We start from the raw sequence: 120373 nt of genomic DNA, 5'->3' as shown, positions 1-120373 counted from the left end.
CATGTTTTCATTGAGGGTCACCAATTAAAAGTATTTTAAACCCTGAGGCACCAATATATACAAGTGGTTAATTGGTTGGTAGCACCAATATGTAAATAAATGAATTTTGTGGCTGTGACGGCAATTCTGACCTGCTTAGGTGTCATATAAGGACAGAATCTGACTTAGTCTTACTGGTCCCAATGCAATATATATAGTTAGTTCACATAAAAATATACATTATTCCTGCATCAAACAAGATTCAGACTTTGGCCCGCCTAATTTGTCATAGTCATTTGAGTCAACGGCACTACCATAGTTGTTCCACCCGCCAATCAAGAACTCGGACTACCGCTACTTTAATGCATAAGGGCCACCTCCTGTTGGTAGAGCTGTATACTAGGTGAGTAGAGGTTCGACTCGACTTATATATTGCTCGGCTCGAGCTCGAGCTCGATAGACAGGGTTTTGGCTCAAGTTCGACTTGTTTAAGCTCGTTTATCAACCATTTATTTGACTTGATCTCTTTCCTTGGTTTTAAGTTTGGAAATAACAAAAAAAAATTAGATTAAACTAATTTACTCGAGTTTATTGGAGTCAAGTTCATGTAGTTCAAACTCAACTCGCTTATAAGCTCGAGTTCTCAGTCAAGCTCAAACTAGTTGGGCATAAGTGAAAGAGTTCTAGCTGAGCTCGACTCATTGAACAACCCTACCTGTTGTTCCACATTCGTCCATCATCTTCCATGATCCAATTACTCAGTTTCTTAGCAAACTTACGACGTTCACAGTCTTCAAATCGGGAGCATCTCAAATCCTAAGCTATCAAATGCCCCATAAATGCTGATAAAAAAAAAAAAAGGTCATGATAGTTCAACCCTCTTGAGTGCCTTTGTACGCCCAAGCCTGTTGATTGGCCTTTTTATGCCCAACTTTTAATTTCTTTCGTTTAGGTCAGCCAGTGCTTCTCAGTCCAACTCTCCCATGGGAGATGTGCCTCTGCATCCATAATTAGGGCTGCACATCAACCGAGTCGACCCCGAGCTTGGCCAGCTCAAGCTCTGCTCGGCTCAAAAGCTCGAACTCGAGTTTGTCTCGAATTTGAGTCGAGCTCATTATAGCAAGCTCGACCTCGACTCGACCACACAAAGTCGAGCTGGGACTTGACTTGTTTAACCCATTTAACTCATTTAGGCGTTAACTCGTTTAGTGTTAACTTGTGTAAGCATTATTAACTCATATAAACGTTAACTCATGTAACTTGTGAAGATTTGTTTTTGCCTTAAAAGTTAAAACCAGTGATTCAACAAACCAGTTTTGGCAATATTATATAAAGTGCCGGTTTGCGAGTCGAGTCGAGTATAAATGAGTCGAATTCCTGAAACTCGAACTCGACTCATTTACCGTTTCAAGTATTTTTGTAAGCTCAAACTTGGCTCATTTATAAACGAGTCAAGTTTTTTCGAGTGAATTTGAGTGGAGCCTGAATTGGCTCGGCTCGTTGTGCAGCCCTACCCATAATAGTGGGGCATGGTACCCAAGTTAACAAGTAGACCATTGCCGCTGTTGATTCCAACATATCGGGAGAAGGGGTGCAAACTGCAAAGGGTTAACATTGTGCCATGATTACAAGATTGATAAAATGAATCAAATATAAACTTAAGCTTGATTTTGTTATCTACTAGAAAAGTTGGACACGTTTTTTTCTCTTAAAAAAAACGATACAATCCCTTTAAAAAATTTAGCTGCCATGAGGCCGAGGTGATCCGTAGCAGCCGATACGAGCCAACTTATTCATGAAAAGAAATTTATTTTAAATTTTAAGGTCATTGGCCGGTACGGCACAATATGAAACAATGTGTATCGGCGATACACGTCATTTTTCATGGTTTCCGGTGAGTTCGGAATTGATACTCACAACAATGATTCCATGAATCCAACAACGAACTAAATAGAAAAACAAAATTGCCCAAATAGAAGCTCAAGCTCTTTTTATCTCCGCATTTCACACTCATCGTAATAGGCCAACAATGAAAAAATATCAACACAGGAGTGTTTGATACTTGATAGTAGGAAAATTTTTTCTTCTTCACTTATTCGGATGAATTTTTTTCCACACCTCTAGAGCACCAATTAAACAAATCAGCACAGTTTCACTCAATTACAACGGTTTGTGACTTTAAGACTATGTTTGATAGCCTCGGATCTCAGATGTAAAATTACCACAGATTTTAAAATGATCAGGCCGTGTTTTTTCACAAGACAACACAGATTTGAGATCCTCAGTTGAGAAATCAATCGTTCATTTAAGCTGTAGATTTAACGTAACATGGATTTAAAATCAGCCTTGGATCTAACATGCCCTGAAATATAGAAAATGTTGTCCCAAGATGGATCTAACTTGAATAATATACACATGATATTTTTTGAAACTGTGGCAATTTTCTCCTCGCTTTTATTATTTGGCTTCATGACTGGACGTCCTTGAACTTAACCGAAGGTGAGAGTTGGGCTACTGCAAAGATGACGCAAAAGCAACTTGTTGATGTATTTCACAAGTAAATAAATGCAAAGATTGAAGTTCTATGTTCAACTTGTTGTTGTGGAAGCACTTGTTTTACATGTCAATAGGTTCAAAATTTTTCAAATTTTATTTATTTGGCATGTTAAGTTTATTGATTAGTCCCCTGCCTGTATGGTTTAGGTGTGCTTCGGGATCTGGGTGATCTCATAGTATACTTTTCAACTCGAGTGTTGAGTATAATGCCACCATTTATAATCCAAAAGAATATCACATACAAGAATCAAACTAGGATGCATTATTTGCATGCTCCTCAGGCCGACCTGCTATACTACACCCTCGATCCGTAGAACCAGCGGACTGCTGAACCAAGTCACTCAGGCTTATGCCAAGTTAGTTAACCCGGCCTACGCCCACATTCTAGGTCAGTGCTCAAATCTGGTTAACGTGATTCACTGGGAAGAGGCAGCTATGATGGACGTTAATAACCGCAATATATAACATCTAAAACAACTTCAATTACAGAAACCAAACCATATCAAATAAAATATTACTAAAGATGAATTATTTAAAATGGTTGTTATGGGTAAAACGCCGCACGGAAAGATCAATTAAAAAAGTTTAGGACCAGATTGGAATTTCGAGGAACTTCAGCACCGCAGATGTTAAAAAATTGTAATTCCCCATTTTACCCCTACTAACGGCTAGTGCGAGCAGAAGTCATCCAATGAAATTTTAAAGATGCACAACACTAAGAATGGATCCTGGAAAAGTTTACCCTTCGGGAATCGTTTTCACATATTCCCGTCCTTAACGGTCATATATCCGTTAAGCAGAATTAGATACCATCTGTCCATTAAATATGTTCTTGGGTCCACTCTTAGGGGTTAATCATGTTTTTTTCACAGTGCGGGTGACTCGGAAAATGGAAGTTTTGATCTTGGGGATTTGCCGCCTCCTTTCAATTGCCCTTCCGGAGCAAAACACTTATTTCAAACTTTGATGGGGTTTTTTATTTTGATTTAAAACTACCATTTTGTATTTTTACTAAGCTTCGTTAGAAAGATGCAGCCAATGCTGCTTCCACCTGGTTGTGTTCTTCCTTTGCAGATTTTGTCTGTGAGTTCTACATAATTTTTTAGAGAATTTGCCAATTTTATTTGGTTTTCTAGTATAGTAGAGGAAATGAGAGAGATTTATGAGAATAAAAAGCAGCAATTGGAAACTATGATTCATATTTGTTGAATCTTTTTTCATATATATTCCTCATTTCTTGCTACTTACGTTTTGCTTGTTGCAACAAAAAATTCTCATCGTTTGATGTTGTTTTTTCGAACTATTGAACAATTTCATGTTGGTGTTTTAAGCAAATTGGTTCCTTCTGTGCACAAAATGGCATCCGCATTATCTGTCAGACGAATCACACAGAGATGGCGAGATGGAGTCACATTGAACTCTTTGCAAGGATCAAGTAAGTGTGCTTCCGAATCAGAAAATAGCTCTACTTTGATTATCTTACATATTTACCATGCGATGTTTGTTTAAAAATAGTTCCATACCATGATCATGCACGTCTCTACTGTGTGATTCTTCTGGCTCAACGCCATTGCAGGGTATGGCGGATTTCTTACAAAGTCAAGGAATTGGAAAATGAAAAGCATCCAGTTAGTACAGAATGATTCAGTTTTGCAGTTGAACCTGCAATGTTGGTAGTCTGTGAACCTCTCTAGAAACAAAGATTTTAGAAGAAGAAAGGAAGAACTGAGATGGGTACCCATAGGCTAGACTTCTCCTGTAGTTTCCCTCGGCTTGAAGTCCCCATTTCCCAATCAGCAAAGCCTGCTACCTTTCCAGTTAAAGACAGGCCGTTGATCGAGGGCAAGTCTAACCATTCTCTCAAGAGAAATGCTTGCGCCTCATCTGCAATGGCTCCCCAGGCGGCAATTCGCACGCCATCAGAGAGATGGGAGAAAAGGAATTGCATGAAGAGGTCTTTAGAACAGAGCTCTTCTGACGATTCATATGCAAGTAGAGGCAAGAAGAGAGCAAGGGAAAGCTCACAGGATTTTACTGAAAAAGATGGCCAATCATCTGCTAATCAATTGATAGATATTTACCACTCTGAACCTTTAGAACGTGAATCGGTGGTAGGAATACCTGGTACAGTCTTGGTCCTCTCAACCATTGAGGAAGGTCCGTGCATGCATTCCTCTGAGACTCTGTTGCCGAAGGCCAACTGCCTAGGGTCTGTAGTTACAGAAAGATCAGAACACGGAGAACACAGGTACGAGGTCGCCACGAGAGAGAACCCGAAGGATTCCAGCTTGAATTGGAGTTCATCTGAGACACGAAGCTCATCGCAGGATGATGAAGAGTCTTCGGAGAAAGCAACTGGAGATGGCTCGGAGAATTATTGCCAATCTGAAGGAACTGAAGCAGGGGATGATGACGTTATTGGACAAGGCCTTGAGCTTGTCAATCTTCTAGTGTCTTGCACTCAGTCAATTTCCTCGAAGAATTTTGCCCTAGTAAACCACTATCTATCCAAGCTAGGAGATCTCGCTTCCCCAAAAGGAACACCAATTCACAGGGTAGCTGCGTGCTTCACTGAAGCCATGGCACTTAGAGCAGCAAATCTCTGGCCTCACATTTTCAGAATTTCTATACAAGACCTTGAGCAAGGTGATGAAGACCTTCTGGTAGCTTTTAGGCTTCTTAACAACATTAGCCCGATACCAAAGTTTCTGCAATTTACTGCAAACGAGATGATACTTCGAGCTTTTGAAGACAAGGATAGGATCCATATCATCGATTTTGATATAAAGCAGGGGCTTCAATGGCCTACCCTGTTCCAGAGTTTGGTTTCTAGGCCTAAACCTCCAACTCGTGTGAGGATCACTGGGATTGGTGAGTCAAAACAAGAACTCCAAGATACAGGGAATATGCTAGCTGGGCTCGCAGGGGCTCTGAACCTGCAATTTGAATTCCATGCAGTAGTGGATAAGCTGGAGGATGTTAGGCTCTGGATGCTTCATGTCAAGGAGAATGAAAGCGTAGCTGTGAACTGTATGATGCAGATGCACAGGCTTCTCATTGATAGTGATGGCAGCATTTTAAGGAACTTCCTTGGATTGATACAGAGTGTTAGACCAACTATTCTAGTAATTGCAGAACAAGAGTCCAGCCATAATTTGAGCTGGGAAGCAAGGTTCTGTAATTCATTGGCTTATTATTCTGCAATCTTTGATTCAATAGATGCCAGCCTCCCTCAGGATAGTCTTGATAGAGCCAAGATAGAGCAGATGTTTGCAAGGGAAATACGAAATATTATCGCCTACGAAGGAGCCGAGAGAACGGAAAGGCATGAATGTTTTGAGACATGGAAGCGGGTTTTAGAGGTGGGAGGATTTAGATGTTCGGATGTTAGTGACAGGGAGGTCATTCAGGGCAAGATGCTATTAAAGATGTTTTTGTGTGAGAATTATAAAGTAGTGAAACAGGGAGAAGGAGGCCTAACACTTTGCTGGGCAGAGCAGCCTCTCTTCACAGTCTCAGCATGGGCAGCAGCAGCTCCTGAAATTGCAGGGACATCCCCTTCTTCTTCCCAACCAGAATGATGATGATGTTGGTATGGAGCAGTACTGAAATTGCGGGGCCATCCCCTTCTTCCTCCCAACCAGAATGATGAAGATGTTGGTATGGAGCAGTTACTGAAATTGCGGGGCCATCCCCTTCTTCCTCCCAACCAGAATGATGAAGATGTCATGTTGGTGATGGAGCAGTTCTTTCAGCCATCAACTAACTTTAGATAGAAATTCTTTGATTCTTTTAGCTGCGGAGGCAATTGTTGAAAACCTCATTGTGAGGCCCCTCTAGAGGCAGCATATAGATTTACTTCAGCCATTCTTTGATTCTTTTCTTCTTTTATACGCCACAAAGGAAATAGGGTAGCAATTCTTTATTTCTTTGTTAACATGAATTCATTTCTTTGTAGAAGATATATTTTTAATGCTAATGAAAAAGTTGATATAGCATATTGCTCCAATAAGTGGCTGTGTTGGATTATGATGTCAATTAGTAGTTTGGTAATTCGTCAAGTGCTTAGCCAGTGTGCATACTTCAAGACTCAAAAGACACAGTAATGGACCTCAAGAGCAGTTTGGTTGGAGATCAAAAGACAAATCAGGGAGATCATGCGCTAACAGTTAACCATAGTAATGCAAAGTGTATAGTGTTTGATTCAACCTCAGTCCCTTGTCTAGTCAAAATTTTTCTCTCCCTATGATCATTTATACCTACCAGGATAGGAAGTCTGATAGGAGTTAAATTTGTTCTTTGAAGCTTTTTCTCCCCAAATAAAAACCGTGGCAGCAATCACTTCCTTATGCATTTCTAACACAACACAGACAGAAACTAAGAAGATGACATTAAGCATTGAGACCTCCTAATTATAATCTCCTCCTCCTCCTCTCTCATTTGGGGTCTCGAGCAGAAGCCCAAGAACAAAAAAAATACAAACATAAAAAAGGACTAACAAAAGCTAACCTCCAAGAAGTTGAAACAAACAAACTAATGGAGTTAAGACAATGATGCAGTAAGAATGCTGAAAAATGAGATTTTGTTCATCTTTCGGGATATTTAACAAAAAGGCTAGGTTTGGTTTTCTTTTTCTTAAAAAAAAAGACCTTGTATCTAATTTTCTCTAATGCTCAGTGACAAGGTCCACTCACCACTGTACTGTTCAGGAGGTGGCGGCAGAAGGACCGGCAGGTCAAACCAACGCGGCCCAGCCAAGGAGTGATTTTTCCTGCTACAAATGAAACAAGTTTCATTCGTTTCAAAGAATTGTTTAGCAAAGTTTAGGCACGAGATTGCAAGATAAATCGGTAAAGTTTTTGAAATGCCAGGAGTTTTTTTCTAAAGTATGTCGCGTATTAAATTCGTATAATACTTGTAGTTATGAAGAGATTTTGGCCAGTTAAATAAGGGTTGTATGCTATTACAGGAGCTAGGTATAAGTTTGCCTGCAATAAGCATGGGGCTAAAAAAACTGCAGATTTGAGAACCATAGATTTAAAATCCCCGTCGTTTTTTCAAACTATATAGACAGATAGACGATCTCTACATAGAAAGAAGGGATGGGGCATCGTTTAACTTGATACCCATGAATTAAAGATGCATCAATTGCATATTCATCTTGTAATCCAAGCATGTTTGAAACAAGAGAACTAAGGTCCTTAAAAAATCATAGATTTGAAATCTTAGTATTTAAAATCTCAGATCACCTCAGACCTCAAGCCCGGGACTGGGTTGTCTGGGTGCGATCCTTTTGCACTCCCCGTAAAAGCACGATCCCCAGTGGGGATGTTGAGACTCGAAGGTGAGACGGAACACCGTTTCCTATGCGAAAAAAAAAAAAACACAGGAGTTATTCGAAGGGTGAGCGGGAAAAAAAAAAAGGAGTGAAGAAATTTCTGTGTAACTCGGATTTGTGTCGTATATGCACTTGCCATGTGACCCTGTCAACTATGTCGTCATTGTTTATCAAGAATATATATATATATATATATATATATAATATAATGTTTTTAAGGAATCCTAAGGGTGGGGCATTGGGCCGGGCCAGGCTGGCCTGGCCAGGCAAGGGCTGCCCTGATCCGGCCCGTCGGGTCGCTCAGCCCCACACGGACCCGGCCTGGCCCGCCCCTGCCCGCCCTCCCGACCCCCTTTCCCCCACCCTCCCGTTGCCCTCCGGCTACAGCGTTGGGTGACGGCCCACACGGGGCCGCAGGAGGAGGGGGAGGGAGACGGAGGAGGAGAGAGAGGGAGAGGGGGAGCAGAGAGGGAGAGGGGGAGAGGGAGACGAGAAGGGAGAGCGGGAGCGGAGAGGGGGAGCGGGGGACGGAGGACGGGAGTCGGGCCGGGCCGGGTCGGCCTATCGGGCCCGGGCCAGGTTTTTCTCGGCACAGACCCGGGTCCGACCGGGCTGGGCCAGCCCGGCCCGATGCCCAGGCTTAAGGAATCTTGTTATTACTTCAATGATTCAATCTACATGACTGGATATTTGACTCAAGAGACTAGAGAAATCTTTGCCTGTAACATTTGAAAAGTTTTACAAAAGCATGCCAGATTTGGTGGTATGACAAAGGCAATGTTAGTTTTTTCTTCTCATTTAACTGCCTTCATAATGTCAGCCAAGCGATTAAATGTAACAAATTCAGATTAACCTGCTCATGTTTTCAGTTTTTACTATCTTTTCAACAATCGAACATGTTTTCTGTAAAATTTCTTTCGACACCAAAAGTCAGGCATCCCTTTCGAAGATGTGGCCAAAAGATGAAGATATAAATGAAAATGTCACAAACACAGCCATCCCTCTCTTCACTGCCACAGTGTGGCAAGACGCTTTGTCTTGTTCATGCTGGAGGCATATGTCTGTCACCTTACCACGGGAAGGGCTAACTAAGGTTGGCCCATACTGGACCGTAGCCAACTAAGAGAGCAAACAATTGCACAAGCATGCTTTCTCTCCCTGACAGTGCGCAGATGTTGATATTATATGCATTTAAATACTGTTGCTCTATGTTTCCTGATAGATTTTAATAAGTTCATGATTCTGTCAATGCAAATCGCTAAAAGAAGAAAAACTGTTGATATTTTATGCACTTAACTAAGATTACTCTAAGGCAGAAAATTTTGATATTGGCAAAATTGGTGTGAGCTTACATTTCATAGAAATGTTCCACAGGACATGGCATTAGTAACTGAAATCGTCCACTAGTACAGGAAGAAAGGAACAGATAGTTAGGACTCACAAATGAACTCTTTAAGTAACTGGGGCAACAACCATGGCAAGTGTTTTCTCACTTCTTAAACAAGGCCGGACAGTAACAGTGAAAATAGCTTCTTTTAGTAAAGACTATGTGTGAACCAATACTCCTGACAAGATCAGGTGTGGCTCAGCTGCTACTAGGCTCAGATGTTTTGGGAGTTGTGTGTGATGGTTGATTGAACCCATGTGAAGAGACCCGGTAAGATCAGTATGATCAGTCAATAGTTGAAGACTTCTCCAACTTTTTAATTACCTGAATCTGATTCCGTATATATGCAGCTGTTCTGAATCCAATCTGTTTGTGTACTGCCAAAAAGGCAGCCCAGCCTGGATTCGAGCATAATTGTTAGACCGATGTCTGCATCGTGCATCTATGTTGTAGTCTTTTGGATGTTGTCAGACGGCTAAAAAGTTTAAATTTTGTTGCTAAAAGCAATATGAGTTGTTGCTGAGAAGTTAAAATACTGTGAAACATTGCTGCATCACATCACTATTGCTCATGTGAAGTACCCAATTTCACATGTATTTAGCTCATCCTGCAAATCAATCATTGAGATTTAGGTGAAACTAAGGATGTAACTAGCTATGATTCTGCGGTCTTGGTATTTTTTACTGTAGCAAATTTGAACTAGTGTACAAAATTTCACATGTATTTAGCTCATCTAAATCGTGGATCTTGAATTTCACATGTATTTAGCTCATCTGAGTCCTGGATTTTGTTGGCATTATCCACTGTCTCCACATCAGTTTTTCCACGTATTAGAAATCAATCATTGAAATTTAGGTGTAAGTAAAGTAAGCATCTCAGTGGTTATAAATATGGTTCTACAATTTTGGTATTTTTGACACTGAATCTGAACTGAACCCAATATCACATGTATTTTGCTCATCCTAATCCATGATTTTGTTGGCATCATCCAGTAGAGATTATCCACTGCTTCCCATTAGTTTTTCCATGCATAACAAAACAATCCTTGAGATCTATATTATTTTTATGCAAGAAGTATGATAAACTCTTGATCTCTAGTAACTGGAAGGATTCAAAACTCAATTCTTCTATGCAGGTGAACTTAGGGATGTCACTAGTTATGAAATTGGTATTTTTAGCTGTACTGAGTTTGTTAGAGATTAGCAACTGTTTCCACCAGCCTTTGCATGCTTTTTTACAAAATCCAAGCTTGGTATTTGTATATTATGTTTATGAAAAAGACAGCTTTTGTAGAATATTATTTTGACATAACTTAACCGAAGGATGAATTGATATGGATTCTAATTCACCTAGAAACTGTTGATAAATTGATACAGTGAGAACCTGCAAGCTTTTCTTATGAAACAGATAATACTTCATCAGAGTGGGAACTGGTGATGGAGAATCCCTCATAAAAGCCAGGGTACCTAACCTTAAAGATTAGGTAAAAGTGGATAGCAATGGAGAAATTAAAGATTCACATGAAAGAATAAACAGGTGGATCTGGCGCAGAATTTTCTAGTACAGGCCATTTGAAGCTACTGCTCCTAGAAAATCTCAGTGCCATGGGAATGTGAAATTCCACTGCATGCAAGCAAGATGTTAGAAAGAGCATATCGATTAATCAGTTGAATGAATCTTTTGTCAGGCAACGTGGAAACTTGCTGCATTATAGAACTTGCTAGCAAATGAGAGGCTAATAATGTAGTGAATTATCTTACCTTATTGGTGGTGGTGTTGTTAAGAGAAATTACCTTTTGGAGACTCCTTTTTGCCAATAATTTCGAAAAGGAACCCTCCTTACAATTTTCCTAAGAAAAATGGTAGGCAAATAATGGAAGGGGTTATCTAACCTATAGACATGCACCACGGCGATACCATTATTGTTGTTAGAGAAATTTTCATTTTGGAGCCTACTTTTGCCAATAATTTCAAAAAACAAACCCTTTCTGTTTCATATAAGGGTCACGTTTCTTATAAAAATGTGCGACCATCATTTCTTATGAATATGATCCGATTTCTTATTCAAATACTTTTTTTTTTCATATTTGGATTCTTCCATTTTGGAGCCTACTTTTGCCAATAATTTCAAAAAACAAACATTTTCTGTTTCATGGGGGCGTTTGGTTGGCAGGAAAAGCACTGTTCAACAGGAAAAAAAATTCAAATTTTTAAAACTTTTCCATTTCATCAAACATGGAAAAAAAATTTGGACCGTTGAAGATGATTCTGGAAAAATATTTCCGAAAAAATTTCTCCAGCCAGAGGGGTGGAGAAATTTTTCCAGAAATTTTTTTGTGACCGTTGGAGGAAGAAATTTTTTCTCCCTCCTCCCTCTTTCTCTTCTTCCTCCTTCTTCCTCACCATTCCCATCAAACAAAGAAATTTTTTTCTAGAAAAATAATTCCTCCATAACAAACACAAACTGGTTTTGGAAAAACCGAAAATTTTTTCCGTTTCTTCAATTCCAGAAATTTTTTTCTAGAAATTTTTTTCCAGAAACTTTTTTCTGACCATCAAACGGCCCCATAAGGGTCACGTTTCTTATAAAAATGTGCGACCATCATTTCTTATGAATATGATCCGATTTCTTAATCAAACACTTTTTTTTTTTCATATTTGGATTCTTGGTTGAATCAGATATCCAAATCGAATATATAAGACATCCTAGTTTTGCGGGGGTGGATTCCCCATTTAGTCTTCTTGGGGTGATCAGTCTATTCATTAAAAAAATACCTTTATATTAAATATCCAAAATCTCATACTTTTTCTCCCAATGTTGTCAGAACGTCGATCATTTAATTATTTTTTAAATATTTTAAAATGCTAATAGTTGTGATTAATCTGTTTCTATTTTTTCAAATGTAAATCTTTTAATGTTTTTGGCCCTCTCGGGTGCAATGTATGACTTTTTCATTAAATAAGTTAGGCCGTTCATGTAATTAGTCAGTCAATACGGTAAGGCTGACCTCATTGAGGGAGATGAGAAATTATGAACTTCTTTTCGTAAACATGGCTTCGTCACCAACTTCCACTTTACACGCGTATTGAATGTCAACTGTTTAAAAGGATTAATGATGTCTTGGATCATTCCATCCCAATAGACGTTAAAACATGAATGCTAAATTTTAGAAAAAAAAAAAAAGATACATTGTTGGCAATTGATTTTTTAAATCTTAGGATAACCATATGGTATTTCAGTGATTGAATGATGCATTTATCCATCTAACTAGCGTCACTTATACGAAACATATCGATTATTGAAAGAAAAACAAAAAAAAAAATACCCATTACTTTTTTTCCCTCTCAATTGTCCATTATAATGGATCAAACAACGTTGATTAAATGATTGAGTGACTTTATATTATAAAACTAGCGTTACCATTCGATTTTTTATGAGTGATTATGTAGCAAGTGCATGGTTTGAAAGAACTTTATTATTTTAACTCATTTGTTTTAAGAAATGATTTTAGATTTACTTTTTCGGCCAATTTTTACACCAGTGATTTCCTTTCCTAGAAAAGTTACTTGGCCCTTTTCACACGGATTCTTGCAAATCCAGAAATCCAAACTGCGTGGATAGATGCAGAAAGTTCAAAACCTTTACGTTTGAAAACGAATTGTGAGAATTTGACGACCAAATTGAAATTTGAGAGAATCTTACTATTAGCAGTCTTAGCTCACACAGTGTGTACCAATTTAGGCATCAAATTTTTACAATTTTCAATTTTCTACCTCCAACATGCAAACCGTACAATTTAACTTACGAAAAAAAAAAAAACCTTGGTTGGCAGCCATGTTTTTTAATTACAACTCATTGCTTGCTTGAGAAAGCCGAAGGCCCATTTCTTTTCTCACCATGTTCTCTAAGATTTTGTGTTGTGTCAATACTTGGGATGGGTCCAATGTACATAATGTGCATTCACTTTATTTCTAAAACAAAATCATAACACTCACAGGAATTTAATTAAAATAAAGATATGTTACTTTAATAAAATGCCCCGAATCGGACCAAGTGAAGCAGATATATTTAAACGGCGTACGGCAAGACCAAAGAAAAGAAAGCGGTTGTTTTCAGCCGTTTACATGTAAATTTCTTATGCAGGTGGACCGTGACCCAAGCCCACAAGAAAAAAATATTATATACTTGTTAATTGAATGACTTTTCCTCCCTAAAGAATATTCAACGCCCTATTTATTCTTTTAAGTTCTTCACGAGGTATCCATCCATTATGGATGAGCCGGTGAGCAGTGCTATCAATATTGGTCTGTACAGAAGCATATTCGCCGGTATGCTTCCTGTTGGACCGTTGACTCCTTGCTGATATTATAGAATGCCTGTACAAGTTTTAAAAATAACTTAAAATATTAGAAACTGATTTAGAAAATAAATTACAAAAAAAGTATGAAAAAGGATCTTGTAGAGTCGATAAACTCCAATTTAAAGCATTCTGGATAACCATGGCCAAGATTGGTTCAATTTTGAGATATCAAACACTAATATTTCTTCACAATCCAAATAGAATACTTCAATAATAAAGTCTTCAAATCATCCTATATCTAAGAAAGAACTAGGAAACCTGCTTTGAAGGGTAATCAAACACTTAATTGAAATCTCCAAGATGTCATTAAGATTAATCTTGATTTATCCTTATAAAAATGATTTTATTTTTATTTTATTTCTACAAACATTTTTTTTTTCATTTTGAAATAAAGGTACAAAGCTCGTCTTCTAGCAAGTTCTTCATTGAAAAACAGGATTGGGGAACAGTTCCGGGTCTAACCCATCACTGGGGGACTCAGATCTAACAAACTAATACTGGGGTTTCACAATTGTCAGGCAAAAACAATGGGGTTAGTTAACCCCAAAGAAGCAAACAAACACAATTAATCGCCAAAAAATTCTAAAAATGCAAATACTTCATATGTACATGTGACATACATGTGGGTAGAGAGAAAGTTGTCTCCCCAACATGGGCACATGCACCTTTGAACATTTTCTTCTAAAAAATAACCTCTACTTCAAAATTTACTCCTATAAGTTTACCCAAGCGCCGCCGAAGTAAGGGCACAAGGGTATGACCTTTTGATTTTCCTCAAGTATATATATATATATATAATGGATAAAAATAAAAAATCTGTTGCTTAAATTACTGTGAACCCGCATCATGAACCATTGTTGCATCATAATTAGTTGCTAATACTCTTATAACGACTGTTTTTTAGTGACAGATCTTTAAATTTTTTAATTATCCGATACCATCCATCGATCCAGCCGATTTGAACTCCCCAACACAGATGGAAAAGAGACGGTGTGTGCGTTGTACACGTTCTTTAAGTGGGATGGGAAGAAAGAGTCTCACAAAGAAAGGAATGCCATTCGCGATGAAAAAAACAAAGGAGGGGTTCCTCCTCTCACGTGATACGAAGAAAGCCAGCCTCTTTACCCAATCCCTCCCAGCAATAACGGGCAACACTTTCAAGTTGCACATCTTGTTTAGATGAAAAGCATCCGGAAGAAAAAAACAAGAGATGTTTTATCTTGAGATCATAAGTCTCTAAGCAACCATCGAATCCTTCGTCTACGGACAGAAATTACCTGTCACCAAATTGACAGAAATGACCTGTCAATGGAAAACTTCAGCACATAATAAAAAATTCATATCCCGAGATAGCCATGGTAATCATGAAGAATAAGTTTGCGGAGAATTTTAGCATCTTTTGCAGCTAGATACTGAGAAAATCATTGCAGACTTTTCAAACTTTTCCAATAACTGTCGTTAACATTAGCATCAGACCCTTTTAAATTTTGCGCCTGTCAGGTACCTAGTTCGACGTTCACCTTTAGTAGAAACCTTTAATATTTCTTTCTCTAATATCTCAGCAACCCTCTGTAACACATCAAAAATTTATAAGGGAGCCAGCTGCCGGCATCATGCAGATGAAGAGAGAGAAAGAGAGAGAGAGAGAACAAAATAAAAGATATGGTGTTTAAATATATGTCGAGTTGACTCAGAGCCTCCAATTCCCAACCCGAGTTAACCTGGCCCAATGAGTGTTTTTTATGGAGCCAACCGTTCAAAATAACCAGCCTAAGATTGGCTCATCGTGGGCCAAATACCCAACTACCCATCAGGTACTTGACTCGATATCCACCCTCAACCATACAATTTGAATGGTAAATATCTTCGCATAATCCGGTAAATGTCCAGAGTAGCTCATCATATGAAGAGATGAAAACTAGATAACAAACTAAATTCCAATTATTTATTGAATTTGACTTTCTTTACCAAATTCTTTGGATCTATTTTGGTAATCGGACAAACTCGACCTCATTGACATCCCTAGCTTTTGTCTGCAAAATTTGGTCATAATGAGACCATTTGGGCGGCTTGGCCTCTTCCTTTTCTAGGCGAGGACCCGAAGTGTGTGACCATTCGATCGATGGGGCTTTGACAAAGATGAAGCCACAAAGCCACCTCCCTTATCTTCTTGGCGGCCATTGTTAAGCAGACAAGCTTGCTTGTCCCACATGGCTCCAAAATGTTTGCAATAATTTCCTTGACAACTGAACGAGTTGTGGGCTGTGGTCGATGAGGATGTGAACGGGTCAGATCTAGGGATAAGGATGTCAATGGGATATTCACTAGTTTCCAATACATTGAATCTAAAGTCCGATTTCACAATCCGAATCTGTTGTGAATCCGACTTTTACAGTCATACCCGAATCCGAATTTGAATTTTTGAACTAAACCTTATCGATTGTCAAAATGTAAGAGCACTGGATATAATATGTTCACTTAAACTAAATCTAATCACATATTTATGTGCATTCGAATCCGATCCAATCTCATTTTGGATTTTTTTTTTATATATCTATTTTTTTGAATGGTTGGATATCCGATCCAAACCGGATCTTATCAATCTCAACTTGACCGGACTTTACATGACCGCTGCCAAACTATAGTTTGGAGCCAGATGTTACACTTTGTAGCACCAAATACAGATCCCATATCTGAGCAACGTATTTAATCAACATCATACCTTAGCCAGGTCCAGATTCAATTTGGGTTCAGGCCATCACATCTGCATCCAATTATTGATAGGACCTTACTTCTATTCATAGAACCAAGTAATCAGGTATGGATTCAAGTCGATTGTTGGATAAGTCCAACCTATTTTGAACCTTTCCCAAAACATGGATATCATTATAATAGATGATCTAACTTGGACCCACGTGAAAGATACAAAGATGATGGATGTGGACGGTTGCATAAGTTGAAGGACATTATTTTTGGAAGAAATTGAGAGAATATTTCAGAAGAAGGAGACTCTTAATCATGGAGGAATCGGTCCCAAGTAGAAGTGTAGAACACGGACAAGGGCATCTTAGAGAAACCGAGGAATGCTTATCAAAGGTGCAGTTAGAGCCACAAATGAACTAAGAAGCAACATCGGAATCCTCTTTAACACCAATTGACAGAATATTCCTTCCCAAAAGATAGAGAACTTTTGGAGTTTGAAAGTGGATACGTACATAATTACAAGCAAGTGAGAAATGGATATGGGCAGCAAATGGTTCTGATTAATATTGACTTTTGGCCATTTGATGAACAGATCATCCTTCCTGTTCTTGGCGTTCAGGACTGTTTCATGATTAAGTAAAAAAGCAGGACACCTGCCAACTAAAGTGTACCACAACCATACAATTAGTAATCCATTAAATGCACCATCTAACATAAGCTACTCCAGCCCAAATTTTGAACAGTTGAATCTGAACCCTATTCTCAGTGAAACAGAAGCAATGAAGTGAATACTTGACAACCATTGAACTTGAATAAGATGGAAAGAACTTGGTCTACTACGGAGCAGCTTACAAGTTAATGTCATCATCTACGGGCAGTATCATTTACAAAATGATTCAAGAAACTTGTCTACAATAGCCGTATAAAATTAGTCAAAAGATAAGCTCTAAGCACAAGCACTACACAAACCAAATGTCATCAAATTCAGGGCGGACCGGCCAATTGAAATCAGTACAACCCAAATGCAAACGCAGCTTACATTCAAGGACTTCAGCCATAGTCATTGTCACTCTTCCGTGTGTTACTCCTCTTCTCTAAATTGCACACAGTAGGCACATGTCATGTTTTGTAGATCTCTTCATCTATTTCGTATATATTCCGAGCTGTTTCCTCTGTTTCAGAACTTTTGACTCTTATATTTCAGAAAAGTAAAAAAAAAAAAAAAAAAAAAAATTCCGCATGTCAATATCTTTCTTTAAAGGCTATTATATTGGCCACAAGCAAAAAAGATGCCGGCTGACAAGAGGCTTGAAATCAATGCCGTATAAAACGACACTGCTGCCGTATCAATTTTGTGCTCATGGATGTAACATATTGGCCGATACGTTTCCTCCAATATCTTCCTATCGTGCTCCATTCTTTATTTTATGATTTTCTTAAAATAATTTAAAACACTTTAGATTGAAATGAAAAGTAAAACCCTGTATGGGAGTCTCGTACCATGCCAGGTACATCACGTACCTTATATTGTATCGGCCAGCCAAACCGATACAGTATTACAGTGGTGGTCTGTGAAAGAAGAAGCTACACTTTTCCTTTCACTCCCATAAGACTATTTCTGAATTTCAATGGTTGTGTCACATCTTCCAATTCTGTTACACGTTCAAAAAAATGGCACCAATTGTTACATACCGATCAACTATATTACACTCAGGGGCGGGCGGACCTGAGTGAGGATTTTCTTTAGAGGTGGGTTATAACTTATCAGTCCAGCGAATTTATCTGGGTAAGACTAAATGAAACTCGAATATAAAAAATACATTAAGTAATTAATTTTTTTTTTCAATTAACACCCCCCACCTCCTGCTACACCCTTTCCAACAAAAAAATACAATAACAAATTGACAACACGATATTCGGGAGCGTGACTCAGAAGGCAAACCCACATTTTGATAGAACAGCAGACCACCGAGCACGCTCAACTCTTCTTACAATAACGGTCCCCTCAGTAAGCCCAGTCCGCGATGCACGGCTCGGGCTCGCAGGTGGGACAAAAAAACGGGGCGATTCCGCTGGACCACTCACAGTCAACAGCCACAGGTGCGTTACGGCATCCTTACAAAGTGAGTAGGGATTGTTAAAATTAGCCAAAATCAGAGCCAAATCCATTCAATTCATTGGCTGATACAAAGACGTCACATGTCACGCATTAATCTAAAGTGATTTTACTTTTAGTTAACTTTTATATTAACTTTTGCTTACTGTTTTAAAATATTATACACATATATATATATAATGAAAAATTAGTCAATACTTAAGACCACTTAAATAAGAGACAAAAACCACTCGGATATGATGTTAAGACTGATTTAAGGTCCTTTTTTAACTTTAATCATGTCTTTTAACAATAAAAAGTTGAACAGTTCAAATAACAACAAAATTTTGATAGGAGAAAAATCAATCTTTTTACAAAAATAACTTGAACAGATTGAATTACTGTTTATGAACACATTAAGAAGTTCATATCTTGCTTATACATTCTGGATTTATACTCATTTGGGTAATGGATTAAAACCAAACCTTTTAAATTCATGTTAAGAAAGTGTTTTACAAAAATAAGAACCTTTTAATGTGTTTAGAAACACTAATTGAATATGAATCATGCTTTAGTTCAAATCATTTTTGTAAAAAGAAAAATGAACTTATATTACCAAAATTTTGATGTTATAAGAGAAGTTCATTTTGTTACTGTTAAAAAAACAACTTACTTAATATATATTTCTCATTAAACCAATCTTAAAATCATATCTGTAAGGCTAGAATTCATAAAAATTATTTTAATTAATTAATTTCAATATGTCTAGTTCTTCTCACTTATCCAAGTGGTACGGTTTTTACCAACTTTCATTTATAAATATATATATTCACAATCGATTCAACTGAATTGCTGAATCAACCGGCGGCTCAGCGCATTGGACCCAATCTCGCCTCCTCCATACTGGTCCTAAAAATGAGACAAAGGATCGTGGTTCGGGTTTCGATTTATATTGGAAACTAAAAAACTCAAAACATAGAAAATTTGCATTCTAACTTTTGAAGTTGAAAATTTGTTTACTTTAGAAAAATTAACGCCATTTCCTCTGTCTACATCGATACTTTAATTAGAATTGTATTCATTGGAAAGAGCAAGATAAGCTCTTTGACAGTTGTTCGAAAAGTTATACCCATTTGAAATTACGGCCATAATCGTTACTTTTTCAAAAGACTACTGTTAAAAAGGTGCACTTTCATACAAAACTTCTTAAAAGCAAACAACCTGGGCTTTTTACTTTCCCAGTCGTGATCTCCCTACCCATGACGGAAAAATAAGCATTCTATTCTAAAACATTTATTGACTAATTTTTTAAATGCAAAAAAAAAAGCTGGCCGATACGTGCAGACATGAACAATGCAGAAGGCCGATATAAAATGACAAACGTTCATTGTCAACATTAGATGGGTTGCACCCGAGCCACTACCCTTTTTAATGTTTATTTAGGAGTAGGCCGTGATTGTGTAATAAAGAAAATTTTATTTTTGAATTTTTTAATCTAAAAGATATCTGTCCAGGCTCAGACCCAGAAATACGGCTTGACTTGGAGAGATGTAAGGAAAAAGAAAAGGGAATACCGGAAGAAGTACGTGAAACGGAGGATGAGAAAGGGATAGTTTTCTAGCTAGATTAGGTTCTGCAATGGAACGTGGAGAAACAGACTTGGATCCAAAAGAGAGGCATCGAACATGAGGTCCGTATATCTGAAGGAGGTGAACTAAGGCCCCTTAGTCTGGTAACTTGTCTATAACAGGAAAACCAGCAGGCCCTGCACTGTAACCGCCGAGACGATCCTTTTACAGCACGCTTTAAATGAAATCTGACCTCGCACCCCAGCCACTGCCCTTCTTTCTTTCTGATATATATATATATATATATATATATATATATATATATATATATATATATATATATATATATATATATATAGTTTTTAGGGACCCAGATGGCGACTAGCTTAGCTGTGATCTTGCAGCAGTTTGAGCCTCCACAAAACCCCATCCTGCCCCCATGATCAACAGGCAAAATGGTCCAACTACAACCAGTGGGATTATTATAAGGAAACCCAATCACTTCTATGGGCTCCGACATCCCAACCATGTCTGTGTCTCTCTCTTTTCTCTTTTACCTGATCCGATTCCACATAGGAGTCTCTCTCTCTCTCTCTCTCTCTCTGAATGTCTTCATGTGAGAGAGAAGACCAACCGAAGAATATAAAGAGGACGACAAATAGAAGGCTCCCTGTGGCTGTGGGGTGGGTTCCGTCTCCTCAACCCTTGTTCCCTCCCTCTCTCTCGGGTGCTGAAACAATTTTGCCTGTGCCCAAGAAAAAAAAAGCTCTCAGAGACCGATACCCACAAACTTGATCCTCCTCCCTTTGATTATGAAGATGCCAACCTCACCCTTCGGCAGGAATTTCAAGGGCTACTGGAAGAAGGCCAACCTCCTGAGGCTCACGCTCATCGTCGGCGTTTGCTCCATCTTCTACCTGCTGGGCTTACACCAGCACGAAACCGGCGTAGCCGCAGTCTTGAACTCTGGCATTTCCTGCAGCATCCCGGCCAACTTCACCGTCTACGGCCACCAATCCGTCGAGCTCGACTTCGACGAGCACCATGCGGCGGAGAACCTTAGCCAGCCGGAGGCGGCCGCCAACTGGTCCCGCTCCTTCCCGCCCTGCGACATCCGCTACAGCGAATACACGCCCTGTGAGGACCGGGACCGATCGCTGCGCTTCGACCGCGAGCGGCTGGTCTACCGCGAGCGCCACTGCCCCGAGCGGAACGAGCTGCTCAAGTGCCGGATCCCCGCGCCGCATGGCTACAAGTTGCCGTTCCAGTGGCCGGAGAGCCGGGATTGGGCCTGGTTCGCTAACGTTCCCCATCGGGAGCTCACCGTTGAGAAGGCCGTCCAGAACTGGATCCAGGTGCAGGGCCAGCGATTCCGGTTCCCCGGCGGTGGCACTATGTTTCCGCGCGGCGCTGACGCGTATATTGATGAAATCGAGAGGCTGATTCCCTTTCGAGACGGGTCTATCAGAACCGCCATCGATACCGGTTGCGGGGTATGACGCCTCTCTCTCTATCCCTTTCTCTCTTTCTCCCGTTAATTATTGTTAGCATAATATCCATAACAGTAATTTTTCTGACTGTCGCCGTGCGGGTTTTTTTTTTTTGGTGGTTGGGAGGTTAGATAACTCGGTGGCGGTTGATGAATTTGGAGAATTCGGGAGTTTATTTCAGTATTTTTATTGTAATCCTGTTATTAGGCTCCTGGAGACCTTTTTAAGTCTTCTAAGTCCTAAATTTTAAGTTTCTTTGCAGAGTACCGAGATTTTAGGACCAATTTTTCACCGAGAAACAGGGTGCCTTTTCCTCTTTCTTCCTCAACTAGATCAAAATTTGTCACGTTGAGAAGGCTGGTGGTTCACTTTGTTGGTTTATTTTTATCATCTGTCCCGAGTTTCGCTTGCTTGAGACCAAAAATACCTTCTTCCGATGGAAAAATCATGGTGATTTCTTTACTTCTTGGCCCACATGTTGCTTTTTAGCAGACTCTATTTGCTTAATTTTAGGTGGCGAGTTGGGGAGCTTACCTCTTGTCCAGAGGAATACTGACCATGTCCTTCGCGCCAAGGGATACGCATGAAGCTCAGGTGCAGTTCGCGCTAGAGCGCGGCGTCCCGGCAATGATCGGAGTCATGGCGTCAAGGAAGCTCCCGTACCCGTCTCGCGCTTTCGACATGGCGCATTGCTCCCGTTGCTTGATTCCATGGCACAAATATGGTGAGAGGGAACTCTTTTTTCTGTATCAGGATTGCAGTTTAACTGAAAATTAGCTCAACGGTCACCGCACCCTCGAAAAATCCACATTTTCATCATAATTCTTGGTGCAGATGGGCAGTACCTGATGGAGGTGGATCGGATTCTGCGGCCAGGAGGTTACTGGATTCTCTCTGGCCCGCCCATCAACTGGAAGCGCCATTGGAAAGGGTGGGAAAGGACTCAGCAGGACCTCAGCGAGGAACAATCAGCAATTGAAGTGGTTGCTAAGAGTCTCTGCTGGAAGAAGATAAAGGAGAAGAACGACATCGCAATTTGGCAGAAACCCACAAACCACATTCACTGCAAGCAAAACAGGAAGGTCATCAAGTCGCCGCCTTTCTGCCAAGGCCAGGATCCTGATTCTGCATGGTGAGAATTTTTGCTAAAAATCGTTCAAACCGATTCATTCCTATTTGTTAAGGCAGCTCCTCTATGATTCTTGTAGGTACAAGAACATGGAGACCTGCATAACGCCGCTTCCAGAGGTCAACGGGATACAGGACATAGCCGGAGGAAAGTTGCAGAAGTGGCCAGAGAGATTAACAGCGGTGCCGCCACGAATTAGCAGCGGGAGCATCCAAGGTGTTACAGAGGAGGCCTACAAGGCCGATACAGAGCTCTGGAAGAAGAGGCTGAGTTATTACAAGACGGTGATAAACCAACTAGAGCAGAAAGGAAGGTATCGGAATATCTTGGTTATGAATGCCCATCTTGGCGGGTTCGCGGCGGCGCTGGTGGAAGATCCGGTGTGGGTGATGAACGTCGTTCCGGTGGAGGCTAAGCTCAACACTTTGGGTGTGATATATGAAAGAGGGCTGATCGGGACTTACATGAGCTGGTAAGATCCATACGTCTGCAGTTCCCAACTAGTTTTCTGCTGCTTCCGTGGATGTCTTTCTCCATGAGTTCTGCAATTTTTTTCCTTCTCTCTGAACATTCGAGCTTCTAGCACCAGTTTGGGTCTGTAAGTCTCTTCCGTGGACAATTTTCAGGTGTGAAGCAATATCCACGTACCCAAGGACATACGATCTCTTGCATGCTGATTCAATATTTACCTTGTACAAGGACAGGTATGAATAAACAAGCTTTCGTCTTCCACCTGAAACCAGTCTTGCTTTCTCTGTTCCATTTCACCAACTGTATCTTGTTCTTCCAGTAGATAAAGAGAGGATTCGGACATAAGCTGAAAGTTCTATTTGTTTGGTTTGAGTCAATCTCAGGATTCTGAGAATTGGGAAGTTTTCTATGGTTTTTTAACCAGAGTGGTTAAAACCATGAAGCTTACAGCAATTGGTTTGGCATTTTTTGCTCATCTGCAGAAGATTCAATCTTCTGTAGGGCCAAAAGGACTGCATGAATTGCATTATCCTTTCTCTCTTTCGCTGACAATCTTTGCATTTCATGTGCATCCTTCTGCATTTATACCTGTTTCTGCGATGCTTTATCTCCGATTGGACTTCTGCAAGTAATAATCCGCCTCGATTCAGGAATTTGAAGTCTCCTTGTCATTTTTATACTTCTTACTTTAGCTTCGGAATAGACACCGCTTGATGCATTTGTGTTCTGCGGATGGCCATCTACGGAGTTCCTAACGAACTCTTGCGTGCTTTACGCCTGTGTTCTGTTTGTTGGTCTCTATCATCCCTGTTGTCTTCGCCGATTTGAAGCTTTGCTGTACGACCTAGTTATTTTTGCTTCCGTTTCTTTTCCTTTTCTGCCGCCATTTTGCGATTCGACCAACTCATCAAAATTCTGTACTGTGAAATTTCCAGTACCCCATTCCTACAGACAGGTGCAGAAAATCGTTTGTCCTTCCAGGAAATTGCTCTTCAAAAACTTTACTGTCACTCTTCTTTCTTTACGCCTGTGTTCGATCTAAAGCAGGGAAGAAAAGAATAGCAAAATTATGTAAAGTCCCCACAGTTCGCTCCATAGCCATCAAACCGCCTCCGGTTCTATTGCAAATTTTCTCATCCCTATGATGTCTTCATCATCCCACGTGTTTTACTTTTTCCTGTAGATCTGAATCTGATCAGTAAGTTGCTAGTGAAAACACGTGCACGCACACACACACAGTTTCTCTCTCTCTTTCTCTCTGTCTAAAGTACAGTAAACGTGTCTATGGTTCAGGTGCGAGATGGAGGACATACTGCTGGAGATGGACCGGATACTGCGGCCGGAGGGAACGGTGATCTTCAGGGACGACATCGACGTCATCGTGAAGGCGAAGCCCATCGTGGACGCGCTGCAATGGGACAGCCAGATCATCGACCACGAGGACGGCCCCATGGTCCGGGAGAAACTCCTCGTCGCCCAAAAGCTCTACTGGACCGCCCCCGACGCCGATCAGCCCTCCCGCTGAACCAAGCAAGAAATCAAGAGGAAGAAACGAAAAGACGACCATGAAAAAGGAACAGAAGTTCGAGAAACACGGCAAACAAGAGACAGAGAAGCTGAAAACGAAGATGAAGGCTTCAGGGAAGTAGGTGAGGGAGACGAACTGAAGAGTGTTTCTTCGAAGCGGGAATCGCGCTTTCTCTTGGCAGGCGAGAGAGTGAGAGAGAGAGAGAGAGCGCGCCACGGCCGGGAGTAGACAAACGTCCGTCCGGCTTCCCGCCTTTTTTTTTCAATTTTTCATATATATTTTATTTTTCTATTCTCCTTCTTCCCGCCAAAACCGATGATCTTTTTCCCTCTTCCTCGATTCGGGAAGAAGGCTTTTTCTTTGTGTGCAATCTATGCTAATCCCGGGTATCTTCTAGCTCTTTCTATTTTCTATTGGGTTCAACCTAAGCGGATCGACTATACTTGAGTGCCGATTCGGATTCGAATTCGTTCATTTAGCTTAGCTGGATTTGATGAAAAAATCCTAATACGATTTACTAATTGGATTCGGATCAGTAAATATGTATTTTCACAAATGCAATCGTATTTGTTTTTTATTTCAGTATTCGATGAAGATTTGATAAAGATCTAAGTCTCTCACTTCCAAGATCTTAGTTTTGACTTTTAGGTGACCGTTGTCCTTTATATAGTTTGAATTTTAGGTGACCGTTTTCCCTTTATATTTTTTATGAGTTGGAAGGCGCAATTGGGTAGAAACTTTTTCCAGAAGAATTTCATCCTGTTTGGTAACTAGCAGACGGCAATGTACAGGTGGGAGCACTACCTACCTATGTATGACGAATTTTATTTTGTTTCTTGAGTTTTGATAGATCCTTCAATTTGAGTGTAACTCTTCCCCCCATTTAGAGCTCAGAGGAGTAATGCACCATCCTTCACCACCATTTACAGTTCAAATGAGTCTCGTCTCAGCCACCTTGCCATCCAGTTGCAGTGTTCCTCTTAAGGCTTTTGCTGTTTGAGCTTTTCCCTTTCCATTTACGCAATGATTCTGGGAATACAACTCATGCACGACAAATTCTGTCATGAGAAAGAACTTTTAGGCATAAATCTTCTTAGGAATTTATTGCAACTTGGACTGAAAATGAAAGTTTGTTCAGGTGAAGGGGAGAATAATCCCACATCCGAGCGAGATTCTTCCTCCCCCTTTTTTGTGCTTCCAAACAGACATAGCTCTTATGAGATTAACATTACACGTCCCCTAGTCTGACCAGCTAAACTATTATGTCCCTTGACGTAAAAATGCTTATTAAGTACCTTTCGGATATCCATTACAATGCTTCTAAAAACAAATCTAATACAATACTCAATGACAAAACAAAAGTACGTAATTAATCATAGGAAAACTCTTCTCCTCCTTTAGTGGCAGGCACGCATCCACTAAATTAAGACCTTGTGTTAAAAACGTCCTCACCCTTTTACTGTACTTATACACACAGACAGTCAAGAGATAACATGATAGGAATGTTTACAAAATCCTACGAGTGATACTTAAATTTGACTTGGATCTACGTTAATTTAATATTGATCGTGCACACCACATGCATACTAAGAAACGGCCATCAGGAACGGAACGGTGACAGTTAAATCAACAAGCCTACAGTCTGACTTGAAAGCTGCTTGATACCTCAATCTAGACCTTGCCCAAGCTTTTTAATTGTTTTCAGTCTTTAGCCTGGTCAAAGGGGACCAAATTGATCCGCTGGCCGTAGACCAAGACCATACACTCGACTGGGTGCCGGCATTTATCTTCAAGGGAAATGTAAGCTGAGAATACGTAGGGCTTGGCCTGGTCAAATGGTTTCACCAAACTCAATTGCCGGTTTAGGTGGCTGTTTAAGCAGCGATGTATGTACTCTTGCCACAAAGCTCAAGCAATAGATTTTTTTAGTGGCAGTCGGAGGAGTAAGCCGGCAGATACACGACCAAGAGACAACTAGAATAACACAGTCCATGTGCATCTCTTTAAGTCAACAAACGGGACTCATTTGCAACATCCAGAAAAACCATAGTTCTTACCCTTGTAACATGAATTCCACATCCAAACCAAACTCTCATTAACATTGCATAACCTACTGCGAAATGAACTGAAACACAGCCCCCTTGAAGTAAATAATTTCAAGATTGAATAAGTAAAAAGAGAGAATATCAGGAACGAATAGCTGCTGATGCACAGAATGGAAGTGTACTTTTTGTGCAACTCACAGGCCTTTTAATTTTTGGATTGTTTCTTTTTTTGGACATAACTTGACAAACTTTGAATTTCCAGCTCCGCATACCTCCGGAGAGGAATAACAGAAGGTATTTCCAATTTTCTACCTTGTATATGATGTAAAGGATGCTATTGGCTATAACAGTTCCAAGAAGAGAGCTTCCTGCTTACTGGAAAGACCTAGCTCACTCAGTGACAACTCTTTATCTGCCTCACTGAAGGCGCGTCGAGGATATGGCCTAACCTGCATGCATAGAGTAAAAACAGACATGTAAATGAACAGCGACACTGGACGGTCCACACTAAGAAAAACATTTATCAATACATCTCCCTCAAGAATGGAATACGCAAATCATATTCAAAATGTACGGAGAAATATTTCGTTTTTTAAAAGTGATCGAGATGAACTGTAGCCTTTTATGTCACATTTGAATCATTCTTTTATACAATAAAATTATGCTTCAAAGTACAAAAACGAACAGGAGTTGTACCAGTGTATAGGTGCCAGGTTTAACCACTCTTCCAACATCTATGAAATCAAAAAGCGACTGCAAAAAGGAGACAAGTTATAGGACAAGCAGAGTCAAACAAATTGGTTGAGAAAGCAAAGTGACAAAATGCCAGTGGTCGTACATGAAGTTTATCAGACTTCAGGAAACGTCGGCCATAGCGGCTACCATCTGGCATCTTTACAAGAAGTGTTACTGCAAGTTCATTGTCTGAGGAAGGCTCCTGAGGAAGGGAAGCTTCTTTCTCTACAAGTTGCCTCTCCAGTTCCTGCATGATAGATTACAAGAGAAAGCTTGTTACTTCCAATTAAATTGCAATTTTGTCTTGAGGAACACCAAGACACAAGTAAATAAAATCTTTTTCCGTCAAGTTTACACGCATGCAATCGAGAAGCATAAGCTCGAAATGATTTTCAACACAACCAAAAACAAAGCAGCAAAATAAGCTTTGGAATGAGCATGCAAAGTTGGCATAGATGCAGCACTTAACTGCACAAATGAAACACATAAAACAAAATAGCAAACTGAAAAGTTTCTGGCATTGGGAAGCACAGTCCAAATAGGTAAAGTTCACCAGCCAAGAAACGCATGCTGCTAAATTACACACCTAATCTCTGGTGTCATGCCTAGAATTGAACATTTACAAATTTCTGCAGCGGGGGCCAATCCTTCAACAACAACTCTCAACATCTACCACATCTTTCCTTTTTGTACACCTTGTGTGTGATATGGAAAACATAAGACACCCACGTCTGACTTGGTTTCTCAGCATCAAATTTCAACCATGACCACAATCATAAATGCAAAATGAAAGGTCACTACCTGTTGCTCAACCAATTTTCTGCAAGCCTCTTCCTCCTGCTGTTTTTTTTCTTGAATAGCAGCTTGCCTAGCAGCTGCCTCTTCCAAATGACGCCTTTCAGCTTCCTCTCTGGCTTTCAATTCTTTCTCCTGGTCTGCTAGAAGTGATGCCATATACTCATCATCCTGTTGTTCTCGAAGTAAACGTTGTGCTGTAAGGGTAGGAGAAGGTGGCCTTGGTACACGCCAAGTGTATGAGGGAATGCTGCTGTCTGAAGCAATTGGTGCACCTTGATCAGATGGATATCCAAATCGGTATGCAGCTCCCTCAGGTATTCTACCAAAAAGTGCAGCCTCAAGCATGACTGCCTCATCATGTTCTTCTGAAGATATACCTCCCCACTGCACACATATCAATAAACAAACATTTATTTAATAACAAAAGCTGAAAAACTTGGAGACGCATAACTTAAGGAAGCATAAAAAAAAAACAAATAGAGACACCTCATCAGGATGAAAATCGTCGATGTTATCCTGAGAATGAGTAGAAACATGATTTGGTTCAGTAGTTGACGATGGTGTTTCTGGCAGTTGATCAGCTTCACTGGAAGCGTCTGCATGTCTAGAGGCAAAACGCCTTGACCTGTTCCTAACCAAGGGCTGTTCCTCTGCCTCATCGTTGGACAAACTTCCTTCTTCCACATTGATACGACTCGAAGTTCCCTTTGACATACCAATATGGCGCCTCCTAGAAAGGGAAAAAAAATTATTCAAAGAAAGCATACATCTCAACAAGTTTTATGATCATGCTTCAGTATGCAACTAAACAAAAGCCCTAACAAATCCAGACGAGATCATACAAATGGAAAAGGAATCAAAAGACCTGAACAGATTCACATCACAAATGGAGTAAGTGTGGGATCTGGAAGCATTTCAGGGCAATCAAATGTTGAAGACAAAAAATGGCAAGACTCAATGCACCAAAAAACAAACGGAAGATCGCTAGCTGTCTTCGCAGGCAAGAAAATCTTTCCTTTTCAGATTATTCTGAAGACAGAGGGCCATTTTCTACTTCATAATTGTCTAAAATTTCAATATTCACCTTCCATCTGCATTAGAGGTTCCATCTTCAAAGTCAGGCACATTCAATAGCTCCTTCTCTAACACTCCATTTGTGCCCCTCTGTTCACGGAGTGCCTTCTCTTGCTCTGCTGTCTGAGATCAAGAAATGCAACCTTCAACAATATACAATTAAAATAACAAAGGAATAAAAAAAAAATCCAACCTTCAACGATAATGAGACAGCCCGTGCAAGGTCATCATCTTCCGTAACAGGGGGAATTTGTCTACATTGAGGGCCAGCTGACTCCTACATGACAAGTGGTTAAGACATTAGTCAAAAGCCACTCCTCAATAATGAATGGTATTTGATGCTGGCCACAAAGGAATAACATACATCAACAATGCCAGAAAGCATCACGTTGTTTGCTTCCTTTTTTGAAGCTTCAATAGCAGCTTGCAACATCTCTTCCTCAATGTCATTGTCTGTAATATTGGTCAACTGTGGAGCACTTGGTTGAGGAAATCTCTCAACAAAGGCACCATCCAAACTATTGTTCGCATTTAGATTTCGACCTGCAGGGTTAACTTGTGGAGTGGTGGTTCGAACCTCATCATCTTCATCATCAGCAACTGTTACAGTCCCATAAGTTTCTGGCACATGTAAATCCACACTTCCAGAGATATCCTCAATGGTAGGCCCAGTCCCTGAAGGACCAGACTGCCCTCCACCATCCTTAAACTCTATAGGGATTTCCCTGACTTCTCTGGGTTCTGAAACCCAGGGTCTACGGCCTTGAAAATCCGTGGTACTTCTCCCATCAAAGAAATCTTTCACAAAGTCTGCGTCTAGGAGTGAAAACGGATTCAAACTAGAACCTGCAAAAAGAGATGGTCCTGGAAGCCGTTGAGGTTCTCTCTCTACTGGATCCACATCCATGAAATCATCTTGAGGTGCAGGAATAGCTGGCTGTTCACTGAAACACAAAGTTTCCAACCATTTATCAATAAACTGAACAAACAAAACCAGTAAACAATAGTTTCAATGAAAGCCAAAAGATGCCCTTCAAATACATACATGCGCCTTTCCCCTTCACTAAAAAACGCATTGACAGCTTGATTGAGATCGCCACCATGTTCCTGACAACAATCAGGGCAGAAATGAACAACTATTTCTGGAAAATAGTACAGTAAAGAAAGCCCATTGTTATATGAGTAGGAACCACAGTAGCTTAAAAAAAGGACGGAACCATATCTGATTTAATATGATATCAGTCATATCTAAAATTGTATCATGTATGAAACCATAAAGAACATCAAAGAAAACATTATTTTGCCAGTTATTTTCCAATTAACCCCTTCACCAACACAAGACTCTCTTACTAAAATTATATTATACATAGTATGGACAATTAAATAGGAAATGAAATGTCACATGAAAACATCATAACCAGAAGGGATTGAAGGAAACATGTTATTAACGACAGACAATGGACAGCATACCCATTAGGCTTCTGGAAACCTAGCTTGTTTCGGGCATGATATGGCCGTCTTAAAGAGATGCTGAAAACCACGCCCTGCTTGGTCCAGCCAAACAAACTACAGGATCAGGTTTTGAGTTTCAGAATCGTCTTCAATGGGGGAATATAACATCTGGCTTGAAAATATGAAAAAAATTTGAAACACAATTACATAAGCACCCTCTTCTCAAATTAAAACCTTTTAAAAAGAAGATCAAACTCAAGGAAAGTTTTAACCGCAACTGGGTAACATGGGAATATGTTAACTATTTATTTTCTCTTTTTATTTCCTTTAACACCTCCCTCTCTCTGCGCTTGAAGGAGAATGTGCTCTCAGGAATCTTGGTTGGGCCCTACGAGTCCCAACTCCAGGAACAGGTCAACCAATAACCCCCACCCCCCACCCCACCCCCCCAACCCAAAACCAGACAAAAACATGTGACACTGGCATAGAACAATTCAAATATCAACGTAAGAAAACAATCTTCAATATTCTAATTCAACAAAGAACTTTTTCACCCGTTTTGGTTAGACCAGCTGGAATGCCAAAAATACTATTAATGATCATTGACTAATTAAACACCGGCAATGGAAATTATAGTCAAGCACTTCCCTATGTTGCAACTACTGGAAATGTTGGTGATAGACATAGAAGCTCGACCACTTTCAACCCATTCCTTGCTTGTCAAGCCCCAGGCCAACCACTGAAAGTACAAAGAGTGGTCCATGTGAAGGGGGCATGTGAATCTCGGCCCTGGCCGTCTTCATGGGACACTGGTACTTCTCCTATGTAATGGATTGGATCTAGGTCAGATCCAAAGCTCATCCAGCTTTACACTTTACTGCTTGTTCTTGTTTAATCCTAAAAATTCTCAACTCCAGCAGCCAGCAATCTACTACACTGATCAGCAATGGCCAGGCAAAGTGCCTCTCACTCTTTCTCTCTCCCCCCGACTTTCTTCCTTGGTTTTGATATTCTTCACCAACAAAAGGTTTTCTCCAAAAATAAAATGCTTTGTTCCTTATCTTGTTAGACCCTTCATTTTTTTTCTCCAAGTTCAAAGATCAGAATCTATTTTTCCATTTTTTTTTTGGTTTCACAATCCATCCTTCTTTCTTCCTTAACATCTTGCTTTTGTTCAAAAATCATATTGTTGTAGTGCTTAAAATGTTTTCTACAGTTTATTGTGCATCTGATATCTTATTTTCTGTACAGTAATTGTCTGTACAACTTACATTCTCTTTTATTCATTTTGCAGAGCATTTTTTGTACATCATTATGTGCATGTCTTATTTTCCCCTAGCAGTAGCAATGCAAACAATACTGTTTTAACAGGGAAAATACCTATCAACAGCTTATAGGTATGGCTGCACTTCTGATGAAATTTCAGTGCTGCACATTCCATACAGTTACCTGCATTTGTACCTGTACAGGCAACTATGTGGCATTTGTACCTGTACAGGCAACTATGTGACATAGCCAGTGATTGATAAGCTAGGCACTCCAATGCTCCCTCCACCAAGTCAAGCCCGCTAACCCTCCAAAGCTCTAACCACTACAAAAGAGTGATACAGACAACCAGTGATGGTGTTGGCTTCTACAAGGCCACATGTTTGAGTCTATAGAAATTTCTCAAGCCAAGCCATCTAATAAAGATACACTATTCCACAAGAAATCTTGGTCCTTCATTCATATTTCTTGCACTCACGTAACCACAACGAATTAGGAGCAGCTACATCCACCGGAAGATCTATAGAATCTCAATCTCTATTTACTTGAATGATGCTATACATAGCATTCAAAGTTCTTTCTTAACTTAACAAAAGTGAAGAGCCTAAACCATCGGATACAAAATCTGGAGAGGATTATTTGGTAAAGCTTCACTTGATAAAATCAGAGCAAACATATTCATCAATGCCAAACCCACTGCCTATGGATGCTCACGAAACACTGCACTAAGTATGGTGAACCAAGATTCTATAGGCATCAAAGACAATCACCTCTGGTTGAGATATCTACAGATTCTACACTGATATGGTTTAGCTATTAAATCATATATACCATGATTAGCTGTTATACAGCTTTGCACCACAGCATACAAGACAAGTCGCGAATGGTTTCCCAAGCAGGTGAACAACACCAATCTATTCAAAGTTCAAACCCATCAATAGCAACAGTTGTGGCGGCGCCAGCACCTAGCTGCTCTAGCCTTTTTCTTCTCTGGGTACCGACTTCAAAACCATCTAGCTCTAACTGGATCTGTGCTAGACCTTATCTAAGCTGCATATAGGCTCGCATAGCAGTAGGACAGGCATTTATTGCAGTTAAACTATATCATACTTTTTTATATATGAATAACTTCTTTGAATAATCAAAAGAAAAACAACACTCACACTGTGTCACGCGATCAAACTACACTTATTTAACACAAAACATCTATTAACATGGTTTTTCAGTAGTAAAAAAGTTACTCGGTAAATAGGCAATTACAAATACATTCACAACCCTGGACTAAACAGAAAAACGAAAACACATGAAAGTGAAATTATGTGTCCATAGGCTCCATACCACAATCCTTGGTAAAGTTAGCTCCAGACCACTTCTCTATACCACCCCAAACAAATAGAAAAGGATGACCTGCATGCATTGTTATGCTTGAATCCAAAACATAGTTGCCAATTTACATGCCTATTTAGCAAACAGATATGTTGCAAATAGGGTGTCTTTAGTGTTTAAGCTTACCCTTTGAGTAACCTAAAAAATCACAAACTACTTGGTAGAAGAAAAATTCTACAATTTACATTGGTGCAACTGCGATATTGAGAATGTGGCATTACTTCACCTAGTCTCAATCTCAGTGCTCTGATATGAGTTGATAAGTTTCCAGAGAATTGAGAAGAATACAGATCAAAGTGGGCTTTTTGAAAGGTGTATAGGACACCTAGAGCGATAGTACTATGGAAACTACTCCTTGTCATATCATACAGAAACTGGTACAACCAGATGCTTTCTCTAGACAAGTTTAAATATATGGGTTGGGGGTGGTGGTGTATGTATATATATCTAAAATACTGGAAGCATTCAGATACGTGATGTTCTAGAGCTATTCAGTGATACAAGAAAATGCCATAAAGCAATGCCACTCTTGTGTCAAGGTTCCAAGATATGCTTCAGCCATGGACATGGCCCGAGCACAGAAAATTCCATGCCAAAATATAGTCAACATACTGTAGCTCTCTTTGTCTACTTTGGGTACAAGACAACTTTGACCAAGCCCAATCATGTCATTCTGTGAACTTTTAACATTTACAGTATTTCTTTTATTTGGACTTGCCCTTTTCCGCTAAAACCATTTAATCATAAAAGTCATAGTATATCATTTATAAATGTATTAACTACTGTTTGGTAATCTTATTTTTCTAGCCATTGCACCCAAGCATCTTATCAAATTGCATTGCACCTGTAGCTATGTAACATAGGAAATTCTGAACATATTACCAACAAAAAACATGCATCCACGCATACACACATCATGATAATATAACGTACAATGATATGTTGCCATCAATTATTAAGTACATTAAGAACGAAAAAAATACTTTCTATCTCTCTCAATATTTTACCCATTATTCACTTAAATACATTCATAAATTCTTTAGACCTTTTACCCCATGGAAGAAATGTGTGTGGCTCTTTAAATCCCTAAATAAAGGCGAGGAGCATGCATATCCAGCAAAAGCGATTTTAACAACAGATGCAAAAAGCAATGCCATATACTACGACACACGGAATATGTGGGTTTAGCCCACGTACCCGTGTCGATACGCCGACACGGGAATATGGATAAGGGTGGATATGGTTTGGATCGGGTCTAGGTCAGACCTGATCTGAACCAAAAAATGAACCTGATTTTATGTCGCAAAACCGACGAGCTCTCCCACTTCACCGGCGACGATTCTGCAGCAGAGAAGTTCGGCAGCTATGGCGGGCAACGGCGACGACGTCCGGCCACCTACGGCGACGTCCGGTGGTGTCCGGCGACAACCGGTGATAGACAGGTAAGTGGTTTTTTTTTCTTTTCGATATTAAAACTTAGGGTTTAATGTTCTTGATTTGGGGTTTTTTTTTTCTGTTTTTGGATTTGCCGATTTGGGGATGTTTTTGTTTGAAGATTGGACGGTTAATTCGTCGATCTTGATCTTTAACTCTTCTTCAATGCTATGGACGTTTTTTTTTTTTGGATTTGCCGATTTGGGGATGTTCTCTTTGAGTGTGTATGGCTGTATGCGTTCGTTTAAATTTGTATGATTTCCTGTTCCATGATTTTACCTGTTGACTGTTGTATGATTTTTCCTGTTGTAATTTTGTATGATTTTTCCTGTTGTATTAGTTCTCCTCTTACAGAAAACAGTAGAAGAAGAACAGCTGTTTATCAATGTTTTGTGATAAATAATGTTTTGTTTGAGACTTTCTTATGACATTGAGATTGTAAGAGTGAACTATTAATTTGATGTTTTTTTTCATTTTATCATTTGAGAATATAAAATTTGCCGTATCCACGTATCCAAAAAAATTGAAAATTGTCATGTCCGTACCCGTATCGTACCTGAACCCATGTGACATAGGCCATATATTTGTAAATGACATGAACAATAACGTCCCTGTTGTTGAATTTTAACCCTGACTTGAATGAAAACAACCTAAACACAAATGCAGAAGCATTCACAAGCATGACGAAGACGCACAGATTTAAGCCTAACAAAAGACATGACTTCAAGAAGCAGAAGTATAAAACCACTTTTCTTTTCTTTTTTTTTCTTTTTCCTCCCAGTTACGTGTATGCAGTGAAAAGGTATTATCCGGCTAGAAGCCAACAACAAAAGGTGCAATTCACTGCCACTTCAGCATAATGCTCCAAACAAAAAGGAAAACAGAAAAGAAAACCAAGAGAGGCAATCCAAAAACACCAAAAACTCAAAAACTGCAGCCAGAAACGGCAACGGAAGAACAAACTGCCAAATTATCAACAGGACACGGACGATGAACCGACCATCTATGATTCCATACGCTTAATCTTCACAATGTAATCCGAATTATCGCAGTGAATTTGACTTCCCAACATCACCACCAAAACCAACTCAAATAGCTCCATTTACCAAAATCGGACGGGAAAGAACAAACGAAGCGACAGGAACCAAAACTAAATCACAAGTTCCACAAACCAAACCAAGATACACATGAACTGAAGATCCGAATTCCGAATAAGGAAGCAATTCACCGAACAACATCGGACAGTGAAACACAAAACCACCAACATCCTAATTGTCACCGCCCCACACGACCAAAAACTTCCTACAGCCCAAAAGCAACCCCATCTCCAAGGCCGGAGGACTAATGTCAGACAAACAGAAAGGAAGGAAGCACGATACCTCGAGCAGCTGCAACGCCACCGCTTCGGTAGCGCCCGTGATGCTCATAAACATCTCGATCGCATCCTTCTCCGGCCTCGCCATCGCCGAACCAAATTTTCCAAGAGAGAGAGAGAGAGAGAGAGGGTCTGGTTATCGTCTTCCTCCCGCTGAACGACGACGGTGAGGATTTGGGGGTTCTTGTAGTCGGTTCGGAAGACGACGTTCACCGATCTAATGATTTTCATTAATATTTTAATTAATCTTTCCTTACTCTAGCTAGGTAACCCGTCGTCTCGTAGTTTCCTCCTCGCAGCCGTAAAATTTTATAAAATCCCAATACTATTTTCATATCAAGCCTCATAGATGAATATTTTACACGTGTCCTCACGAGCCGCCAACCATCAGCCTCGACGGCTCTAACCCGTGGGACTTGATTTTTGGTTCTGCATAAGGTCACTTCCGTATTTACCTGGTCAAAAGAATAGACGTGGCAGAAAATAAGACGATTATGGCCTTTCTTGTTTATATGACGAAAACGTCCTAATGAAGACTCGAAATTCATAGGGTTTGTAGGGTGACGGGTTGGGAATTATGCGGTGTTTCAAGGGCATTTGTTTGTGTTTGCGGTTTGGCGTGATGAGTTGGTGACTATGGGAAGTCGGGCTTTTTATGAAGGGAGGCCCCAACGGGACGCCTTAGCTTTTGTAACGTGTACACAAAGAAAGAAGCGGGGCAGAAGGAATCATGGGTTGGCAAATTGTGGTGGACCCTTTCTCTCTCTTCTCCCTCCCTTCCCTGTTCGAGATCCCAATCGTCCAAACAAGATCATCATGTTTTGAATCTCCACGTACATGGTTTTAGTACGTCACAGATATGGCCCAAATATGGTTCAGTGGACGCCTGCAAACAGTTGGTATTTGGAGCAGCTCAATATATTAAAGAGGCCGGTTCCAAATCAACAAAAAGATAAATCATATAATTGATTTCTCACCCTCCCATAAGTCCAAGGAGTTAAAGATATCAATATATTTATTTTGGATCAGATATCTGGTCGAACCATTCTAAAAAAAAAAATAAGATATGGAGAAAAATTAATATTTGACTAAGAAATCGGATCAAATTCATAATTAAGAAATGACATTGGATTGAATTTAGATATACACAAATATCTGATGGGATGGGATTCACATCAAATTTAATTGTAAAGAAATATTGTATATCCAATGCTCCTGCGTTTTGAAAATCTATGGAATTCAGTTCAAAATCGAATTTAAATTCAGATATGAATATAAAAAAACAAATTTGGGTTGTGCAATTAGATTTCGGGTTCAGATTCAGGTGTGACTTTTCTTCGTTTGTATTAGAATATAAAAAACATATACAGTTAAGAACATGCCTCCTTTAAATCCGAGCCAATGACATCCTAAATATCGTAAGGCATCATTTGATAAGAATTTGTTTAATGATTAATGAACTATCATACTGGAGGTTATGAACAAGGAGAACACTACACTTATGGAAACCTGAATACTAATGTAACCTCCATGGTCAAAAGTGGATTGGACAAACTTTCTTGGGGAGATTTTTTTTTTTTTTTTTTTGGTAACGTAAGAGTTCGATCCATTATCTAGAAGATCCACATGGAACCTATCAATAACAATTAAAGCAACAAGATCTAATATCAGACTACCAGCTTCGAAGCTATTCAATCCGTCACCTTTACAAGGCAGGTGAAGCGGCAATTGGCCTTTATTACTCTTGATTTTTCTGGAAAAAATTGTTTCGTTACAGTTAGATTCTAGACGTCCGTCCTCTGTAACTTATTTTGGTAAAGATGGAAAGCTCATAAACGTGTCCAGCATGGTCAAAATAACGACGACCAACCGCCAGCAACATTTTTTCACATGAATGCTTCTTTAATGGAGTAAACGGCTAGTGTTAATATTAGGATTCTGATAGATCCAAATCTGAACATGAAACACTAACAAATCCAATCTGATCCATGTTGGATGTTAGCAAATCCAATAACACGGCGTGATTTGATTTGAAAATTAGAAAAGATATGGACGAATGCACAAGGTTAAGAATCAACCTCTAAAAAAGTGAAAATATTTAAACGAATTAGCTACTCAAAGAGACAAAAATCCGTGGAATGTATTTCAGATCATAGTCTTCCTTTTCATGGTTATGACATGGTATCTGTTATTTTCATTTCACAGGGTTCTCTTCCTTCCTGCTGCATGCACTCGAGATGGATCCAACTTCATAGCCTGGTAGCCTTGTAAGCTGGCAAGTTCCTTTTGGTTTTCATGCTTTTTAACCCTTCCGCGAACATGGTCATGGCCATTATCATGCTTGTGATGGTGAGCGTACTCAGTTGCGCCATGATGATGACGATGGCGATGGCTAACGTCAAGCTCATGATGACCATGATACTTTTTCCTTCTGTGATGGTGAAGATGGCTTTCTTTAGTATCATAATAGTAATCCTTCCCTTTCTGTCTGTGTGGCTGAACTCTACTTTTCGTTGAACCATGCCTCTGTTTAACCTTCTGCTTGTGACGCATGTCATCAATGTCCTCACGATCACCGCTTTTCCTATGTTTCCCTTTCGTTCCATTCTTTTGATCTTCACATCCAACTAAGGCATCCCACCAGTCATATAGAGGGTCAAAGATACCGTTTTGATGCAGTAACCAGAGAACCACCACCACTGAAAATTGAATTCTCAGGTGTAAAGTTATCTCCCGATAAATAGTTTTAGGGATTCTCTTCAGCAATCAATGGCATTAGGACAGACAAAATTACCTATTGGAAAAATTGCAAGGAAAAGCCCAAACATCACGATCCAACTAATGCAAATATACTGCATATGACAGCCAAAATCAAAGAAGCCCGAACAACTTTTCCTGTAATATGTAACAGAACAACCCCACAACGGAAATCTGAGGAAAACATTTCTGATAAAGAAACCCGACAGCCATGTTTGTGACTGTGGTCAACACCATAATCACATATATCACTATTATCAAAATGTCGCAACAATACGGCCAAAATAAAAGCAAGAGAAAACGGAAATTGTCATGACATTTTGAAAATATCGTCAATTTCAATTTCTCGCAAAAAAATTGTGATGTTTTCCATAGATGTTTAAAAACTCTCTTATAAATTGGCAAAAAGAAAAAAGCGCATGATTTCATAATTTTTCTATTATTTTACGTATGTTTTTATTTTTTGGCACAAGTCAAACGTATATGATTAAAGAAGCCTCATCAGTTTTAATCGGGTGGTCTACACTTTGTGGCCAGTGGAGGAAGGAGGCACGGGGCTAGTTTCCAGGTCTCTTCTTAATAAAGCACAGCTTGCTTTCCTAGCAATACGGTTCTCTACCTCGGTGTTCCAACTGGTCTGAGTGAATGAAATGCAAATATGTGAGAGGAAAAAGTCTGTGGACATGTAAATTGAAAGCTGGTTTGTCATGGCTTTGGGAAGGCTTGAAATGGGCATGGGACGAGATCAGACATTGTCGAAAGATCTATTCTGAATTCGTTGGTGGTGAAAGGCTCTCCTGATGTGAGCAGGACCCTTCAGCCTAAATAGAAGGCTCTTTCGGTGGTCCTGTGTCAATTTTGTTGCCTTTTTTATTCTCTCTGTAACATCGTATTCTTTCTTATCTAAGCAATAAAAGGCACGGGAGCCCTGCTCCCAGCAATCTTGCATCGGAAAAGAAGCCTCGTCAGCAGCGACGAAACAAAAGACTTATGTAATCAATATGCAAAATATATCAAACAAAAACAAGAAAATCAAGCAAATGCAAAAGGGATAATATGCAGGACGATTTAGATACCTGCATGTCTTCCCGGTCAAAAAACCAACCAGGTTATCCCAGAATGAACGCCACAAGCTTTTGACTTCCCCAAAAATGCCTTTTTCATCAGCATTAATTTCGGAAGGGATCTGCACATGTTACATTCAACTATCGAGAATAAGTTCGTTCCAGGGCAATTACAACCTGCAGATGGAGATATTTTCCAGAAACAAAAAAAAAAAAAGGAAAAGGGGCAACGAGACTAGCACTGGTTGCTGCTCCTGACATATCTAAAGAAGGTGCTTTCTGCAGGATAGTAATGGACGTAATACTCCAGGTAGAACCAGTAAACTTAAGAAAAAGGTTGGCATAAAATAACGTTAACACTTAGATATAGAAATGCCAACAACTTGAATTCGAAGACCGAGCTATAGGTAATGAGAAGGAATAGTAAAGGAAATAGTTGAAAACAATGTTGTAAAAGGTGTAGCGTAAAGTTATTGGTCGGGCTGACCTATACACCGTATCGTAACTTATCGCAAAAGTAGCATAGCGTATTGTAAAATTATTTTTTTAATTTTAAAAAATATTTAAAAATGTAAAAATAAACAAAAATAATTAAAATATGAAAAAATAAAAAAAAATAAAAAAAATTGTATTCAAATATAAAAAAGATCATCATACATAAGAAACTTTCATGTGTATCAACAATAGTGGAGAAAGCATCTTCCAACAACCCCAAAATCACCCGACAGCATGTCAGATAATCTCAAACCACTACTGAAATACAAGATACATTCCAAAACCAGTCTGTAGAATTACCTAATAGCAGTTTGCTTGAATTTTTTGTTTCTATGTGAGCAATCGTGTGTATATAATATATATATATATATATCTGGCTATAAGTATGTATATCTTGTACGTAGGTTCTTTATTCGTTTTTCCTTTCACTTTTTTGCTTTTCTTTCTGCTTTTTTGTTGCTCAGCCTGAGCTGAGCTAGTCATTGGCTAGTTTCAACGGCTAATTTTCTCACCACTGGAACAAATGCAACAGCTAGTTCCTCTTTTCTTTTTTTTATGTTTTGCTTATTCCCTTTATACATAAGTAGCCTGTGGTCCTTTGTAAGGTGTGTGGCTTGTGTCCTTTTTGTGTACGTTCTGATACTTTAATACATTGCATGTTTATGTCACGAGTGTGCAAAGTCTGGTCTGTTTCTTCAAGACTGTATGAGGGAGGGAGGTGTCTGTTTTAGCTCTGATTTACATGGAACCTCACATTATTTGGACAGAGGTGGATGGCAGGATGGATGTGTCTGGATGGATGTGTCTAAATGTTCAAAAGAGAGGATTTAAAACTTAAAAAGGCAATGGAAAACTTGGGGAACGGCTAACAAAACAGGGATTGTTATTGAAAAGACTCATGTGTATGTGTGTGTGTGTCAGTGTGTGTATGAGATCACACATATAAATGGCTGGTGCTTCCCTTTGTCGAATATTAACGCAGCCACCATGTTAATCCAACTATTAACTAAACTTAAGTCCACAAAAAGCAGGAGCTAAATCCATGCGGTACTTTAAGAAATACCTGGGTCCCAGTGTCGATAATTGTCCCAATAGTAGTGAATTGGCATTCTGCCCTGTCAACTTCTTTAAAGTCACAGTCCTTCAGAATAGCTGCACCATAGATAAACAATTCCAATCCAATAAATAAACCTTTTACATGAATTGCAAGAAGCAAGTCACTTAGACTGCAATATTTTATTAATGAATATGTGTCTTTGCAATAAATGAAACACTCCAACCGGTGTTGTATGTACTGTTCCGTATTACACAATACTCATCTTACCGTACCATGACTATGGAGCCTAAAAAATCATAAAAAGCTGTTCAAAGAGCACAGACACGATGGCTTATTTATTTTGCATTTGTTTTGGTATTTGAAAGTAGCTTAAGTTGTTAACAATTAACCATTTCTGGTCAAAATATATAGGTACTGTAACAGATACTTTCACTGTTGTGTATTCGCTGCTTTTTTTTTTGCATTTTGTAGTCCTTCTAACGCGAAATTTACTCCTATTTTGTAGTTAATACCATTTTCTATCATAACTCATTTAATTTCCATAACTTTGCTCCTTTTGTTTGTCTGGACTTCACCCGAAAAGCAAGGTTCTATCCCGACATGTGGACCATAACGGTAAACTATTCGTAAACTTATAGACACATATCCGTCAAGCTGATTTATTGATGAGGAGTTTATCAGAAATTCCTTTAAGCGTTTTCTTGAAAGTTATAGGATGCATTAGTTAAAATCTAAACAGAAGTTCCACAGGATAAAGAAAGAATGCATGTTACATTTTTAATAGGATTTTGTACTGAAGAGCCAATAGTTTTTAAACATATAAAAGAAGGAACAGATGTGAATCCTTGGACTTCAAAGTTTGAAAATGTTTTTCTTTTTCAAAATATCAGGTCATTATCTTGATAACACTCAATATTTTACCTTAATATAAGGTAGCCTAGTTTTTTCTTTAATCTATCATGTTAGTTGTGGGTAGCCTAGTTTTGTCCTTTTATTTATCACAGTGGCCGTGTCTATGTTTATATGGAGAGAGAGAGAGACAGAGATGCTCCCCTTTGTCATTAATTAGATGGTTGATGATTTGTTTCCACTTAAACATTTGATTCATGTGCATGGAGAACCTGATTAAATAGCATTTCCGTGTTACATTTGTGAACCCTATCTCCATTATGACTAATATGATCCATGCAATGTTTGTTCACAGATTTTCACTGACGATTCGATATCAAAGGGCACTGCACATGAAATTTAAATGGTCAATAGAATATAAAGTTCTTATTCCTATGGAAATCCCACCTCTAATAATTCAATATTGATCTTTATTGCTTTGCCAATTATTCTTTCTTTTGGGTGCTCGTTTTCCTTCTAGTTAGCCCTTTTTTCATGTTCATCTTTTCATGTTCCTGTCGGAGTTAACATTTACATCTTCAGGTTCGCATTCAGAGAGAAAAACAATTTGATTTTATAATGTGCGTACGTCATGGTTTTTTCTTTCTTGATTTTGCTTATAACATATTTCCAGTGAAATGCGTTTCTCATGCAGAACTTATGCTTCCAACATTTTCGTCTCTTTCTTAGTCCATTATGCGATGCTGTAGTTCTTCATTTAATAGTTAATACATAATATTTGCCGTTGCACTTGAATTCAATGATTTCCTTGTTAAAAATTAAATGCTTAGCTTTTTTTTATAATATGTTTGCAGCGTCGACCTTTCACGTAGATATTACTATTTGGTCTATATCATATAACATAAAACACGTTTTTTTCTAAAAAAAACGCAATAAATTAACTGGTCATTTAAAACTTCAAAAAATTGCATTTTTTTGAAAAAAAAATGTTAAAAACGAAGTTTTTTTTCAGTTTTTTTAATGTCCAACAGTTTTTTTTATTTTTTATTCTTTATGTGTTGCAAATCTACTTATCTTTTGATGTTTGTGTTATTAATTTCTCATTATTTTATTTTTTCTTATTTTTAGTTTTTTGTTAAAATTTTTAAAAATTTACCATATTTTTTTTATTTTTTTCAAACTCCAAGCAGTTATTTGTAACTATCGTATATATCACTTGTATGCTATTTACCACTGCACTTTTAAGTTTCATTTGTATCTACCTACCTTTGCAATCATACTTTGTGGCTTTGTTAGTGGTTGGTCTCAGCTCAAATGTACGGCCAGCAATTTCTCCAGGCCTCATTATGAAGACTTGCTCCTGTCATAATGACAAAATTTGGCTAAATCAACACAAGGCATCAGACATAAGAACGAATAAAGAGAAATGCAGCAAAAAAAAGGTTTCTGACACTGGGGAAGCAACTGGCTGTAGCTTGTGGCAAGCCACGATGGTTGACTTGAACCTACTTTACTAAGAGAAGAGACAAACGGGAAAGACGGATGACAGAAACCAATCCTTTCAATTGAACACAACACTCATTTCAACGAGGTTCTTCCATCGATCTTGCCCCGCAAACAAGAAAACATAAACCATTCATTTTTGCTCTGGCTTCACTTTCATGGCTTTGTTCTAGTGTCACAAACAGAGAACATTCGCATTTTTTCAAAAAATGCCAAACAATGGAAAATAAAGGACAATGAAAGAAGGAACAATCGCGATAAAAGCAAAATGTCAACATGAGGGAAAAAAAATATTTTTATCTTTTTCACATTTGATCGCACGTTTAGAAAATGAATTGTTATATTAAGATTTTATTTTTTAATTATTTGAATTACGGAAATTTTCCTAAGAAAAGTCTCACCAAGAAAAACTCGAGATTGGAGAACGATAATTTGTGAGGATGTTTTGCCCTCGTTAGGAAAACAACACACGACGTATCCCACTTTTTGGTTCAGCGGCATTAATACCATCGAGTGGTTTGTAGCTCACAACGTTTTCCCCCTTACAATCCACAATTCTTCAGCAATACCACCTAAACAATGCTGTATCTTTTCCCATGCATTGTAAAATGAGGACAGGAACTATTTGTTTTCTTTTTTTAAGCAATGAAAATGGGGAGACTATGTTCCTGATAGTGATTGAGTTCAAGATTTATCTGAGGTTTAAGTTATTATCACATTTCATGGATTATATGTCTAGTACAGATACTGTCTTAACAAACCTTAAAAAGTTGCCAATAGCATGTTGAACTCGAGTTAACTGGACGAATGTAATCTTCTGTTCTCACATTTCAAGACCCTTTTGGGTACCTAATCTCATTTTTTACGTGTGGATCCATGCGATGTAAGGATAGAGACGCAACTGCCACAGTCATGCATGTAAAAAGACCATTTATCTTGGGTGCCTACTCAAAAGACAACATGAAACAGAAGCAGCATGGATTAGCAAAGTTTTGCCATTTCCAATACAGACTACTTCCAATAGCTACAGAAAATGTTTAACAAACATTATCCAAGAAAAAGGTACCTCCATTCTATTGATGCCTCCAGAGCAGTCAAACTGACAACAAGGGAAAAAAAGACATTTAGATCATCAGGGAAATATTTTACTTTTACCCACGAATAATGACCTTCTGAAGACAATTTAAACCATTAAGAGAATCTAAAGATTCTTGCACTAAAGAAAAAGTAAGGATATCTTGAATACATTTGACTACTAAAGGAGATTATTCTTCGTAAAACTTTAAAAAGAAAAATTCCAAAAAATAGGTCATCCTGGTTTTCACGGTGTAAAATATCTAAGCTTACATCATGTGAATATCCTCTCGACTTCTCTACTTCGACCTCTACTCTTGGATAACATTTAACCCCGTAATTGTGAAGATCAATCAATAGCACTAGGATTCCAGCAAATATTTTGCCCATTGTGCTACATTCCTTTCCAAATTTCAGTTTATGCTATTGAATGAACGTAATTTCAAAAACTGGAAATCCTAAACAGTATGACCATGTGAAAACCATATGACAAGATTCTCTTGGCCATCTTAAGCAAGAATAGCAACCAAGTCTGCGTATTTGGAAGAGCCGCCAGTTTCTTCATCTAAGGATGCTATTTAATGAACTCCCACAGGGTGGTTCAGTGCAACAGAGCTCCTCCGAGAAAAAAACATTTCCTATTGCAACTTTGTTAGTCGTACCAGTACAACCCTGATGAACTTCCCTACTACTCACATATTGAGCTGACAGAAAGGTTGAGGGAAACAGATACTGAAACAACATGACAAATAAAAATATGGTAGGAAGACTACAAAGCATATGCGAAGAAGGAAGTGAGAATCAAAGTAGGAACCAGTGGACAGCAGTCAGAAATCATGCTTCTCCTGAAAATGTGTTTGAAGAACAAGAAGCTAGTTCCTATAATGTCTTAGGAGCATCACAACACTGTTAAATAGAGTAGACAAGCAAGAAAATGAAGTTACAAGGAGGCAATGGAATTTCAATATAAAGAAATAACAGGAAATATTCATCTAACCAGAAAAGAGATGGCACTTCAAATAGCAGAGTGAGAAAACCCCAAAACTTGGAACCAGGACAAGCCCATATCTAGTTTAAACGTATCAAAGTAGAACTGCCTGCTACAGTCTAAGGGGCAAAATTTTTGGAACACAAATCATAAACAAGTTATGAAATTGCACTAAAAAATAAGCAGAATTCTACATACATAAGGAGAAAATGCAAAGTCATCAACCAAGCAATTAAAATTTGAACATTAAATACATCTAAAAAGTATAAAATTTATAACCCATGTTCAATATGAGTGAATGAAAAAGGACAAGACTACCCCCCCCCCCCCAAAAAAAAAAATAATAATTATCATTTCAAATTTTTTACTCAATACATATAGATGCTATAACTGTGAAACTGGGCCTAGTCATCTGCCTAGGCAGGTAGGTGGAAACTAGGTGCCTAGGATGGGAAACCTAGATAGGTCAAGCAAAAGAACATAATTCTTCGAGGTTCTTAACTCTGGACTTTTATTTTTTCTTTTCCTTATTGTGTTCATTGACGCGCAAGAGTTTCAGAATTCTAATCTCCCTTTCCTTTTTCTTTTTTTCTTCTTTTCTGTTTCAAGTGGGAGCAACTAGGCCCCATCTAGGTTTGTTGATGAGGTCTACCCACTAAGTTTGCCTAGTGATTAACCAAATAGCACCATAATTACAAGAATAAAATTAAAACTCATTCAAAAAGCAAAAATACAACCAGATCACATGCATACTGTAGAAACACGAACCACGTAGAGGAAGAAGAGAAAGAACACACGATGTACGTGTAAAAACCTCTGACGAGGGAAAAAAACCACGGGAAGCTCTACCTAGGTGCACACACGCAACCCTAGGAGAGAGAGAAATCTATTTCACTTAATTCAACACTTATACATAAGTGACAATATAAAGAGGGAGAGAGGAGAAGCCGCCTAGGGTACCGAGCTCACCTCGGTACCCGCGCCCCATAGAACCAGGACCAGATATGAACCCGGTTCCCACAACAACATATTCTAACACTCCCCCTCAAACTTGGCATACATGTCAAACATGCCAAGCTTGCTAACATTCTTTTCGAATGAAGAAGTACAAAGCCCTTTAGTTAGGACGTCTGCAACTTGATCTTCAGACTTTATATATGGCAGAATCAGCTCCTTTGAGTCAATGCGTTCCCGGATAAAATGACGGTCAATCTCCACATGTTTGGTCCTGTCGTGTAGAACTGGATTATTGGCAAGATTAATCGCAGACTTGTTGTCACAGTACATCTTCATTTTATCTTCCAGTTCTACACCAATATCAGTCAAAAGAATCTTCAGCCACAGCATCTCTGTAACCCCCATTGCAACAGCCCTGTACTCAGCCTCAGCACTAGACCTCGAACATACTTCTTGCCTCTTACTTCTCCAAACAACTAGGTTACCTCCAAGAAAGATACAATACCCTGTAGTGGACCTCCTTGTGTCAGTGCAACCTGCCCAATCTGCATCTGAGTAGCCCTCAATAGTAAGTTTGTCTTGTCGAGTATACAATAGTCCTTTTCCTGGGTCATTCTTTAGATATCCCAACACTCTTTCTGCACTCTTCCAGTGACAATCCGTGGGAGCATGCATAAATTGACTTAGCACATTTACCGCATACGTGATATCAGGGCGAGTTAGAGTAAGATAGATAAGCTTACCGACTAGCCTCTGATATCGCCCTTTTCCTTCCTCATCCAGAATAGTGCCCGTCTTGATACTTATCTTAGTCCCCGACTCCATAGGAGTAAGATAGGGCCTACAACCAAGTTTACCTGTCTCCTTTAGTAAGTCAAGAGTGTACTTCCTTTGATTCATAACCAGCCCTGTCTCTGATCGAGCAATCTCTATCCCCAGAAAGTATCTCAGCTTACCCAGATCCTTGAGGTCGAATTGTTTAGCTAATCTCTCCTTCATCTTTCTGTTTTCTTCTTCATCACTGCCAGTGACAATCATATCATCAACGTAGACAAGGAGAAGACTCACCAGACCATCTCTCTGCTTTATGAATATGGTATGATCTCCATTTCCTTGCTTGTACCCAGTAGACTTCATAACGATCCTTAGTCTCTCAAACCAAGCTCTAGGCGACTGCTTCAGGCCATACAAAGCTTTCTTGAGGTAACAACATTTTCCCTCTTGAACATACCCGGGAGGCATGCTCATATAGACTTTTTCCTCCAGATGGCCGTTCAAGAACGCATTTTTAACATCAAGCTGGTCCATGCGCCACTTCCTGTGCACAGCAAGAGCAAGAATAACCCTCACGGTCTTCAACTTTGCAACAGGGGCAAAGGTCTCAAGATAGTCGATCCCATACTTCTGGCTGAACCCCTTTGCAACCAGACGAGCTTTATATCGATCTACAGTGTCATCAGGTTTGTACTTCACGTTGTAAACCCACTTAGAGCCAACTAAGTGTGTCCCTTTAGGGATATCAACAACTTCCCATGTTTTGTTCTTAGCTAACGCACCCATCTCCTCCGTCATAGCATGTAACCACTTGGGATCATCCTTAGCATCATCCACCGACCTGGGAATAACAACTTTGGATAAGGTTGTGATAAAACACTTGTAATTTTTACTGAGCTTAGCATAAGAAACAAATCTTTGAATAGGGTGAGAAGTACATGACCTGGTGCCTTTGCGTAAAGCAATGGGGAGCTCTTCATTCGATGGACTTGGGTCATCCGGGGAGATCACAGGATTGGGATTGGTTCTATCCTCATCACCAACATCTTCCACTGTAGCTTTCTCCTTTCTGACATAAACCTGGCCAAACAAGTGATCCCGGGCAACAGTGGGCTGAGCATCCACCGTGACCCCTTCCATATGACTGCCCTTCTCATTACTGACCGTGACCGTGTCAATCACACTGGGACTAACCTTGTAATCCAAAAACTCCATAAACTGAATCAGCTGATTAGAAGAATACTCTTCCCCTTTGTTCCCAAGACACTCCCCCTGAAGAGGATTCACCGGAAAATACGACTCATGTTCATGAAATGTGACATCCCTCGAAACATACACTTTGGAAGTAATGGGATCCACACATTTGTACCCCTTCTGAGTGGAAGAGTACCCCAAGAAAACTCCTTTAATAGACCGGGGATCGAGTTTTTTGAGAGTAGGGCTATGATTATGCACAAAACAACTGCACCCAAAGACACGAGGAGTAAGAGGCCACGGATTCTGAGTAGGCCACAGGGTAGAATAAGGAGACTGACCATCCAACACCCTAGTAGGCATACGGTTAATGAGATGTGCACTAGTGAGAAGTGCATCACCCCAATACCGCTTAGGGACATGACGTTGGAACATAATGGCCCGGGTAACATTCAAAAGATGACGATTTTTTCGTTCAGCTATACCATTTTGAGGAGGGGTATAACTACAAGAGGTTTCATGAACAATACCCTTGCCTTTCAAGAAATCATCAAGAGATTGGGAGAAATATTCCCTTGCATTATCCGTACGGAAAGCTTGAACAGTTGTATGGAATTGAGTCTCAACAAAGGCAACAAAGTTTTTCACAACTGCTGGAACCTCACTACGTTCTCGCAACAAGTACACGAACGTACATCTAGAGTAATCATCAATAAGCGTCAAAAAATAGTGACAACCACCACACGTGGGTACTCCAGAAAGACCCCAAACATCGGAATGAACTAAGGCAAACGGATGAGTGGTTTTATTCAATGAAATAGGGTACGAAGCCCTGACATGTTTAGCCAATTGACACACTTCACAAGCGAAGGAGTCAATGGAGACAGAAGCAAACAAATGAGGAAACAACTTCTTTATTAACGGAAAGGGGAGATGTCCAAGACGCTCGTGCCATCGCAGAACAGTAGATCTATCGTTCACACCAGACAAGTGACCACTCGTGGCAGAAATCAATGCTGAAGCAACTTTTACCGGCAGCCTGTAGAGCCCATCAGTAACCGAACCAATCACAATCTTCTTCCCCGTCACCAAGTCCTGCAGGGAACAGTGATTAGCAGAAAAAATCAGATTACAGTTTAATTCTTTAGTAATACTGCTGACAGAGAGTAAGTTCACAGGAATATTTGGAACATGCAGGGCATTGTGGAGATGGTATTTGTTCAATAGGGACAAGCTCCCTTTCCCAGCCACAGAGATAGAAGACCCGTCTGCCATAGACACGCGTTGCTTGCCAGAGGAAAGTTGATATTCTTGAAAGAGTTTATAGTCCCCTGTCATGTAGTGAGTGGCTCCACTATCAACAATCCAATCACCAAGAGAAGGGTTACCTTGATCAGTCGAGGCAACGAGGGCTTGGGCTAGCTGAGCCCCTTCAGACGTGGAGGACTCCTCAGGGGTAGTAGATAGGCGGCTGATGTACGCCTGTAGCTCCTTGAGTTGATCAGGGGACAGCTTGGACTTTGCACCACTAGAAGGATTGCTCTGACTGGAATCAGACACAGAAGGGCTACGCTTGCCAGAGGGAGGACGACCTCTGACCAGTCTCTTCTCGGGATGAAGATCCCAACAGAAATCCACCGAATGCCCCAACTTGTTGCATGAGTGCAATGCCGGGCAGGACGCTGCCCAGTCCCTGAGGCACGGCTGACAAAGGCAGAAGGGCCATGACCGGTGTCAAGATGCATCACCTGGCGACGTTGTTCTTCAGACTCAACACGAGCATATACTTCCTCTATCCCCGGAATCTCATCACCATTAAGAATCTGGCTACGAATAGACTCAAATTCATCCCGCAGGCCTCCCAGAAACAGAAACGTACGGTCCATCCATTCCTTTTCCCAGTAGAGGGAATGATCTGAACCGCACTTCCACTCATCAGTCACATGATAATCTAGCTCCTCCCATTTGGTCTTCAGGGCAGCATAGAAGGCAGCAACAGACAAATCAACCTGTGTCAGGGAGTAAATACTGCGTTTAATCTGATAGGTGCGCAGATGTCTCTTCTTGCGACCATACATCTTTGCAAGCACAGTCCACATATCGAAAGAGGTCGGCTTCCGCAGAATGAGGGGCTGGATATCGGAGGACACGGAGCTGATAATCCACACCTTCACCTGGCTGTCCTCCAACGCCCACGTCGCCCATTGAGGATCAGATTTGATGGGCGCAGGTTTGTCGCCAGTGATGTAAGAGAGACGCCCACGGCTAGTAATCCCAATCTCGAGAGCGGCAGACCAAGATAGGTAATTGTCCTTGGTCAGACAGATGGAGGTAACCTGGATCGGCACGTTCTCAGTCTTGGAGGCGCTGCCCGCATCAAGAACGGCATCTTTTTGAGTCTCCATCGCTTCTTCCATCACAAACAAGCACACAGCAACAAGAGGCACAGAAACGGAGAGGTGACGGCGGCGGGAATGAGGCAGCGGTGACGGAAGGCAGGCGACGGCGCAAAACAGAGGCCACCCACGGTGGCAGAAACCTAGAACGGGCCGAATGGAGGACTGCGGAGGCGCAACCAGCGGCGGAACGGAGGACGGCGGCGGCAGAGCAGGGCGACGTCACAAGGGCAGCAGCGGCGCCGGAACTTCAACGGCGTCGGGCGACGAAAAACTTCCACGTCTAACGATCCTCGGGAAACAAAACTCTTCTCCAACTTCGATGGCTCTGATACCATGTAGAAACACGAACCACGTAGAGGAAGAAGAGAAAGAACACACGATGTACGTGGAAAAACCTCTGACGAGGGAAAAAAACCACGGGAAGCTCTACCTAGGTGCACACACGCAACCCTAGGAGAGAGAGAAATCTATTTCACTTAATTCAACACTTATACATAAGTGACAATATAAAGAGGGAGAGAGGAGAAGCCGCCTAGGGTACCGAGCCCACCTCGGTACCCGCACCCCATAGAACCGGGTCCAGATATGGACCCGATTCCCACAACAACATATTCTAACACGTACTAAGATAAGTCAATACAAAAGAAGCCTATATACAACTGTTCCTTAAGTTTTGATCAAACTAGATGACGTACCACTAAACTGTAAGATGCTTCCAAGGTCCCAGTATTCTTAGAAATAATTGTAGCAGTACCAAATTGAGCAAGTGCTTCAAAAGTTGGGATGCTAATGTTCAGTATATCACCAGGACTCCTGAAGATCGGAGGAACTGCAAAAATTAAATTACATGTCCTGCAGGCAAGCAGCATAACCGCAACAAGGAAGCCAAAACTGATATCTAAAAAACAGACAAAAGCATCAATGTGATAAAGATCCTTTGCCATGAAAATCTGCTTTGCAAATATGTCCTACCATATTGCACCAGCTTTTCATGAATCTAATGGTTTAAGAATATGTGTTTCTCGGATTTTTCTGGGATCTCTAAAGAACTTTCGATCATTTTCATGAGATGCATTTATTAAAAATGGTCCAAGTAGAAAACTGTGTGAAAGCAAGAAACAACACCTAAGGCAGTCACTTGTGTGGACTTCCCCTTACATAGGCACTTGAGGAACAATGAACTCCGGCATTGATAGAACAGTTCATCTCTTATCTGGTTTTATCTTAGATAAAATGAAAAAAATCCAAATGTACATGCTGCCTTTATTCTAGGTTAGGCTAGCTTACTGCATCCATAGTAATATAGCGTGTACGTCACAACACCTCCATAACCTTGTTTAATGGCTCTTATTTTCTCTTGAAGACGAAGCTTTTGCGTTTAGTCTCTGCAAGGGAACATTTTACTTACTAATTTTCTATGCGTCCTCCCGTCCCTCTTTTAAATTGGCTGAGTGGTGCACTAAATACTAAATAGCTCTATAAAATTCAAGAACCACAGGTTAAAAAAATTTCTTTTAGCCTGAGGTGTAATGTATACCTTAATACAACTGTGAAATATTCAAAGATAAGCGTGCTCTTGTTCCTCCTCCAAAAGTAAAGCATTTTTTGGAAATATTCCAGTTTTCAATTTAATGCTTAACCATTTCTCATATTTCCTTTGAAAAATCTGATTCCCCATTCCTTTCTTAACATCCATATAAAATAACTTAAAGAAATATATTCATCCTAAAAAAGAAATATAGCCGTACTTTAAATCATGTAAATAAGGGATATGCAACATATACAATCATTTGGCAGACATTAGGAACTAAGAAGTGATGGTCACATGTTTCATTCAAAAAAGAAAAAGAGAGGGAAAGTCCTACATAATCTATCATTACCGATGAACGACATAGTGGACATCATCAGCATTAAGTTCTATCAGAAGGTTTGTGCTAAGAACTTCAGTTATTCCAATAGAAAAGGTGTGTGATCCTGCACTCTGCTCAAATGCAATAAGAAGCGAAATCAAGCCTTGTCCCAACCGGATAAAATAATTTGAAACGAACATTGAATGGTCTATAGAATGATTTACCGGATGCTGGTTGATTCTTTCAAATCTTTTCTCCACCATAAATTGTGGTGGCTGTCCCCTTTTTATTCGACTGGAATCAGACTATTTGAATATTATAAATTTAGTTAACAAAAATAACCTGTAAGTGTTATATCACACAGAGAAGTGCATAAAGTTTTTAGGTGAAAAAAAGAAGAGGACATCCAATGCTGGGTAAAGGTAGCATGAGATAAACAGGGGTATGAGGAAAAATCTTCTAGCAACTTTTTCGTCCTTCAATGTCCAATGGGTACGTGCAGATATAATTTAAAGTATATGTTTATTCAAGTGGTAAATACTTTTAATAGGCAACACCAACAGGAAAACAGCATGAGAAGAAGAGCGTGTGTGCAAGCTGGTGAGGAGTATACACTATACAGAGTACGCCGAGCGTGAGGAAATTCTATGAGCATAATATTCCGACCATGTGCAGTCAAGGTTCCATTTGCTTAAGGCACCAGCCAATATCATACAGCTGGTCGTTTTAAATTTCCAGTCCTTACATTAGAGAAATTTACAAATAACCACTTTTGACATATTCACAAATACATATAACTAATGTTTGAAAAATTACAAATAACTGCTTTAGTTATAAAGTAATTCACAAACGAATTCTTCATGAATAAAAAAATGTTTAAATATGCTTTACAAGACTAACTTTACCCTAAAAAAGGTGACTTCTGCAAAAAAAAAAAAATCACAACTACATTTTTTAAGTTGATCACTCCACAATTTCACAAAAAGAAAAGTGAATCATGAGTAGAGCAGCCAAAAAATGTGGCTTATGGAAAACTCTTTACTTAAAAGTGTTTTCTTTTCATTAGGATAAAATCGTCTTTTAGTTACATTTTAATGTTCTTGATTCACGAAGTGTGTGTTTGTGAATTATTTTATGAATATCTAGACAGTTTTTTGTAATTTTAAGGGTTAGTTAGTTCTTTGTAAGTGCATTAAAGTTTGAACAACTTATTGTAAACTTCACTAGATTTTGTGGAATATGTCAAAGAAATTGATAATATATTAGACAAGAAAAGTCTTGCAATGTGCAAGCAGAAAGAAAGAATTGACAATGTACATAATATACTTCAATAGTATATAATGGTAGGGCTCCCTAGAGAGAAGAAACCTACCTCCCAGAAGTTCCATAGCTGATTATGCAGACAACTCCAAAATGGTGAACGGCAAAAGTCAGGTTGCCTGTTGAATGCTTCATAGCTTACTCCAATTTTGTTGCATTCTGTGCCATCCAAAGTAAAACGTACCCTCTCCAAGAGCATCCACATTGAGTAGTTCCCTCCAAGAGTGTCTAGCTGGACAGAATTCCCCTAAAGAGAACATAAGAAAAATCTATCAACACAAGTCACATCGTAAAAGAGAAGATGATAAGCTAGAAATCCATAATAAAAGACTCCATATCATGCAACTTTTTTGAAAAAAAAAAAAAGCTTGGAATGATGTTGATCTGTTAATGCATTGCAACTGTGAAATTATGTTATTTTTCAAAATTTATAATTGTAGAATTTCATTCCTTATTTTGTGTTTTGTTGTTTTGACTAGAGACAAGTACATTTCAGTGACACTTGTTGCTTGAACTAGCTATTGGAATTAGACAACAGCTACATCAAGAGAGATCTGCCCCCATTCTATTGTGTACAGATACGGGACTTTCATCACATTTTATGTCATGATTCTTCTTTGCCCAACAACAAAGCCCTTGCGTTTAAGCTTCGCATTGATGTGTTTTAAATATTTTGCATGTTTGAGCTAATGAAGCTCAATTTTATGTACCTTTGCCGGCTTTACTCACATTTTGTGTATACCTTTCATTGAAAATGGCAGATAAAATAGGAAGTAGGAACATACTCTGAAGACATGTATATGCATGTGTGTGCAACTTCTGAGAACTGCCATATAATACCACATTCAAGCTTCTTTTCCAATGGGAGGACACTGGACAGGACATGAATGATAAGAGATGACTAAATTATAGATCCCTAAAGAAGTGTAGAATTCTGTTGAATTGGAGAGTCAAATGATAAAACCTGTTTAACTTAGACCCTTGCTAAACAATTTTTTGTTTTTTCTATTTGAGGCACTGTCCAAATCTACATTAACTCGTCGAGTTGTTGGATGAATTGGATGCCCTTCATTACCAGATAACTACCTGAATTTGACGAGAACATAGGTGAGGACTGACCTTGATAAACACCTGATCCAACCTGCTGACAGAACTAAGCAGATTAGAAGCATGCCATTGCTGCTCCTTATAAATATTTAGCGGCCCTATCTGGTTAGACTGGAATGTGAATATTTTGGACGTTGAAAGTTGAAACAATAGAACTTGGACATCTTTCTGGTGTTTGGATGTAAAACCAGATAAACAAGAGACATGGAAAACTGGAAAAGAAATAGAAACTTGAATGTGCTTCTGGTGTTTGGACATAAAACAAGGAAAGCAAAACCAAACAGAACTGAAAAAGAAAGGGAACCAAGTAAGCTTCTCAGCAGACAAGAAATTTCAAGGAGTTGTGCCGTAATACAGTCAAAATGAATCTTCTGTTGGACCTGGAAGATCCAACTGAAAATCCATAACTTTTGCTCCGCACCAGAAATAAATGTTCTCTCTCTCTCTCTCTCTCTCTCTCTCTCTCTTTCTCTCTCTCTGTTGTCTGATTCTCACGCACACATACACATCCTAATGCCAATTTAAAATTGATTACATGAAACCCTTAGCAGACCCATTAGGTACCCTGAGCTTCGAAGGGTACCATATCATTCAGGAAAATAATAGATATTTATGGATTAGAAACCAAACAACCAAACCAGAAAAGAAATTAAGTATTAGCAATCAAACAGGCCCTAAATAGTCGTCGCCATTTTAAATATAAAAAAGCAAAATAAAGCAACCAAGAAACAAAAAGTTCACTTCGTTGTTGGATTACATGGGCATACCTCCCTTGGAGTTACAAGATAAAAATTCTCAAATGATGGTATACTAGTGTAACCAACATAATCACCAACAAGGTTTGCTCTCAAGAGGTTGTCACTTGATACCACCATTTTCTTTTCAGGACCAAGAACCACTTCCTGACACAAACAAAAGATATTCATAATAAATTAAATCAAGACAATCTAGAAAGGAAATCTTCGTTTTACTGCCTTAAAACTTCGATAATGTAACAATTCAAGAGGACCAGAATGATGTTTTCAGAACACCAGCAAAAAAACATTGATATTTAAATATTTTATTAATTTCCTTCTCAAAACATTAGTACCAAATATCTGTTTACCATGGAAATGCTAAGCTTGTTCCACCAGTCCTGAATAGTATCCCACACAAAATGGATACAAATTACACAAGGGTAACTATATTACTATGAAGTAATGGGTAACTTGGGATTCTCTTAAAAAGGATATTTTTCACAACAAAAATGAAGAAAAGGAATAGCATGCTAAGTATGTTTTCATCTGGCAGGAATTAGAAAACTACTGGGAATTCCATTTCTTGTGATTGATCTGATAACATATTCATCTGGATGTTTGACATCATTGATACCACTTGGAATGAAGCATGACTTGTGCATCTCCTTTCTTGATTTAGCTGGACGGAGCTACCATTGACTTGCCCATAAGTAAGAAGAGAAAAGACAAAACTAAGATAGTCTTGCAAATGCTAGACTTGGTCTGGTACTAGTGGTACCTAGCAATGCCTCACTTGTTTTGGCCCATCTCTTATGCTTTCTTCACAAGCAGCTTGGGATGTTCGTGGCAGTCATATTATTTCAACTGCATAAAGTGATTTTCCTAAATGACCTTTTCAAACCCCAGGAAAAAAAACTCCGTTTGGCAAAATAAAGATTGAGTGCATTGTCTCAGTGATTCTGAAGAATAATACTAATATAAGCTATTACTGCATATTTTACACCACAAATGGTCTTCTAGATTTTCAAAAAATATGCAAGATAAGACAAACATATCCCTGCATGCTAAACTATGAGACACAGCCTGATTGCCTAACTTACCGATTTCCTAGACTGCGTCTTCACTTCAACATGGATACTGAAGTCTAGTGACCATTTTCCTACACCAAAAATATGAAACCTGTAGAAAAGTTAAAACATGTCAAATTAGCACATATAGCAATTCCAACAGTATTACTATGTCAGTCCTTTACAAGTCCAAATATATGATGGCACATGCTTGACTTTACTTACATTGTATGTTTTAAAAGTTTTTTTAATCAAATATTGAAACTAAAACTCCTAAACAATTCTCAGCTTGATGGATGACATTAAGAAACATAAGGCTAAACTGCATACCAATCTCCTGGAAATCTGAGACAATGGGCAGTATTTGCTTTTCCTTTAATAATTGCAGCAACTACCAAAGCAAGATAACGGAATTAGCATGTGATATGTCTTGATGATAACTGGCAAAAACAGGCTTCTTAAAGTAAACAGGCTTACAGGGGCTTCCACATTTGTGAGGTACCCGTGCATTTGGTCCACAAGAGCAGCAAACTGGCTATTCATAGACAAAGAAACACGAAGCTCAGAAATGCACTTAATTAAGGAGGCAGCATGCCAAGTTCAGGAGAACTATATAATAATCCAGATGGCACCTTAATTCCGGGCCCCGGCTCAAAGAAGGCTCGAAACTCAAATTGAGCAACTTTAAGTTCATGATGGACATAATTTATTCATGGGCCACATTGTACTTCATGTGCATGCATGCTAAATGCTGCATTTAAGAATAATCTCTTTCATGATGACATAATCAGTTCTCTGCAAAGTTATACATGTGAATGCATGCATGTGTTTCTTTACATCCACAAATACGTATTATATTGAACTATCAGTATGTAAATAGATTAATAGGTTTTTACGGCAGTTGTACTCACATCAACTCATGTGGTCATTCAAAAAATTCCATGTTGCAAACAATGGAAGAAACCAACCAAAATCATCCATTTCTTTCTATAACAGTTAATGGACATCCTAAATCAGGCACAGAAAACTCATTTAGGCGGTCACCAGGAAGAGATCACAATTGCAAGGACACGGCCTCACAAACAACAGTGCGGTGGGGTGCAGATAAATGTGTTCTAGGATACACCCGCATAGCCAAGTTAACATTGTAGAAAGTTCCAAATAGGATATTGTAAAAAAGGGACTTACTCAGAGCAGTGTTAAAAACAATGGAAATGAAAAGGCAAGAACAGCTTAACAAACCTCAGTTTGCTCAATGACGTGTCCATTTTCATCACGCAACCTAAAAAACATTTTAGGCTAAAAGAAAGTTAGTAGAAGAAAAAAAATCATGATAAATTTCATGAACTCTGCATGTACAGAGAATGCATAAACTTCTAAATATTCATTTGCCAGTCAAACAAGAAATGTGTTTAACTGATGTACTGGACAAACACAGGAAAAACATGAATGAACAAAGCATTAGCAAGATCAATAGAAGTCATACAAGCATTAAATACTATAAATACTATGTCCTGATACTTAAGGAAACTACAAGTACAAAAAAAGCTGTTATTTTGCACAACTCCACAATAAGATTGCAAGTGGTAGCTAAAAACAGGCGGAACATACAAGTAGCCGATGTAAATATATAGAATACTAAGCAGGTATCATGCATAATACATTAAAATAGCATCCAAGCCATAAGAAACTATCTCCACAAGATTGCCCTATGTCACATGGTGTGGGGTGAGGGTGAGGGTGCGGGTGCGGGTGCTGGTGTGGCAAATTTCAGAAAAACATGGGTGCGGGTGTGTGTACATCTATAATACAAAGTCACATCCTAGATTCCAAAATGTATAGAATTCTATTTCTTCCATGTAATATACGTACTCTGGTGTCCGATTTCAGGTTTTACAATCTTACTCATAACATAAGTAGGTATTATAAATTTATAACTAGATAAATATCCAGCATATATTACATATGAGACTGATTAAGAAAACTGGTACATGTATAAAACTTATAAGCAGCATATATGTATACACACACACACACACACACACATATATATATATATATCAGAATTGATTAACAAAATTTATGCAATTAATACATATAAGAAAACTTGTTCTTGGATTAAGAAAAATTATAAAAAGCGACAACATATATGACCAAATGGTATATCCAATATGTAACATTATGAGCAGCATATAAAATCTAATATTAAACTGCAAAAGTATCAGTAAAATACTAAAAAAAGTATATCAGATGCAGCAAAACAGAAAAAAACTGAAAAACATATGGTATATGCAATATATAAAGTTTTGAGAAGTATATAATATCAAGTATTAAACTGCAAAAGTATGCAGTGAAATACTAAAAACAGTATATCAAATGCAGTGAAATACTAAAAACAGTATATCAAAATCAAATGCAGCAAAACAGAAAAAACAGAAACATCATTTATTAAAAAAAATAAAAATTGACAAAATGGACCTCAATGAGGTTTGACCGCACCAGATTTGCATTGACCACACCCGGTGTCATGTCGGAGGTGCACCTGCACCAGAGTCATGTCGACTCAGGTGCTTCTGCTATTTTGGTGAGTCTGTGTGACACAGGATTTACCATTAAACATTCTGCTCATTAAAATCAACAAAAAAATAGATATTACCAATTCACGAACAGATAAAAATTGAATATTTCTATCTCTTGTTTTCCACATTTGGGCTCTTACAGTTGTAAATAATACGTTAATGTCCTTGCAGTCAGGTCAAGGCTGGATGCTAAGCCAAGTATGAGTATAGAAAATGTGCAAGACAACCCCAGTGGGATATGGTAATTAGTATATTCAGCCAAGGAAGTGTACCCTTAAAGAGGAAACCTAGAGAGGAAACTTTTGTAAATTTTCCAACATAATACCTTCATTAGGGCTGAAGAGACCGAACCCAATTGTAAAAGATGAGAATATCTAGAAGCAAAAGTTTTGTGTTAACAAACAAAAATGATAAATTATCTTTGAAAACCATTCAATGTGCCTTTTTAGGATATGCCAAAAATTAAATGGGGTTTGGATGTTATGACATCAAAAATGATAAACTCCATACTTGTTAAGAAATGTAAAAAGGTTTGGAAGGACTTGATATAAATTTATGATTTTCTATTTGATTTATTGAATACTACTAACTAATAAGGAAATATTTGATAGAAATGGTTTGACTGATGAAATCGATGACAATGATGAACCTCACATCAATGATGAGCCTGAGGTCAGAGATAATGATGATGTCAATGTCAACAATTAAGAAATTTGGAGAACTTAGAATTTACACTGATCGAGGAAGAGAAAACAATCAAAGATTTTATGATACAACAACTTTTAAATTCTACTCTAGAAGCAAACAAGTCAATTCTTAGAAGGTCTCAAAGAATTTTCAAGGCCCAATAGGTTTGTTTCCTATGAATACCTTTTTCCTAGATATAGATAATGTCTTTTGACTATACATGCCAAAAGAGAGCCATCTACCTACAAAGAAGCTAAGCGTAGTTCTCATCGGGTAGAAGTTATAAATGCAGAATAGAAGCTCTAGAAAAATCCAAAACATTAAATGTTCAAGATTTACTAAAGGAAATAAAAGAATAAGATGTTGATGGTTTACAAAATCAAAAGTTCATGGAACCTTAGAAAGATATAAAACAAGCCTAGTCGTCAAAGGTAATTTCATGAATATGGCATAGACTATTAAGAAAAATTTACTCCTTTTGCTATAATGACCACTGTTAAGAGCCTTGTTGCTATGACCTCCACAGGAAAATCGAACATTTATCAGATAGATATCAAGAGCACTTTCTTGAATGAAATTGAAAAGGATTAAGTCGATATAGAGGTCTCTTTGCGTATGAAGGTTCATCTTGGTTCATCTTGGGAAGTTGCTCTATTTGAAAAAGCTCCTTATGGGCTCAAATAGGCATCAAACAAATGGTTTGATCAATTTATTAGTATAAGGATATTGGTATTTAGATCATACTATTCTGAGTCTCTGACATAATTTTCTGTGAGAAGAATACAGATGCAGGGATCATTACATTAACATTATAAATTGATGTTATGATGATCACAGGAAGTGACAAGAAGGGAGTTAAAGCAATTAAGTTTTCCTTAAAAATAGATTTGAAATGACTGATTTGGGATGCTTCACGTATTTTGGTATAAAGGCTGTTGATTATGATAGAGGGTATCTCCTATCCCAAAATGAATTCACCTCAGATATCATTATTAGTTTTCATTTTCTAGATAAAGAAGATGAAACTCCTTAAATTGTTGAACTAAAGATGAAGATTGACGATCGTGCGCCTCTTAAAAAACCTACTATTTGGTTGGAGCTCTCACTTACCTAAGCATAACCCAACCATGCATTGTGCATGCCATGCATGAGGAAAGTCAAATTCAACATAGTCCTGCTCTTTTAAGTCATTTTGCTAGAAGGCTCTACTAATATCCAGTATCTAGTATCAACAATTGAAAGACAAACTTTTGGCATTACACACTACAAATCAAAGAAATACCTATATGACCTAAGAAGGCCTATTCTAGTTTGTTTTTGTCATTTACAGCAAGAATGATAAGTGAATGAGAGAGAAAAAAAATTACCTATCACTTTACTCTTATCTGAAATCATGGTTCAGATGTCTTTTTGCAATTTAAGAGCGGAGATAGAGAAAGCATAGTAAGCCTTAGATAGGCTGCTTCCATTTATATTCATAGAAGTCGTTCCAATGTGTTAGTCATCCACTCATCTATACCTAATTGCTTTATAATTTTAAAAGATAATTCTTATTGGTTTTTTCTCTACAACTTGACAAAGAATCCACTCTCATGCCATCTGCACGTATAAAGCTCCACTATCTTGCATAGGAGCCATCAGAGGTACCTAAGAAACCAACTATTCTCTTGTATATCCAACTATTTGACCCATCTAACATCTTCAAACTATTAAGTGCACTCTTCTGGCCCCCACTCTATTCTTGTCACACAAGCACATTTTTGGTGAATTTAGCAGAACCATCCTGAAGGTTAATTGCCAATAAAACAATTAAATGTCTCAAGTCTCAACCTTTAGGTATGTCTGTCCATTTTGTGTGTATGTTTATGCTTGTGTGTGTGTGTGTGTGTGTGAGAGAGAGAGAGAGAGAGATGAGTCAAGATTTGACTGGTGTTCTTGAACCTCCTTGCTGAAGTCTTAGACACATTAAATGTTTTCCAATTTGCAAAATAAGATGGAGATTCCAAAATATCCAACAAATGACTGCAGCATCCAGCAGACAAATCATCACATCCAAAACAAAATAACTTGCCTTGAACAACCTCCAACAACATTTGGACCAGCTTCAGGTTCACATTTTCGAGTATGGACATAGAGTTCCTCAGGTCTGTAAGCAACATCCTGAAATTTGTACAGATTTTTTACGCCATAAACCTAATTGCTCAAAAACAAATAGACACGTTTTGAACAAACATACAGTCTTCATTAAGGTAATGTTGGATAATGATGCTGGTATAGAAAACAAGCAATAGAGACAGATGAAGCATTTCCTGGTAGACTTGTTAGAATTTAGGAAAAGAAGAAAAGATTTGGCAGTTTGTGGCAATCCTCAAATCACTAGGCACATCATTTTCACATTAAATTGATATGCTGCTATCCTGTGGCCTTAAAGGTCAGACATATCTACCAATAGAGCAAGCAGGAGAAAACATAAAAGCACATTCCAAGCTGTACCCCACATTTTCTCTTTGAGAAGGATGACAACACCAGAACCGTGATGGAAAAATAAGGCACACTCAAGTTTGAAACAAGGCCATGACTTATGATGATCTGATGACGATATAGATGATCCAGGTTGCACTTTAAAGTTTAAAGCTTCTTACACCCACTTTGCAGCCTTAATCTTATTCATGTCATAGTGGGCCCTAATAGAGGACCATCATCAATCCCATGCAACAATACCAGTTCCTTGATCTGTGCAATCTAGATGAATCGATCAAACAAAATTTGGAGAATGGTTTGGCTTTGGACAGAGTGGCTGCTGAAGGTACATGATAAAGAAGCAGCAAACTTTTAATCTACTCTCACTTCAATAAGAATTGTCAAAGTTTAATGTGGGAACCTTGTACTGAAAACTTTTTAAGCTGAGGTTGGTGGAGACAACTATAAATGAGATTGAAGTCTGGGTCAGGGGTGAGAATAGTCTGGAAGAAGGGAAGTCTGTTTGTATTTCTTTTGCAGCCTCTCAGATAGAAATCAAGTGGGTTGGAACTTTTTTTGTAACAGATGTTAGTGGGAGTGTCCTAAGCGCTCGCTTGGAGTATCTGCAGAAGGAACTGGTATTTCCAAACTCTGCTGCGTTTGACAAAAGGCCTGGTCTTGGTTCAGGACTGTTGTCAGTAGTCAGAATGTGGGAATGATATCAAAACAGTGTGCCCTTTGATGTTTGACTACAACCTTGACAAGCCAAAAGTAACTTTGCTTCCCAATGAAAAATAATATTTTCATTTGTCAACAAACCATGAATCCAATATTCATTCAAATTTCATGCTAACCTAGTTTGCAAGTATGGTGCAAAAAGACAACTCCAGAAAAATCAATTATTTACTCTTACCCGTATATATGATATCTCGTAAACAGCATATACTGCAGATTTTTTAATTGTGATTACGGGTGATTCCTTGATAGTTTGAACCTTCCCATTTGAAGTGTTTTCAGTCTCCACAAGTTCTGCCATAATAGAAGCCTCTCGACCAGTCTGTCCAAGCAGATTGTCAATCTTCCACATGTATTACACTTGGTAAGACCATGAACTAACATAGATATTGTGCCATTCAAGAAAAAAGAACCCACCAGTAGCATGACAAATTCAAAAAACAAGACTTGATAAGCCGATCCCACAACCAACTAACTACCAGAAAGGTGAATTTATTATTAGAAAAGCTAAGACTCACTTGTATTTACTCTATCGTATTTGCGTATCTTGCAAAAATAGTTACAGCTGCGTCAGTTGTCGACTCTGTACACCAGACCTTTAGTCCCTCAGATCCTCGTCAGCAATTGGCCTTCTCGCAGTTGAAATATTCAAATGTTTTTATTTTACAATCCAAACCAGGTTCCCCTTGACTTCGAAATCATGAAAATGAATCATACTCACAGCCAAGAGGGAACAGAACAGAGAGAGAGAGAGAAAGTCGCGCGTATATGCGATAATTGGAAGAGTGAAGAAATGTTCGGAATAGTTGTAAGGGTCTCGTGTGAAACGGAACTTCCTTATTCTCCGCTCAGACAACCAAGAGACGATCGTCCCAGACAAAACCCTAATTCTAGCTCACATATTTCGGAAATTAAAGGAGATAAAGAAGAATAACGCCGAACGCGGTTCTGGAGCAAGAAGACCAGGTAAACCTCTCCATTAGTCAACACTATCACGGAACTGATATTGTGAAATAACAGAAGCACAAAATAAAGAATATCAAAACGCCAATGCTGAAAAGAACTAGCCACCAACCGAATCGCTAGGGACAGCCACATCGATCACGAGCTTTTCATTGCACTGCAAATCCTTCGCCGATGACTGGTCACACCGCTCGATCTTGGATTTGGCGATAATCTGCAGGGCAGTAAGCTGCGAAGGGAACGAGAACAACAGGCCCAGGAGAAGAAGGAGGCAGAGGAATCCTCGACAGTGAATCTTCGCCATCACATCTAAAATCTCCTTGCAATCCGCAATCATAAACGCTTCATGAATTCGGTACAAGTGTAAATCAAATGAAAAAATAACGCAACGAAGAGGATTTCAGTTCTAAACGATTAAACGGAACTGCAGAAACAAACGATCAGAATTTTGGATGCTGATGACATGAGACTCGATTCTGCATGGAACCACGAGTTCGCATGCAGTTTCCAAAGAAATTTAAAGTCATGGAAGAATCATTCTGGATGTAAACCTATGCAACGTGATGACGGAGAAAGGATTTGCTTCTGGACATAACGAAATTGAAGGCCGCTGGAAACAGTCATTTGTACATTCTCCTCTTTCTCTCCTCAGAGATAACACGTCATTCGCCTTCAAGCATAGGATCCGAATACACAAGAGATCGAGAGAGAGAGAGAGAGAGAGAGAGAGAGAGAGAGAGAGCGCGATTACCAGATCCAGCGAGGAAGCAATTGGCAGTTGCAGAGAAAACCGTCTCTAACTCGTGCCTGTCTTATGTGAGTGGAAGTTATCGGGCTCGCGTTGAGGTATTTTAAAAGCGGCAAAACACGCGGGAACCTTTTATTACATCGCACCTTGATCAGTTTTCATTTGGAGTGCTTACAATATCATTTATTTAAAAAAGGACATGAACCAATTATGATTTGCTATGACACCATCATACTACCGACCGTAAACTGCTTAAACTTTTTTATTTAAATTAGGGGTGGTTCTACCGGTATATTTAGAGTATGTTTGTCAAAAGGCTCGGTCAACATTTCAGTTTTATAAAGTTTCAAAGCATCTTAAACGGACACTGGAGAATATATAAATTTGTATCCAAGTATTGTCATTTGCTTAAAGGTAAATGAGTTACGGCACCTATAAGCACGGTGTTCATGATGTTGCTATTCTCAATTTGAAAATGTATGAAGCCGACCACCGTACGAGTCATTTAACGTGAGGATAGTTGTATGATTTTGAAAAACAATCACAAAAATCTAATGTGTAAATCAAGTTTTTCAAAGGGTTGTAGCGCATTTGGCGGTAATGTGATCCACTTTAAATGGGTTTGAAGTTTAAATACTATGATAATTGTCACGACCCAGTGAGTACATCTTCTAAACCGTAATAAGTCCTTAAGCAAGATTTGTGAATTTTAAGAGTGATTGGCATAAGAGGAAAGCAATAGTCTATCTTTGGAGTGGTAGAATGAACTACTTATGTGCCGGCCTCTCACACACAACTTGGTGAAGTCAGAGGATTTCAGTTCCTCTCTCTCTCTTCCGTTATATATATATATATATAGTCTTAGTAATTATTGAATTGGTTCGGATTGCAGCAACAAGCACCAATACTTTTCCTCATAGCCTCTAATTTAATAAATTTGATTTAGATGTAATATTGAACATGATTGCTTTTAAATAATTTGATATGAAAACAACATTTGACTAATACATTGGATCATACCTCAAAGAAAAGACATTCAATTGAATTCATATTGAGATTGATAGGATATAGCTTTAAACAGATATCTTATATTCACAATCCATGGTGCTTAATATATTGTAATGCAGTTTCTATTTACTTTCACAGTTGGATCAAATGTGATCTTGAAAGCAGATTGGATTAAATTCAAGTGATTTATGACCATATTGCAATTAAAAATAGATTGGATTAAATTCATATTATTTTTTAACATGCTGTCAGTTCTGATTTAGTTTCAAAGTGAACTTGAACGTGAGTTTAAAAAAAAGATTTGAATTGGATTTGTGAAACTGGATTTCAAGTCAATATAAATTTTCTCTTAAATCATTCAGTATAGATACAACAACAAGTTAAACTCGTTAAATTAATTATAGCGAACCAAATGAATGAATTAATTTTCAGTTGTATTGATACGAATTGTGATTTCAATCACTTAAATCAATTAATATAAATATAATAATAACTTCAATTCATTATCTTTAAGGAATTATATGAATAACTTAAATCTGAATAGTATCGTTACGAACTTGTAATTTTAATACTTTAAATAATTTAATATAAATATAACAACAACTTAAACTCATTGAATTAATTATAAATGATCAAATGAATGACATAAATATTATTCGTATAATACAAATTTGTGATTTCAATTATTTAAATAAATCATTATAAATTTATCATTCAATTAACTATTCATTCGTATTCATATAAATTTATGATTTAAATATTTTAAATTAATATATAAATAATAAAAAATTAAACTAATTAAATTAACTATAATTTAAAATTTTGAATCCATACATATAAACATGCGAAAACGTGGATTATAGTTGAGAGTAGAAAATCGGATCCGTTGACATCCCTTCCTCCGGCCTCTTTAATCCCTGAGTCCCTGTGCGTGGAGAAAAAGGAGTCTGCGAGAGTGCGAGAGGTTGTGAGAGAGAGAAGAAGGCCGGATGACTGTACGGAAGAGATCTGGGCCGGCAGCGGCATCGGTGGAAAGCCGTCCAGCCGGTGAAGGTCTGAATGGTGGATCAAAAGGCATGCAGCCCTCCTCTTCAACGGAGGACCCTCCCATTATCCGCCCGAAGTTGGGGCAAATTCTGGCGATCTCTGCAGCCTGCATGGCTCCGTTTGTCTACCTCTTTTTCTTCCATTACGAGATCGACGCCGAGCTTAAGCGCTCCGTCCTCATCAACGCGGCTATGAGCGTTGGCGGCTTCGTCGTCGTTGTGATGCTGATTCCGGTCGCTTCGACGTACGTTCTGAGAAGGAATTTGTTCGGTTACGACATCAATAAAAGAGGTTCCCCCCAAGGAACAATTAAAGTGTGAGTTTTTTTCCCTTATCTGGTTATTTTCTCGTCCTAAGTTGAGTTTCCCTGATTTTTTCTTTTCGTGCCATTTTAATTATTCAAGTTACTGATTTTTGCTTCCCTATGCATGTGTTGGTGAAGTTGCTTACTTGTCCGTGATAGCCTGTTTATTACATGGAGGGTAATTTGCTTCCGAGTTAATACTTTTATGGTTTTAGTTTGAAAATTTTTCACGACACTTCTGAATCGTTGCTCGTCTTTATAGCTTGTGCTAATTTTTCTTTCCATGGACTTTGCTACATTGCCACATGGTCACGGAAATTCTGCAACTCTTTTGGTTTGAAAGAACCATACAAGTTCTCTTGCTATATTTCAGCACCCTAACGAAAATTGAGCAGAATAAATTTCTTTAGTTCGGAAGTTACCGCAAGGAAGAGATCAACAAGAACCTTGATTTACAGACGGTGGAACAGTAAGGAATTACTGGAACTTAATTGACTTCAACATGATCTTTTATTCTTGCCTTCAAATTCACCTTAACCCCTTAAGTACAGGTGCGATTAAATGGGACAGGAATGATCAAAATTAAAAAGCAATTATAGTCAGCGTCAGAGAGATTCACCAATATCTGAGAGTAGAGTATTACTTCTTTGATCATTTCCAACAGCAGGCTGGCCGGAAAAGGTTGAACTGGTAGTGCTTTTGCCAATCCGGTCATTTTTTTGGTCTACCACCAGCTGAAAATGGCAAATCAAGAAAGGAAAACGGAACATTTTGTTTAAATATTCATACCGGAAATCAATTTTCCCAGGAAATTGGCTAGGGTTGCCCCTGTCAGGCATCCTTAGCCTGCCCCTGGTAAGTGACCAAGAAATCAGCGTAAGTGTTTTGTAGTTTTTCTTTTTAACCAAAACTTCATTAATAGGTTTCAATTTCATGGCACCCAAACACAGCAAAAACCAGGTTTCTGCCGAACCTGGTTCACTAAAAGCCTGGATTAGGGCAAAAAAACTTGGTTAAATGGGGCTCCAAATCTTGTTTTGACTTAAAATTTTATAAGAAATTGAAAAAAAAGGAAATGTTTAATGTTTTTAAACATAAAAAAGACCAAAAAGTCATGGTGCCTTGCCTAGGCACTAGGCATTCTGGATGTTTAACTGTTGGTTTTGTACTGTTCAGTATATAATGCGAAGGTCATTCATGTGGCCTTCTATCATCCTCAAAATCTGTACATTGATCAAACATTTTGTTCCTGCCTTGTTTTCTGCAGGCCAGAGTCACTGGGTATTGTTGTTGGGATTGTATTTTTGGTTGTCACGATTCTGTTCCAACATTTCAACTTTACTTCGGATTCTGATGTAAGTCCGCAGTGTAAGCATTTCTTTTTATTCTTTGTGTGAAATAGTTCATTATTTCTTGATGAAATGCCTATGTTTCTAATGAATGCGTCATCTCAACTTTTCTAAACCAATTCCACCTTCTTCCAAACAAGGATGTAACTGTTTCTGGGCCTCAGTTGTCAGCATCAATTTCTTTGTAAAATTATCATTTTGTGAAGGATTTTTCCTTTTGGTATCTAACTGTATGGCAAGTATCTATGCTGTAGGTTGATGAAGTTTGAGTGATGGATATAGCATGTTTGTGATTCAAGTTGTGCTTACATATTCTGTGTCCGTGCAGTGGCTTGTTGAGTACAATGCAGCACTGGCCTCTATATGCTTCATGCTTCTTCTTGGTTTTGTTGATGATGTCCTTGATGTCCCTTGGAGGGTGTAAGTTACCATATACTTGAAATGGTGTTGTTGTTTCGTTATAGCACAAGATTAGTTTTTCTTTCCTAATATGTTTTTTATTTATTTGAAAATCTTACTGTTTATGCATGAAAAACAGGAAATTGTTGCTACCATCATTTGCAGCACTTCCCTTATTGATGGCATATGCCGGACATACAACCGTCATTGTTCCAAAACCTCTGATTCCTTATGCTGGGTTAAAGGTTCTAGATTTAGGTGAGTACATGTTAATGGTAGATGGTTTGCGAATTGAACTTTAATGTCGTTGCTGGTATGGTTTTTCTTTTAGGTTTTCCATTTCCAATTTCATCCCTGAAGTATAGACAATCCATAGTTTCATATCCACTTTGTAAACGGATTGGCTTATCCATCATTGACATCTAACTTTTTTGATAACTCAATCATTTTGTTATTAAATTAACTATGGTTATCAATGTACAACAGCTTCATAGTCAATAAAACGAGCTTGTCATTTTAAAGTACTATGCTTCTCCGTTAACTTATTATTTTTGTTAATGGTATTTATGTCATTTCATTAGAAATAAAACAATTTTGACGGACTTATTTAATATTGAGGACTAGTTCTGAATGGTCATGGAAAAGATGGGATAAATTTGTCAATATTTGTAAGTTAAGGATTGATATGTCAATAGCCATAAGGAACGGACAACTTTGGAAAACCTGTTTCTTCTTCCCATTTCAACTTGCCAAGACATGAATATCCTGTTCTTAGTGGCCGTCGTTGATTATTAAACCTTATTCCCTCGGTCTGTGCCTTAAGATTGGGTGGTTCTCCTGATTTTTGTATCTTTCTCATAATTTTTTTGACAAGAATATGTTTCTAGTTATTATGTTTGTATTCATTTAACTAGCTCATATGTGTTTTTTATGCATACAGGTTGGATATATAAAGTATATATGGGACTTCTAGCAGTATTTTGCACTAACTCTATCAATATTCATGCTGGTTTAAATGGCCTTGAGGCAGGACAAACAATTGTTATTGCATCTGCTGTAAGAGTTGTTAAAAAAATGGTTTAGCTTACTTTGTGGGATCCCATAATGTTGTTCACAAGTGTATTGTCTTTGTATAGGTTTTGATACATAATGCAATGCAAATTGGACGTTCCTCAGATCCTGAATATCAGCAAGCTCATGCATTCTCTATTTACCTCATGCAGCCACTGCTAGCAACTTCATTGGCTCTCCTTTCTTATAATTGGTCAGTTTGTTGATGCTGCTAAGTGAACGTTTGCCTATGAAAGTATCCATCTGAATGTACTTATATTTGACATGAAATGCTCTAGGTATCCATCTTCTATTTTTGTTGGTGATACGTACACATACTTCGCTGGGATGGCATTGGCTGTGGTCGGCATACTAGGCCATTTCAGGTGAGCTTTCGGATGACTTTTTCTTTTGCACAATTTCCTGATGTACTTACTCGAACTATTTAGATAAAAAAATGCCTAACGTGACAAGCATTATATATTGAGTCTAGAGGCCTATGACTTTTTTCACCACATTGAGGTAGCTTCAATGATGAAATGCTCTATTGCTATTAAGTAAAATCACAATACAGTGCATAACAAAAGTGACTTTTTTCACCACATTGAGGTAGCTTCAATGATAAAATGCTCTATTGCTATACTGAAACATGACTAAGTAAAATCACAATACAGTGCATAACAAAAGTGGATTTATCACAATTGATGCTTGTGTAGTTCTTGTTCTGCATGGGAATTAGAGGTAGCCACAATTTGATCCATGCGGGTTTAAGTGCCATATAGGCCATGGCTTTAAATGAATAAACGTTTGTGAGTTTCTGTTGTAATAATGAACCAAAGTAGCTTCAACAATAAAATCCTGTGTAGCTACTTGCTATTACTGGAATACTTCTAACTAACCTCGATATGCAAGCATTCACAAAGGTGGATTTAATCTCGATTGGATGCTTGTTAGAAATTAGAATGTAATTCTTGTTCTGCCATGAAAGTTAATAGACTTATAGCCTATAGGTATCCCAATTTGATCCATGTGGTTTATGTGCTGTATAGCAGTGGAATGAATAAAGCCTTCTGGTTTCTATGTATCACAAATCATGTGTTATTCACGTGTCTGCTGCATTTTCAGTTGTATTTTTGTTATGCGCATGCTGTAACACCATTGGGCTGGAAACCATAAGTGATCTATTTTGATATATTTCCTTTTTGTTCTTTCAGTGAAACTCTCTTACTTTTCTTCCTTCCTGAAGTTCTAAATTTCCTATATTCATGTCCTCAGGTATTCCTCCATAATTCTTCTTGTTTGGCAGCTTCATAGCATGGAGTTAATTTCTTGTGTCTAATTCCCATTTCTTTTGGTTTCTATCAGCTTTTTAAGATCATTCCATGCCCACGACACCGTCTTCCAAGGTAATTGTTACTAAAAAAATCTGTTTTTCTCATGGTTAGATTTGCTAATTGCTATTAGTTGTTGGTTGTTACATAAGCTGTTTGCTTTAACGTAAATACACTGTCGGTTTCAGTTGTAGTATCTTCTCAAAAATGCTTAACTAAAAGTGGTCCTATGTTTGATGTGCTGGTGCTTGCAGGTTTGATCCACAAACTGGATTGCTGACGGGAACCAAGGACATGAACCTTGTCAACTTGTTCCTGAACCTATTTGGTAGATGTACAGAAAAGTCCCTCTGTATTCGGCTACTCCTTTTCCAGGTAAATTTTGTCTTGCTCTGCATTCTTCCTCCTCTGTGATCTGAGTATTTTTCTGTACACATTATTGCAGGCTATATCGTGTCTCTGTTGTTTCGGACTGAGGCATCTCCTTGCTGGTTGGTACAAGTAATGCAGCATGATGTTAACTTCGGTATTGATTTCATGTGCACAAGGGAACGCTTCCTTGTTTCCTCTGTTGAAACATTGCCTGGACAAGGTAAATGAACGGGTTCTGTGAGGATTCCACAGAATTTGGTTTCTTATGTTGCCAATGATAATGCAAAAAGCTAAGCCAAGCCAGTTGCTCAAGATTTGTGTATTCAGAAAGGTCTACATTCATCTGCCTCCTGTCTGTATGGTTTAATGTTCATTTAACACTCAAGGCTGATCTGGAGAAATTTTATTTAATCTGCCATGAATTGTGATTTTTCAGTCTCTTCTAAAGTTCTCATATTCTGCAGTTGGCGACTGTTGGTGCTTATTGATGGGACTGCATTTCTCTCAAGCATGGACACCTGCACACATGCATTCACGCTTGCAGCCTTGCCGGCATTCCATGACATTTTATCGCGACCATGTTCGTGCTTGACCATGAATCCTTTTGATGTGGTTGGGGTACAGTAGAACCTTAGCGGGGCGTTTGGATGATACCCTTATTCTAATCAAGTTTTTTGAAAACGTTTTATGAAAACTGCTCTTTACTGAATTTTAAAAACGTTGTTTTTTTTTTAAAAAATTTTGGACGACACATCCAAAACCTGGTTTTTGGATAACCTGAGGGGGTTCAGGTTTTGTAAAAAAGTTTTGATGTCACCCTAACACTCGAAAAACCTGATTTTGGTGGCAAAACCAGATTTTGCAATCTGAAACATGGTTTTGAAGTGTCATCCAAACACTCCTTAGAAAACTGTACGAACGCCATTGAATTTCTTAATTCTTTAAATCGTTCTAAAGATTTAGCTATACCAAATGCGTGTATATGTGACTTTGACAGAATCAACTTTTGAATCGTCAGAATGATGTATCATGGTCGCGGAGCTGTTGGAAAAATAAAAAATAATTGCTACATCTCTAATGCAAACGGGTCAAAAAGTTGTGATCTCTTGAACAAGCACATTCAACTACTTTGGATGTCCTTACGGGTAGCTGTTTGTTGTTTACGCTTATACAGATGGCTGTTTTCATGTTGAATACCAATGTTGGTGCTCTCCCTGAAGGCTCCAGAAAAACTGTCGTCTAAGTGTTCATTTTGGTATAATTGATAGGACAACAGATTTTCTGCTTTATGTACATGTTTTAGCGACGATTGAAACACATAAAAAGCCGTAAACGGTGAACGACTTGCACACACTGTATCAGGCAATTTCCTTGAATGGTTACAGCTAACTCATGTTCTCAGTTAGCTCGCTTTTGTAAGACGTCTGATTTCCCATATTATTCAACAATTTTTCTAGATCGCCGCCTGCAACTAGACAGCTTTGTTTACAAAGATTGAAATATCGGCTTAAGGAGTTAAATCAGCCGGAGGGCCTCATTCCAAACCACAACTTTTAAACAGCCATGTTCCACAACTAAAATCATTAACACCTCAATTTATCGGCCTTTGATGACCTCGCCAGAAGCCCCATGAGTTGCAGGAGGCACAACATTCACCCATTAACGATCCCCTTAAAACATCACGCAAAGACCCGTCAATGAAGGTTTGTCAGCAGTATTGAATCCCAGTATTGAATCCATGGAAATGAGAGAATAAACATTCACAGATTCAGTTGATCATGAGGAGATATATGCAGCTTTCCACATTTGAACATCATCAAGAGGAGGGAGAAAACCAACAAGAAATATAGTCAAGTAACATAACTAAGAGAGTTTAATCACATATTTGAACCTTGAGTTCCAATTGGAATAAAAGAAACCCTGATAAAACTGCAATATCCGCCACCTTAATCGATAGCAGCTACAGCATGTTGGACAGCGATTGAGCCCATCCTAAAGGCAGAACCATGGCGGAGGAGTCTTATGCAATGGAAAACGTGGAATGAGATCTGCCACTGGGTACAACCAACCAAGAATTCACCGAAGTTTCTCCAATCAAAATTCCAGTTGCGTCCTGTGGAATTTTACTCTCAGGAGAAAGATCGTGATGAGGTGGAATCAGATGGCCCTCATTGAAACCAAAAACTCCCCCAAGCCAAAAAGTTGACATTTTTGCACACATTCGTCTTTCAGTGGTGCAGCAATATGTACCAGATCTTGCAGAACATCATAGTTTCTTTGATGCTCGGTTGGTGTATTCGTGCTTTATCAGATTAGCCCTCAGCAGCATTGCATGAACTTCCCTCTCAAACTCAGAACCATTCTGCAGCACCCGTTGAAATGTAGTGTTTCGTTGGTCGGCATGGCGAGCGTAAAGGATTTTATTGTGAGAATCAATGCGAGCCTGAGAAAGAACAGAAAACCAGATAATTACAATACTGGATATTGGAAATAAAAAATCAGACTTAAAAAGCCAACAAGATAAAACTATGGTAGAAACTTGTTGAAAAAAGTGGATAGGTGTTTGCCCTGGCTTCCCATGATACGACCTTGCATGGAGGAGCCTATAGGAAGCTTATTAGTGATGCAATTGCTAATGGTTTCCTCAACTTTAGATAACCAAAGTATTTTTTGGTGCTTGTCCTGTGCAGATTAAATATTCGTGAAACTATGCACCATGCTCCAAAATCCTGCACACGTTCAGAGAAAGTTCTCCTATTTCTGAAAATGCATAAGAAAAGTCATCGAATTTGCAAGCATGCAGATAAAACTGGGAAAATTGTTGAAATAAGTGGGAAATGCTTGCTCTTGCTTCCAATGGACATGACATTGCACCTGGGAACCCTCTAGCAGGTGAATTGCTATGGTTTTCTCAATTTTACATCTACTGAATTAGGGGTCTTTACCACAACTATTTGATGTTTGCCACATGCAGATTAAACATTTGCAAATATATGACCATGAAGAAACCTAAGAACCATGTAGACAGGTACATATGAAAAAAATGGAAAAAGTACCTTGAAGGTCTATGCAAGTATGCATGCAGCAAATGCATACTGATGCCAAAGAAACCAAAAGAAAAATTGTCACACACACACACACAGACACAGAAGAGAGAGAGAGAGAGAGAGAGAGATTCATTCTGCATTGGCTTGGAAACCCACACAAGACACAACAGGAAGCATACAAAAAAAGTATACCTGGATTTGGTTGTCCGTGATGAGTGCTTCAAGCTCTTTCTGAAGACCAGCAACTGTGGTCTTAAAGGCACTGGCCATTGTATGCAGATCCACAGAGATAAATGGATGTGTATATTGAATTATTGCTTTGTGTCGAATCTGGTCATATAGTGTTTCAACATGATCATGCAGATGAATATCAAGCAATAAATTTGGCTTGAGATTTTCAAGATATTCAAGGCATGATGCATAACGACTGAGAAGAAAAGGGAAGTAAAGAAAAGAAGTTAGGGGAGGCTAAGGTAATAATAATAATAAATAGATTAAATGAAGAATAGTTAAAATAACATGCAAACAAGAAATATAAAGCAACCTATACCATAGGAATCAGTAAACAGCTGAGAAAGAGAGCCTTTTTATGAGAGGATAGGGAGGGGGAAGCACTACCGCGAGATGTGCTAGCCTGCACACCTTGCGTTATGTGCTGACAAAACAGATGGTTGCTAGTGTTCTTTTATCCAATCTGAGATTTTAGATGCCTCTCTTATTAATTATTCGCATAGCAATAACATATCTTCATCTAATTAATTCAACTAAAAACACAATCCTTCTATGTGAGATCATAGTGCAATCTGAATTGATTCTAAAGCGCTCAACCCTCAAGAAAGGCGCACACAGAAATATGCTTATACATGTTTTCCAAACAGAACATGCTAAATCTAAAGATAAACATCATTCAGACATGTCATGGACCTGGATAAAGATTCAGAGATTTGGCAATTTTAATTGAATTTAGAGTGTACTACTACACAACGGGACAGGTACAGGAGTCAAAGTGGAGAATCCATGAGACAGCTACTATTACTAACCATATTTTTTGTGTGCACGCACACATATATAGCGAAAGAGAGAGAGAGAGTAAACATAAAAACACTGCAGTAAGACGGTCCAAACATTCTCTAAGATGCCACAGAATTGCCTTGAAGTTGTCAGTTGCTAACAGCCTGATACCACCAACGATTTAAAAGCAGGGCACACTCAGGTTAAGTATCTTACATGGACAAATGGGTACTCAATAAATGAACAATGAGGCAACAATTGTGCTACAGTTAGACATGTATCGTCCTTCTATAGAGACTTAGCAACAAATGAATCAAACTACAGTTTTGCAACCTTGTGCACAATAGATTCAAGTATACTAAAAAGTAGACATAGACCTGGGCACTCATAGAATATAGGAAAAATATCAATCGCCAGAAGAAGAGTTCTATGCAAATAGCAGTTTACCTAGCATAGAAATCATGAATGAGCTCTCTTATTTCCGGTACAAGTTCCAAAAAGTTCCGGAAGTTGATGTTGTCTATTACTTTATTCTGACAAGAAGCAAGGCCATTGTTACGTTACTCACAAATAATTTCAACCTCTATAGATGATAAAGTTAAAATCAATAATTTATGAAATTTCTACAAAATTTACAAACCATACAATATTTTGAAGATAGAAAAGTCACATGAATCAAGCTTCACCTTCAGTTCTGTTCTGTCAAAACATGCAAGTGCACAAAGACCACCATATGTTGCAACATCTTGTGGTGCAATCACCTCCGTGTAGTTATTTCCAAGTTCAGGATTTGTGTCCAGAAACTGCAAGCATCATGCAGAATAAGAGAAAAAAAAATCATCAACCTACAAGGATTTCACAATAAATAACATGTTCAGCAGGTAGCAATCCGCAGACAAACAGTAAATATTATCATAAAGGCTAGAAGAATTCATCCACTTGTTGTCTCCTTCTTCACCTCCCTCTTCTAATTTTTTTTCTTTCTCCATATCATGTAGTTCTGTAAATGGCAAACTTTTGATGTTTCTGTGCCCTTCTTCCAATAAAACGACAGAAAATGCATAATATATTAGAATAGAATCACCAGTTTATTGAGTTCTGCTGCTTAATATTTTCAAGTAGTGATTATAGCATATCCAACCAAAAGCACACTAATGCAGCATCAACTGGGTTTTAATGACTAGGAAATTGAAATGCTAAGCTCTTTGAATTCATGGAACATGTCAAGAATGTTTAGTTCCTTATATCCCAATACTTAAAATGAAAATAAACAAAGTACAGCAAGGCAGACCACTATAACCATATCAACTGATGAAGGTAAAAGTGCAGATAAAGCAGAAGGCATCCTTTGCTCAACGGAGTGGCTTGTCTAGAAGACTAGTGCCCTAGTTGCAAGGAGACCAGTAGCTAACAAACTGAAGACACATGTGGTTATCATGCCAATCATAGATATCAAGTGAAAGGCACATGCATCTCACTATCAATCACCTGTACAAGTCTCAAACATTACCTCTATGTATGGCGTGATTTATGTTTTCTGTCAAACATTCAAAAGCAGCCGTATAAACTCTTATATGTTATCCCAGAATAAGATACCAAGCTAAACAGTTTGGACAAGTGTGACTTCGTGAACAATTCCACACGATGACAATCTTGCAGATCAAACAGCTGAAACCGAGTTACACATAAGAACCTGTGTTAAGGGTCTTAATCACCAATTCCACACGATGACAATCTTGCAGATCAAACAGCTGAAATCGAGTTACACATAAGAACCTGTGTTAAGGGTCTTAATCACCAATTCTTTTGTTTCATAGATCATAAATCTCACATTATGGAAAAATGCCCATCACAATAAAGTCTATGGACGTGTATTGCACAGAACAGGTAATGCTCTCAGTTCTTACATAATACATACAGAAAATCCAGATATTCATTGGAGATGCATCCTTGCTAGCATTTATTAAATAAGGGCTCCATAAAATTTATCCAGGTGAATTGATTGCTTAAAAGGATTTACAGCTAGAAACTTAAAAAACAGAACAACTACAGCATATGCAGCCTACACAATGTAAGTCCAACGACTACATTTATTTCAATTATGGAAAGAATTTCTGCCTACGAAGAACTTGTGATAGATCTAGAACCTTAAACCATTGTAGTTCATCTTATACAAATTAATGAAAAAAGAATTAGGGATATATTTAACACCCTGTAACTAATAAAGAGAAAACTAACATACCTTACGGGCAGCAAGTTTGTAATGCTTAGCTTCTAGATGAGCCAATCCTAGGGCACAGCGAAGCTTTGCAACTATAATGGGGTCCTGCACTTCTGGAGTTTGTTCGGCTTTACCGACATAATTAGACACATGCATAAACTGGCCCATTTCAATGCTGACCAAAATGACATTCAAGCACATATGAATTATATGCTTCGACGAAGTACAATAATCACGTGTACGGACATAACTCTTAAATGCCTCTCCAAGGTGTCCATGAGCATAGTAGAAATCTCCAAAATCATTAAATCCCATCCTTATGCTTTCTTTGATTAAATTTGTCTACAAGAAAAACAAAAAAACTGTAAGAGGAATTTCCATACAGTCCTAGAGGAGTTATTGCAAGTTTTGCAACCAATATACTGAGACAAACACTAAGAAAAAAAAAACATATGATTTTACGAATTTATTAACCATAAATGCAAAGCAGAAATCACCGTCAGTCCGTCACTACTACTCTCAGAGAACATCGTATATTGGATGAGATGAAACTGGTACACCCGAAATTTTGTTCTAAGAAATGCATATGAAAAAAAGTGCAACACAATAACAGTTTGAAAGGTCAGAAAGCTATGTAAGCATCATGGCTGAAACAAAGAGCATTCGTTTTGTGGAATAGGCTTTCATGTATCTGGAGTCTAGATAGCGTTTTTGCTAAATGCACAAATTAAATTAATTTAATGTTTCTCATCCACTGAATAGCATTTGCATCAGATGTGGATCGTTTATTGAAAATTGCCATAACAATCTTGTTCTCTAACATGTGATTTGTTGTTTGCATTGCAAATACATCATACACTGGTTTCAAATATGATACATTCTTCTTGCCACAACAAGAAATATTATCCCAAGATAATCCAGTACTAGGTGCATGTGCCCATATTTGCACAACAAACACATTCCCTCTGAGGACCTGAGGTAAATCTTTTTTCAAAAACATATACTGTCCAAAGATATCCCATCTAAAATAACTGAAAAGTGAAAGCTATACAGTATACATAGACAGACGAGTTTACACACAAAAACCATGCAAAATACACATCGAAACCTGCATCCGATAGAAAGCCCACATCCACAACCACTGCACTAGCTTATGTTCTTGAACCTTTTCTGCTTCTCATTCTCCTTATGAGTTACTCATATACGGTCCTTTTCATATGCAGTTACGAGTCTCAAATTAATTGCCAAAAGTTCAATAGAAAATTTCCAACATGTGGCCTCTCGGTTCACATGAATTAGGCAAATGAGTACGTGATAGGTGATGCATCTAGCAAACCAGATTAGTATGTTCTCATCCGAGACACCACGTTCCAAATAAGTTCAAATATACTGAACAAACAACAAGTCAGAACGCAGTACCAGAAGTATCTCTGGCAATGCAAATGCTGCAGTCTGAGATTTCGATCGTTCTGCCTTGCAACATCATAAGGACCACTAATTCATTGTTATCCTAATACGAAACTTAACAGCTCCAAGCCCTAGAGAAAACGTACCAAACTATGTATCATAACAACCTAGATCAAGAACCAACAAAGGGAACAAGTATTTGCAACTCCATGACAACGCAATTTGAGTTCAAGACTGAACGGGAACGGAAAGCAGCAAAGAAACAAAGGATGGAGAACGCGAAGGCGATGGTGAAAAAAGGAGAAGAAGAAAACAAAGAAAATTGCCTTGTAGCCGCTGAGTTCGTTCTCGAGCTTGTCCTTCTTGAGCTGGAATCGGTGCTCGATGGCGTCGACCCAGGCCTGGTCAAGGCCGTATTCTGGGCCCAGGCGGCCGCCGATCTTCTGGACGACCTCGCGGTGGAGCTGCGTGTTCTCCGTCTTCTTGATCTCGTCGTGGGCCATCCTGAGGGCCTCGACCTGCACGGCCTCGTTGCCGCAGTGGTCCGCGATGAAGAAAAGGCGAATGACCTTGGTGTGCCCGGTATAAAGGGCAGCGTACGCTTCCACGTCGATCTGCTCGCTACTTACCATAGCCTTGCTGCCCCGCCTCTCCTCCTCCTCCCCTCCGTTGGCAACGATCGCCTCCTCCGCCATCGCCCCTCCCTCGTCGTCCTCCATAGCCTGGCTCCGATCCTCTTTCTCTGTTGCAGCTTGTTTACTTCTTCTTCTTCTTCTTCCTCTCTCCCTCCGAATTCAGAAACCCTAGAGAGAGCTGTGTGTGAGGCAGAGCGAGGGAAACAGAGAGGGAGAGAGTCAGAGAGAGAGAGAGAGAGGTGCCGAAGTGGAGCCTTCCTCCAGAGTCCGGACGGCCTCACTGGAGAGCCGTGGCGTTTGGAGCGGGTCGGGTAGTGTATGGTTGAATTTGGTTCGGGTCTCAGTCTGAAGTCGATTTTTTTTTCCTTTTTGTGAAAAAAAAAAGAAAAAATCTTACATACGTACTTTGACGTGGCCCTCTGTGAGTCGTAGACTCATTATTTATGTCTTTGGTGGAAAAAATATGATAGTGACTAAGGGAAAAATATTGATGATAAAAAATATCCTTAGTGTAAGATAATGCAAGTGATTACTGCACTCTTTGTTTGAGTAATATGTGACAATATCAATGTATTAAAATCATATTAATTTAATGCTTTACAAGTTGAAAAATCGATATTACTTTCCAATTCCCTTTTACTATGAGCACGCTAAAATAAAAAAGTTGGAGCTAGTGTATTATAACTCGATGGTATTTTATAAAATCGTTGAAATAAAGTCATGAAAATACCTTGGATGGGTGAACTCTCCAAATGTACTTTTGACATACTTTCTCTCTAAAAATTGAAAGCACTAAACAAATACATCTTCAAATTAGCTTGATTATCATTACTTTTGGGGAAAGGTATGACCACATTACTTTTGGGGAAAGGTATGACCACATGTCTAAGATTCATGTTTCATGATTTGACATTTAGTAACATATTGTTTTCATGTATCTATCTCAAAGATTAATGTAATATGTCATTATTCTCCCTGCTGAATGAGCTCTAACAGGGTGTTTGTTTTCACTGCGGATTCCTTGAATTACACATTCAAGTTTGGTATGGGCATCTTGAGTCATCTTAGTACGCGAAGTCAGAAATTTTTTATAAGGGAGGCCGAATTAAAGTTTATAAATTTTGGGTAGTATTGAAATATCATTTTTCAAAATTTTTATATAAAACAAGTGAAATTTTTTAAATTTACATGTAAATTTTTTTAAGAAAAAATTTTGAAGTGGGGCCAAGGTCCATGCGGGCAGCCCTACCTTGACTCCGCCCCTGATTTCAATCTAAATTCGAACTATCTCCATGAAATTTTTGATGGGTTGGTGTCATCATATTTAGCTCCGCAACTGATACAAATAATATTCCGATAAACAAATTTTGTAGGACTATGTGGGCGATTGCCCACATAAGCCATGAGGCTCAACTGCTGCATGGCCTCTCTTGAGGCTGCATTTGTTCTAAGGATGCCAGCTACAGATCGTCCGATTTCTACCATTACAGGAACAGAAAACCGAACGTAGAACTGTTAAAAGAAAGCTCCGTCTCTTCAACTATTTCACATTTCTCTTACAATTGTTTATGATACGTCTATCCCTTAGAGCACAAAGGAACTCATTCAACCCACATTGAAGCATACCTAATTCATGACAAACCGGTCTCATGAGCTCCTCCTCCCCAACTCTTTTAAAAACCCCAATCAACCTCAACCTCTGAATCATCAATCTCAAACCCTAATTCAAATTCATAGTACTGCAACTCGCCGACATGAGAGCCCTACTTCTAGTAGCTCTTTTGATCATGGATTCATGGATGAACCCGGCCGCGGCCGACATAGATTGCAGCACGGTGGCTTCTCTTGCCTCAAGCTGTTCGGACTATGTTATGTATGGATCCCGGAATGTGGCGGTCGACTCGCCCTGTTGCAATGCCTTGGACAGCCTGCACAACATAGCCAGTGAACCTGAAGACAGGAGGGATGTTTGCAAGTGCCTGGTGGGCCTGATGAGTATGTACAGTCCGAACCTGACTGCCGTGGATGGCCTTCCTTCTCTTTGTGAGATTCCATTTGGCATTCCCCTCGATCCCAGGGCAAATTGTGACTTGTAAGTGTTCTCCACTCTCTCATGGTCATGTTGAACAAGTTTAAGCAACTTTGGTAGAGAATAAGGTGTAGCATGTAGGATTTGAATTATGGTTGAACTAGACCTTCTCCATGGAACTCTAACTATTTGTGTCACTTGATAAGTCAAGCACTTTGTGAGTGCTTCATAAATCTGTCTCAAAGATTGAAGTAGATTCATGACACACCAGAACTAGGTGTCCCTGAATCTGTTTTAATCTTCAAGGTAGATTCATAGAATACTCACAGAGCATTCTAACGGCCAAACAAACCCATTATGCTTATATCTATGTTCATTGAATGCTTAAAAGGACTAGATTTGTCATAATGCCATCTTTTGTAGTAAATCTTGCCTCTCAAAGTTAGATGCATGCATTACATTTGAAAATGCCTCAAATAATGATCTTACTTTATTGAATCTCCCAGGCATAAATCAAATTTTAAGAAGGTTTTTAAAATCAACTGCTTTAAATCTAGCCATTGATCAATTCAATTGATAGCTGGTCAGCTCGAACTTGTCTCGATCGACTGGAGCCCTAAGCTCAACCCACTGAGACGATAACGACGTAGGCTCAAGTCTAGTGCGCTCAACAGCCATGGGTGTTCAACAAGATGGATGCCGTTCAATTGAAGTGGCCAAATGTGTCTAATTAATCAATGACTTAGTTGTTGTTTTTGGTTGCAGAATCCCTTGAATGCAAGCGAAGAAGATGGAGGCTTCTTACCAAAAGTTGGAAGAAAGAGTTTCAGCAGCTTCACGGGTGCAAGTTGAGTTAACAAATTTCCATAGAAATAGAGTTTTGGGAAATAAATGTATTTTGACTAATTGTGCTTATTTAAAAAAAGTTGGTAAAATAAATTATATGTAGTATTAGGAACGATGGTTTATGGTATTATTAATAATAGTTTATGATACTTTTTAGCAGCCTTGGACTTGTTTTTCTTATACAGCAAAAGAAGGGCTCTTACTGACGGCAAAAAAGTCGCTAAAATCCTAGAACTTGAGTATCTTCTGCACAAAAAAGAAGCGTCAGAGAAGCATTTGTCCTTTACGAACCCGCAGGACTGCTAGCTATTCTTGAGAAGGATATATTCATGTGGAAATTTTTTTCCCTATTTTATAAGATAATATAATCATATGCATGCATTTTATGGCATAGAAACTACATCCATGTAATACCAATCTAAATGGGAAAACATATATGGAGGTGACAGATAGCAAGATAAGAACTTTTCTAGAGGAGTCCACTAACAACAAGAAAATGTATGACAATGTGCTTGAAATAATCAGTTTAATTTCATACTGGATTGCATATACAGTCCCATTCTGGTAGCATCATAATGATCAAAATTCAAAATAATTGATATACATATACATAGGACTCCATACCGCATTAAATAAGTGATGCATTTTTTTGAAGTATAAAAAAAAGCACCAGCCTTGATTTCTTTTGAAGTATAATATTTATTTTGGAACTCAGGATCCATCAAGGGAAAACGTTTTATCTAGGGGCCGAGCCGCACCAGTAATAAATTTTAAAATTTTAAGAGGCATTAACATAAAAGCGTCAACAAAAAAATAAGTATCTGACTTTGTGTGGGCAATTGTCTACATGTCGCCCACACATGCCTCTGCCCCTGGTTTTATCCATTAAATATAAATAAGCAAATAAAAACAACCGCAAATAACATAGAAATTTGGATGTTATTGATGCATTTTGGAAGGACATTTGGAAGTTCTTAAACAATTGACGACAATACCAAAAAATGGTGATCACTTATCAAATTTTATTCAATGTAGCATAAACATGCACCTAATCCATTCACCTCATCAGTTTCAAAACTCCATTTATGCATGTCATAATTCTTAGGAATTAGACTTACACCCATTTAGGAATGATCTCGGGATTTATATTTGGCTAAGTCAGTGTGTCATATGTGGTAAAGAGAAAGAAAACTCATGTAATATATTTTGGAGAAGCGAGGAAGTTCAAAAAATGTATCACACATCACGGCACATCATTCTTCCCCATCGATATCATATCCTTCTTTTGCACGTGATCTTCTCTTTGGCCCAATATATATTTGGAGATCAAAGCGATAGTGCTTGCTGTGGCGAACTTGGGTCCGTTGCTTAGATTTGGATGATGAAGATTAACATATTCTTTACAGGGAGGTTCATGATTTTCAGGTTTTGCTCTTTAACCTTCGGATTGAGATTACTGCCATGGTGAAAGTCTTTTGTAGTCGAACTTCTGGTTAAGTTCAAACAATCATTCTTTATCTAAGGTGTTTCATTTCATCATGTGTGTGTGTGTGTGTCTTTCTCTTTCTCTCTCTTTCGGGTAGGACCGGTTTTGGAAGATGCCTCGTTATTGATCCCCTGAGTTGGCAAGACAGAATTAAGCATGAGTTTTCTTTCCATTAGCAATTCATGGTCTGTCATTGATGTCATTTATTTACTGCTGATATAATGAAATAACACTAAAAATAAGTATGAGATGCGCATAAGATAATGAAGGGATGTATGAAATAATGAGATAATATGACATAACACTAAACATAAGTATGAAATAATGTTTATGAGATAGTGAGATAACACTATAAGCGGGACAAAAAAATAATTTTTTTTTACTGCTTAAAGAGATATATTAATTATAACGATATGTCAGACTAACAAATTTTACCTTTATCAAATACAAAAATCTTTTTTTTGCGGTTTTCGTTTTTATCCTTGCAAAAAGTTTAGTTTTGTATTAATCATAGTTTTTTTTTTCGTCATACTTAAAATGACTAATGAAATTACATATAAAGAGGTAGAGTATATAACCAGCTTCGTGCCCTCTAAGGTCGGTTGTAAATTTGAAAACCCTTTTCTGTGCTAAAGTATTCCTCTTCCATTTTTTTAATATAAAGGATGTACATATTCTTTCTTGCTGAGTACATACTCCACCTGTTTATTACACAATTTTCCAAGCAACATTACTTCAACCACAAGGTTTGATCGAAAAGTTAAACCATCTTCCTTTCATTCTTTTGTTCTTTACCAGAATTTTATGACTAGTACTGAAAGGTGGCCTGTTCTTCCGTGTTCAACTATATAAATAGTTGTCCTAATTTCTTTTCTGAATAGAGTAGCAGCAGTTGAGTAATGTCCAGGTGGGTCCCATAAAAATTTGTGGGGTGCATCGCTTCTATAATATTTTTACCAGGGGAAAAATATTTTATCTTCAGTTTGGTTATCTTGAGGTGTTTGATTACTTTCTAATTTAGGTCCAGAGGTGTTGGATTACTTTCTAATTTAGGTCCAGAGGTGTTTGATTACTCCATATTTTAAATCCTTGGATTTGATTTGGACAACTGACGGACTAAAAGTTTCCCTGCAAATTCACAGTTCCTCAAACTAAGGATGTTGGAGGAACTTCAAGGGGTCAACAACCTACTCTTTAAGAAGACCTGAAGGCCCTCCATTTCCCTTGTCTCCGAGGTTTTGGATTGCATCTGAATCAACTAGAGTGCCATGATCACATTTATTAAAGTATAAGGGAGTAACACTTACGAGAAGGGAACAAATGACACCTTTTCTGCTTGTCCACTTGTCCAGCCAACTATTCTATGCCCCTTACATAGACCAAACTTAAGGTTTAGACTTGAAATCCTCATTTTACTTTACTTTCTATTGAGCAAGAATCCATAGCTATCAAATCCTGAAGACCTTATGGAAGGCTGTCAAACGCGACCATATATCCTACCAGTGGTTTACCTGCAAACTCATAGTATATTTCCGGCAATGTAAAAATGGTTCCCACATTAATAAAAACTTATAGAGGAACGTAAGTTTCATAAATTGGTCTGAAGCTAGCTCAATCATGCTTTGACCAACTCATGGTTTGCCCTCTGTTTTAATTGAATCATATGTTATGATGAATTTAACACTAAATTTTCTGAAATCTATAATGAGATGCAAAAGAGCATGAGAATCATAGCATGCCAAAAAAGTTTTTCGTCTTTATATGTATGGACATTCAGGTAAGTGGAAGATTAATCATACCATCTAAGTAAAGGCTGAAGCCTCCCCTCTTTCCTATGTATTCATGGGGTTTAAGGCTACTTTCGGTGCCTCATATGCTATGCTTCAACTTGCATATCGGTGTGTTCCTTTTGCAGTACAAAGAATTGATGCCACAAAAGTTTGAAATGAAAACTGGCTGTGTACCAGCCCTTAACCTGCCCGCCATGCCAACCCACTTGGAAATCTTTATATGTATTGACATAACCTTAATATGTATGTTATATGAATGCACATTGAAAATATCTTCATATGCATATGCGTATACACAAAGTATGTGGCAGCAAATATAGATGTGTCTAAGTGCTCAGTCTAGATTGAGTTGAGCTCGATGATCTCTGTGAAGGCAATATTCAGTGAGAAGCCATTTACTGGCAGTGCTTTTCTGCAATATCTTCTTACATAGGATTGAAACGTTGCCTTGGTTGCAGCTAGATCTCCATGGCTGTTGTACACATCTTCACTTTCACCTTGTGATTACCCGACACCCCCTTGCTGTTACTTCTTGTTTGGGTACTTGTTGTCAAGAAACCAACATCTTGTTCTTCTTAAGCTTCTTCTGTGGCATCAGACTCAGGCTGGAGGATCTAGGATGATGATCAGCTCGAACTTGTCTCGGATGCCTCAAGCACTAAGCCCAATCCATTGAGACCAAAACGACTTAGGTTCAAGTCTAGTGTACTTAGGGATGTCAACAGATTAGATTCAAATCAAATACACTTTTAACTCTGTATGTTTTTTTTCAGATATTCATATATTTGAATTCAGATTCGTATACAAATGAATATATCCGAATCCAAAATCCAATTTTTACATTCCTATTTAAATTTGAAACTGAATTTTGAATCAATTTTTTATGATTTACAAAATATGACAGTATTAGATATAGGACCTTTAATTAACACTAAATCTGATCTAAATGTGAATTCGGTCGGATGTCATTTCTTAAATCCAAATCCGACATGATTTCTTAATCCAATATTAATTGGTGTCATATCCTCTATTTGTTCGGAACAGTTCTATCGGATATCCAATTTAAATCAGACATATTGACATCTTTAAATGCACTCAAAAGCCATGTGTGTGCAGCAAGATGGTTGCAGTTCCAATTGAAGTACCCAAACGTGATCTAATTAATCCAAGGTCTAATTTGTGTTTTCGGTTGAAGAAGATGGAAGATTCTTACTAAAAGTTGAACAAAGAATTTAAGAAGAATACGGAATTTTAGAATGAAAATGCTCATTTTTTAAGGTATTAGAATTATTTAAACAAACAGGGTATTTTGTTTCTTGAATTGAGAAACTGAAACCATGAATTTTGATTCCATTACAGTTTGAGGAGTAATTATGATTCTGGAATTTTCATTTTTGAATTATAATTCTAAACCATCAAACACCCCTTAATTATGAACCCGCAGGGGTGCTATTTATTGAGAAGCATATGCCCATGGATAATTTTTTCTCTTTTCATAAGAAAATAGAATCTTATGCATGCATTTTATGGCATAGAAATTAAAGTCATGCAAACTAATCTAACTGGTAAATATGGAGGTGACGGCCGGGTCGCAAGAGAACTTTTCCGTTGGTATTAGTAATATGAAAATGTATCCCGAATTCTGATTACGACTTGAAAAGAGAAAACACAAGCAGAAGTTGCCAATGTTCTTGAAACGACAGGCCAGTTTAATTTCATATATATATATATATATATATATATATCTCACACCCTATAGATCAGTGCTGCATTTTCCTAGAATAGAATATTAAAAATGACACAAGCCTTAATTTCATTTGAAGTATAATATTTAGTTTATTGGAACTCAGGTTCTAACAAAAGATACTTTTTATCCATTAAATATGAATAAGTAAACAAAAGCAACTGCAAACAACATAGAAATTTGGATTTTGTTAATGAACTTTTGGTATACATGGGCATCTCCTTTCTCTCTGTGTGCGTGTGCATGCACGCATGTGTGTGTTTATCAAATGAAATGTTTGCTTGGTTTCGATCCAAACCAAATACGACACCATGCATGAATGATTTTCGTCATCAATTTCACATTGGCCTTGCAAATTTTCTGTGACATAACTACCCGACAAAGCTGAAACCAAACTCATTGAATCCACATTGCAGCACACTTCGTCCATGACAAACCGGTCCGAGCTAACCACCAGCCCTTTAAAGATACCAGGCCAATGTATGAAGTTTCAGACCCTGAAAAGAAAAGAAAGCATTCGAGTCCAACTCCACCAGATCAGAAGCAAGCCTGTCTGGGCTTCATGGATAGAAAAGGACTGGTGGTGCTCTCATTGTTGATCATGATCTTAAGGTTGAACTTGGCCGCCGCAGATGTCGACTGCGGCTTGGTGCTCTTTCTTGTCTCAAATTGTTCACACTTTGTTATGCATGGGTTCCCTCGGCCGATGCCGGCCTCGCCTTGCTGCAATGCCCTTGCCAGTCTGCAAAACATGGCGAGTGAGGTTGAGGAGAGGAGGGGTGTGTGTAAGTGTGTGGCAGGCCTGATTAGTATGTACAGGCCTAACCCGAGGGCGGTGGCGGCCCTTCCGTCTCTCTGTCAAGTCTCTCTTGGTTTTCCATGGACCCATTGACCAATTGCAACATGTAAGTGATTATCCATTTGTCTTTGCTTGTCTAAATATTCGGACATATTCATTGATTACTTGAACAATTGTTCCATAAATTTGTCCCAATATTTATGGTAGATTCATAAAATATTTATAGGAGTTTCTAGTTCCTCTAAAGTGCATGTTTAAACTCACCAACTAGCTTTAAGGGGGGTTTGATAGCATCTGATTTGACATCATCTTTATTGGAGAACCTGGACCTAAGGTCAAACACTCCCTCCTCTAATCTTAAGATCTTTTTTTCATTGCAAAAAAAGTAAAATAAGTATCTTATATCTAACCTAAGATCCTTAGCATGAAAAGCATGTTGCATCAGATCCAAAGATTTCAAATCCGAAGTAATCAAATGCTACTGTAACAATCTGATCCACTCTTGGCTTCGAGCCCTTGATTCATAAACCCTTGAAGATCCTCACAATTTTTAATACGAGATTAAATTTTTGGGGTGTTACAATCCACATTCCTTAAGGCACACGAGTCACGCGTGTGGATTGTAGGTCCAAATGTTGAACTAACTATATTATTTGTTAATAAGACATCAACAGGTATCGACTATATTATTTTTTATTTAGATATTTAAAATCAGTTTATAAACATTTTCTTCTATATGTAAACCGTTAGTGTGAACTGATATGATATTGGCAGATAGTAACTTAATAGGCATAATATTTTATAAGTATGCTCAAATTGGGGTAAATTCATAGAGCGGTTGTTATTGTTCTCATTAACAAACAGCCTCTACGTAAATGCTAAAGATCAAAGCGCCTATAATATTTTGGTAACGGACCGATATCGTGAGTAAAGGCTTCTGATACAATGGCAGTGGGCTTTCATATACAGCAGGCCTTGGATTTTTTTTTTTTGGGTATTTAACTCTTTTTTTCGCATTTTGGTTTTGTTTTGTGCAGAATCCCTTGAGCTAATCAAGTTATAAGATGAAGACTTCTTTGTGGTAGACGAAACAACGAACGAAATGATACACAAAGGCCCTTCGCCATGAAGAGAACCAGCTGTTTGATTTCATGCTTAGTTGTGCCCATACATGGTCTGTTGGTTTCACCTTAAAAGGTGGAAGGACAATTATTATTATATTTCATAATGAATGATACAATGGAACCACCCCAGGATTTTCAAATCCTTCACTTTTTTTTCTCCAAATTAATCAGGAGCATGGGTGCGTGTGATTAAAAGGATGAAAAAATATGATGTCCAGATTAAAAATTATAAATATAAAATGAAATTAAATAGTTTTTACTCCACAACACAAAGAACTGCCGCAAAGAGCATACCATATCTAGGAACGATAGGTAGTCAGTTTGATTCTGATGGGTGCTACTCCTCTAAACTACAAACCGTTCATGTACAATAGACCCCAACCTTTTATTTCAATAAAAACAAGAATATATACATTTTTTTAACTATTTCTAAAAAGTGATGTTGTGGCTTGGGATTCAAACATATAGCAATGCCGTCAATAATGGTGCTGATGGGATGATCATTTTGATAAAAGATGAACAGATATTGGTCATATTATTTTTTTTATTTTTGGACAATATTTAAAATCAATTAGCTATGAACTTTTTTTCTTTTAATTTTACTGCTAATTGAATGACGAGTGTGAACAGATATTTGTGGTCATATACAGTGGCTGTTTGGGTTCGTTTGGTGTAAAACCAGACTTGTTACAGCTTACAAGGTGAAGGCTTATTTGCGGTGAATCAAGAAGAAAAGAGATCAAGACAACCGAGGCCTCCTGGGCGTGTTTGCTCCCGTGGAAATCCACTGTCGCCCAGGGAAACAAATTCAAATTGTTAATATCAGTTCCTCTTCAGCAAATGCTGGGGCGGGATGACGATTCCGGAAGCAAAAATGTGAACGTTGCAGAAGGCCAATCCGAGGCACATCGGAGCACTCCGCTAGCTGTTGCTGCTTTGGTCGGTGACGTCCGTCGCTGGAGGACATCTATCAGACCCTCTGCAATGGCTCTGGCAAGTCCGGTCGGCACCTTCTTTCGGGCCTTAAAATTTTGAAAAGAAAAGCAACAAAATACAAGCATTGCCTTGCAGATGTAGCCCTATTTTCTGATGTTTAAAAATAGAAAAAAGAGCCCAAACAAGGATTGCGGTGGAAACCCTCCATTTGTGTAGAGGATTTCCGGCAACTAAAACCCTAGGAGCCAAGGTTTTCGGAAGCCCGAGACCCTCTGCAACGAAGGTTTCTAGTGAGCTTTAAGAATATATATATATATATATATATATATATATATATATATATATATATATATATATATATATATATGTGTTAATGTGTTAGCCTCATGCAAGACAATGCATGGAATATGGTGAATAAAGTGCAATTAGAACTACCATTTACGTATATCTTAACTTAGTCATTAACCTCCATCTGGGTAGGCAAACAAGGTATACAAAAGTGTTAGTTATAATTGCACTTTATTCACCATATCCCATGCATAAAGTAAGCATGGACTATCCAGTAATATATATATATATATATATATATATATATATATATATATATAGTGGTCAACACCCATCAGGTCATAAAAAAAAAATTAACTAATAAGCTTTCATTTCTCAAAACCTGGCGTCATAATCATAAAAAGCAAAAGCACAGTGGAAGTTGTTGTAGAAATTATTTCCAAAAGCACGATCTTTTTCTGTTTGGCATGCAGGACGACAAATCGGACCTTGCAAAATCACTTGGAATTGAAAAATCTTATAACCGTCTCCATCAAACACGGTACGCAGACTGCACATCATTAAGAATCCGCTTAATTCGTTTAATTGATCATTTACATCACCAACATAATATTAGGGAACTTTAACGATGCACTTGAAAGGTGGGATGATCATAATATTTCACAGGCGCTCTTGTTTTAGATCATCCCACCTTTCAAGTGCATCGTTAAAGTCCCCTAATATTATGTTGGTGATGTAAATGATCAATTTAACGAATTAAGCAAATTCTTAATGATGTGCCGTCTGCGTACCGTGTTTGATGGAGACAGTTATCAGATTTTTCAATTCCAAGCGATTTTGCAAGGAGCGATTTGTCGTCCTGCATGCCAACAGAAAAAGACCGTGCTCTTGGAAATAATTTCTACAACAACTTCCACTATGCTTTTGCTTTTTATGATTATGATGCCAGGTTTTGAGAAATGATAGCTTACTAATTATTTTTTTTCAAAAATTTTAATTTGGTGAACATTTTTGGAAAAAAAATTTTAATTGTTGTCAAATTTCCACACATGATACAGCATAGGTCGTCAATTTCAATGTAATGAGCACTAAATATACAATGGGTTTTGTTGATGTTCATAGAAACACATGCGTGCATGTGTTAACAAGGACAGTAATTAGGGGTGAACACGAGCTGAGTCGAGCCCGAGTTCAGTCAGTTCAAACTCAGCTTGACTAATGAAACCTTGAGCTCGAGAATAGCTCGACGGGAGCAACTTGAGTTCGAGTCGGCAGTTACGTGTTGAGCTTGAGCTCGACTCGATTAAAGCTCGACAAACTCCTTTTAATAGAATTGATATTCATCGTTACATGTTGAGCTCGAGCTCGACTCGATTAAGGCTCGACAAACTCTTAAACTCATTTGAATATATCCATTTGATTAAGGCTCGACAAAACTCGATTAAGGCTCAATTTCGACTCAGCAGTTACGTGTTGAGCTCGAACTCAACTCCATTATTTGAACAAGTCGACTCATGAACTCGAGCTCAACTCGTTAAGTAAATGACTCGGCCCGAACTCATTCACGAGCTGAGCTTTTAACAAGTTGAGTTCGTGTAACTCGACTCATTGCTCACCCCTACTGTTAGGCACCCACACTGTTCCACTCCAAGTTTTTCAACGACAAAAAAAATGGCTGATTTGGATCGTGTAAAAGAATAATGTTACCTTTTGTTGGTGGTTATCTCGCTCAATAAATATGATGAATAGTAACAGGACTTACCTTTTGTTGGTTCATCTTATTTTGTATATTTAAAAACCGTAAAACTGGTTTTTGAAAAAAAAAAGGTTCAATGTGATCCTTATCTATTCCATTTCGGATGGACGGTCCGACCTGATGGGTGTTGACCACTATATATATATATATATATATATATATATATATATATATATAAACGAGAGAACCAACAAAAGGTAAGTCCGGTTACTATTCATCAAAAGATTATAGTTTCTCCAACACACACACACATGAAAGAATCAACAAACCGAGAACAGGCTTTATCACATCAAGAGTTCCATTATTTAAGTTGAACACATCCACTGCAATTAAACTACGATGCTGCGACCACAATGGAGATGAAATGGAAGGGAGCTAGCGAGCAACCATTCTTCATATAACTTGTTTCTTTTATTTCCATCACGAAGTTTGTTGGCTCGATGGAATTGGAGACGGTGACGAAGTAGTGCTGGCCCACTTGCCCACAACTTCTACCTTGCAGATTATATACTCATCCACCTGTTCATTGCACAATTCCAAGTAACATTACTCAACAAGATTTAACAAAGGAAAAACAACAATAATTCTAAGGGGAAAAGATATTTGATTCATAGTTTAATTTGGGAGGAGTTTAACTAGTTTAGATTTTAAATTTGTTGGTTTTATTTGATAAGTTTTCATTGATATAGCAATAATTTTATAGCACATTTATAGTTCATCAAACTAAGGGTTTCAAGTCATACATACAAACAATTTTTTGAAATCTTGGTTTTGTTTTTGGAATTTGAAACCTTGGTTTTGTTTGGTTTTGATATAATTCCTGAGGATCTTGGATCAGCTCAGGTGAAAGCCAATCCAATGCCCCTTTTTATTCTACCTGTGATTTACATGCAAATTTACAAGTTTTTAAATTGACACTATAAAAATGGTTCCAATCTTAATGAAATCATATGTTAGTTGGCTAAAATCTAGATCAATCATGCTTTCACAAAGTCTTAGTTGATCATTGTTTCAATCAAATCATATGTTATAATGATTTCAAATTTAAATTTTCAAAAAAACTTGTAATGGAGATGCAACCAAGTGCATGCATGCAATGTGGAAGCATGACATGCAAATACAATTTTTTACGACTTTATATGACATTTTATACCTCCCATTCTTCCAAGCAAGTGAGCATGTGCAGGGCGGAACTAAAATTTTTTCATCTATATTTTGATACTGATCAAAATATCATTTTTCAAAATTTTTATATAAAACAAATACATTTTTTTAAAATTTACATATAATTTTTTTTTTTTTTTTAGATGGGCGAGGGCCATGTGGGCCCATCCTTGGCTGGACCCTTGGCATAGTACATTGAATGATAAAATGGAAAAGGGAAAGGCCATTCAGTTCCTTCACCTAGGGACTTTAGGATTTTCGACCGGCGATGGCAGGTCACCATCCGCGAGGGAGAAGACCAGCAGTTTTTTTTTTTGTTTTTTATTGGTGTAGGAAAAAAGGATGGAATGGCCGTCATCTCCGCCGGCCCGCGACCTCCTGCCCCCCGGCATAGACAAAATGGGAAACTTAGGCGTGTTTTAAATATATCAAAATCTCAAGCCTGTTTTTCATTATTGCCAACATGCAATTGTTGTCGTACAAGCTATAGTGGCAATTTGGATTACAAATGTGAGGTCCAAGTTAGTTTACTCTTGTGTTTTTCTAACAAATAACACACAAAAGTTACCTGATATAGGATTTTTTTTTTCTTTGTTATTTCGGGTGAGCGAAAGGTTATTCTTACATCATCTGAGTGAAGGCCGAAGCCCTCCCCACCCTTCTCCCAAAAAATCTTTTAAGGGTCCAAAGCTGCTTTATGATGTTTCAGAGTGGTGTTCTCCTGTATTTCAATTTGCATATCAGTGCTATCTTTTTACAGATGTCACCAGAGTTTGATATGGAGATTGTCCATGCCTCAATTTTGTGGTTGATTTGAATCCAGATCAATTGAATATGAGAATTCAGATCCAACTATCGATTGGAGTGTAGGATTTTTTTGCGTCAGTCAAAGGTCAATTTTCTCTGATCCGGGCAAAAACGTTGGTACAAACCAACATTCATTGGTTTTGAAGACAAAAAAAACAGAAAATGTTAAGCACTACTAACAAACAATAGGAAACAGTAATGAGGCAGATGCAGGTGCGGGTTATGTGTGTGGGCAGTTGCCCACTCAGACAATCTTCGTTTCTACATTGGTACCCTATGATCACTCTCTGCATTGCCTCAAAACCAGATGGGGCCTTGGATGTTTACTGACAAAATCAGCAAAACTAATGGCTGTCGTACTCTGCTTCCTTTTTCACTTCTGAAGAAGGAGCCATCCCCATAAATGTTTTGATCATTACTGATTGTCTTTCACTAGCGTCAGTAAAGATTACGCTGTGGATCCCTCTCCATCAACGCTGTTTCTGTTTCTCGTAGTCAGTTAATGTTTGGCTTTTATCCACGGTTTGACCTAGACTTAAATGTGGACAAAAAGGTGCGCTTCGTCGACGTTTCTGTGACATCAATAAAGACCTTTTCTGACGTTTGTTTTTCACGCCAATAAAGTTATGTCGTGCCTCCACCTCCTTCCCACTCGAAAGGCGGCATTTCTCTTCATTAAACGGCCTCTTCCGGCGGCATTCACGGACGCAGTTTCCTGCCTGCGCGTGTTTTCTCCCTCTAGCGACATCATGGTCTCTCTGCTCTCTCTCTCTCTTTGCACATGCCCTCGCTTCCCCTCCAACATTCTCCGACGGCATTCGGCATTCACCACAACTGGTTTATGTGTAAGTTTTACGGATTTGAAGCTTTCTTCCAAATCGATATCTAGAGAATCCGCAACAGAAAACGAGTAAAACCATGGTAAGATTAGGGTTTTCGATGTGAATCAATGGAATCTTGGAAAGAATGAGCGCTGGAAGTTCTCTGTTTTTGTCCATGATTCGGTTCACTGTGCGTACTAGCAATCAACAGAACTATTAGATGGATGTTGCCCGTATTGTTGTTTTCCCTTTTCTTTCAAGTTTGTAAAACTGAGAGCGAAATATGTAACTGGCTTTTTTATAGCTTGTAGCCTTCTAAACATTTTTTTGGTGCATATTATGAGATGTTATTTTTAGAACCTTTATTTAGTTGGTGCCCAATTAGAGAATCAGATTTAGCCTTCCCTGACAAGAGAGATGCTTATTCAGACGTGCAGAACTTCAGACCGCTTGGTTGGTCATTTCTTGGGCTGTCTTGGATAAATTTCCTGGTCTTCGAGAACAAACTGCTTCGAACTATTGGGAATTCTTTCTTCACGAACTTTGGTTGGTTTTGTGTGGCCTCAGAAGTATGTCATTTAACTTAATGGAGTCTAAGTCAAATTGTTTATTCTCCTGATGCTTCTTCTTCATTCCTTTTCCAATTATTTTCAGGCTTGCCGTTTGGCATTCGCCTTCTTGTGCCGATCAACAGATCTACGGGTAATCAACGCCCTTTGTCTGGTGAAGAACCCCACCGCTATATCTCTCAAGTTTCAATTGTTCAAGTTGCAGGATTCGCAAGCTATATATGAGTTGGTTATTCATATAAGTTACCAAATGTTAAATAATGTGCACCAGTTTATGACTTAACAATATATGCACATTCGTTTCTCATGCATGTGTTTAATTACTTTTCTTTAATGCATTAATGTCAAATGCCATGTCATATTAAGTACCATTTTGTTTCTAGAAAGCACACGCGCAACAATCTTTTGCTAAAGAAGATGCCCCAAGCAAGGCATGAAGTTTTCCCCCTATTTTGCTGCATAAACGACTTGAATGCATGATGAGAAAAGCTTACTTCATAAAATCTTAAGCAGTTTTCCATCAGTTTTCACTTATTCTTACCTTTGTAGATAATTTGATACATTGTAGCAATGTATATAACGTATTAGTTAGCTACTATTGTTCATGTTATATGTAAGCCTAGTATGGGAATCTTGACCAAGCATTGAACAACATGTATTTCAATTAAAATCTATGGTTGATTTATTTTAATCATCTATCCTAATTAGGTATATGACAATATTTAATTTCTTAAACAGCGGAAAGGTATGGTTTAGTCCTTGGTCAAGTAAAGGCGCTAAAAACAGCCGAACATTGTATGGGTAGGTCAGATCCCAATCTCTAATCCATCTTAGAAACAATCATTTCAGCACCAGTAAAGGTCAAATTTCGCATGTCAACAATGTCCCGTTTTGGGACTTACTTTGCAAATCCTCCTCTTCAATCGTTTTCATGTCCTTTTTCTCTCAGCGCACTCGGTTTTTTGTTTTTCATGACCATTTTCTACACCCTAAAATTAGTAATGTAGGGGTTGTTTGCATTTGAGGAACATCATGTGAATGAAATCTTCCTCAAATATTGAAGGATATTCATAGACTACTTAAACAAGTGTTCCATTAATTTCTCCCAATGTTTGTCACAGATTAATAAGACACTCACACAGTGTTCTTCATGCTAAATAGCCCCTTTGGGATTGGCTTAACAAGATGAGAAGATTGAATACCATTGTATCTTAAATAAATGACAAGACGATATTAAAGTGAGAGGTCATTGCACAAGTTCACTTCTACCACTTTAGAATTTTCAAGCTCTCTTTCTTTCTTTCTTTATCTTTTACCTCAGATTTAGAGGGATATGCACAGGGGTATAAGTTTAAGAATAATATTTGCCACTACAGAAGTTGTCAAACTACTTAATGCTGTGATATTCGTTCTACTTTCATGTCTTCTAAAAATCTTGCTAATCATGCCTTAACTGTGTGATTTAGGCGAGTTTATATTAAATAGGAAATCAACATCGTTTAGGTTATGAGTTATTTGTTAATGTAAAAGGTGATTTTTGAAGCATTTAAAAAATTGATGACTTTTGAAATCTTGTTTTCGCATCAAATAATAATCAAAAGTTTATTTTAATTGGCAAATAAATTTTATTTAACGCATATATGCGTCGAGATTCAGTCAACACAATCATGCATCCAATGCTCTAACCACAAATTCTAGAGCTGGTGAAAATCTATCAGTGCTCGGAATACATGGTTCTGCACGGGAAGAAGCTAGCAAGCACCCATTCTTCTGTTCTCACTCGATCATGGAAGTTGCCTCTTTTACTTCCATCATGAAGCTGGTTGCGCCGGGACTGACGATGTCGAAGAACTGGGGGCCCAGTTGTCCTCAAATTTGACCTTGCAAACTACATAATCTGCCTGTTCATTGTACAATTCCAAGTCTCATTAACTTCAACAAGGTTTTAACAAAATAATAATAATAACAGCCAAACTTTAGATTTTAAAACTGTGGGTTTTATTTGACAAGATTTCTGATATGGCAATAATTCTACACTAAATTCATAGTTCCCGAAACTAAGGATTTCTGATCAGACATACAAAACATATTTGAAATCTTTATTTTGTTTTTCGTATTGAAGAAAGGTCTTGAGGGAAAGTCGATTAATACAATTCCTCAGGATCTTAGATCACAGTAGATGAAATCATGAAAGGCTATCAAACGCCTCCTGTGTTCTACATGTGGTTTACATGCAAACATATTTTAAATAGACACCATAAAAATAATTCTAATCTTAATAAAAACATATGCATAACTAAGCTACCTTAATTGGCCAAAATCTAGACCAATCATTCTTTCTGGAACGTCTCTTAGTTGCATATTATTTCAATCAAATCATATGTTATGATGAATTCGACATCAAAATATCAAAAAATTTATAATGAAGATGCAAACATGAGGATGCGATGTGGAATCACAATATGCGAATATAGTTTTTATGACTTTATGCTTACGTGGGCATGGCCCCATTATAACATTTGATACAAATGCACACAGGAAATATGAGCGCAGACAAAAACATATATACATATGGGCAGCAAATAGGAATGTGTTTTGGTGCTTACTGAATCCTTTGGAATGCCATGTAGAGCTCCATAGTTTTTATCAAGACAATATTCGGTGAGGAACCAGCCTGTGCGAGTTACATTTTTGGCATCATTGACGTTGCCATGACAGTATTGGAACTTCTCCTTGGTTCCAAGTGCTTTACCTTCTGCATAAGGCATCACTGCTTCCTTTTCACCACATTATTTCCAAAAGCCTTTGCCGTTACTCCTTTTTTGGTTCTTTTTTGTAATGTAGTACGAATCTTCTCGCATGTCAACTTTCTCTGTAAAAGATGGCCGAAAAAAAAAAATAAAATAGCGACATAACACTTAAGGCGTTGTTCCAAATCTTTGTCATGTAAATATATATGAGGGAAAGTTTTTCTTTAGATCGTTTGCAACTCGGGGAAATTGTCTCTAAGCTAAGATTTAACCACTCATTTGGGTATCACAAATCTTCAAATCTAGTACCCTCACTCCTAGAGCCTATGCTTGTTTGGGCTTTATTCAGATGTTGACTTCTAGAGAATGGAACTGATTATTGAGCATTCTTGTAGTTGGTGGCAATAAATCCGACCGAACTGTTTAGAAAAAAATTAAATATGAAAAACAAAATAAATTAATGTCAGATTGGATCTGGATTTAAGAAATGACATCCAATTGAATATATATGATCCGATTCGAATTCAAATTGGATTTAGTTATCCTATATCAAATGTTTTTACTTTTTGCATTAAACATCGGATAAATTCAGTTCAAAATTCAAAGTTGGATTCGGACATGAATGTAAAATTGAAATCAGATTTGGATATGACTTGTTTTTGGGGTTTATGTTTGAAGCAGACTTCAAATTTGAATATGTGAATATCTAAAAAGCAGATACAATTAAGGGTATATCTTATTTGAATCTCATTTGTTTGACATCTCCACCCATCACTATTTAACACAACCTTTCGTACACAATTTTCAGTTTCCCTATTAGTATATAAATGGACGTGCAAGGGAGGAGTCAGGGGTTGGCTGGGGCCACGGCCCTCTGAGATCTTAGGAAAAGAGTGTTGATTATAATTTTTTGAGAAAAATAAATAAAGTTTCCCTTAGAAAGTTTTGAAAAATATAGTTCAAATTTTGAAGCTGTAGTTTAGATCCCCAAGAAAAAAGATTCTTAGCTCTGCGCTTCATAGTGGTAAAGATTGGTATGGATTCAAACAAGTAACAAAATCAAAACCAGGCTCTTAACAGCCATCTTGCTGAAAAAAGAATACGATGGCTGAAAAAAGAATACATAAAACTTCGCCAAATTGAAGTTAAAAGCTTTCAAAAGAGGGGGTAGAGAGAGAGAGAGAGAGAGAGAGAAAGAGGGAGAGGGAGAGAGAGAGAGAGGCTATACCTTTTAGGTCCTGAAAACTGAAACTGTAGATATCAGCATCATGAACATACGAATCAATAACAGCATTGGGTTTCTGATACTTCGGAACCAAATGGAAAATGATCAACCCCTCGTCTGATGTTTCCATGGTTAAAGTCTATGCTACTCGTTGTCTTTCTAACCTCCACACTGAGTGTTATAGTCTTCACCGTCAGCACTTATTTATACTTAGAAAAAGGGTTGAAATGGGCTTCTTTTCTATTGCTTCTATACATCTAGCATTTCCTTCCATGACTCAAGCAACTCAAATTTGGTTGGAGGAAATCCTTTCTTTACTGAATTAATGTTTTTTCTCCTTACATATCCATTAGAAATCTTGCAAATGGTATTCATCGTTTCTATCCATAAATATCAAATGGTATTCATCTTTTCTATCCATAAATATCTCCAAAAAATCTTATTAAATCATTTACACTTTGGCATCTTACATAAGCGTCAGTGATTGTCGATCAACATTGTTGCCTTTTCTGGAACACTGTTAATGAGAAAGAGGAATTACTGGCCTCCAAGCTAATGCCAGTGAAGAAAGCCGACTTTGGCGTCGAATGTCTAGAGCTTGGATGTTCTTGTTCGGTTAGAACAAACAGTGGCATGAACAACTCGCCGTATATGTAGTCGTTTGTAGCTCTACAATACATATAGATAGATGGATAGGTAGACACACAAGCACACACACAACGAGAGAGAGAGAGAGAGAGAGAAAAGTGAAATCCTCCAGCCATCCTGCTCTTCGTCCAATTCTGCCAGGAAAATTTTATGGAGGGGCACTCATTCACAGGTTTCAATATCAGACGAAGCACTGGTATATATAACATGGAAAATATTTGAAGATGTTAATGTCAAAATAAAGAAACATTTGAAAGGTTCACACCAGCCCATGTGCAACTCCGTCACTATGCTTCACGTGGCCGTGACTAAACACACTGCCCCGATGCATGGCGGCATGCTGTGAGAGGTCGGAGGAAATCTCCTGATTTTATATATATATATATATATATATATATATATATATATATATATATATATATATATATATATATAGAGAGAGAGAGAGAGAGAGAGAGAGAGAGAGAGAGAGAGAGGGAGAGAGAGAGAGAGAGAGAGAAACACACACACTCACACATCAAAGATTCAGAACTAGGCTTTTATCTGATGAAGAATCCCATACATCCATTGTAATAAAACTAAGTTTTCTCCCTTCTACAAGCTACAACCACAAATTCTAGAACTAGTAAATCCAACAGTGTTTTGAATACATGGTTATAAATGGGAGGGAACTAGCGAGAACCCATTCTTCTGCTCTGACTCGATCATAAAACTTGCTTCTTTTACTTCCATCATGAAACTTGTAGGCCCGATGCAATTTAGGATGCTGAAGAACTCGCCCCCCGAGTGCCCACAAACTGTACTTTGCAGATGATGTACTCGTCCTGTTCATTGAGCAATTCAAGTAACATTACTTCAACAAAGTTCAACCAAAAGGTAAAAACCAATTTTTGCTGCATTCTACTATTCTTTTCAGATTAATTGGCAAACTACTACTTGAGTGCATAGGTAGAAATTTTTGGCTAAGGTATTAATAAGTGGCTTATTGTCATTAACCAATATATAATAATTTAATAGTTGGAATGTAAATAAATGAATTTTATGGAAGTGTATGGGCCACTTCTCATAGAAGCTCACGTTCCAGTTTAACCACGTAAAAAATTACATTAAACAGTTGAAGTATGCTAAATCTCTTTTCCAGAAGTAGCAGTAGCATTTGGGCAGGCTACATCAAATACCAGTTGTCTTATCACTTGTATAATATTTTTATAAGGGCCACGAACAAGTATTCAGTTCATAGCTGATTTTGACTCCTTCAGATTTGTGGGTCATTTGACAAGATTTCGTTCATATAGCACTAATTCTACACCAAATTCATAGTTCATCAAACCAAAGATTTGGAAATCTTAATTTTGAGCTTTGAATTGAGAAAAAGGACTTATAGAGGGAGAGTCCATTGATACAATTCTTAAGAAGCTTAGATCAGAATAGATGGAAGGCAGTCAAATGCCTCCTTATATCCTATATTGAGGTTTCATGCAAATTCACAATATCTTAAACAGGTATGATAAGAATGGTTCCAATATTAATAGAAACATATGTTACCGTAATTTCAGGCCAGCAAGGTAGGGGGAGCGGCTGCCAAGTAGAGAACCGAAGATTTTACCCAATCCCATGTCCTCCAAAGGTATAAGGCTTGCTTTTAGTGTTGAAGGTGCTACTTTTACTGCACTTCAACTTGCATATCGACAACCCACCTTTTGCAGCACAAAAGGTTGAAGACCTTGATACTCAAAATCAAGACTAGCCACCTACCAGCCCCCACCCTAAGCCGTTACACCAATCTCGTAGGGACACCTAAGTTACCGTAATTGATCAAAATCTAAATCAATGATTGCTTTGAGGAACTTAGTTGGTTATTTTCAATCAAATCATATGTTATTTTATGATGAATTGAACCTTCAAATTTAAGAAAAAAAAATTATAATGAAGATGCACACACGAGAATGCCATGTAGAATCGAAATTTGCAGTTTTTTTTGTAACTTTATACATACATGGGCATGGACCTAATATAACAGTTTATGTAAATGCACTTAGTTAATATGTGTGTGTGTGTGCACGCACAATTAATATGGGCAGCAAATATAGATGTGTTTTAGTACTCACTGAATTTTTTCGTATGTTTTTTTGAGCTCCAAAATCTTTGTCAAGACAATATTCAGTGAGGAACCAGCCAGTAGCAACTGATTTTGAGGCATTTTTCATTTGCCCAACACAGTATTGGAACTTTGTCTTTCTTCCAATTACTTCATTTTTTGAGGACAGCACTCTCTCTTCTCCACCACATAATACCCAATACCCGTCGTTGTTACTTCTTTTTTGGGTCTTCTTTAAAAGGAAGTAAGAAGGAATACGCATGCTAACATTCCCTGTAACAAATGGCCCAAAAAGAAAAAAAGGAAAAAAAATGTTAGTGGCAAAATCCTAAAAGGCATTATTCCAAATCAATATCGCGTGAATACATATGAAGAAAAAAAAATTCTTGAGACTATTTGTGACTAGAGGAAAATTGTCTCTAGGCCGTGATTTAGTCACTCGTTTGGTAATACAAAACTCTGAGACTAGTAATCTCATTCGTAGTTCCTTTGCCTGTTTTTGCGTAGCTAAATATTTTGCCGAGGGGCACTCGCCATATATTTGAGGGGCATATTATATATAGATATGCAAAAACTTAGGGGCACCGATAATATAAATATAAAAATTTTTATAGATTGTGGACAATTGCCCACACATACCCGCATGTCTCTGCCACTGAATAGAACTAATGATTAGTGTTTCTACTCACCAGCCCAACCAGCTATACTATTTCCCTTTTAACACAACCCTTTATTTTCAATTTCCTTATTAATATATGAATGGACATATAGGGGCAAAGTGAGGAGTTGGCAGGGCCCTTGACCCCCTGAGGTTTTAGGAATAAAAGTGTTAATCATATTTTTTTTGAAAAAGATTTAACTTCTTTATGAAATTTTTTTGAAAAACATAAGTTGGCTACTTTAATATTTTGAAAATATAGTTCAGATCATAGTGGCAGAAGTGGTCTGGATTTGAATAAGCTAGAAAATCAAACCACATGAACATTTGGAACAAAAAAAAACTCCTAAATCAAATAATTTTGGCACAAAAGAATACATAAAACTATGCCATGTTGAAGTTAAGAAGCTTCCAAATATGTGAGAGAGAGAGAGAGCTTATACTTATTATGTCCTGAAGAGCAAAATCGTATACATCCATATGTTCATGAATCCTGTTATCACAAGGCCTATTGGGCTTCTGAAGCTTTGGGATCAAATGATCCATAAACAACCTTTCATCTGATATCTCCATGGCTAAAAATCAGCGTATGGAACTCGTGTCATAGCCTTCACCGTGAGCACCTATTTATACTTGGAAGAAATTGAAATAATCATCTGTTTTTGTTGATTCCATGCATCTTGCATTTCCTTTTGTAACTCAACCAAATCAAATTTGGCTTTCATGTGTGACGTTTTAGCCCCACACATGACCCATCTTTTAAATGACATTAATCTTTTCTGCCCATGAATATGCCTTAGAAATCTTTTAAAATCATTTGGCATTAAGATCTTACAACGTCACCTATATTGGGAAAACATTTCTTTTTATGTGAAAGGTGAGTGCATAAGTGGTCTCTAAGGCCCTTCTGTATGGTAAGTTACCAAAGGTGATGCACAGAGATTGTACTATGTATCGAGGGAAACTTACCCTTTTTGTATGGCTGTTCATACTCAAATCAAACATATAAAAAATTGTCCTGCCAAATTCAATTGATCAAGGCAATTTTACCCTGAAAAAAGGTCGGGTCTGGGGAGGTATGACTTTTTTCGTTCGATTTTTTTTCATGGTAATTTTACCACTCAAAATTTCACTCGTACATCAAACGGGGCAAGGAATATCTTAAGCTGCAGCCATCGAACAAAAAATTCTAATTGCATGAGAAACTTTTTTTTTTTGGGTTCTACAAGCAAGTTGGGGGTCAAAGCGACAAAGTTGGCACCAGTAGCAAATTGTTGCCGCTCAGTGAAACTACCCAAAAAAATGAAGCAGATTCAAAAACTCCTGTAACATAGTGTTTCATGAATCTGTTTACATTTTGGTACAATAACAATCTATTATGGGTGCCAAATAACTCCTTTTGGAGCCCTACTGATGACTAGGGATGTCGATTGATCAAGTCCAAATTGGATATGCCCATTACCAAAGTTAGTTTATCTGACATGAATTCAAATGCATACTTTTTAAAAACAATTTCCCTCGATGCTAAAATCTTAAGGTTGGACCTGAGAACTGTGGTTTGCTGGTCCAACCATCCCCCGCCCTGTGTCGAACCTCCCATGTGTTTTTACTATGTAGCATGGATTTGACATCTAAGGCGGAGGTTGATGCTGAAATTTACAGTCTGTTAAAACTGTTAGCTATCATTGATCTCGGATTCCCTTAGGCCTGAGATCGGTGGAAAATCAAACGCAACCTAAGAGGAAAAAACAAAATCTACGTCCTATTTCCTTGAAAAGTTTCACACTTCATAAGTTCTCCAAGTGACTTTTTTGGGCTAAAAGAAAGCAGGAAATTGGAATTTCATTGTGAAGAGTGGTAAATCGAATGCAACCCTTCAAGTTTTATGCAACAAAAACGCTAGCAAATTGATTCTCTTCTATTTGTTCGGATTTTCGTTGTGACGTATTCTTATTTATGAATTTTAAAACACCCTCATGTGGCACAATGGGTGGAGGAGAGAGGGAGAAGAGTTTTATTTAGATACTTAATAGAACTATAAGAAGAAGTAAGAAGCGCATGTTCAAACAAGGCATCACCTAAAAATGACATTGCCATGACATTTTTACCTTCTGCATAAGGCATCACTGCTTCCTTTTCACCGCATGATTTCCAAAAGCCTTTGCCGTTACTTCTTCTTTGGTTCTTTTTTGCAATGTAGTACGAATCTTCTCGCGTGTCAATTTTCTCTGTAAAAGATGGCCCAAAAAGAAATATATAGCGACATAACCCTTGAAGCCTGAAGGCGTTATTCCAAATCTGCATCATGTAAATATATATGAGGGAAAGTTTTTCTTTAGACCGTTTGTAACTCGGGAAAATTGTCTCTAAAATAAGATTTAACCAACACAAATCTTCAAATCTAGTACCGTCACTCCTAGAGCCTATGCTTGTTTGGGCTTTATTCAGATGCTGAATTCTAGAGAATAGAACTGATGATTTAGCATTCTTGTAGGTGGTGGCCAGACAAACTGTACCTTCGTCTTATGGATGTCAATAAATCCGACGGAACTGATTAGAAAAAAATTAAATAAGAAAAAAAAATTAATATCAGATTGGATTTGGAGAGATATATATATATATATATATATATATATATATATATATATATATATATATATATATATATATATATATATATATATATGATCGGATTCGAATTCATATTGGATTTAGCTATCCTATATCAAATACTTTTTACACTTTGCATTAAACATCAGATAAATTCAGTTCAAAATTCGAAGTTGGATTCGGACATGAATGTAAAATTGAAATCAGATTTGGATTTGACTTTTTTTTCTGGGGTTCATATTTGAACCAGACTTCGAATTCAATATGTGAATATCTAAAAAGCATGTACAATTAAGGGTATATCCTATTTTGAATCAGAGTTGTTTCACATCCCTACCCATCACTATTTAACACAACCTTTGTACACGAACCTGAGATCTTAGGAAAAGAGTGTTCATTATAATTTTTTGAAAAAAAAAAATAATTTTTCCCTTAAAAAGTTTTGAAAAATATACTTCAAAGTTTTGAAGCTATAGTTTAGATCCGAAAAGGAAAAGAGTGTCGATTATAAATTTTTGAAAAAAAAAAATCCCATAAAAAGTTTTGAAAAATATAGTTCAAATTTTGAAACTATTGTTTAGATCCGAAAGAAACAAAGACTCTTATTCTTGTGATTCGGGACACCGGGACTGATAGTGGTAAAGATTGGTATGGATTCAAACAAGTAACAAAATCAAAACCAGGCTCTTAACAGCTATCTTGCTGAAAGAACACATTGCCCCGATGGAAAACATTTGAAGATGTTAATGTCAAAATAAAGAAACATTGAAGGGTTCACACCAGCCCATATGCAACTCCGTCACTTTTAGTCACGTGGCCGTGACTAAACACACTGTCCCCGACGGCATCCTGTGAGAGGTCGGAGGAAATCTCATGATTATATATATATATATATAAAGAGAGAGAGAGAGAAACACACACTCGCACATCAAAGATTCAGAACCAGTCTTTTATCTGATGAAGAAGTCCGTACATCCATTTTAATAAAACTAAGTCTTCTCCCTTCTACAAGCTACAACCACAAATTCTAGAACTGGTAAATTCAACAGTGTTTTGACTACATGGTTATAAATGGGAGGGAACTAGCGAGAACCCATTCTTCTGCTCTGACTCGGTCATAATGAAACTTGTTGGCCCGATGCAATTTAGGATGCTGAAGAACTCTCCCCCCAACTGCCCACAAACTGTACTTTGCAGATGATGTCCTCTTCCTGTTCATTGAGCAATTCCAAGTAACATTACTTCAACAAAGTTCAACCAAAAGGAAAAAAACATTTTTTGCTGCATTCTACTATTCTTTTCCAGATAAATTGGCAAACTACTACTTGAGTGCGTAGCTAGAAATTTTTGGCTAAGGTATTAATAAGTGGCTGATTGTCATTAACCAATATAAAATAATTTAATAGTTGCAGTCAACTAGTATGTAAACAAATGAATTTTGGGGAATTGTATGGGCCACTTCTCATAAAAGCTACATTAACGACGTAAAAAATTACATTAAACAGTTAAAGTATGCTAAATCTCTTTTCCAGAAGTAGCATTAATATCTGAGCAGGCTACACCAAATACCAGTTGGCTTATCACTTTATAATATTTTTATAAGGGACTGCTTTAGATTTTTGGGTTATTTGACAAGATTTTGTTCATATAGCACTAATTCTACACCAAATTCATAGATCATCAAACCAAGGATTTTAGGTCAGATTGTAAAACCATATTTGAAATCTTCATTTGGAGTTTTGAATTGAGAAAAGGACTCTATTGATACAATTCTTAAAAATCTTAGATCAGAATAGATGAAAGACAATCAAATGCCTCCTTATATTCTTATTGTGGTTTACATGCAATTTACAATGTCTTAAACAGGTAGGATAAGAATGGTTTCAGTCTTAATGGAAACATAGGTTACCGTAATTTCTGGCCAGCAAGGGAGGGGGTGCTGCCAAGTAGAGAGCCAAAGCTTCCACCCAATCCCTTGTCCCACCCAATTCTTTGTCCCCCAAAGGTATAGGATTTGTTTTTGGTGTATCAGGGTACTACTTCCACTACGCTTCAACTTGCATATCGACAACTCTCCTTTTGCAGCACGGAAGGTTGAAGACCTTGACACTCAAAATGAAGACTGGCAACCTACCAGCCCCCACCCCAAGCCGTTGGCCAATCTCGTAGGGACAACTAAGTTACCTTAATTGATCAAAATCTAAATCGATGACTGCTTTGAGGAACTCTTAGTTGGTTATTGTTTCAATCAAATCATATGTTATTTTATGTTGAATTCAACCTTCAAATTTAAGAAAAAAAAATTATAATGAAGATGCAACACGAGAATGCCATGTAGAATCGAAATTTGCAATTTTTTTTTGTAACTTTATACATACATGGGCATGAACCTAATATAACAGTTTATGTAAATGCACTTAGTTAATATGTGTGTGTGCGTGTGTGTGCACACACAATTAATATGGGCAGCAAATATAGATGTGTTTTAGTACTCACTGAATTTTTTGGTATGTTTTTTTTAGCTCCAAAATCTTTGTCAAGACAATATTCAGTGAGGAACCAGCCAGTAGCAACTGATTTTGGGGCATTTTTCATCTGCCCAACAAAGTATTGGAACTTTGTCTTTCTTCCAATTACTTCTTTTTTTGCGGACAGCACTCTCTCATCTCCACCACTTAATACCCAATACGCGTCGTTGTTACTTCTTTTTTGGGTCTTCTTTAAAAGGAAGTAAGAAGGTGTTCTCATGTTAACATTCTCTGTAACAAATGGCCCCCCCAAAAAAAAAGGAAAGTAATGTTAGTGGCAAAATCCTAGAAGGGCATTATTCCAAATCAATATCACGTGAATACATATGAAGAAAATTTTTTCTTGAGACTATTTGTGACTAGAAAATTTTCTCTAGGCCGTGATTTAGTCACTCGTTTGGTATTACAAAACTCTGAGACAAGTAACCTCTTTCGTAGATCCTATGCTTGTTTTGGCGTAGCTAAATATTTTGCCGAGAGGCACTCGCCATATATTTGAGGGCAATTTATATATAAATATGCAAAAGTTTAGGGTCACCGATAATACAAATATGAAAATTTTAATAGACTGAGGACTCAGGCGGGAGGATCTAGGATGATGATCAGCTCTAACTTGTCTCGGATGCCTCAAGCCCTAAGCCATCCATTGAGACCAAAACGACTTAAGTTCAAGTCTAGTGTACTTAGGGATGTCAATGGATTGGATTCAAATCAAATACACTTTTAACTCCGTATGTTTTTTTTCAGATATTCATATATTTGAATTCAGATTCGTACACAAATGAATATATCCGAATCCAAAACCGAATTTTGAACCAATTTTTTTCCGATTTTCAAAATATGACAGTATTAGATATAGGACCTTTAATTAACACTAAATCTGATCTAAATATGAATACGGTCGGATGTCATTTCTTAAATCCAAATCCGACAAGATTTCTCAATCTAATATCAAATTTGTTTTCATATCCTATATGTTTGAAACAGTTCTATCGGATATCCAATTTAAATCAGACATATTGACATCTTTAAATGCACTCACAACCCATGTGTGTGCAGCAACATAGAAATTTGGATTTTGTTAATGATTTTTTGGTATACATGGGCATCTCCTTTCTCTCTGTGTGCGTGTGCATGCACGCATGTGTGTGTATGCACCTCAAGCACAAGATGAATCTTACTGACCATGGCATACATGTGAGATCACCTCAAATGTTTTTATTAAATGAAATGTTTGCTTGGTTTTGATCCAAACCAAATACGACACCATGCATGAATGATTTTAGTCATCAATGTCACATTGGCCTTGCAAATTTTCTGTGACATAACTACCCGACGAAGCTGAAACCAAACTCATTCAATCCACATTGCAGCACACTTCGTCCATGACAAACCGGTCCGAGCTAACCACCAGCCCTTTAAAGATACCAGGCCAATGTATGAAGTTTCAGACCCTGAAAAGAAAAGAAAGCATTCGAGTCCAACTCCACCATATCAGAAACGAGCCTGTCTGGGCTTCATGGATAGAAAAGGACTGGTTGTGCTCTCATTGTTGATCATGATCTTAAGGTTGAACTTGGCCGGCGCGGATGTCGACTGTGCCTTGGTGCTCTTTCTTGTCTCAAATTGTTCACACTTTGTTATGCATGGGTTCCCTCGGCCGATGCCGGCCTCGCCTTGCTGCAATGCCCTTGCCAGTCTGCAAAACATGGCCAGTGAGGTTGAGGAGAGGAGGGGCGTGTGTAAGTGCGTGGCAGGCCTGATTAGTATGTACAGGCCCAACCCGAGGGCGGTGGCGGCCCTTCCATCTCTCTGTCAAGTCTCTCTTGGTTTTCCCATGGACCCATTGACCAATTGCAACATGTAAGTGATTATCTACTTGTTTTTGTTTCTCTAAATATTCGGACATATTCATTGATTACTTGAACAAATGTTCCATAAATTTGTCCCAATATTTATAGCAGATTCATAAAACACTCTGGCATAAGCTACCTATTTATATTTCAATATTATACAGCCATTCATTTATGTACATCGTTCGTGCGTTGGTCATAGGTTTCTAGTTCCTCCAAGGTGCATGCTTAAACTCACCAACTAGCTTTAAGGGGGCGTTTGATAGCATCTGATTTGACATCATCTTTATTGGAGAACCGTGGACTTACACTCCCTCCTCTAATCTTATGATGTTTTTTTCAATGCAAAAAAAGTAAAATAAGCTTCTTAATACGAGAGACAACAATCTATTTAATAACCATTTTCATAAACCCTTGAAGATCCTCACAATCTTTAATACGAGACTAAATTTTTAGGGTGTTACAATCAACATTCCTTAAGGCACACGAGTCGCGCGTGTGGTACTGTAGGTCCGAATGTTGAACTAGCTATATTATTTGTTAATAAGACATCAACACGTATCGGCCAAATTATTTTTTACTTGGATATTTAAAATCAGTTTGTAAACATTTTCTTTTATATTTAAACCGTTAGTGTGAACTGATATGATATTGACAGATAGTAACTTAATAGGCATAATATTTTATAAGTATGCTCAAATTGGGGTAAATTCATAGAGCGGTCGTTATTGTTCTCATTAACAAACAGTGTCTACGTAAATGCTAAACATCAAAGCGCCTATACTATTTTGGTAACGGACCGATATCATGAGTAAAGGCTTCTGATACAATGGCAGTGGGCTTTCATATACAGCAGGCATTGGATTTTTTTTTTTGGGTATTTAACGCTTTTTTTCGCATTTTGGTTTTGTTTTGTGCAGAATCCCTTGAGCTAATCAAGTTATAAGATGAAGACTTCTTTGTGGTAGACGAAACAACGAACGAAATGATACACAAAGGCCCTTCGCCATGAAGAGAACCAGCTGTTTGATTTCATGCTTAGTTGTGCCCATACATGGTCTGTTGGTTTCACCTTAAAAGGTGGAAAGACAATTATTATTATATTTCATAATGAATGATACAATGGAACCACCCCAGGATTTTCAAATCCTTCACTTTTTTTTTTCTTCAAATCAATCAGGAGCATGGGTGCGTGTGATTAAAAGGATGAACAAATATGATGTCCAGATTAAAAATTATAAATATAAAATGAAATTAAATAGTTTTTTACTCCACAACACAAAGAACTGCGCAAGGAGCATACCATATCTTGGAATGATAGGTAGTCAGTTTGATTCTGATGAGTGCTACTCCTCTGCAAACAGTTCATGTACAATAGACCCCAACCTTTTATTTCAATAAAAACAAGAATATAAACACTTTTTTAGTTATTTCTAAAAAGTGATGTTGTGGCTTGGGATTCAAACATATAGCAATGCCGTCAATAATGGTGCTGATGGGATGATCATTTTGATAAAAGATCAACAGATCTTGGTCATATTAATTTTTTTATTTTTGGACAATATTTAAAATCAATTAGCTATGAACTTTTTTTCTTTTAATTTTACTGCTAATTGAATGACGAGTGTGAACAGATATTTGTGGTCATATACAGTGGCTGTTTGGGTTCGTTTGGTGTAAAACCAGACTTGTTACAGCTTACAAGGTGAAGGCTTATTTGCGGTGAATCAAGAAGAAAAGAGACCAAGACAACCGAGGCCTCCTGGGCGTGTTTGCTCCTGTGGAAATCCACTGTCGCCCAGGGAAAGAAATTCAAATTGTTAATATCAGTTCCTCTTCAGCAAATGCTGGGGCGGGATGACGATTCCGGAAGCAAAAATGTGAACGTTGCAGAAGGCCAATCCGAGGCACATCGGAGCACTCCGCTTGCTGTTGCTGCGCTGGTCGGTGACGTCCGTCGCTGGAGGACATCTATCAGACCCTCTGCAATGGCTCTGGCAAGTCCGGCCGGCACCTTCTTTCCGGCCATAAAATTTTGAAAAGAAAAGCAACAAAATACAAGCATTGCCTTGCAGATGTAGCCCTATTTTCCGATGTTTAAAAATAGAAAAAAGAGTACAATCAAGAATTGCGGTGGAAACCCTCCATTTGTGTAGAATATTTCCGGCCACTAAAACCCTCGGAGTCAAGGTTTTAGGAAGCCCGAGACCCTCTGCAACGAAGGTTTCTAGCGACCTAAATTCTTGACGCAATTTGAGGTTTTGATTAACACACACACACTATATATATATATATATATATATATATATATATATATATATATATATATATATTATATATATATATCAATGCATGGAATACGGTGAATAAAGTGCAATTAGAACTGCCACTTTCGTATATCTTAACTTGTTAGTCATTAACCTCCACCTGGGTACGCAAACAAGAAATACAAAAGTTAGTTATAATTGCACTTTATTCACCATTTACCATGCATAAAGTAAGCATGGACTGTCCAGTGTATATATATATATATATATATATATTCAGGTCATAAAAAAATTAACTAGTAAGCTTTCATTTCTCAAAACCTGGCATCATAATCATAAAAAGCAAAAGCATAGTGGAAGTTTTTGTAGAAGAGCACGATCTTTTTCTGTTTGGCATGCAGAACGACAAATCGCACCTTGCAAAATCGCTTGGAATTCAAAAATCTTATTACTGTTTCCACTAACCACGATACCTAGACGACACATCATCAAGAATCAGCTTAATTGGTTAAATTGATCATTTACATCAGGGGCCGAGCTAAGAATTTCTTCAGGAGCGGGCCGACAGTCCAACCTCTAGATCAGAGTAAGACCAAACTGAATTCACATAAAAAATACATGGTGCAATTAAAATTTTTTATTTTTTTCAATGTAAATGTTTTTTCATTGGCCGGGGTTGGCCATGGCCTAGGCGAGCCCCCCTCCCTCCGCCCCTGATTTACATCACCAACATAATATTAGGGAACTTTAACAATGCACTTGAAAGGTGGGATGATCACAATATTTCGCAGGCGCTCATGTTTTAGGTCATCCCACCTTTCAAGTGCATCGTTAAAGTTCCCTAATATTATGTTGGTGATGTAAATGATCAATTTCACGAATTAAGCACATTCTTAATTATGTGCAGTCTGCGTACCGTGTTTGATGGAGACGGTTATAAGATTTTTCAAATTCCAAGGGATTTTGCAAGGTCCGATTTGTCGTCCTGCATGCCAAACAGAAAAAGATCGTGCTCTTAGAAATAATTTCTACAACAACTTCCACTGTGCTTTTGTTTTTTATGATTATGATGCCAGGTTTTGAGAAATGAAAGCTTACTAGTTAATTTTTTTTTAAAAATTTTAATTTAGTAAACATTTTTTGAAAAAAAAAAAGTTTAGTCGTTGTCAAATAGCAACAAATGATATAGCATACTTAGTCGAGCAGGTCATCAATTCCATTGTCATGAGCACTAAATATACAACAGTCATGGGTTTGTTAATGTTCGTTGAAACACTTACGTGCATGTGTTAACAAGAATGAGACAGCGGGATGGTTATCTCGGGAGTCTGAAGCTGTCTTTTCTAGAAGACCAATATAAAGCGTCCAAGAAATTTACCACCGTTACGTAGGGGTGAACACGAGCCGTCCAGCCCTTAGTTCAGTCAACCTCGAATTCGGCTCAACTAATAAAGCTCTGAGTTCGACTTGGCTCGAGAATAGCTCGATGGAAGCAGTTCAAGCTCGACTTGGCAGTTACGTGTCGAGCTCGATCTCGACTCGATTATGGCTCAACAAACTCTTTTGAATAGAATTGATATTAGTCGTTATGTGTTGAACTTAAGCTCGACTCGATTAAGGCTCGAGAAATTAGTAAACTCGTTTGAATATATCAATTTGATTAAGGCTAGACAAAACTTGATTAAGGCTCAATTTCGACTCAGCAGTTATGAGTTGAGTTCGAAGTCAACTCTGTTATTTTAACCAGTCGACTCATGAACTCAAGCTCAACTTGTTAAGCAAATGACTCGGCTCGAAATCATTCACGAGCTGAGCTTTAACAAGTTGAGTTCGAGTAGCTCGACTCGTTGTTCACCCCTACCGTTACGCACCCACGCTGTTTTCGCTTCAAATTTTTCACCGACAAAAAAAGTGGCTGATTTGGATCGTGTAAAAGAATAATGTTACCTTTTGTTGGTGGTTCTCTCGCTCAATAAATATGTTGAATAGTAACAGGACTTAACTTTTGTTGGCTCATCTTATTTTGTATATTTGAAAACCATAAAACTGGTTCTTGAAAAAAAAAAAAGTTCAATGTGATCCTTTTCTGTCCCATTTCGGATGGATGGTCCAACCTGATGTTTGTTGACCACTATATATATATATATTCATCATATTTATTGAACGAGAGAACCACCAACAAAAGGTAAGTCCTATTACTATTCATCAAAAGATTATATTTTCTCCAACACACACACAAATATCAAAGAATCAACAAAACGAGAACAGGCTTTATCACATCAAGAGTTACATTATTTAAGTTGAACACATCCATTGCAATTAATCTACGATGCTGCAGCCACAAATTCTAAAGCTGGTAAATCCATCCGCACTTGAAACACATGGAGATAAAATGGAAGGGAGCTAGCGAGCAACCATTCTTCATATAACTTGCTTCTTTTATTTCCATCACGAAGTTTGTTGGCACAACCGAATTGGAGACGCTCATGACGAAGTAGAGCTGGCCCACTTGCCCTCAAATTCTACCTTGCAGATTACATACTCCTCCACCTGTTCGTTGCACAATTCCAAGTAACATCACTCAACAAGATTTAACAAAGGAAAAACAACAATAATTCTAAGGGGAAAAGATATTTGATTCATAGTTTAATTTGGGAGGAGTTTAACTAGTTTAGATTTTAGATTTGTTGGCTTTATTTGATAAGATTTCATTGATATAGCAATAATTTTATAGCACATTTATAGTTCATCAAACTAAGGGTTTCAAGTCATACATAAAAACAATTTTTTTGAAATCTGGATTTTGTTTTTTGCATTGAGAAACGGTCTTAGAGGGAGAGTCCTTTGATATAATTCCTGAGGATCTTAGATCAGCTTAGGTGAAAGCCAATCAAATGCCCCTTCTTATTCTACCTGTGATTTACATGCAAATTTACAGGATCTTAAATAGACACTATAAAAGTGGTTCCAATCTTCATGAAAACATATGTTAATTGGCCAAAACCTAGATCAATCGTGCTTACACAAAGTCTTAGTTGCTCATTGTTTCAATCAAATCATATGCTATAATGAGTTCAAACTTAAATTTTCAAAAAGTTTGTAATGGAGATGCAACCAAGTGCATGCATGCAATGTGGAAGCATGACATGCAAATACAATCTTTTATGACTTTATGTGACATTTTATGTAAATGCACGTAGGAAATACGTGCACGCACACCCACACACAAAATATATGCAGCAAACATGGATGAGTTTTTAGTGCTTACTGATTCTTTTGGTATGTTATGTTTAGCTCCAAAATCTTTGTCAAGGCGAAATTCGTTGAGGAACCAACCAGTGGCAATTGAACTTGGGGCATTTGACTGATACCCGATGAAGTATTGGAACTTTGTCTTTGTTCCAATTACTTCATTTTTTTCGGACAACACTTTTTCATCTCCACCACATAACACCCAATAGCCGTTCCAGCTTGTCCGGTTTTCGGTCTTCTTTGTAATGTAGAAAGAAGGCGATCGCATGTTAACATACCCTGCAACCAATGGCCAAAAAAAAAAAAAACACAAAACAATGTTAGTGACAAAATCTTAGATGACATTATTCCAAATCTATGTCCTTTGAATATATATATATATATATATATATATATATATATATATATATATATATATGACATATGAATTTCATTTTTATTGATGATACTAAAGGTGACTGATTTAGGTCAGACAAATCGTTCAAGCTGCTGACCAAAAGTGGAACAGAATGACATTCTTCCGACCACTTGGCTGTTTCAGGACATCAAGGTTTTAATGGACAATTGGAATTGTATGCCATTCTTCTTTCAAAAAAATGTTCATATCATTTTGTGAATAAGTGAATAATTAAGATCAATGAAAATTATCCATCAATATTAGTTCCCTTCTTGTCACATAGTCTATAGAGTGAGTCTGATCAGCACTTGTAACTTTGAATGACATTAGCTCTTCACTTTTCATAAGCACACTTGTTTTCCTTTCGCTCGGCTTATAGTTGTGCATTGACCTTAGTTGTGTTTACCAGAGATTTTCGAAACAACTATAAAATTTTGCAAACATAGTTTGGATCCCCAAGAAGAAAAACAAATCTTAGTTCTGCCTTTCTGATATGACAACAAGTTGTTTGAATTTTAATAAGTTACAAAATCAAACCAGAGGAACCTTTGGCAGGTCTTGAATTTGGTCCAATAAAGAAACTCTTAATTCAACTACTTTGATGGAAAAAAATACATAAAACTATGCCATATTGAAGTTAAAAGCTTTCAAATGTGTGTGTGTGTGTTTGTGTGTGTGAGAGAGAGAGAGAGCCTATACTTTCTAGGGTTTTATGATCAAAAGTGTAGATATCATCCTCTTTAACCTGCGGGTCATAGGGCCTCTCTGTCTTCTGAAGCTTTGGGATCAAATGATTCATAAACACTGAAACATCAAATAAAGCCATGGTTAAACAATCTTCTATGCTTGTCATGGCCTTCACCATGAGCACCTATTTATACTTAAAAATGAAGGTGAAACAATTTTCTTTTTTTGTTGCTCTGATGAGGCCTGCATATCCTCCCATAACTGATGCAAGACTATTTTGATTTCATGTGTGACATTTTAACCTCTCATGATGCATCTTCCTTTCATTGATATTTTAAATTTGGATTTTCCCCAACCAAATTAATCTTTTTTGTTCATGTATATCCAAACAAAAATCTTGTAGATAATATAAATCTTTTCTGTCCATACATAACTTTTAAAAGATGTGAACATGAGCGGTCTGCAAAGGAATATCGTAATATACCCTTTTTTTTTTCGATTGTACTTCTTTTGTGCCAGTTTGTGTCACTTTTAGGGCTGGGAAGAGAAATTGATGAAGCTCCTTCCAAGAAGAATGTACGAGGACACAACACTCCCCCTGTCCTTTTTTTCCCCTCACATTTCAAGGGTTGCATTGGCCTCTTCTAGACAGTTGAAATTGAAACGATATAGAAAAGAGGTTGATGGCCATGTGCCATTGAGAGTCAGGGGAAGAGATAGAAACTTTTTATGAGGTGGGCCGAATTAAAGTTTTTAAATTTTGATTAGGCTCTAAATATCATTTTTAAAATTTTTTATATAAAACAAGTATTTTTTAAATATATATGTAATTTTTTTATAATTTTTTTTAAGTTGGGCCAAGGCCCATGTGGGCCCTACCTTGGTTTTGCCCGTGGGCATATTATATTAAACGATAAAATGGAAAAGGAAAGAGCCATTCCACTACTTCACCTACGGACTTTGACTGGTATTAGGCCTGGGCGTCGGGCTGGGCCTGAGCCTAGGCCAGGAAAAACCTGGCCCGGCCCAATAGGCCGGCCCGGCCCGTTAAGCCCATTTAAATTAAAAACTTATTTTTTTAATTTTTTTTGTTTTAATAGTATATATTTATTATTAATAAATATATTTTATATTTTAAAAATATTTTATAATTAAAAAAATATTTTTTAATTTTAATGGGCCGGCCCGATGCCCACCCTGAGCCCCTTTTTCATTATTGCCAAAATGCAATTGTCGTACAAGGTATAGTGGCAATGCCGATTACAAATGTAAGGTCCAAGTTAGGCAGCTCTTATGTTTGTCTAACAAATAACTCAAAAAAGTTACCTGATTTAACCTTTTATTTTTCAGAACTTTAGGTTTTTTATTTGTTATTTCGGGTGAGCTAAAAGTTATTCTCACATCTCGAGTGAAGGCCAAAGCTGTCTCCACCCCTCAACCAAAAATCTTCCAAGGGTCAAGAGCTGCTTTATGGTATTTTAGAGTGACGCTCTTATATACTTCAATTTGCATATTGGTGCTTTTCTTTTGTAGATGTCACGAGAGTTCGGGACTGAAATTGTCAATGTCTCAATTTTGTGGTTGATTGAACCCAGACACACCAGATCAATTCAATATGAGAATTCAGATCCAACTGTCGATTGGAGTTGAGGATTTTTTTTGCGTTAGTCAAAGGTCAATTTTCTCATATCCAAACATTCATTGGTTTTGAAGACAAAACAACAGAAAAGGTGAATCCCTACTAAAAAAAAATAAGAAATAGTAATGAGGCAGATTCAGGTGTGGCCTATGTGTGTGGGCAGTTGCCCACTCAGACAATGTTTGTTTGTGCATTTAGAGGTGGAGCTCCAGGAGTAAGCCAAACAGTTCAATCTCGAATTCAGATAGAGCTAAATAGAATCTGAATCTAAAAATATATTAAACAACTGAAATTTTTAAATTTTTTCAATGTAATTTTTGTTTTCAATGGAGCCATCGCCAAGGTGGCCCCCCCTCTCCCTCCGCCCATGTTTGCATTGGGGCCTTATGATTATTTTTGTAATTTTTATAGTTTTGTCCTTTAAAAACCTATAACTTATTGCCTCAAAACCAGACGGGCCTTGGACGTTTACTGAGAAAATCAGCAAAACTAATGGCTGTTGCACTATGTTTCCTTTTTCACTTGTGAAGAGCGACTGAGCGAGTCATCCCCATAAATGTTTCGATCATTACTGATTGTCTTTAACTAGCGTCAGTAAAGATTACGCTGTGGATCCCTCATCATCAACGTTGTTTCTTGTAAGTCAGTAAATGTTGGCCTTTATCCACGGTTTGACCAAGAGTTAAATGAGGACAGAAAGGTGCGCTTAATAGACGTTCTGTGACATCAATAAAGACCTTTTCTGACGTTTCCTTTTCACGCCAATAAAGGTATCTCGTGCCTCCACCTCCTTCCCACTCGAAAGGCGGCATTTCTCTTCATTCAACAGTGGCATTCGGCGATACTCCTCTTCCGGCGGCAGCCACGGACGCAGTTTCTTCCCTGCG

General features: G+C 37.9%; 7 protein-coding genes across 7 annotated transcripts; 4 read left to right on the top strand and 3 right to left on the bottom strand.

Moving 5' to 3' along the window:
- Nucleotides 1–3395: 3395 nt before the first annotated feature.
- On the top strand, nucleotides 3396–6472 carry LOC116248402 (scarecrow-like protein 28). The gene is made up of 3 exons (XM_050075838.1): nucleotides 3396–3618; nucleotides 3867–3970; nucleotides 4112–6472. Exon 3 carries the CDS (start codon nucleotides 4266–4268, stop codon nucleotides 6114–6116), a length of 1851 nt encoding a protein of 616 aa, XP_049931795.1. The 5' UTR covers nucleotides 3396–3618; nucleotides 3867–3970; nucleotides 4112–4265; the 3' UTR covers nucleotides 6117–6472.
- A 14023-nt stretch (nucleotides 6473–20495) lies between these two features.
- On the top strand, nucleotides 20496–25011 carry LOC116248954 (probable methyltransferase PMT15). Its single transcript, XM_031622007.2, has 6 exons — nucleotides 20496–21480; nucleotides 21991–22201; nucleotides 22312–22609; nucleotides 22686–23078; nucleotides 23233–23310; nucleotides 24371–25011. The coding sequence occupies exons 1-6, from the start codon at nucleotides 20800–20802 to the stop codon at nucleotides 24600–24602; spliced, it is 1893 nt and encodes a 630-aa protein (XP_031477867.1). The 5' UTR covers nucleotides 20496–20799; the 3' UTR covers nucleotides 24603–25011.
- A 1735-nt stretch (nucleotides 25012–26746) lies between these two features.
- On the bottom strand, nucleotides 26747–36360 carry LOC116248955 (plant UBX domain-containing protein 8). The gene is made up of 10 exons (XM_031622008.2): nucleotides 36175–36360; nucleotides 30303–30364; nucleotides 29622–30201; nucleotides 29451–29534; nucleotides 29268–29380; nucleotides 28670–28913; nucleotides 28187–28567; nucleotides 27489–27632; nucleotides 27347–27403; nucleotides 26747–27099 (listed from the first exon to the last, which is right to left on the bottom strand). The coding sequence occupies exons 1-10, from the start codon at nucleotides 36256–36258 to the stop codon at nucleotides 26992–26994; spliced, it is 1857 nt and encodes a 618-aa protein (XP_031477868.1). The 5' UTR covers nucleotides 36259–36360; the 3' UTR covers nucleotides 26747–26991.
- Nucleotides 36361–38369: 2009 nt separating this feature from the next.
- On the bottom strand, nucleotides 38370–65571 carry LOC116247556 (protein HAPLESS 2). The gene is made up of 19 exons (XM_050075909.1): nucleotides 65538–65571; nucleotides 64899–65128; nucleotides 64002–64145; nucleotides 62700–62788; nucleotides 58605–58644; nucleotides 57840–57897; nucleotides 57693–57753; nucleotides 57396–57474; nucleotides 56326–56460; nucleotides 54504–54698; nucleotides 53356–53436; nucleotides 53162–53262; nucleotides 51977–52094; nucleotides 44962–44994; nucleotides 43659–43752; nucleotides 41550–41638; nucleotides 40004–40113; nucleotides 38965–39065; nucleotides 38370–38869 (listed from the first exon to the last, which is right to left on the bottom strand). Exons 2-19 carry the CDS (start codon nucleotides 65121–65123, stop codon nucleotides 38370–38372), a joined length of 2253 nt encoding a protein of 750 aa, XP_049931866.1. The 5' UTR covers nucleotides 65124–65128; nucleotides 65538–65571.
- A 1861-nt stretch (nucleotides 65572–67432) lies between these two features.
- LOC116249299 (uncharacterized) lies at nucleotides 67433–72829 on the top strand. The gene is made up of 11 exons (XM_031622528.2): nucleotides 67433–67905; nucleotides 69161–69248; nucleotides 69571–69662; nucleotides 69781–69899; nucleotides 70582–70697; nucleotides 70778–70905; nucleotides 70991–71077; nucleotides 71906–71966; nucleotides 72057–72097; nucleotides 72277–72397; nucleotides 72468–72829. Exons 1-11 carry the CDS (start codon nucleotides 67532–67534, stop codon nucleotides 72525–72527), a joined length of 1287 nt encoding a protein of 428 aa, XP_031478388.1. The 5' UTR covers nucleotides 67433–67531; the 3' UTR covers nucleotides 72528–72829.
- Nucleotides 72830–74222: 1393 nt separating this feature from the next.
- LOC116248251 (COP9 signalosome complex subunit 1) lies at nucleotides 74223–80973 on the bottom strand. Its single transcript, XM_031620930.2, has 6 exons — nucleotides 80407–80973; nucleotides 78695–79015; nucleotides 77139–77255; nucleotides 76900–76985; nucleotides 75634–75868; nucleotides 74223–74837 (listed from the first exon to the last, which is right to left on the bottom strand). The coding sequence occupies exons 1-6, from the start codon at nucleotides 80797–80799 to the stop codon at nucleotides 74661–74663; spliced, it is 1329 nt and encodes a 442-aa protein (XP_031476790.1). The 5' UTR covers nucleotides 80800–80973; the 3' UTR covers nucleotides 74223–74660.
- Nucleotides 80974–82469: 1496 nt separating this feature from the next.
- On the top strand, nucleotides 82470–82811 carry LOC116247555 (putative non-specific lipid-transfer protein 14). Its single transcript, XM_031619729.2, has one exon. The coding sequence runs from the start codon at nucleotides 82470–82472 to the stop codon at nucleotides 82809–82811; it is 342 nt and encodes a 113-aa protein (XP_031475589.2).
- The last annotated feature ends 37562 nt before the right edge of the window (nucleotides 82812–120373 follow it).

Source organism: Nymphaea colorata, chromosome 2, assembly GCF_008831285.2.
Source record: "Nymphaea colorata isolate Beijing-Zhang1983 chromosome 2, ASM883128v2, whole genome shotgun sequence".
Lineage (NCBI taxonomy): Eukaryota > Viridiplantae > Streptophyta > Magnoliopsida > Nymphaeales > Nymphaeaceae > Nymphaea > Nymphaea colorata.
This window is presented reverse-complemented; position numbering and strand designations above follow the sequence as displayed.

Bases quoted from the DNA above. Each gene is read 5' to 3' on its own strand.
- LOC116249299 (XM_031622528.2), top strand. From the start codon at position 67,532: ATGACTGTACGGAAGAGATCTGGGCCGGCAGCGGCATCGGTGGAAAGC. The intron at 69,900-70,581 runs GTGAGTACATGT...TTATGCATACAG, and splicing joins GTTAAAGGTTCTAGATTTAG to GTTGGATATATAAAGTATAT. The intron at 72,398-72,467 runs GTAAATTTTGTC...ACATTATTGCAG, and splicing joins TTCGGCTACTCCTTTTCCAG to GCTATATCGTGTCTCTGTTG.
- LOC116248955 (XM_031622008.2), bottom strand. From the start codon at position 36,258: ATGGCGAGGCCGGAGAAGGATGCGATCGAGATGTTTATGAGCATCACG. The intron at 28,568-28,669 runs GTGTCTCTATTT...ATATGTGTGCAG, and splicing joins ACGATTTTCATCCTGATGAG to TGGGGAGGTATATCTTCAGA. The intron at 27,100-27,346 runs GTACAACTCCTG...CTATGCATGCAG, and splicing joins AACCTGGCACCTATACACTG to GTTAGGCCATATCCTCGACG.
- LOC116248954 (XM_031622007.2), top strand. From the start codon at position 20,800: ATGAAGATGCCAACCTCACCCTTCGGCAGGAATTTCAAGGGCTACTGG. The intron at 23,079-23,232 runs GTAAGATCCATA...GACAATTTTCAG, and splicing joins ATCGGGACTTACATGAGCTG to GTGTGAAGCAATATCCACGT. The intron at 23,311-24,370 runs GTATGAATAAAC...TCTATGGTTCAG, and splicing joins TTTACCTTGTACAAGGACAG to GTGCGAGATGGAGGACATAC.
- LOC116247555 (XM_031619729.2), top strand. From the start codon at position 82,470: ATGAGAGCCCTACTTCTAGTAGCTCTTTTGATCATGGATTCATGGATG.
- LOC116247556 (XM_050075909.1), bottom strand. From the start codon at position 65,123: ATGATTGCGGATTGCAAGGAGATTTTAGATGTGATGGCGAAGATTCAC. The intron at 62,789-64,001 runs GTAAGAGTAAAT...TACAAATTTCAG, and splicing joins ACGAGATATCATATATACGG to GATGTTGCTTACAGACCTGA. The intron at 57,475-57,692 runs GTATGCAGTTTA...ACTTTTCTACAG, and splicing joins CTCAGATTTCCAGGAGATTG to GTTTCATATTTTTGGTGTAG.
- LOC116248402 (XM_050075838.1), top strand. From the start codon at position 4,266: ATGGGTACCCATAGGCTAGACTTCTCCTGTAGTTTCCCTCGGCTTGAA.
- LOC116248251 (XM_031620930.2), bottom strand. From the start codon at position 80,799: ATGGAGGACGACGAGGGAGGGGCGATGGCGGAGGAGGCGATCGTTGCC. The intron at 79,016-80,406 runs GCAATTTTCTTT...TTTTTCTTGTAG, and splicing joins ACGAACTCAGCGGCTACAAG to ACAAATTTAATCAAAGAAAG. The intron at 75,869-76,899 runs GTAAACTGCTAT...TTTTCTTCTCAG, and splicing joins ATTCATGATTTCTATGCTAG to TCGTTATGCATCATGCCTTG.